General features: G+C 48.9%; 1 protein-coding gene across 1 annotated transcript; it reads right to left on the bottom strand.

Annotated features, from left to right (window-relative positions):
- Window positions 1–1,838: 1,838 nt before the first annotated feature.
- Window positions 1,839–114,106, bottom strand: Afap1 (actin filament associated protein 1). The gene is made up of 17 exons (XM_038332364.1): window positions 113,983–114,106; window positions 71,945–72,076; window positions 71,502–71,596; window positions 65,875–65,983; window positions 60,777–60,988; window positions 57,929–58,108; window positions 46,999–47,100; window positions 46,345–46,426; window positions 39,423–39,572; window positions 32,851–33,062; window positions 28,905–29,050; window positions 21,017–21,134; window positions 15,796–15,910; window positions 11,989–12,153; window positions 10,409–10,599; window positions 8,895–9,059; window positions 1,839–6,030 (listed from the first exon to the last, which is right to left on the bottom strand). The coding sequence occupies exons 2-17, from the start codon at window positions 72,072–72,074 to the stop codon at window positions 6,004–6,006; spliced, it is 2,199 nt and encodes a 732-aa protein (XP_038188292.1). The 5' UTR covers window positions 72,075–72,076; window positions 113,983–114,106; the 3' UTR covers window positions 1,839–6,003.
- Between the last annotated feature and the right edge of the window lie 5,715 nt (window positions 114,107–119,821).

Below are 119,821 nucleotides of genomic sequence, written 5' to 3' on the forward strand. Positions count from 1 at the left end.
AGCCTCCCTTATGGGTGTAGATTTAAGCGTGTTTTTTCTGAGCCTCTAATTTCCATTTTCAATTTTTCCTGGCATGGCACTGGGACTGGCCTTGGAGACTTGCTCCTTGGAGACCCAATCAGCAGAATGTCTTGTGTGTAGCAGTCAGCATCACATCTGGTAGATTGCCGAGACAACCATCCCTAGAGGCAGTAGGCCAAGGCTCTGGACTGGTTAGTCTGCACATGGGCATTCAATTGGCATTTCTAGAGGCAGAGTGGACCTGGAGAGAACCATCCTGTAGGCCAGCCAGACTCCTAGAGGAAAGGTTAGCACCCCAGGAAGGAGGTGCCCAGTTCTGCTCTGACTGGTGCTTCTTGGGAATGTTTATGAATGGGTATTTGTGGGGATGCTCTCCGTGCTCCTGAACAGCTTGGGCACCTACCTCCAGCTCAAAAGGAATGCACACCTGTCCCCGCCCACTGGGTTTTTATCCCAGCTGTGCCTCCCACCTGCGTTTTTGACTATCCAGTTCCTTCCCATGAAGAGAGAGCCAGTTTTTTAACAGTCTTATAAAACTGATGTCTGTCACAAACGTCCCGAGTCACAGACATCTGATAATGTCTCCTGTTTCCTGTGGGGGTTCCTGACTTGCATCTCTGATGAGCTCTGTGTCATTGGGTTACAGAACATACCTCAGAGCCAGAGCGCCCTGGGGGTCTCTGTGGCCCAGCAGTCACCCTCTCAGTTTTAAATGACACTGAAGAGTCCCTTCATTCTCCAGCAGCACACAGGACTCCAAACCCTGAGGTCTCGCTTACAAACAGGATCAATGACTCAGTGGCCAGCCCTGGACAAGGGAGGGTGGGCCCTACCTTTTCAGAGCTCGGACAGCTCCAGGAACCCCCACAGACTTAATGCCCCTGGGGAGTACTGTGTCCTCGCAGCCGCCCTGGAGCCTGGGTCCCATCTCTAGATCCAGTGCAGTAAGACCCTCCATCACCTGTGATAAATGGCTGGGATTCACCCAACGCCCAACACCTTAGCCAGGAGTGGCTTGAATGGGCATCTGGGTTTGCCCATGTCCCCGAACACCAGCATATCTCTCACCACAGTCCCCAGGTGCTTGGACCCAATGGCTCTGGATCCAGATGTCAAGCCCAGTAGTAGGTCCTAGACTTAGCTCCTGCCTGCAGCCATCATGCTCCCCACTGAGCATTTCCTCCACAGTGTTGGCTCAAACAACTGGCTACAGCCCCTGAGGCGGGTGGGGCCTCCCTGGGTGGGTTCCCACATCTGTTCTGCTCTCTGTCCACTAGCCGGCCCTCAGCTGACAAGGTACCTGTGGAGGCTGCGAGAAGCCTGCAAGGTGCCCTACTCCTCTCTGAAGGACCTGGAACAATTTCCCCAAATCCTCCACAGCCCACCCCTCACCACCTGTCTCCTTGTCCCACACTAGCAGCAAGCAGCTACAGCCTTTATTTAAATGCCACTGCCCAGCTCACATAATCCCTATATCTCTCAGAACTCTACCAAGGGATTTAAAGTTAGTCACCTCACCTAAGATTCCCTACATCTCCATAGAACCTCCACTGGGAGGGTACACCTGTGTTCTGCAGTTTCCAGGGGACTGGTTTCTGTTCCCAGCACTTGGCACAGAGCCGGGAGGTAAGGAGGTAGTGACAGTGTCTACTGGGTTAAATACTCAGGTCCACAGACTCAAAAATATGCTGAAGCATCCTCTAAAGCAGAGGCATTTCTTGTATACAATGCCCTTCCCCTTCACGGGTGAGATCCAGCCCCTCCCACTTGTCCGGTGGCCCCTGATTTCCCCGGAAATGATGACTCAGGCAACTCTGGACGTCTTGGACTGCACTGTGAGCCACGGTCAGGAGGATGTGAGGCTGGGCCGCACAGCACAGTTTTATTAAACACAAACAAGTCCCGCCAATGGGCGCCAGTCGATGGGTACATAGTTACAACAGTAGAAAAATCAGTCTGTAAAGCAGAAAAGTTGAATGAAGTGACTACAAAATGGGGGAAATGGGCTGAAAACTAGGATTTTTTCATTGCAAGTCTCTCTGCATAAAAATTTTTACTTTCTGAATTAAATACATTGAGCTGAACAATCAAAATATATTTACAGTCATTTCAAATGGGCTACCAACATAGTTAACTAAAAAAAAAAAAACTTTCTCTTTTCTTTGCCTGTGTCTTTCCAAGACTATTTTAAATATGACTTTAGTTTTTTTTTTTAAAAAATACAATAAGGAAATAATTACATTCATAACGTGAAAACATTTTACATCTTGGAGCCACGAGCAGTTCATTTGGAATACCTAGAATGTAAAAACTGGGGTTAAAATGGAAAGCAAACCATTGTTAGAAAATCAATTAAAAACATTATCACATTAGAAACACCTTTGGTCCCTAAAAAGTATGAATTGAAGACTCCACTTTGAAAGGATAATCCAATCTGGTGTGTGGGAAGTCGAGGTTTCCAAGGCCAGTACAGTCCCCAGCTACTGGCAAAGGGTGTCTCTTAAAAAGAAGGGGTGGGCTTCCCACACCAGAGATGTGGCCACACTGGCTTTGGCCTCTTCCCGGGGCTGAGCTGTGTGTAGACAGCACAGGAGTGTTCTTGTTATTTTCAGTCTATTTCACAGTAGAAAACCTGCCCTCTGGTGTGGCTAGAAGTAAGTCAGTGGGGACAGGACCCAGACATTCAGTTAATTTAAAAATATGTCATGGATTTGAAATGTTTCTGGTTTATAATGACTTTAGAAGAAGGAAGAAGAGGAGGAAGAAGATGACAGTCAATCATTTTGATGTGGCCACACCCAGAGAATGGACCTTGGAGGTATCCTGTGTGCTGGTGAGGTTGGGTGTGGATGGAGGACTCACTTGGCTCAGGTATCCCCAGAGGGTGGCACAGGGTGGATATCAACAGCAGGGGAGGCCTGTCCCTTGTCTTTGGGAGGAGAGATCAGGGACACTCCTGCTGCTGCCTGCATGTGAATTCTAACCAGGGGACTGCCAGCCCCACACAGTGGAAGCCAAGCCTTCCTCGGTGGCCTAGGGGCCGGGGACATTGCTTTCCAAAGTGGGTTTTCTGAAAGTGCCAGTTCTCCAGTCCGTCAGTGTGGGCTTAGCGACAAAGAAATAGCAAAGAGCAAACTAAGTGGCTGAACGAGGGGGACAGCTGGGCGAGGCAGCACCCAGTACCAAGGCATGCATAGGAAAGAGACAAGACACTGGCACATGAGGCAGGGGAGCAGCAAGGATTCTGGGAGATTCTGAGTGCAGCGGGTCCATACCCAGCTCACAGGTCATTCTGGCTGACCCATGCTCACCCTTGAAAGAACACTGGTACATGGGACTGCGTGAGAGTGAGGGTTCACACCCGTGCCCCGCCAGGGACCACAGCAAGCCCACAGGCTAGCATGATATTTTTATGCAAAGGGTTAGTGAACAGACATAAAAGTGGAGGGGACTATGAAAGCTGGTGACATCTTACCAAACTGTGATAAAAGTAGACCCCAAGAAACACTATGGTCTCGGACAAAGAGAGATCCCAAAAGGTGGGGCACCTCCCATGGTCCAGAGGACCCAATAGCTCACAGAAGGAGGATGGCTCGGTCCTCTGCCCACCTGGTTCCACACGAAGCAAACTTGTGCCATGGATGGCTGGGGTCATGCCTGTGGCTCTGGGAGAACACTGAGAATCCTGACCGGATGTCTCATGGGTGTCCAATATGTACATATATAAATTAAAACTATATTTATTGAACATATACAAATAAATAACTTATTTTGAAGCAAATTCTTTCAACTAGCTTTCTGACCAAATCTAAGAACATTAAGGGGAACACAGGACAGCAGAACGCTGTGTCAGGAGCCTTGCCTTCCCTGGGACCTACTTTAGATGGCTCTGTGGAACTTACAGGATCCACTAGAGTAGAGTGAATTACAAGCCTAGGCTTCTTAGCACAAGTTATAAACACTAGGACCTGGAGCTACTGTGTTCGTCAGGACAAACACATCTGGCATATTTGCTGGACATGGTGCTCTCCTAACATCCCCGCACCATTACAGACATCCCTCTATGCTGGCCAGAACTGGATGTTAAGTTGGGTGTGTTCTCCTTGTTTTGGTAACAATCAAAGCCTGGCACAGCTTTACTGGCAAAGCAGGCTGCCATTAGAGTGGCCAAAAGAACAGCTCTGAGATCCACGGGCAACATATTATGGCAGGTCAAACCCTCTCTCCTCTCAGAGCACCAATGTCAATGATGTCACAGCTCCCTGTGATGACCCAAGGGCTCCCGTAGTTGCTGCAGAGTTGCTGTGATGACCCAAGGGCTCCCGCAGTTGCTGCAGAGTTGCTGCTCCGTGAATAGGCTACATTCCTCTTCCTGGCCCTTCTCCACAGTTCCCTGGCAGAAATTAGTCCACACAGACGCTGGTGTGGAGAATCCTAACTGCCCCATGGAGGAAGGCACAAGAGTGAAGCACCGTAGGACAGTTGAGGAGGGAGGACCTCCAGCTGAGCAGCTTCAGACGTCTGGTGTGGTGTCCCTGTCCACTGGTGACCACCTCATTGCTCTTTGGTGACTCTAAGACAGCTGCATCAGGGCTGAAGCACAGAGCATGGACCCTAATCATGAAGGCTGCCCAGAGAGCAAGCGCCTGGGAAACTTTCCTCCTGTGCGTGCTAAGGACATCCTGCACTGGAGCGGGAAGGCTCGCCTCTGGCATCACATCACCAGGTTCTCAGTCTTGGGAATAAGCCCATTGCCTGTGTATAACTTGCCCTGAATTAATCTGTGGGGATGGCTAACTCTCCCTCACTGCCTCCAACTCCCCATGGTGGAAAGGTCTGGACAGTATCCTGGAAGCCCAAAAAGCCAGTTTGACTCTCAGACTTCTAGGATAGAGGCTAGCCCCATCCATGAGCTATAGACTGGGCATATTGAGCAAATGAACTATCCAAGAAACTGCACAGAGGTAGGCAGGGGAGGGGAGGAGACCCACACAGTCAGAACCTGGGCACAGGAGGGCACCTGTGAGCCTTCAACTATAAAGGGGAGGGAGGTGCTCTGGAAGGATCTGTCTCTGTTCAAAGATGGTCCAGACTTGACTATGGGTTCTCGAACCTGCTCTGTTTCCAAAGGAAGCTCCAGCCTCGACTGTTAGATCTACAGGCAGACGGTGACCAGTACACCTCCTGGGCTGAGGAGCTCCTGCCCGGCAGTAGGGGAGGCAGGGGTCTAAGGTCGAGGCGAAGGGGCAACTGCTAGCCAAAGACTGAAAAGCTCGGTGCTGCCTCTCAAAATACATCATAAAATGGGAAACAGGGCCTCTGAAAAGTCCCTAAAATCTAAGCTTAGCACGTGATAAAAAGGGACATTTTCTTTAAAAGAAAATGACTAGCAAAAAGAATGACTTTTCCATCCTGGTAACAAAAGTGTCTGCCCCAAAATCAAGCCAAACCAAACCTTAAAAATCACTTCTCAGCACTATTCCTCATGGCTTCACCTCCAGTGACAAGGGGACAGGCGGAGGGGGTGCTGCAGAGACACAAGGAGTTCATGCTACCGTTACCGTAGAGCAGGACTCTCTGGCAAACAGGGTGATGTATGGACTCTGGCCGCACATGGAGAAGGCTTGGGCCTTGGGCCACTCCATCTCCTAGGGGCACATGATCCATGGCTGCAAGCTAGATTTGAGCTGAGAGCCTCAGAACCATGCCTGCCCCGTCTGCCAGAGGGTACTTCAAAACAACTTGTCAACCCCTTTTGTTTCTGCTTTCTAACAAGCAAATTTGGACACCAAAGTCTTAAAGTCAATTTTCCTAAAGGGCACCGTCATACAGTAGAGAGCGTGCACGCACGCTGGCCAAGGGTCAGCGTCAGACTCAGTCCAAACTTCTGAAGTCATGCTCAGGCCACTTTGGGAGGCACACGTTTCATACTTGAGGCTGGTGGCAGTACGCAGTCTCTGTCTGGGTGTGGCTGGCCTCTCTCTATGTCCCATTCTTCAGCTCCCACTCCTGGAGAAGAGAGGTGTGTGAGTGCAGGTGACTTGATCCTGGCCACCACAAGCCACTGTGGCCCTACACAGTGTGGGGGCTCAGTCACAAACTCCCCCTGAACAAAATAATTATCAAGCACATCCACTTATATGTAGCCCGTCAGAGATAAACACAATCCAAGTACCTGGCAGGGGCAAATAGGGAGATGTGGCCTCCAGACACGGGACACTCATCAAGCTGAACAAAGAAGGGAGTGATGACTCTTGGTACATCATGGATCTCCAGGATACCATGTACTTAAGGGCTTCATAGAACCTGAGTCTATTTATGTGCAAGTCCAAGGTAGTCAGGTTCGTAGAGACAAAAAGTACCATGGTGGGTACCAGAGTCACGGAAAGAAGGCAGTGTTGGTCTATCGGGGACAAAGTTTAGGAAGATGAAGTTCTAGAGGTAGATGCCAATGAGACACACACTTGGAAATGGTCAATAGATCAGGATGGCTTTGCTTATTTTACCTCAAGAAAGTGAAAGTTGGAAAGTCTGGATGGATGGGTGGGTGGATGAGTGGGTGAATGGATGGGTGATGTGTGGGTGAATGAATGGACTGGTGGATGGATGGGTGGATGGATGGATGAGTGAATAGATGGGTGGATGGGTGGGTGGATGTATGTATGTATGTATGTATGTATGTATGTATGTATGTATGTATGGAGGGGTGGATAGGTGCATGGGTGGGTAAATGGATGAGTGTATGGGTGGGTGGATGGATGGATAGATGGATGGATGGATGGATGGATGGATGGATGGATGGATGGGTGAGTGGATGGGTGAGTGGATGGGTGGGTGAGTGGATGGGTGGGTGGATGAATGGATGGGTGGGTAAGTGGATGAGTGAATGGATGGATGGGTGGATGAGTGGGTGAGTGGATGGGTGGGTGGGTGAGTGGATGGGTGGGTAAGTGGATGGGTGAATGGATGGATGGGTGGATGAGTGGGTGAGTGGATGGGTGGGTGGGTGAGTGGATGGGTGGGTGGATGAATGGATGGGTGGGTAAGTGGATGGGTGAATGGATGGATGGGTGGATGAGTGGGTGAGTGGATGGGTGGGTGGGTGAGTGGATGGGTGGGTGGATGAATGGATGGGTGGGTAAGTGGATGGGTGGGTGGGTGAGTGGATGGGTGGGTGGGTGGATGGATGGGTGGGTGGATGGGTGGTTGCGTGGATGGGTGGGTATATGAGTGGGTGGATGGGTGGGTGGAGTGGGCACAGTAGCTACCAGGGGTGGCAGCAGCCCCTAAATGCTATCCTCAGACACAGTTCTCTCAGCAACTATTCTCAGTCACCATGGAGGTATCTGGGGAGGTTGAGATGGGGAATCTGGCCAGGCATATCCCTCTAAAGAACCAAGCAACCAGCCAAGCCTGCAGTACCCCATCCCCCACACGCCACCCCCTTGTGCGGATTTCTGTTTTTGCCAACAGCTCCATTAGGGTTCTTATTTCTGCCAATGCTGTGCCATTAGTCATTAATTAGGGTTCTTATTTCTGCCAATGCTGTGCCGTTAGTCATTAATTACACTTGAACTCTTGATTCTAAAGAAAGTCAAGAGACTTTTCAAACTAGTCAGTATGTCCCCAATCCAACCTCATGTCCAGTGGGGCCCCTCAGACACTAGGGGCATCCTGATCAAGTCCACTCATGAGGCAGTGTTAGAGACTAGCCGCAGTGACAAGAGCATCCACACCTCCCATCTGTGTGCTGGCTGCAGCTGGGACTAGAAGCAGTGACCTCCCTCCTATGCTACCGGCACTGGCTGGAGGTGGCTGTGTCTCACTCTGGCAGTCATAAATTTTATCTTCATCATCAGAAGGGGGTAAGGCTGAAAAGCTTGAGCTAAGGAATCATTTATTTTTATTTTTCACAGCATGGCTTGACTTCTCCCCACCTTCTCTGATGGTAAAGAAACTGGGAGGGGAATCCCACAGCTCCACTCTAACATGGCTCAGGCAAAGTGGTCCTCTGCAAAGGAGAAGATGGCTATAGACTAAGAAGGCCTGAGGGATGCTCAGGGAAGCCACTGGAATGCCAGCTCAGTAACCTTCCCCAACTATCCCATGGAGCCTTCTAAAAAGCATGCTCGCTGGGGAAGCACACAAACTGAGAGGTTGGGCAACTGCAGTTCCTACCAAAATTCTAGGACACCCTAAGAACATAGCACAATCCTCGCCTTGCACGCAATCTGTTCTGCTGAAATGCTTCTTGCTCCTGAGCAAGGGGCTTAGGCTGCTGAAGGACACATCGATGCCAGCTGTGAGATCTTGAGACTCGCAGGGTGCAAGCTCAGTCTCCTCCGTCTTCAGAACAGAGGGACACTATCTGGACTCACGTCCCACCCCCAGGCCAACTCAGTTCAACCTACAACTGCTTCTGTCACCATGGGTGAGAAGTGCTGGCTCTGGTCATCTGGAGATTATGCTTTGAGAATCCCTAGGATTTAATCATGGCAAAGGTTGTTGGTGGCTCCTCTCCCTGACTGCAGGAGAGGAGGGACCCTGGCTGATGGCCAGGGTGCTGGGGACAGCCTGGAAGGAGAAATACCTTTCTGGCTTTTATCTTTCTTCTTTGGAGAATCACAGCATGCAAGTGGTTGAAAGGACATTGTGGCCACTCAGCCCAGTCTGTCTGTTTGGGCTAAGGATGGAGCCCAAAAGGATGGAGCCTGTCCACTTCTGAGGTGCCCTGAAGCTCTGGGGGTTCTGGCTTGGTGGTTGTCTTTGAACCCCAGTCCCTAAGAATGCGTGTAGGAACTGGAAGAGGCTGAGTGCCAAGTGCAGTGGGGTTCACTTTGAGCTCAGGTATCCGGCTCTGCAGGGAGGCTCACCTTGGCCTTCTGCAGCACGTGGCCACGGCAAGGGGAGTTGCCTGAGGAAGGTTGGCTCTTCTTCAGGACGGCTGCACTGTTCACAGGCAGGGGCCCCTCAGCATCACTCGTATCGCAGCTGGAAATGGGAGAGTTTTCCAGAGTCCGATGCCGAAACACAGGAGACTGTTAATAAGAGGAGAGCCCTGTGTGAGGAGTGGTTCTCAGCCACTGGTATTTCTCAGGGAGAAATGGTTTGGTAAAGAAGAAATTGATTTGGAAATGGGCAAAACTAGGAAGGACCACCACAGCCAGTGCCTGAGCACCTTTTGACAATGCATTTATAAGAGAAAAAAAAAGCTGAGGCCAAGGGATGGAAGGCAGGATACTGGGCCCACATTACCTGCCCTCACCACCTCTCGCCTATCCATCCGCATGGTGCTTCTTCCTAAGTTTGCAAATGTTTCCTGGAGTTGCCTGGACTGAAAGGGTCAGGCCTTGTAGAAGCTTACAGTCCCAGACAGTATTATCTTGGGATCCAGGGACGATGAGTGACCCACAAGTGGTATTGAGGGTCTGTGACCATTCTTACTTTTGCATATGCTGGAGAGAAATTTCTGGAAAGCTTAAAACGAAACAGCTTATCTCTTCATTTAACTTGGACCTGGCTTTGGCTTGCTGGCTCTTCTACATAGGGTTGCAAACTGTCCTTTGGGAAAGCATGGCCCTGTGGAGACCATGTTATCATCACACAACACAGAACACCAAAAACACACTTGGGACATGCAGGATGTCAGCCCGGAACTCCTGTGAAGGCTACTGACTGGGGCACTCCCAGCTTAATGTTTGGATAACATAGATCTTTCCTTGAACATCTTCAGAGGCAGCACTGACTCTGGGTGGAGGTGTTGGTACAAAGAGGATGTCTCTAGGGGTAGCCAGGCAATAGCTGTCTGCAGCAGAAGCACCTGTAACACGCTACTCTTCGGAGGAAGAGGGCTAGTTATAATTACACAGAATGCCGCCACCGATGCCAGGGGTGATGACAACCACAGTGCATAGTGACACAGGAAGTAGCAGAGCATGGCCACCCAGTTCTGAGCCTCTGAAGCCAGGCTTACTCTTGGTCAGGGGACAGTGGGGACAAGAGAAAGTCTCAGTGGCTGAGTCAGCTGAGGATAAGGAGCCATAACTAAAGAAAAGGGCTCCGACTTGATAGGTGACGCTCTCATTTATGCCCCAGATTTAGGGGCATAGATTGTGTTTCTGTCACTCTGGCTTCTAGAGACCTGGTAGCATTGTCAGGGAGTGCTCATGGGAATGAGTTCCTGCCTAGCAAGCTGGCATCATGTCAGAACTAACCATGCAGAAGACAACCATGTCCTCGGCCTTTAAATACTCTGGTGAACATAGAAGTCAGTGTCTCCACACACTGGGCACGGTGGGAACGTTAGCCTGGCACCACCCATGGTAGTGAGGAAACTGCCTGAGAGACCATGGGGCACTTCCCTGTGCTGCGCCTTCAGAACACTTACCTGTGGACTTGATGTCCCCGACCTGGGCTCAATAGCCAGTCCTAGGGTGACGCCCCCTGCCAAGGCCTTCTTCAGGCTCTCCTTGACCTCGGTCAGCTCCAGCTCCAGGCTGACCCGCTCCGCCTCTCTCTGTTTGCACTCCTCCTCCAGCCTCTTCAGCTTGTCCTCCAGGGCCACCTGGGTCTTCCTGCCTGAAATCCCAGGGACACATGGTCACCTCACAGAGGAGCTGACATAGCTGAGTTCTGCCAGGTCTCGCCCACAGCCTGATCACACTAAGAAGCCTGAAGGACCTTCCAGACACTCACTTAGAGGGCATGGTGTCCAAAGGGGCTGGGCAGCTGAATAAGAGGTCTCAAATTCTGCCAGTTACATGTAGGCTACTGTGTATGCTGCTGTGGTTGGAAAACATAGCCCACGTCTCTGTAGGCCTCCACATACATTTCTCCAGGGCTTGCCAGCTAACTTATTTATTTGAAATTTGATGCAGTGACCAGCATGGGCAGGAAATTCACAGAGATGGACAGAGAAGAAAACCAAGTCAGTAAGGTGGGCAAACCACAGGACACAGGGAGCCTGGCCTCTGAGAGACCGAGCTGGGGCCTTTCTGCACCTCTGTCCTGTGCCTTGACACAGGCAAGTAGAGGAGCTGATCAACAAGCACCATGCTCCCTTATGTCATAGACTTGGCTTGCCATGTCTCCCAGAGAGCTTGATGTTGACACCCTGCCCAACCTGGTCCCACAGACTATCCTAATGGGCCCATCTGCACCTCCTTTCCTGGTCTCTGTTCCCAAAACTATTTCCCCGAACAGCCATAATTTGGACAGAGTTCAGTTCTGGTTAAGTAGGATGGGCAGATGTACCAGCCTCAGCCTGCACTGAAGTCTTCTGGAAGCCAGGGTCCCCTCTGGGCTTCCCCACCTGCTGGCATCTCCCTTCTCTGCTGGCAGAAGCTAAATCTGAAAAGTCAGTTGTGCCTCTGTTGGTGGGGGGGGGGGGCAGGTACAAGGGAAGATGTTAGTTTCCACCCCAGACTGGGAGGTCTGGCAAGGAAGGCACAGCCTGGGCCTGGGTACTACTCGTCTCCAGACGTGACTACCCTGAAAGAGTGACACCCTCTTTCAGGATCACTAATACAGTCTTTTCCCTGATCCCCAAGGTACCCAGGTACGGCCTTGCTCTCCCAGGCCTTTCTAAGAATAGAGAGCTGCTTCTTCCTAGGCAAAGCTCTGTGAAAACTTCCCAGCCCCGGTGGCTGCTTCCTCCATGGAAGAAACACTGAGTCACCTCAGACAAGGAAAAAACCTGCCAATCTTCTTGGCCCTTAGCAGCTGAGGTTGAAATTGTTGGCATCTCACTAGGGCAGGTCACAGTTCCTGCCTATGGTGGCACCATTCAGCCAACCCTGTGCTGCCCTGGGCTTCCTACAAGGCCAGCACCCTCGGGGGGGGGGGGGGGCGGGGCAATGCTACCTTGTGGCTCAAAGGTCTAAAGGTGAGCTGAATGAACTCCAGAGCTCCAGGAGACACAGGTGCATGGACCATCAGAGCTTCCCACCCCACCCCCACCACACACACCTGCATTCACTTCAATTGCGGCCCTCAGGTCCTTCCTTTCTTTCCGGAGCTGTGCTAGCCTGTTCCGCAGGGCCTCTTTCCTCTTCAGCAGCTCCTCCTCTTTGGACTGTAACAGCTTGGCATCTGCTTCCACCCGGTTCTTACCATATTTGTACTGGTCAGCATCTAAATAAGGAGTACCAAGAGTTAGTGCATGCAGAGGGGTCAGGACTGCCCAGTCTGTTGCTCGGTGCTCTACCGCAGAGCTGCTCCCGGCTGGTCCTGAGGAGAAAGGGAGGTTTGGAGCAGGGACTCTGCGTGCCTCAAATAATCCTCTAATACTTTGGTCTGCACATTCACAAATGGAGAATACTGGGGACTCCCTCCAGGGCTCCTCCCTCCAAGTGCTCCTCCCCTCAGCTTTTAAATAATTATCAATAAGGCTCAGAGCAAAGATTCTGGAACCTGGCCAGGCAGTGACCTGGACAGTTTTAACTGTCAACCCAAAACAGTCTGCAATCATCTGGGAATAACATATTAACGAGGTTTTATCTGGATCAGCTTGGCCTATGGCCGTGTTTGTGAGGAAGTGTCTTGATTATTAGCTGAGTTGGGAAGACACACGGCTAATGTGCATGGCACCATATCATGAACTGGGCCCTGGAATGTGTGAGAGTGGAGAAAGCTGGCTGTGTACACGACCTCACGCAGGTAGCCATGCACTTATTCTCTCTGCATTTGAATCTGAGTGTGAGGTGATGGGCGCCTTTAAGCGCCTGCCTTGACTTCTCCACAGTAACACACTGTAACCTGGAACTGCAAGCCCAAAATTGCTTTTGTGTATTCGTTACAGCAAAAGAAATGAAACTAGAATAGCCTATCTGTTATGGGCAAAACCAACCTCTATTGGGGCTGGAGGGATGGCTCAGTGGTTAAAAGCACTGGCTGCTCTTCTAGAGAACCAGAGTTCAAGACCCAGCACCCACATGGCAGCTGTAACTCCAGTTCCAGGGGGACCCAAGACCCTCTTCTGTCCTTCTTGGTCTCCAGGCATACAGGGTGAACAGATAAACATGTAGGCAAAACACACAAAGTAAAATAGATTTTAAAAAAACCTTCTAGAGTTTCTGTAGTTCTCCCTATGTGCATAGCCTCTCTCTGTTCCCACTTATGTTTTACAAGAACGCCTCGCCCTGGCTGGAGGGAAGACATCTCCTTGGCCTGAGATTCTGATAGGGAGGGCTTCTCTGCTAATGAAAAGACAGAGAGGCAGTCCATGGTGCTTGGAGACCTACTATTCAGAGGACAATCTTGGAGTCCCGTGACCTAGAACAAACCTGTGCCATTTCTCCTCCTGTGAAATGGGATAAGAGCAGGTCATTCACAGGCGGCCGTAAGAGTTCAATTAATATTTACAAAGCACTTAACGTAGCTCCCAAGATGAGTCCTTTATAAATAGCTGCTTTAGTTAATGAATGAATGAAAAATGAATAAGAGAATAAGTAAAAGATTTGGGGGGAAAACCAGCAACCTGGCCGCCAGCACATAGCCGTTCACATGGCGCTGAACTCAGGCCCCACTCTCTCTTCAGTCTGTCCTACAGTTCCGGACTACTGTGTGTTGTTGTGGGGAACTTAAAGCAGCCCAATAGGAATTTAGGGAAAACCCTTCTGGAAAAGGTGCTGAGGGGCTGGAGAACCTAGCATGACTGGCCAGAACCCGCTGTGAGACTTCCGGCATCTCTAGTCGCGGTATCACTTGCCAGCTCTGGGGGTGAGGGGGGAGGGGGTGTGGCTGCGCCCCACCTACCCCTCTGTCACTGCCCAACTACAGGTCTGTTTCTGAGCAGAAGCCATGGAGGGACAAGGGCTGTTTTGCAAGTCTTCAAAAGTAGATGCATGTCCCTAACACGGATAACTGTGTGCAAAGATGCTTGGTATGGAACAGACACTCACAGGCAACCCCCATGACAACTAGAGATGACTGGCTCGTCAGGGGCTTGCTCATACAGTACCTGCCCTGAGCTGGCTCTTCCATAATTGGCCACTTTCTTAGGGATTTGGACATTTCCTATGTCTGGTCAGCATCCCTTCCCTCACCAAAAAGACCCCCTCTAGACTGACATTGCCAGACTCACAACGCAAGGATAACCACCTTGTCTCGTGAAACCAAGGCACTTCCAGGAAATTCCATGCCAAACTGTACAAACTCCACTGTCTACACCAATACATCTTCCAACAAACCTACAGACGACAGCTTATAAATTTCCCCACCGTGGAGTCCCCATGCAATCAACTATACAACTGTAATGCAATCGGCTGAACTCGGCAAAAGCACGGGATGCAATTATTTTTCTCTTTTGTTTCCATTAGATGTCACCAAAGTTAATAAAACATTCCCTACAGAAGGTCCCACTAGATACTGGGATAAATCATCCACAAAATAAAGCAAGCGGAGGACCATGAGAATAGCCTGGCTGAAAGAGTCCGCGTGGGATTCAGATCTTGCTTAACAAGGCATTTTAGGCCGACTCATCCCTCTGGCTCCTGCACCCCCCTGAACGAACAACACTAAGAACAAGAGCGTAAATACACCCAAGGCATCAGGGAATGAAATTACAAAGAGAGAGCCAAAGGAAGTCTGCGACAATGAGGAGATACCCCGACAGGCTCCTGACCTGCCTGCTTGAAATGCGGGGTTGAAAGCAGAGGCATAGACAAGCTCCTGTCAAGAATGCAAAGGTTCCCTGGGGCTGAAGCAAGCAACCAAGTGTTGCTCAAGTCCCATGGTTCATCCATGCTTTGACTATGGAAACGGATAGCCTCTCTGTGCCCTTGTTCTGACTCTGAAGCAGATACCAGCATGGGCAGGTCTGAGGCCTTTTCTCTCCCACACCAGGTGGGTGTGGAGGACCCCAGGGAAGGTAGCTAGTTATCTACACTATCCCGGAGGCTGGTCTACCGACTGAGAGGCTGCAGACTGGAATGCTCAGACAGGAATCCCAGATGGCATTGACTGGCCATGAATTGGCATGGACTCTTTCCTGCTTGGCTCAGACTGATGGAGGAGCTCCAGGACCAGCAGAGCCCCTTGCAGTCCCTAGGCCTGCATTTTAAAGCTAGCATGATCTTCTCCCCACATCACCAGCAACAAGTGGGGTGTCCTGAATAAACACATCCCACCAGCAGGCTGGCTGAATGGTTGGGCAGTGAGGGCAGGGCAAACACAAACTCAAGAAGTCAGCACACCCAAATTTAGCTGCAGATGAAGGAGAGCTGCTGAACCCCAGGCAGGCTGCGTCTCCCTCTGTTTGGTCTATACAGTTGGCTCTGAAGTCTGAAGGCCTGGTCTGCTGTGAGACCTCTGGCTGTCCTGTTCTACTTAGGGTGCTTCCCTCGCTGCATAATGGGGTGCACAGCACCTATCCTGACAACACAGCTACCAGAGGTCAGCAGGGATGGAAGGTGCTGGTTGCTGTGACAGGTCACTTTGCTTTCGATGCCCAGCATCTCCCTTTCCTCTGAATCAGCCCAGTGCTCAGCCACCTGCACATCTGACTGATGAAGGGGCTGCCTTCAGTTTATGTGACTTTGTCACTGGTGTTTCTAGAGACACAAACTGAAGTCTCCTGGACCAAAGCCCCAGTGTCTCATGGTTGAATGTCATACCAAAAAGCCAAGCAACAGTCTCAGAAGCTGGGTTAGAGATCCTGGCCAGTGAGAGGGGGAAGCACATTGCCCTACCTCCCAGCACACCCTCAAGCCCAGCCAGCCTCAAGTTGACCAACTGCACCAAAGCAGGAAGCAAGGAACCAGAAGGGGAACTCACTTGATGCCGTCCGTTTCACGCCACCGGCAGAATCCACTTTTTTTTGCTGGCTGCTTGGAACCTTCCCCTTTACGGAAACCCCATTAGATGCCACTGGAGGTTTTTTGCTCTTCAACTGTTGAAACACACAGAGAAAGTTAAAAACAATCAAGCAAAAGCACCCTTTTACCTTAAGTTATTTCTTTTAATCTTTGACTCTTAAGTGCAACCTACTAGCATGGTCAGAGGGCAAAGGAAACAACTCAGTTTCCAGTCAATGGGCTTCTTTGATGTCCCCATGGGAAGCTTCCAGCAATGAAGGCTGGACACCCAGGGCTACCAGGAAGTCTGCCTGCAATGGGAAGGGTGCTATGTTTCTGCTGGGGCCTCAAGTGTTGGATAGAAAGCAGCTCTGAGTGACCATGCACAGGTGGGCAGCAGCAACCTTTGAGAGCCTGGGAACCTGTGTGTCTAGAGCTAAGTTGTTTTTCCATTATTGGGCTATTTGTAGAGAAGGGGTCTCGCTGTACAGGGAGGTTCTTGCCCTTAACTGAGTGATGCAATAATGGGGTACATAACCTCCTTTCAGATCACTGATGAATCATCTGAGGAAGGCTGCAAGAGAGACATATATATATATATATATATATATATATATATATATATATATCATAAATATATACAAGCCTTAGCCAGCTACGGCTTAAAAAATTCAACAGTCGCCTCTCACTCTTCGAGGCACAGCGTCACACGTGGCAGGCGACACTGCATGCTGAGCAGTGAACTCGAGAGAGAGGGAACTTGATACCCAGGCGCTGTCATCCTCCCTGCAACTCTCACTGCCTGCCTCTCCTTCCACTGGAGACACAGTGTGGGGCTGCATACAGATCTAGCTGCAATTCTGGCTTGTCATGTAGGGGACCCCGAGCCTGCCCTTCAAAACTTCCCGAACCTCTGGCTGCTCACTGAAAAGTGTAAAGACACTGGCATCTCCCATAGGACTCCTGATGATACTGCACAGCCATGCACAAGATGGCAACCAGGAGTTCTCTTGAGTGTATGGCCTCACCACCAACAGGTTCCCAAAGGAATGACCAGCCAGTTTGGAACAGAGACTAGGCTGGGTAACAGTGGGAGTGTCACACCACGCATCATGTGATTCCTGACTAGTGAAAGGACACTCCAAATGCACAGGTGGCAGATTTACCGAGCTAACCAAAGACAGCTATGATACCAGCAAACGGACAGATACATGGGTAGGACTCATTGGCCAGAACTGGGTGGGGATCCTCACGACACTGGCAGAGGCCAGTGGAGTTTACACTGGCCACTCAGCAGTTCACACCCCTCCGACTCCTGGAGTCAGACTCTCCAGGGATAACATCTGAATATTTGTGCTACCACAGCAAGATTTCCGTGTCGGTTCAGACAAAGCAGTGTCTGGAGTGTAGTAGTGAGTCACCACTACGTGGACGCCTAGGCCTTGCCTGGTGTCTGCTATTTTCTCAAAACTGAACGGAACGGAACGTGGAGAGCCCGGCCTCTTGCTTTACGTTCTCAGAGTTTTCCTAAACGAGGCAGCCAGGACTCCAGGCAGAGCATACAAAATGTTTAGGTTAAAATTCATGAAGGCAGTTAGTGTCTGCTCTGAAATGTTGATGCATGTCACAGAGTGTGGGTGAACAAGGGTTCAGCCGCAAGCCTCTCTGCCTCCCAGAACCAGAGTCCTCCTGTCACTCAGGTACAGGAGGGCAATGTCATAATCTTCCAGACGACACACCGACACTGGCACACACTGGCTCTTGGCATGGTGCTGGCCACGTTTACAGACAGGAACTAACCACTCCCTGGGGGCAACCGTTGCTCGCTTATACACAGATAGAATATACTAGAGAAACCTGCCGTTCCAGAACCTTCTGGAAAGTTGCATGGCCTCTTTTCATAATCTTTGACGTAATTCTCAAAGTGCACTGGGGAATCCTCCAGGAGCAGGGGTGGGTGAGCCAGGAAAACTGGGAACTGGTCCCAAATGGCTCTCTGTTCCCTCCGTGGCTAACTGGGAAGTAGGCTATGGTTGAAGACTGTAACATTTTGGTGTGTGGGAGGAGGTGAGTATATGGTCACTGCAGGTCCACTGGTGATGTCGGGGAGTTAGGGAACGCAATCTGTACCTGGGAGTGTAGCCCGAGAGACGCCCTCCCCACAGAAGAGGTGTTAGTGACAGGTGGGGAGCAGGGTGGGCTGCAGGAGGTGGGGGATTTGTAGTGGTTAGAGGACAGCCTGTCAGCAGGTGGCCGAGATGCCCTCCGGTCAGCAGGAGAGGAGCGAGCAAAGATAGTCGGTGATGGCAAGTTATCGTAGAGGCCCGCGTTATCATAAAGCACCTCTTCCGCCAGGCCTCTGCTCCCACAGCCAGGAAAGCCGCCATCCGCGTCCCACTGCAACACATACGGCCAGACGAGGACAGAGAAGATCAGCACAGTGAGATGTTAGCAGCCCCCCAAAGCCCTGCAAGGCCAGTCACTCATACACACTCAGGTCAGCCACAATCCCCACAGCCACGGGCCACTTCATAAGGGCCCCTTTGCCTTCGGAGTCATAAGAAAGGTTTCTCTGTCCTTAAATTGTTCCCAGAGTCACTGGATTATGACGGTTTTGTTCTGTTTTTTTCAAAATGAAGAGTACTGAGCTGGCATTGCTAGCTCTAGAGACCTGGAGTTTGGAAGTTCCCTGATACACAGGAAGTGAGATCAGGGAGTTGGGCAGCACCCGGAGCTCTTGGCTGCACAGGAAGCCACGTGAGATCATCATCAAGGGCCCTGGCGCCTGTGTGGTTCGGACACACTGGGTTATCTATCACTTACTCCACTTAGCAAGCAGGGGAAACGGAGCCAAAGGCAGCTCACACAACTGGGGAAAGGCAGAGCTGGGCAGTCAGGCTGCTGGAGGAATGTGACTGGCATCAAGAACACCCTGAGTTCATCATGCTGCCTTGTGGCCGACAAATTCACCATCAAGGTCAACGTGGTCTAAGTTCCACAGTTGAGCACCTGAGAAAGATTGCCATTGCCAAAAAAAGTCTGCTGAAGACAGAAGTCACGTAACCGTAGGATGCAGGGTGCTTCCGACTTGGATGGAACAATGGCATTATGCTAGCAGAGGAGCTGAACAAAGAGTTAACAGTTCAAAGCCATGTCTCAGGACATGGACTCCAGACCACTGGCAGGAACCTATAAAGAAAGCCCAAACTCCTAACTACTGCCAGATCCCCCAGGCTTTAAAGGTCTTTGTAAATTGCCCTGCATTATAAAAGGAAATATTAATTCATATATTCTGCCCATTTCAGCCTGTTTTTTTTTAATGTTCTCCTGCAGCGTTCCTTCTTGCCAGACTATAATTACAGCCCTTAGTTATAAAAATAGGAAAGGCCTAAAATCCCAGGGCGGGGGTGTCTTCTGCAGCCACATCAGTGTCTATTTTTATGATGCTGGGGACAAGCGCACAACCTAACACAACGTAGAAAAGCCAGGGTGGAGCGCTGCAGTGACAGCCCCACAGATATGCAATGGTCTATACTTGACTCTCATCTTCCTAAAATAGCAGGGATCAAGTCAAGTGGAATACTTAGTAAACAGTGACGAAATCCCACAAAAGTTTCTAGAATAAAAGTGAGTGTGTGCAGAGCCCTTCCTTCGCAAAGAATCAAAGGGAGTGCAGAATGAGCTGAACTTTTACAGGGGAAACAGTACTGACACTCTGAGCATTTGGTCATAAAGTGTGGACTTTATGGAACCCGGAAATGAAGCCTCTGAAACGCAGTCATGTGGTAGCAGAGGCCTGTGCACAGGAACAGGCTGAGGAAGCCTGAGCAGGGATGCCATGTGGAAACAAAAGGCACACACACACACACACACACACACACACACACACGGCATATGTCTCAGCTCCTAGGGCCCAGAGCATGTGTGTAGGGAGGATTCCTCAGCACAGAGCTGTTTATTTCCACATCAAACCATGGGTGAGCCTGGGGAGAAGCACCAAGGGTACCTGAGCCAGCATGGTGTCTGAACTGCCAAGGGGACTGGGACATATGAGCATGGTATGATTCATCATGTCCCTGCAATACCTTGCTCACCACCTGTTTGGGTGTGTGTGGTATGTGACTATGTGGAGGCCTTGTCTAGAAGGCAAGGCCTGCAGAAGGCTGCTGAGGGCACAGGCTGGGAAGGGCAGCATACCCTTGAGATTAGATACCCTAGATTCTGGAGTACAGAAACAGGTCCCACACAATGATGCTGGGGCTACGCAGATATAGGGAGACCGCAGAGGCCAGGCCTCACCTTGAAAATCGTGCAATAGCAAGAATGGGGGAGGGGGCTGGGGACCATGATGACACACAGGGTGGGCTGAGAATCCTGCTCACAGTGCTCACCAGACATCACCGTCCACAGGTGATGGTCAGAGGTCACCGGGAGGACTCCCAATGCACAAAGGAGCCTGGATCCTGCCACCAGAATATTGGGGAAAGAACGAAGTCGGGAACAGTAAGGACGCAAATCTAAAACAAGGTTGAGAAACTCTTAAGAAATACCGGCTCCTCTTAGAACAAGTTTCTCACACACGCTCTCCCACACCTGCTCACTGCACAGGCAGGCACAGATCAGGCCAGCAAAGGTACACAGTGCCCAACCACCAGCCAAATAATAGAGGCCCAGCAGGGATCTGCTCGTGATCTGGAAACACTGGACAAAACAGGAAAAATTAAAAACAAAGGCTAGATGGACACACTTGAGGCCTGCTGGACAGTGAAGCTGCCACAGAGCATCCCCGCATTCGTGTGTGAGGGCTCCAGACCAGCACGCCAGCAGCCACTCCAGAACTCTGTCTGGTGGCAGGGTGGCGGCTGCAGCTGTGCTGGGCATAACTAGAGTGACGTAGACCGTTGTGTCTGACTGACGCCAGCTGCGAAACTGAATATTCTTCCAGCTCCATCTATTTATTTTAACTTAATTCGCCGTCTTCCATCTTGGGTGACGAGCTGTATGTGATGACGATAACAGAAGTAGCCGAGCTGTCTACTAGGGATCACGTGAGCTGCTGTTCACGTCAGAGACCAGGGTTTGGGGGAGCAGTGGTATAATTCTCCGTCTCAACTTACTAGAATGGAAAACTAGGCACTCCAGGACAGAACTAGCAATTTGTCTTCTAACAAACTGACCATTGGCTCTCAAAGGACACTCACCGAGCCGTTGACACAGGGGACGTCATCATAGTGCAATGCTGTCCCGCTGGGGTGGGCGTAGCCATTGGAGATGCTCCCCAGGTATGGGCTCGTGGACACTGCCCGCCTGTTCATAAAGCTGAGAGAGAGAGAGAAAACATGGACATGCCAGTTAATCAGCAGGGCCTCTGTGAACCTTGATGTAACCAAAGGCCATGCCAGGCTCAGAGGCAGAACCCTTAGGACCTTAGGCAGATGCATATGTCATCTTCAAGGGACTGGGAACAATCCTTACCCAGAGCAGAAGACGGGCCCCAGCACAGACAATGAACACCATGTATGGGGATACACAGCAGCACCTACAAGTGGAGCGGCCAGGGAAAGCATGCCCAGGGAGGGCACAGCGACTCATTCTGAAAGGCTGGCCCTCTCACGTCAGTGAACCGGTTTCAACCTGTCTATAGAGACTGGCCACTCCCAAGGCAGGGGTCAGCATGGCCTCGGCCACTCCCTGGCCTTCTGTGGAATGTTCGTGGTGGTTCAGAAAGCACTCGCTGAGCTCTGGCAGCCACACAGCATACTTCAGCTGCTCCCTGATCTTCTGGAGGCCCTAAGAGTAGCCATGCCGAGGCCTCAGAATCCCATGCCACTGTGATACCTGTGACATACATGCCTGGGTCTTGGTTTCCTAAAACCTAGGGATTTCCTAATGAGAACGGGAGCCAGCCGCCTTTGCCCATCCCATCCCTGGAAAGCCTGACAGATTTGGGGTGGGGTGCTAGTGGGTAAGGAAATTGCCTTATGATCAGAGTCAGGGTCTTTCAGCTCTGAGAGGACAGGGTGGAAGAGCTCCCGGATTGGAGGCACTAGGAATGCAGTTCATCCAGGGAAGGCACCATACCCAGAGGAGCAAACCCAGGAGGAATCTGTACCCAGGCGAGGGGTTCACAAGGGAGGGCACTATATCCAGGGAAAGTGTCGTACGCAGTCACCATACCTAGAGAAGGAGTGTACCCAAGGAAGGCGCCATATCCAGGGAGGGCACTGTACTCAGGGAAGAGGTGGCAGCTCTTATACCACTCCTATCCAAGAGCTCCATGCTGGTGGATTCCTAACACACCAGTGACTTAGCAAAGCACTTCCTAGGGTCTAAGAAGAGTCTGTGGGGTGTAAGAACCTCGAGTAAACATCTGCTCTTTAACGAGAATGGATTTGTGAGCGGTGTCTGAAGTGAACAGGGTCCTGGGGACAGAGCTGTTGATCTTCAGGGCCTGACACTGGGATGTCACCTGATGTGAGAAGAGCCCGTACCGGGCAGCCAGAGGTGGAGAATAAGAGTCTGCACGTAAAAGAGAAAGGACCTCCCCATGCACGCTTCCCAGAGAGCCAGACAGAGCACATTAGCCTTCCATCTACCAACGCCCAGAGGCATCAAAAGTCACCAAGGAAAGTCAAGTGAAGCACAGTGCAGGGCAGGCTGTATTCACTAGACTCCAGCTCCACCCTGGCTCCCCGCCTCCCCACCCTCTGCCATCCCCGGATTCCTCCTTCCCAGGCTGTGTGGTGTCAGGACTGCTGGGAGGAGGGGAGGCTCCTCAACTCTACCACCCTAGTGTCCAGAGCACAATGAGGAGAGATAGGCCAGCCTCTCGGGAAGCTGGGCTTGTTTCAGGAGAACTGTGAAAAACCAGGAAGAAAGAACCAAGGCAGCATTTCCTCCTAACTGGGAAACTAAAATCACATAAAGTTAACAGAAATGCATCTCTCCCCAAACTTTGTTTCTCGAGGAAAGTAGCTTGGGGCAGCACACCTGTGTTGCACTGCACACCCTAATGGCCACACTCTCACAGTGCACTGCTGCCCCCTGCTGGAAGAAGGTGGCAAGCATGGCTCCTCTGGCAAATGCAATAACTTAAGACTTCTTAGCTTATGAACAGTGATAAAATTATTCTGCACTTAATCTACGTCAAATTAAGTATAGGAAAGCTAAAGTCAAAGGAAGGAGAAAATGCAAAAAGGAAAGATTAGCCGCTTAGGAGTTCCTGAATGTTTCACATATATGTTTAAGGGGTGGATGGAAAAACTCAGTTGAAGGCTGTCTGGGGGAAGGCTGGGAGTGAGGTAAACAGAGCATGGCAGGACCCCTGGCGTGCCTGCACCTGCTAGAGCCGAGTATAGCCACTGCTGAGCACTCAGTGCTGCATGTGAATTCACACCGCTCTTTTCCCTCCCACAGCAGGGCCCCCGTCTTCGCTCTGCAGTGTCAGGCTCTGGCACCAGGCCCAGGGCTCATACTTATGCTCAGATACCAGGAAGTATCAAGGACAGTCAGAAGAGCACAGGGTACCCTAACTGGGCACACTTCCACTTCCTTCAATGGGGGTGCCCACAGGACTTAAGGAGCATACACACACACTTCCTCATTGGCAGAGGCCGTCTCCACTGCCAGAACAGCCTAAGGTTTACAGAGAGAGGCACAGGCCGGTAAGAGAACTCCTGTAGAGCCCAGGGGGCCAATGATCCCCTCTAGCATTCTTTCCACTTTCAGCCAAGTGTGTAAGTAGGAAAGAGCTGAGAGACCTGCAGGGACCTGCAGATGGTGGCTGGAAGGTGGCTCTCCTCAGACTGGCCCGCTTTAGTGAGACAGAAACATTTTTACCTGTACCGGCAAAGGTACCGGCGGTTATAGGGGTTAGGGAATAACCACGATAGTCCTTTATAATAAATCAGTTTTAATATAAGGGGAAATAAGGGAACTTACAGAACCAAGGGTCCAGCGGAGCAGAAGGTACGCAGGGGAGAGCAAACGGGGCTCCTTCCGGCGCCCCGATCCTATTTAAGGGGTATCCTACTCCGCTGGGGCAGCCACGCCCCTGAACGCAGGGATTGGGCCAGCTGCCCCAACATTTACCACCACCACCACCACCACCCCATCCTTCTGGACCCACAATGGCCAACACTTGTGAGCCGTGCAGGGGAAGCCAAGGCACTGCCTTCTGTCACCTGACTCATGGTCTTTGGTCAGCCTCAGGACGTGTCCCCAGTGTCCAGCACCATCCACACTGTTACATGCCAATCTCCCAGGGGAGTCCTGCATGTTTTTTCTTTTCTGTTTCCTATTCCTTTTCAGAAAATTATTGCCTTCCTTCCTTCAGTCAGGCACAATGGCTGATAATTCTCCTAATCGTTTGGCGAAGAATCACCGCATGGCCGCCAAGTTATAAAAAGCAAAAAATTAACTTAATCCCAGACTATCTGTCACCTTGGCAAGCGACCACATTTTGAAGGCTATTCCCTTGTTCAGTCTCCTCTCTGTTAAGTTTTATGGGAATGTTTGGCTAGAAAACTAAAACATGAAAATTAACTTTATTGCTAGCTAACATCCCTAAAAAGATTCTAATGAGCTTTAAAGAAAAGATTCCTAGGCTAAGTTCACGGCATACACCTTTTTAATGAAGAGTGTTTGATACAGCAACCTGCATTCCTTTCTCCAGGCTATGGCCACCCCACATTTGGTTTAGATTAAAACCCTGCTCAGTTATAAAGGAAAAGCTGAGCCGTGTACAGAGGGAAATTCGGGGTTTCTCCTGAATGTCATGGTCTGTTTGCTGATTAGAGTCAACAGCAAGTGAGTTTTTCTTTGGGGATTTTAGTAACGTCCACGTAAGTACAGATAACAACTATTAATATTTCAAGCTGGAGATCTCACAGGATGAGGCTCCCCACCTGAGTTCCTGCCTTGACTTCAGGGATGGACTGCAATGTGAAAGTCTAAGCCGAAATAAACTCTTTCCTCCTCAAGTTGTGTTTGGCCGTCATATTTTACCATAAAACCCCAAGGTATGTCTATACTCTGTTTCAAAAACTGGATTATTTGTTTTCTTAATGTTCAGATTTTTTTAGATCTATGCATATTGTAAATACTAAGCCTTTTGTCAGATGTTTAATTGGTGACGTCCCCTCCCCAATTCTATAGGCTGCCATGTTTGCTAGAATGAGGGTGTCCTTTGCTGTACAATTTTTTTTTCATTTAAAATTTCCACAGGAGTCACATAACTTGCAAGGGGCCAGAGGGGAGGTGGGGCTATCCCAAGGAAGGGAAAATAGGATACAGAGTTATAAAGGGGAACTAGAATAGGAGAATTAAATGGGGAGGGCCAGGAGAGGGTAGGGGATAAGAGGGAAAATGGGAGGGACAACTAACACTGAAGGCCTTTTAAAGGCCATTTGGAGACCTACTTTAGTAGAAGCATCCTAAAATATATAAAGGGGATTTAAGTGGAGGTACCATATAATTGGGGAGACAACACACCAACTAGACATCTCATGCTACCAAGGAAAAGCCCCAGTTGCAGAAATGGGTTGCATCTTATTGAGTCATTGGCCCAAGGGATCTCATAGCCACCCCAACGTTACAGGCTGTTGCCAGTGCTTTTGGTTATCTTCACAACCTGATGGTAGGATCTTATTGCTGCGGATACCATTTACTTACCCCATCAAACCCTCAAAACTTAGAGCTAATGCCCAAAGAGAAGTTTCACCACTACTGTCTAGTAGTATTCATAGTGCTGGAAGGTACTATACACACTGTAGGAGGAGAAAAATAATCAATACTCTAACCCAGCTATAAACCCCATTGACCTACAACAGCAATTTGCATACTGGTGCAATGGTGGCATAAATGTTATGGCAGTAACCACCCTTTTTTAAAAAAAAAATGACATTAAGGCCCACTATAAGATGGAACGCATACCCACTAAAGTGGACTAAGAACCTAAGAGTGAGCAGGTCCTAGGGGAAACCTGCAATAATTATTCTGTTGAAGGCATATAGCAATAAAATAACTCCTAATGAACAATTGCTACATCCAAAGATCAGCGCGTTGCTCAGCCCTCATCAGAGAGGCTGCTTCTTACAGTAGATGGCAATTGACACAGAGATGTACAACTGGACAATGTATAGAGAGTGAGAGGCTTGGGGCCACTCAGTCCTAAATGGGACGTTTTTATCAAACGCCCCTCAAGGTTTAGGGATCTTTGAAGAAGAGGAGAGAGAAATATTGTAAGAGCCAGAGATGGTGGATGACTTTAGGGAAGCAGTGTCTTCCAGACAGAACAGAATATATGTATGAGCTCACAGAGACTGTGGCAGCACACACAAGATCTGCACAGGTTTAAATCAGACAAAATATCAGCATGGAAGAAAAGCAGACACAGGGCTCCACCGTGAACCAAAAAGTTATTTGTACCATGTATGGTGGTGCACGCCTTTAATTTCAGCGCTCAGTTAGCAGAGGCAGATGGGTCTCTGTGAGTTTGAGACCAGCCTGGTCTATGTAGTGAGTTCCAGGGCAGCTAGAACCATGTAAAGGGACCCTGTTTCAATACCCCCAATCCCAAAAGGAAGCTATCTGCAGTTGATTCCTGCTAAGAGAGGGAAAATCCATTTTCTTCAATGGAGTGTCACCAGGCATACCAACCACATTCTAAAGCTGGCCCCTTGCCTAGGAGTAGTTCCCAACACAAAAAGGACCCAGGTGTATCTGTGTGTGTATACTGTTTTGGTTATGATTTGGTAGTTTTTGTCTTTGGGGCTTTGTTTTGTTTTCTTGGGTTTTTTGTTTGTTTGTTTACTTTTGCTTTTGTTTTGAAAGAGAGAAAGATAACAAAGTTGAGTGGGTGTGGGTTGAAAGATCTTGGAGGAGTTGTGGAAGAAGAAAAAATACAATCAAAATATACTGCATAAAAATATTTTAAAATACTTTTTTAATGTTAAAAAAGAGGTCAGATACAGGGACTGATTTATGTGTCTGGGTGCATTTGGGCACATCACAACTGGCCCAGGGTGCTTTATTCAGACTTCCTAGTGTTAAGGGATTCGTGACTGGGTCCAGCTCTTCTGTGAAGAGTTTCTGCCCACTACCTACTGAATTTAAAAGAAAATATGAGAAGTGTACTCATTTAAAAACAACAATCATGAGTTTATCATATTTTATCGCAGTGAATACATATTTGTGTATATATGCATTTGTTTGCATTTATGTATACATTTATACATATAGATCTCTGTGTGTGTATGTGTGATGCTTTTCCAACATAAATAAATTATTAAAGAAGGGGACACTGCTTTCAGGTCTATAAATGTCTCTGAGTTCAGCAGCTGGGTCCCACTCTTGCTTCTGTACCCGCTGGCCACACTCTGCTGTTTGGGAGAGATACACAGCCCCACGGGGATGGGATGCTGGGAGGTAGGGACAACCCACAGCTTCTTGTGTGGCTGTGGGCAGTCTTCAATGCTCCTCCAGAATTTAAAGAGTGGCCGTCTCTTGGTGACCTGTTGTTGGATGCTCTGTATACTGACATGGAGGTCACAGGCTGACACTCTCCTAGGGAACGGCTCTCATCCTGTCACATGACCACTGTGTACATCAGAGTGGCCCCACTCTGTGATCATCCTGCCCCTGTGAGCTGGGGAACCGTTGAGCTCCCAGGACTGGTATAAATGTAGAAACCACCCTCTGAGCAAGCTGCCCTTTGATGGCACCAGAATTACTAATTGCTTTCCTACAGCCACAGGGGCAATGGGTCCAGTCTAAGGTTATGTATGTCTAATAAGTCCCAAAGTCTATCAGTTGACCTATTTTTTTGAAACGTGGTCTCATGTATTCCAGGACAATCTTCAACTCACTATGTAACCGGAGATGAACTACAGATCTTCCTGCCTCCACCTACCATATTAGAAGAGTGCACCAGTTTGTGTGGTGCTGGGATTTAACTCAGAGCCGTGGGCATGCTTAGGCTGCATCCCTAGCCCACTGCTGCCTGGGAGTCCTCCTTGTATCCACTGTGCAGTTCTGCATCTCTGGGTCAGGTGGGGCTCACTGTGGCACTCAGAACACCAGAGCAACTGGAGTCCGCCTAGCAAAGGCTACCCCAAATGTATCCAAGATTCTCTACTGTCACTATATGAGGGGGACACATGCCAGGGGCACAGTGCTGTGGAGAAACCTGTTCATCCCCACAGCCTGGACGACAAAGCACATGTCAAAACATCACAAAGGGAGAACGCACCTCAGGTGAATATGGAAAAAGCCTCGACCTTGTGGAACAGCTGAGGATGCTGAATGCCCAATGATAATGAAGGCCATCATGGGCTAAGGACCCCACAGAAACCGCTGCTCCAAACCCCTCATTATTATTGTGATCAGGAAGTGTTCTGGCTCAAACGTATGCTTTCGCACAAAGTAACATTATTTGTCACCACTTAAATTTAGAAAGTGCCGCACTGACAGATTTAAGATATTGGGCTTTTCTGGGTGGCGGTGGCCCGTGCCTTTAATCTCAGCACTTGGGAAGCAAAGGCAGGTGAATCTCTGAGTTTGAGGCCAACCTGGTCTCCAGAGAGAGTTCCAGCATGGCCAGAGCTACACAGAGAAACCCTGCCGGAAAAAAAAACAAAACAAAACAAAACAAAAACAAAAAATAATCTTGGGCCTTATTTCAGCAACACATAGAATCCTTTCTGCTTTCTAGAAGGACCCTGCCACACAGAAGCTGGCAACAACTGCCCAGCTGCCCACAGAACAAAATCAGGACTATGACCTGTTGGTGCAAATAAAAACAGACACAGCTCCTTATTGTCTCTGACTACAAGGGCAGAGCTAAGTTACCATAATGGACTGTCTGCCTCAGGAAGCCAGTGCTACCATCTTCAGAGAAGTTTGACAAACCTGCTCTAGCAGAAATCCCAGAGGACTGAAATGACCAACATCAGAGCCACCAGGGCCAGCACCCCACCAAGGAAAAGTTCTCAGGTGTGCTCTGGTTTGCACGCTCACCCGACACCTATTGTTAAACAGTAGAAGAATGTTGCTAGTTCAGACCTTCCACAAGCTATGCGGGGGTCTTACCAAAAGGTCTGTTTGGCCGTCTGTATAACATTTGCTGACATCTCCACGTCTATGTAGTCATAGTGCAGGGCTCCTGGATCTGTTGAAGATCCCGTCTCTGCCAGTAAGATGCCAATCCATCTGCCCATGTCTTCAGATGATGATGCCTGCCATGGGGAAGAAAGCATGATTCATTTAACCAAAGACAAAGAGGAGTGACAGGAAGGGAAAGAAAACATGGAGAGACACCGTGTAGCTACTGAAGGAGAAAGATGCCTAGAACCTTTACCGGTAAGCCACAACCTTCTGGTGATACACAGATGAATAGAAATGGGTTAATTTAAGAAAAAGGCTAGCTATGAATACACCTAAGTCATTGAGCAAACTGTCATAATTAATATAGTTTCTGTGTGATTATTTGGGTCTGGGCAGCTGGGAAATTAAAGAGCAGTCTCCATTTACAAAATGGTGTGCCAACGTGGGTCAACTGCATCCACATAAAACCTGAGAGAGCTTGGGAAGGAATTCTAGACACAACAGAACAGAGATAAACATGGTTTCTTGGTAGCAGCATTTTCTCAGGTGAACTCTGATTGCCAGAAGAAAGCAGAGGCATGATTCCTATAAGAGAAGGCTTCCTGACTCATCATTAGCAGCAAAAAGTGTGTGGCTCCTTTAAGAGCTGGCTTCCTGGTTTGTGTTGGTGTGGTTATGGAGCACTTAAATGAGGTCTGTGAGCAGTGTGATACAAATTGCTTAATGGTGACATAGATCCACTGCATCCCTGGAGCTGGGGCAATGAGCATGGGCTAAATCTCACCTGGGGGTCATGGGAGCATTTATTAGTTTTTTTAGATTTATGTATTTTATGCATATGAATGTTTTTGCTTACATGTATGCACATGAGCCATGCGTATACATGGTACCCAAGGAGACCAGAAGATGGCATTGAATCCCCCAGAAATGGAGTTTCAGATGGTTGTGAGCTGAAATGTAGGTGCTGGGAATCAAACCTGAGGACACGCCTCCAAGTGTGTTCAAAGACTGAGGGTGCATAGCAAGGAAAGGAATACCATCGGGGGGCTGAGGCCCCCTGAAATTACTACACACACAGGTAAATGGATAATTACTGAGATGTGTGTAAGGAGAACTTCTCTGGCTTACTAATTCAGGTAGAAGGAACTGAGCAATGTCACCACTCAGCCACCGTCATCATCAGAGGGACTGCTGCAGGCCAGTCTCCAGTGCTGACATAAGACAGTCTCAAGGGCTCTGTCCACATGACAAAGGGGGTACGTAGAGACTTTCAGCTTGGAAAGAGCACACAGTATCTCCGGTGGTTTATGTGGGAAATGTCTCCCAGAGTCTCGGGCAGCTGAGCACTCCGGAGACCCCAGTTGGAGGCACTGTTTGGGGAGGTTTAGGTGCTGCAGCCTGGATGGAAGATGAGAAAGTATGATACTGGGGGCAGGCTTTGAAAGACAAAAGCCTCATAAACTTCCGGTTTGCTCTCTCTGCTTCATGCTTCTGGTAAGGGTGTGAATTCATAGTTTTCTGCTCCAATCGCCATGTCTGCTGCTTGCTGCCATCCCTCTCCCCACATGATGGGCCCTTGTTGCTCTGGAACCTTAAACCCAAACAAGCTTTTTCTTCTGTAAGGTGCCTTGGCCATCAGAGCAATAGAAAAGTAGCTAAGACCGTGTTCCGATGAATCACATCACTAGGGAATACATGACACCTCCCTACAGGACACACCATACGGTGATGCCGCTTCCACCTGGTGCCTGCAAGGATGCCAGGATAGCCCGACATCAGAAGGAGAAGGGACATCCCAAAGGAAGGCTCTTCTATAATATTAAAGGGTCTATGCTCTGGGGAGTATCAGTAGTGTGAACCGGATGGAGTCACTGGCAGGCTTGGAGGATAAATAGCCACACGGTTTTCATGTATACATCAGGCACTAGGGCTGTGCTGGCATAACTGGAAAGTTCATATTAAGACCTAGGCATCATGGGAGAGCATGGCACCAGTATTAACTTCCATTCTTGCCATCACTGTGGTTCTAGCAAAGTGGTGTCCCTTGCTTTTGTTTTTATTTTTTTTTACAAATGCACATTGAATTATTTAAGAGTAGAGGGGGAGGAAATCCACAAAAGTGTGTGGAAATTTGTGTGTTGGGACATCAGGAAACACCACAGTGGGGGAAAATGAGGCCCTTCTTTGTACTAGTTCTGTAAGTCCAAAAGCATCTATACATTAAAGTTAAAATGTGAAGAAGCACAGGCAACAGCCTCCAGCCTTCCTTGCTGGACCACGGCACGACCACCAATAAGAACCCAGGTCACCTCAGCCCTACAGCCCTGTGTGTGAGCACTAAGTCACCTCAGGCCCACATCCCTGTGTGTGAGCACTGTGTCCCCTCAGCCCACATCCCTGTGTGTGAGCACTGTGTCCCCTCAGCCCACAGCCCTGTGTGTGAGCACTGTGTCACCTTAGTGCACAGCCCTGTGTGTGAGCACTAAGTCACCTCAGGCCCAGAGCCCTGTGCATGAGCATTAAGTCACCTCAGTTCTGTAGAAACAGTTGATGACTTGGAAGACACCAGTTCAACAAGCTCTTTCTTGTCCTTCAGGAGAATGAGTTCACTCTCCATTACACTGGAGAAACAAACAAGCACCTGCTAGGGCTGCAGATATTCTGGAAGCTATGGAACTTTCTTCTCTTTGTGGACTCAGTACTAAGCACACCCACAGAGGTAACTCACACCCACTTCACTCTGGGCTCCTGTTCTTGGTTGGACACCCAGTCCAGTTCTCATCCTCCTGTGTCAGCCCCTGCCTCCTCTCCCCTGGGGCCTCTGACATGTGCCGCTGAAGCTTCCCTTGAGACTAGCATCTGCTGAGGACAGCTCCCTCCAAGGCCTCAGTTGTTTTCCCCCAAATGTCTCAGATCACACCAAGGTTTGTAAAGGACGCTGACCCTGGCCCATCACAGGCAGGTAGAGGCCAAGAGGAGAAACAGACTTGGCTGCCGTCGGGTCAGCTGAGAGCTAGGGGGAGTAAACACAGCATCCCAGACCTGGACTAGGCCAGGCCTCTGGGACATGGTTTGCTGCACAGCAGCCACCAGGGGGCTCGGTCTTCTTCTTGGTTCCCCGTCAAAACAAAACTAAACGAAACAAAAAACTACCATGAAAGCAATTCTGGAAATAAGCACCACATTTTGAAATTCAAGACCTCGTTGACTGCCTGATTGGACACCTCGACCCTGGTCAGAGTCCCACACCCACACCACAGCCATTTAAGGTTTTGCTCTCCATGTGGCAGACAGACAGCCTACATGTCAGCCCACTGTTCCATGCCTAACATAGTCTCACTTCTGCTGACCTCATGGCATGAACGCACTGACATATACCCTGGGAAACAAACAATCTTGACATCTGGGAATGCATGATGTGTGTGTGTATCTTAGTCATAATAAGGATAAGGGGGCGGAGAATAGGAAAAATAAGTCTGGATTAATGGTGGGTAGAAAATAACAAGGTGCAAGACTGGTGAATTAGTTCTCCAAAAGCAGTCAAGCAGCCGGGCGGTGGTGGCACACTCCTTTAATCCCAGCACTCGGGAGGTAGAGGCAGGCGGATCTCTGAGTTCGAGGCCAGTCTGGTCTACAAAGTGACTTCCAGAACAGCAAGGACTACACAGAGAAACCTTGCCTTGAAAAACCAAAAAGAAGAGGAGAACAATGAGGAGGAGAGAGGAGCCTAGGCAGCCTGTGCAATCCCTGACTCTCTCAAAGAGAAACCCAGAACAAAAGCACAGAACAGAATGGACCAGGGGAGGGAAGGGGCTGGATCAAAAATTAGACCCTGTGGGGAGCCAGGGTCTTCTGTAAAGGACCGAATCATGGTGGTATTGACAAAGCCTGTGCATACCTCTCTGAACAGAAGCCCCAGGGAATCCCTTACCTCTAAAACAGCCACCTCCTGTCCATTGCGAAGCAGCCGGAAGGTCAGCGGGTGCTTAGAATCCAAGCCTGGAATCACTTCGCAGCCACGTAGAGGGATGGAGACAATGTGGGTCTTCAGGTCGGCCCTGTCCTTGTGGAAAATGAGCTTGCTGTCCTTCACTCGGCACCAGCGCTCCCGCCAGCGGCTGTTGGAGAGCACATTTAGGTACCCTGCGCAGAGAGGATGCCATAGCTCAGTCTCCTGAACAAGCCAAGGTACCAGTGAGACCTGCCCATGTCCCTCGTCTGTGGTCTCTTTCAGATCAGGGAAGTGCCATGAAACACATGCTCACGTCCCAGGTTTTAAGTGTTACTAAAGAGAGAAGAACCATTATCACCCAGCCAGCTCTCCACAGGACCTGGAAGCGTTTCACTGGTGCAGAGCCATTTCGTGGTATAAAAACCAGTTTCACCTGCTTGGTGTTTACATGGAAACCTGGAAATCACCTTGAGATAGTGACCGTGGATGTGCGATGGTTAGAAGGCAATGGGACTGACAGCTGCCTGCATGTAACGAAAGAGAAATCACATGCAAAACGATCTAGCTGCAAACACTGTAAGCAGAGCATGGAAGACAGAGAAATAGAAGTATCTGAAGATGAAAATTCTCCAGGAAGTGGGAGGCCTGGGGAGTGGTGAGCTCCCCAGCGCTGGATGTGTTCCAGCAAGTGACGGAACGTGGCTGGTATGAGCTCCCCACCCACGGGCCTGAGGCCTCCTCCTGGTCTCTATGTTCCAATCCCCACATGTGGAGGCGAGGGCTTCATCTCCTGGGGAGACTAACACAGATGAAGCCTGACTGCCTGAGTCTGGGTCTGTGTGATGGTGTTCCTGGCATTACAAGCATGATAGTATCTTCAGAGTATTGTATAGAGATGTGATGTCACACGTGACAGAATTACAGGGAGAATTATCCCCGAAAAGAGAAAAATCCTCAAACACAGGAAAATGAGACTTTGGGGCTATCACAAACACAGTTTTCTAGAAAGACTGAGGCATGAGTTGGAGGGTCCATGGTGACTGTGGCAGCTGGGGCAGTGGCTGTTATGGCCTCCAACTGTTCCGCACTGCAGATACCATCACTCAGAGATCAGGAAGGGATTAAACAGTGGGAAAGGGCAAGCAGCAGGTGAAAGGGAAGAAGGTGAAGAATGCTGGGTGTCACTCAGCCGCTCTCAGCTCTTGCACATCAACACTCACATGTTTGGTGCCCGGGCAAAGCTCTGTACCTCTCTGATGAGGATTCTCTAGATATTGCTCAATGCCTAACCAAATCTGCCAAGAGTGGGTCCTCACCTAGGCGTGGGTCTCCTGCACACACACCCCCTAAAGCGCACCTCGTGGTGAACAAAATTGCCATTCGCCATGTTAGTCAATGAATGTGAGGTCACAGACACATGGACAGAAGCCTGTGGGCTCCAGAGCCCCTGCTCTCTTGTGTTCAGGCAGCTTTTAAACTTGAGGAGAAGGCACCCTCAGGTGTGGGGTGTCCTACTAGAGGCCACAGTCAGATCCAATGCCTCCATGAAAGCAGAGGAGATAGAGAAGGAAGGAAGGAAGGAAGGAAGGAAGGAAGGAAGGAAGGAAGGAAGGCTATTTCTAGTACAGCTGCAGGCCTCCCCGGATCTTCAGCCTGTAGAACACTGCAGTTAAATGATCCTGCTCTTTTTAATGTGTCAATGAAACTGCTCTGGTTTGCTATTATTTTAGAACGAAAGCCCAGCATTAAAATGCAGTCAGATGAACATCTTAGCGGAACCGTGGCTATCGGTGTTCTGACCACTACCTACAGCAATCAATCATGCCGAAAGCCACACGCTGGACTTCTGAGTAGATGTCACCTGTGTCAACAGCGCCTAAGTGTTTTCTGAGCACAAGTCCACAAACAGGATGGCAGGAAGCCCTCGAGTAACTTGATATACTCTGTAGGCAACTCTCACACATGCATGAACTGTTTAACCACTGTTAAAGAGTCGCCCTCCCTGGGAATGATAGCACATGCCTGTGATCCCAGCAAGCAGCAGGGAGGGTTGGGGAGGATCATGAGTTCAAGGCCAGCCTAGGCTGAATAATAAGACAACAACAAGTAACCAGTGTAGGTGTACATGAATATATTTCCAGCACTCACGAGGTAGATGTAGGAGGACATGAGTTCAAAATTAACCTGGATGGCACAAGAAACCCTATCTTAAAAAAACAAACTAACAAACAATCACTAATCTAGAGCATCGTGGGCTTCAGGTAGCTGCCAAATATGAAAAGGACATGCCTTGTGCAGGTCTGCAGAGCCAGCAGCTGAGCTGCCCTTGGCTGGGCCTATGCAAGGAGTAGAAGATATATAAGTATGGGAATCCCAGTGACTACACTATAGAGAGCCTCAGACACCAGTCCGGGCAGATAGCCTCAGACACCAGCCTGGGCAGATAGCCTCAGACACCAGCCCGGGCAGGTAGCCTCAGACACCAGCCTGGGCAGATAGCCTCAGACACTGGACCAGGCAGGTAGCCTCAGACACCAGCCTAGGCAGACAGCCCTGGACACCAGGCCAGGCAAATAGCCTCGGACACTAAAGCAGGCAGGTAGCCTCAGCCAGCACAGGCTGGACAGAAGGTACTAGGGCACTGTGTCAGTAGTGAGAATAGCATAGAGAGAGACTAGTGCACACCTGGGGAACTCAGCAGCAACACCCCGAACTGCCCACGACTCTGATTTAGGGCTCACAGCTGCGAGCTGCGTCCCCACGTGCACACAGCTGTCGCTGGACACCGCCCACTATCAGCACAGACAGCGGCACTGGTTCTGCCGGGCTCTGTCTCCAGACGGAATCTGGCCACAGTCACCAGATGCTGTAGCTTTCTCAGCGTTTCAGCCACAGAAGAATGATTGCATGAGACAGGTCCTCCCTTAATTTAGACCATGACTTCATGGGACATTACCATATTTTAATACATTCTTGGGATTTAAGTTTCAAAGGGAGGGAGAGAGAGAAAGTAAGTTTCCCTGGATAACAGGCCTGACTCACATCAACAGGAAGCTCTCAGACATGTCCGTGTTTCTGTGTTTGTCAACTGGCCTCTGTGGCACCCCAATTACTCAAAAAGGGGGCTCCCAAGTTTTGGTTTTGTTGGGGAGGAAGCGTGGAGATGAGCGAGAGCAGGCAGAGAATGGCTGGGCTCCCCTGGTAGGAATCTGTAGTCAAATGGTGAGTCTCACTCTAGGTACCAACACTAGGGCCTTGCCAGATCTTCAAGGGGATCAGTCAGATCTTGAGGTTGAAGCAGAAATCTGCCACAAGAGGGTACCAGAGTGCAGCCAGGACCTGAAGGCCTGCACTTCAGACTGGCATAGAGGTTGGGGGCTTCAGGGAACTGTACCCCAAGCTTTACATAAACAATTACATGAGGGGTTTGTTGTTTGATTTGATTAATTTTGTTTTTTGTTTTTTGTTTTTGTGTTTTGTTTTTTGGTTATTGGGTTTTTGTTTTTGTTTGTTTTGTTTGTTTGATTTTGGTTTTTGTTTGTCAGAGACATGGTTTGTCCTGGCTGTCCTAGAACACACTCTGTGGACCAGGCTGATCTCAAACTCATTGAGTTCCATCTGAGTGCTGGGATTAAAGGCATATACCACCACTTCCTGGCTTGACTTTTTTTAAGATCTCACTCATATTAGAGTAAGGGGCTAATATATCTTTAAAACCGGGTAATTTCCATTTAATATTTTGAGATTCTTTCTACTCCAAATTCTACAGAAAGCGAGGCAAGGCTAAACAAGGTTCCATTAGAATTACAAAGCTAACTCTACAGGCTGAGTCTTCCACGTGTTTTCACCTGACCCTGGGATGTATTCTGTTGACTTCACGGCACAGCAGGTGGAGAACTGGACAGTAACATAGGTGCTCAGCACAACTCCGCTCACCCTCCACTCTCATGAAAACCAGGACATCGCTGGAGCCCATGTCCCAGACAAGCAGCCTGAGTTTCCAAAGCAATGGCTTCACTTCCATGTGCTGGGCCCCATGCTGGGTGACTGGGGACACAGCAGAGAAGTGTCCAAATCTAGTAATGCAATGGGAGGCTTGAACAAGACTGAGATCCCAAGGAGGTAGCAAGAGAAAGTGTGCCCAGAACGGTGTGACTAGTGGCAGGTGCCTGTGCTGGGTTGACAGAAAGGAGGAGAACTGGAAGGAGCTCACACTTCCAGGTCTCACAGCTTGGCTTATAAAAGAACAAGAACTCCAGAACTACATCGGCCCATGGACAGCCTGATGAAAACCACTTTGGTGTGGAGTCTTGGTGCATCTCTAGGGTACACTACCTGGAGATGAAAAGAGCTGCCCAGACCAACATTAATGCATCCCTCAAAGGCCTCTCAGGAGGACAGAGACAGAACCTGGGGTAGCCCAGCTGCATCTTCAGGTCTGCTCCCCAGTCCATGAAAACCCTGCAAGAGCACCCAGAAGGCCACAGCACCCAACCCACCATATGAACTGCAATCAGTGTACAGACAAGCACTGAGCTCGACCAGTAACTCCGGGGAATCTTTCCTGCCTGCCAGCTGCTCTGCCCTCCTGGCCCAACAGCTTAGCGCTGCCTCCCAGCAGCTGTAGGGGCTCAGCTTGGCAGGGTCAGTCCTCTGGGCCCGAGGCCAGCTCCTTTCCTCTGCCCAGAGCCCTGCAGCTGCACTGAGAGGCTGAAAATGGCCATTGTTCCCTGTTCCCCTAGAGACACTTCCCCTTACCCTGGTCTGGCAAAGAGCTGCTTGGCAATTTTAGAGTTGTGTGGCAGAGGCCAGAGCTGTGTGCGGCAGATGCCTTGGGCCCCTGAGCTCAGGATCACCCACATTCTCGAGAAAGTGACCAGCACAGAGATGAGGCACTGTGTGACAGCAACCATGCCAACAGAGCAGCTTACGGGGAGGCCCGCAAGGCTGTGCTATTCTGATAGGACCTGAGTTTCAGCAAGTCAGAAAAGGTTTCTGGGGGGTTGGGGGTTACCCATTCTGTCTTTATCGAGCCCTGAGACTCGGGGCTAGTCGTGCCCCTCTCTGAGCCTCAGCGTTCTCTCTTACAAGAGGGGGATCCACAGCCTCACTTGCTTGCCTTGTCAATGCACAAACATTCCTCCTAAAGGTGTCTTTACCTCTAGTCAGGCCTTTAATCCCAGAACTCAGGAGACGGAGACAGGCAGATCTCTATGAGTTCAAGGCCAGTCTGGGTTACATGGTGTGACCATGTCTCAAAAAAAAAATATCTATTTCCTCTACTGAGTAGTTGAAAAAAACAGAAGCAAAACTCACTTTACCTCCTGACTTTGGTCATCACAAGAGCTGATAACATAAGCAGGGAGCAAGACTATGTCCCCAGGAGCCCCAGGAAGATGGAGGCCGGCCAGGAGCTGTGTGGCAGTGTCCCTAGACCCTCCCCATTGTGTCACTGTCCTGTCCAGTTGACTTTGCTGAAGCCAAATTCTCTCCGCATGGAAGGGAATATGATGTGAAAGCCATCATCACCAGCTGCCCTGATTCTGTCCTCCTGTCCCCAACAGCCACTTGATGAGAGACAATCTAGGAATCTGGGATACACCAGGCTCCTGGTACCTACAGAGGCTATGATTCTTTCCTGATTCAGTTCCAAGGAGGGTGCTCAATGGGCGCAGACGGGACTGTAAACAGAGTGACTTTGAATGAAGGAATTATACAAATGCAGGTGGGAAGTAGAGTCTACAACAGGAATACGCAAGACAGTTCCCTCCCATTCTTGTTCTCACTTTTTGTTTTTCTGATAGAGGGTCTTGCCATATCATCCTGACTGGTTAGTGCTCACTATACAGCTAGCCTTACTGGCAGAAACTTCTATGCTTCTGCCTCCCTGGTACTAGGATTATAGGAATGTACCCCATGCCAGGATCTCTTTTTTCTAAAAAAAAGGGAAGGACCTAATGGTAGAACACTAGCCTAGAACATCTCTAATACTGTAAAACAAAACAAAATCAAAAGGCAAACACCTCTCTTTGCACTTAGGAAGTTTTCCTCCTTGAAGGAACTCCACAGTTCTCCTCAGTGTGGTGACTGGGGCCGCTACAGTGATGTAGCTTCTGCTCTCATGGAGGCTGTACTCAGTGGCCTGGCCACAGCCTGTCTTAGGTGCTTTGACAGACAGCGCCCTCCACCCCCGTGCTTTCCCCACAGCGGCCACCGCTGGCTGCTACACGTACATTCTTCTCGTTCGCTTCCCTGTTTGGTTCCTCTCTTTAGCCCCTGGCCCAGAGGCCATGGTAGGCAGGACTGGCTTGGATGCTGCTGCACACCGCATGCTTTACTAAATCCCTGACAAAGCAGGAACCAGGGAAGGTGTCATCATACAACAGAGAACGTAGCTTTTAACCTTGAAAGAACCGGGGAGAGCATAGCAAACCCCTGAAGATTCTTCCATTACTAAAAACTGAAAGTGCTTTCCATAATTCAGAGGGCCCAAGGGCACACCCAGGGAAAGTCTGCTGCTGCTTTGCTGTCAGCACATGGCGGGGTCTTACCACAGGTGGGCACGTCCTCCTCTGCTGATGACGTCTGCTCATCTGTGGATGGCTTCTTCTTCCCCAGACCGATGATCTTGGTGATTTTCTTCCCAGTGACCTTGGACACAGTTCCCTTGGCATCAGACTTGGAGGTTTTCTTCCTCTTCACTGTCAACACAAAAGTGTGTCTTAACCATTCATATGATGTGGGAAAATTACAGCATTAACCACCAGGCATTTCTTCCTCGCAAACTGTTACTAATCATGCATGAGCATCTGTGATGAGTCAGCTGGGGGTCCAGATGCTGGGGTCACTTGGGAAGCCTGTAACTCCAGGGAGGATCAGGTATATACATATGTGCACACAGACATGTGTGCATTATCCGACACATGCGATGTTCTGAAGGCAGCAAAAGATGGCAAATAATGGCAAGAACCACATGGAGATGGGAATGACTGGAAGAATGGCTGGGTGGTCAGACAGAGCCTGCCCAGGGCAGACTTTTGGCTGACTGCTCAGACATAGGGAATGAGTTCTGTCTGTCTCAGAGGGAGCAATGGCTAGGCAGGAAGGTAGGTTGACACACACCATCAGTGTGGGAAAGATGGCGGGGCCCAAGAAACCAGGGGTATCATTTCAGTAGTGACCTGGCCGGCAAGGGGCAGGTCTCCAAGGAGGGAAGGGAAAAGTGGGTCCTCATTAGAGGTCTCTCTTGTCTATTTTAGACACTTCTCTGAGCTTCCGTGTCCAGAGCTCTCAGACTAGATGTTTACTTTTCAGACCATCATCTCTCATTTGACCAGGGCAGTGATGGCTAAACCTGTCAATATATAAATCTAGAAACATTTTGCACAAAAAGAATTTTTTACTTTCCCAGCAAAACCAGAAGACCTGGAAATCCCAGCTCCCACAGGCATCCTCTTGTTGCAGAGTCCATGCAGGTAACAATGGCTCCAAAGTTTTGACACAGGGCAGTTCTCATCTCTCCACCCCAGGGAAGCTAACTGCCAACTGGTGTCCCATATCTGCTCCTACTCAGCCATGTGGACACCCCTCTCCCACCCTCAGACACGGATCCAGCTAAATCCCAGGGATGAGGCTCAGAGAAGTGAGAATGGATGTGGAGGGACACACTTAGAGCTGAGGGACCGGATCCTTCTACTCAAGAGCAGCTCTGGGCAAAGGCTTGTCAGCCCATCTCAGTCTCGCATGGGTGCCATGTGCAAGCCCTTTCCCAGGGGTCTCCTCCACTGGGACACAGCCTCCCTGGGGTGCAGTTCTGCATCAAGACCAATACAGCATCACCTCACTCCCTACACACAGCTAGCACAACCCTTCAGCTGTTTGTGGCAACCTCTAAAGCAACACAAACCCTTTTAGAATGCAATGGGTAAGTATTCTCCTTTTTCAGGAACGACTGAACCCCAGCATATCACACAGAATCATTTCAGACACAGAACATCCAGAGGCGTGTGATACGCTATGGAATAATTCCAACCCCTCCTCTAAACAAGTGTGCTCACTCGCAAGCATCCCCTCCCCATCCCTCTGGTGCAGAGGAGGAAACAGTCCTCATTTCTACCTTCACTGCCTACCTCCCCTAAGATCAGTGGGTGAATCCCTGTCTCTTCTCTGGTGTAAAAGCAAGTAGCAGTGTCTAAGGAAAAAGCTGCTATACTGTCTCTAAGGATGAAGCCATGAATGTCCCCATAATTCTGACCCCAAGAGTGATGGAGGAGTGTCTATGTGTTATTTTCATTGGTTAATTAATAAAGAAACTGCTTGGCCCAATAGAACAGAAAATTAGGTAGGCGGAGTAAACAGAACAGAATTCTGGGAAAAGAGTAAGGCAGACGCTTCAGGCAGTCGCCTGAAGCAGTCGCCATGCTTCTCCTCTCTGAGATGGACGCAGGTTAAGATCTCTCCTGGTAAGCCACTCCTCGTGGTGCTACAAGGATTACTAAATATGGGTTAAAGGAAGATGTGAGAATTAACCAATAAGAGGCTGAAACTAATGGGCCAGCAGTGTTTAAAAGAATACAGTTCCCGTGTAATTATTTTGGGTAAAGCTAGCCGCGTGGCGGGACGCAGCCCCGCCGCTCATTTTACACAAGAGTATTTGGAGATGGGAGTCCTGAGAAAGAAGGTTAGATGAGACCACATGGTATGAATGATTGATCCCTAGAGTAGTGCCCTTTCATAGAAATCACAGAACACCATAAAACATGAGCCAGGAAGAGAGGCCCCCATGGACCTACCCTGACTCTGGCCTTGATCTTGAGCCACTGCAAAACCCTAGCCTGCAGTATGTATTCTTACAAACAGACATTTTAAGCCAGATTAAGGTCTCCTGAGATCTTAGGCGAAGTGGGGATTGTCCATGCACCCCCATTTCCATGCTCTTAGGCACACATTTACTTACAGAGTACTGAGAACCTATCCAATGCCTTGGTGGGAAGAGCCAGCACTTCCTACTCTACCAGACAGCAACCCAGGGCAGAGATCTGGGTCATTTCTACTTCGAGCCACCCAAGCCACAGGGAGTGGAAGTGACAGGGTTTGGCTCCATCAGTGGCTTGCAGGAACCTGTAGATGAGCTTCACTGTGTCCTACTCCCAGGCAAGGGGGAAGTGAGGAGACCAGAGACACTCTTCTCAGGGCTCTACCCTGAGGTAACCCTCCTACTCAGGCAACAGGACTTAGAGAGAACAGGATTCAGAGACTTAACATAACTGAGACCAGCTCCTGCCAGCAAAGTGCTTGCTGGACTCCAACCCCTAAGGCAGAGAATAATCACATCCTAGGTCATCCTTGGAAAAAAGGTCCCTTTTAGAGACATGACAGAAAAGCCACCATGGACACTTTGTGTCTATTCAGTAGGGCAAGGGGCAGTGTTTAACATATTACCACATTCAAAAGTCAATAGAATACCCTCAACGCAGTGAGGTTACATGGCAGAACAGTGGAAGGGCTCAAAGAGCATAGATGGCCAAGACCCAGTGACAGACAGAAAGAGAACATTAATCACTCAGTGTGTAAATGCCACAAATCTAGGCAGCCCACTTTCTCCTACAGAGATGGAAATGAAATTATTTTCTGTCTAGTCTAGGGGAAGTAGGGGAGGGAGAGGTGACATCATCAGGCCCCTGGTTCAACAGGTCCACCCACAGACACCCTGTTGAGGACTGTGTCTCGAAGGATACAGCGCTGGGTGCGGGCAGCCCAGTCTAGGACTTTGATCATTTCCCCCACATCTGCTATAGGATAGTCACTGACTCCTCAGTGTTCATCTGGAACTGATGAACATTTCAGATTCTGAGATGAGCATCTCAGAGCAGAGTTATTGCTTTGATTGCTGCCTTCTCTGGTGAGACCACAGTGTGTAGACAGCATGGAGCAGCTCAGGTTTCCTTTCTGTGACCACACAATCCATCACAAAGGGGACAAGCTAAAGAAAGCTCGACTCACATTTTCCCAATGCAAAGTAGAGAACAGTAGGGTCAAGAACAAGGGTAAGGGGGGCTTAGAATGCATCTAGACCATGAAGGTCCTTTGTGATCTCTGACGAGCAACTATAATATGCAAAGCATAGGGTCAAATGAGAGGAAAATGTTTGAGCCAAGTCACCTGCCAATTCCCAAACACAGAACACTGAGGACAAGAGGGGCTGGAGAGACTGTGTGGCAGTTAAGAGTGTGTACTCCTCTCACAGAGGATCTGAGTTTGGATCCTAGCACTGACGTCAGGTGCCTCACCTCTAACTCCAGAGATCCAAAGCCATCTTCCGGCCTCCATGGACACCTGCATGCACATGTGCATATTCTCTCACACAAATAAAAATCATTTTCTTTTTAAAGAGTGAACACTGGAGCACTGGACTGAGCTCTCAAGGTCCAGATGAAGAGCAGGAGGGAGAACATGAGAAAGGAAGTCAGGACTGCTAGGGGTACGTCCACCCATGGAGACGGTGGGACTGATCTAATGGGAACTCACCAAGACCACATGGACTGGGACTGAACGAGCATGTGATCACACTCTCTGAGTGTGGCTGACAATGAGGGCTGACCGAGAAGCCAATGATAATGGCACTGGGTTTTGATTCTACTGCATGTACTGGCTTTTTGGGAGCCTAGTCTGTTTGGATGCACATCTTCCTAGACCTGGATGGAGTGGGGAGGGCCTTGGACTTCCCACAGGGCAGGGCACCCTGACTTCTCTTAGGACTGGAGAGGGAGGGGGAGGGGGAGTGGGAGTGAGGGAGGGGGAGGTAAACGGGAGGAAAGGAGGAGGTGGAAATTTTTAATAAATAAAAAAAAAAGAGTGAACAGGAGATTCCTAGGGACTGATACAAAACCTATACGAACATCCAACAGACACATTACTCCATAGACCCTAGTCACACAGGTTCATGGGGACTGGGGGACATGAAGCAAGAAAACTGACTTATCGGCTGAGCTGCTGCACCTCAGCAGTGAAACAGGATCCTGGTGTGTGGCACCTCTGACGGCCCAGCTTGGGAGGCTGAGGCTGGAAGACTGCTTGAGTCCATGAGGCTGAGATTAGCCTGGACAAAGAGACAAAGAGACTATCTCCCAACCAAAAGAACAAAAATTAGAGCCAAAAAGAAAGAAATGAGCCAAACAGCAAAGCAGGGGCCGCAGAGTATCCTACCTCTGGGCAGAAGTTAAAGATAGCTTCCCACAATGAGGTCTTCATTACATATAACATAACTGGTACTAGCTCTTAGAGGACAAGACTAAAATTACATCCGGACCAGACTGCATTGGAAAACCACAATGAAGAAACAGACAGTGTGACCTTCCGGAGTGAACTGTCACACTGTCTGGGCTTCAGAGTTCTCAGAGCTGCGACACACGATTCATTCCCAGGTAGAAGCCCTCCTCGAGGAGCCACACTGAGGAGAGCCCAGGCACCCCGAGCAAGGTCTCAGGTCCACGGAGGTCTGGATCCCCCATCAGACCCTCAAGTCGCAGCCCTCGCTTCAGCACATACTCAGGAACAAAATGTCCAGCCACACAGATGGGGGACAACCTTTAGGAAACGGATATTTCATAAATGACTCACAGAGCTTGTGCAGAGCCTCCAAAAGCTCAAGAGCAGACAACCCCATAGGAATATGGGTAAAGGGTCCGAGGCGACACCAAACCAGAGAGATGCACGAGAACATTATGCTGCTCACCGCTGGGGAGGCCACAGCTGCATACCACCATCTGCCGTACCAGAAAAAGACTGCAGGCCAGACGGGAACAGCAATCCCAGGAGAATGTGGAGCCTCGCAGCCCCACTTCTGGATACGTTCTTGGGAGACATGTCCACACAAGACTCTACCTTGGAGTCAGAATGTCTTCACAGTCCCACTGTCCCCATATGTTCTACCTGAAAGTCAGAACGTTCCTACTGTGCTGATATTTTGTTCGTGCTTTAACAAATAAAGCTTGCCTGAAGATCAGAATGTGGAGCTAGTCACACTAGTTAGCCACAGAGGCCGGGCAGTGGTGGCACACACTTTTAATCCCAGCACTGTGGAAACAGACATATCTCTGTGAGTTCAAGACCACCCTGGGCTTGAATCAGTCTAAAAGAGAAACAGAGCTCATACCTTTGATCCCAGCACATGGCATCACGTCTTTAATCTCAGTATCAGGGAGGCAGAGACAGGAGCAATATGGCTGAGTGGAAAGAGGACTATAAGGTGGGAGGGCACAGGAACTCAGAGCATTCAGTCTGAGAACTTGTAGAGACAGGACACCCCATTTGATCTGAGGATTCTGTAGAGGTAAGAACTAGTGGTTGACTGCTCTGCTTCTCTGATCTTTTAGCTTTTACCCCAAAATCTGACTCCAGATTTTTATTATTAAGTCCAATTAGAATTTGCACTCCACCCACAGTCCCGTATATTCCACCTGGGAGTCAGAATGTCCCGCAAGTCACTGTATGTTCTTAGCAGCGTTCACCTCCATGGGGAATGCTGTGCGGCAGCCCTCACACTGAGATATGGGAAAGAGACCCCCCAAGATACACCCTGACCCCAAGTGAAAGCAGGAAACGGCAGCAGCTACCGGGGTGGGAGGGGGCAGAGGCGACAGAGAGTGCAAATGAACACCGGGGTGACAGCACACCAAAACAGATCTACTGAGTGCTACAATTGGGCACACTGCTCTCTTGATTGTGGTACTTGCTGTAGCAATCCCAAGAATGGTTAAGTCAAAGCTGGTGTGCTTTACTGAAAGTCATCTATATTGCTAAAAAGTCCATTAAAAACAAGAGACTTTACCCCCTGCACATCCATGTTCACCACAGTTCTGTTCTCAGTAGCTGAGGGTCAGAAGCAACACAAGTACCACCGGTGGACAGCAAGATGCAGTCCACATAATGGAATATTATTCAGCCTTGAAAAGGAAAGGAAGGCTCTCACTACAATGCAATACGGACAAACCTTGAAGACATCATCTGGGTGAAATAAGGCAGTTGTAAAAGGGTAGGTACCACAGGATTCTACTCGCATGAGACCCCCAGTGTGTGGAATCCACAGAGATGGAAAGTTGAATGGTGATTGCTGGGACTGGGGAAGAGATGAGGGACTTGGGTTTAATGCAAACAATGTTTTTACTTGTGAAGACAGAAAGTTCCAGAGATGGACACAGGTGATAGCTACACAGCACTCTGTGTATGTTTAACATCCACAGAAAATGTTGGAAAATTATAAATTCTGTGGTATATGTATTTCCCATGGCTTGACAATAATTTAGATGCAGGTAGGATGAGAGAGAAAGGCTCTGGGCTGTTGCAAATCAAAAGGCCTCCCTTGTGTTCTTGGGAACAGAGGGTGTGATGCCTGTGTGGCTGAAGCACAACAGCTTCCCACACAGTCACCCCTTTGGAGCTCAGATATTCTTGGCACACGTGTTAGAATCTCACCTTGCTCTTTTCCATTGCATGTGGTGACCCCATTTTCCACGACACCTTCTCCATCGGAGCTGGGCCTCTCTGACGACAATTTCTATAAGGACACAAGCATCACGTTATTCCCACCGTGGTCATGCAGACCTGGTGAGGTGTGGTGGAAAGTGAAACATTACCTCAAACGTTAAAGGACACATGGACCAAATTCTCAACACTCTGTAGACAGCACACCGAAACAGACCTACTGAGTGCTACAATTGGGCACACTGCATCTGGACCTCATTTAAGAGCAATGGATGAACCAGATCATTCACTCCTTTAAGTCCACATCTTCATCCTTCGTTGGTAATACAACAAGCCACAGAGTCTGTGAGATGACTCCTTTTGGAGCTCAATCCATAACAGGCACTGAAAATGGACAGGGGCAGAATTGCATACATGCCCACTAACGTGCCGCACTTCTCGTAGAATGCTATTTAAACTAGCAATTATGAATGAAAGGACTGAGATCTAAGGGGGCAGACACAAGGGATTTCCTGGCTAACCAATACACCGCATACATGTATTGAGATGTCCCACCAATTCCTCATAAATACATACAATTCATCTGCACAGAAAATTAAAACCACTAACGAAACCAAAAGCTTCCTGAAAGCTGACATCTCTCACCTTCTCCAGTTCAGCCTTGTTCACAGGGGCACTGGTGCTGGGTGGTGGAGAGCACTCTGGATCCACAGGGCCGCTGCAGCCACTGTAGGCCTCTTTGATCACCTGTGGGAGTGAGACACAGTATGAGCCTGCCCAGAGGCGAGGGGACCCAAGTGATGGGTTGAGTCCTGTGTGGGCAGGCAGAGGCCTACAGTGTGGCAGGGGAACTCGGGGGTTCAACAGCACCTGGTGTTTAAACTCACGTGAACTGGAATTTGTCCATTGATTTACCCATTTGCTCCCTAAATCACCTGTCCAGTCCTGGCACAACACTAACTGGGAAATGGTGGGAAAATATACTCCAGGTTCTCTATGGAAGGCCCCTCCCACAGCACTGAGAAGTCGTCATAAGCAATGAGGGTCATCAAAAGGTGAGGAAAGGTCCTCAGCATTTAAGAATATGTACTGCTCCTGAAGAGGACCTGGGTTTGGGTCCTTGCACCTGCCAGGCAACTCACAACTACTTGTAATTCCAGCTGCAGGGGATTCAACACCTTCTGACCTTCTCCAGTGCCTACACTCACATACATATACACATAATTAAAAATAAAAAACAATTTTAAAAAAGAAGAGGATATCCAACAAACTAAAGAACTACAAGAACAAAGCATGATCCTTTCATGAGAAGGTATTGGCTACCTTAGAGCAAGAGGCTTTGGGGACCATCCCAGGATGACACACAGACTGTAGTGATGTAGGAGTGTCTTCTATGTGTTACTTTCATTGGTTAAATAAAGAAGCTGCCTTGGCCTTTTGACAGGCCAGCCTTTAGGTGGGTGGAGTAGACAGAACAGAATTCTGGGAGGAAGAAGACAGTGAGGCAGACGCCATGGCTCTCCTCTCCGAGACCGATGCCAGTTAGACTCACCCTGGTAAGCCACAGTCAAGTGGCGATACAGATTATTAGAAATGGGTTGAATAAATATGTAAGAGCTAGCCAATACGGGGTTAGAACTAATGTGCCAGGCAGTGTTTAAATGAATACAGTTTCTGTGTTATTATTTGGAGTAAAGCTCGTCGGGCGGCGGGAAGCAGCCCGCTGCTCCTCGTTACTACACTGTAAGCTAAGTATCACAAGGCTTTGGCCATGTGAGCTGACAGGAAAGCTCCTTGGCAGAAGGAACAGAGGTGCAGAGGCCCTGCAGGAGGTGACAGGTGTTTAAGGAGCCCCCAGAGTGCTGGGAAGAGAAGACAGTGGTAGAGAATGGATGGTGGATGCAGGGGTCCAGGGCATGCCCCCTTCGGGCCCGGGGGAGGAGGCTGAACTTGATCAGTGAAAGGGGAGATGGAAGGACCACTATGCGAGGTCAAAGGGCGCCAGAGTCGGGGTGAACTGCTCGGCTGCCTGGCTTTCACCTTGGCACAATAGTGAACTGTTCTGAGCCTGAACAGCCTCCTCTAAGGAGCATTAATATTCTAGATGCTTCCATTCTTCCAAACTCATGTTGAAGATTAAACCCCACAGCAGCAGCCTGGAATGGGGAAGGTTTTAGAAAGCAGCAGGGTCAGGACTGTGGAGCTGTGAAGGCCTTAGACCTCAGAGAAGAGAGTCCAAGCCTTCACAATAGGACACAGCAACTAAGAACCATCTATGAAGCAGAGTACACACCCTCTCTGGTTCCCCAGTTTCCCAGCACCTGGATCATGGGCTTCCCACCCCTACAACTATGACAGATAAATTCCTGTTTATGAATTGCAAGTATCTTGTTATGGACTAAACCCCTGAGATGCTACTTTAAACTGTCAGTTTGACACACGGTAGAGCTGCTGGGAATGGAATCTCACGGAGGGATTGTCTAGATCAGGTGAGCCTGTCTAGGCAGATTGTTCCCATTCCATTCATTGAAATGGGGTGATCCACCCATTGTGGGTGGCACTATTCCCTAAATTTGGGTCCTGGACTTTGTAAGTATAGAAAGGGGCCTGAACACAGTGAGCAGCAGCCATTCCTTTACACTGCTGTGGGTGTGATGTGGGCATCTACTTGTGAGCAATGATGAACCTGGAAGCTAAAATAAGTCCTTCCTGCCCTAGCTGCTTTTATCACAAACGAAGACACTACAGACTAAGTCCCGCAGACAATGCCCAAAACACAGTGTGTGTGAGTTCTTGTAGGAAGGAAGGAGCATTACACAGGAGAAAAAGAAAAACCGGTACAGGGAACATGGGTGAGCACCGTGAAGGAACTGAGATGAGGGAAGTGCAGTGACAGCACAGGTGGCAGCGAGGCCGCGGGGTGACAGTGAGGCTGCGGGTGACAGAGAGGCCACAGGGTGACAGCGAGGCTGCAGGTGACAGCGAGGCTGAGGGGTGACAGCGAGGCTGCGGGTGACAGCGAGGCTGAGGGGTGACAGTGAGGCTGAGGGGTGACAGCGAGGCTGCAGGTGACAGCGAGGCTGCAGGTGACAGTGAGGCTGCAGGTGACAGTGAGGCTGCAGGGTGACAGCGAGGCTGCAGGTGACAGTGAGGCTGAGGGGTGACAGCGAGGCTGCAGGTGACAGCGAGGCTGCAGGTGACAGTGAGGCTGCAGGTGACAGCGAGGCTGCGGGTGACAGCGAGGCTGAGGGGTGACAGGCTGCAGAGTGACAGGCTGCGGGGTGACAGCAAGGCTGCAGAGGTGGCAGTGACTCCAGTAACCTCAGCTTGTAATTGTAGCTTTAACTAAGGAAATTGGCTGGAATTATACAAACAACCCTGAAATTGATGACTTCTTCATTCTCACCAAAGCTTGCACTCCAGAGGCTGCAAAGGCATGGTCTGGCAAAGCCCTATTGTCTTCCTCTCTCTTTGTTTTCTCTGCCCACAGGAGAAGCATGTGGTAACATGTTTCACCTATTCCTACCAGTCCTAGTGGAGGAAAATGCTGTGTTTGCATATGCGTCTGCCCATCTGTGTGCGCATGTGTGCCCCTCACTTCCACCCACTACTCTCTTCCTAACTGTCCCAAAGTAAGCAGCTTCCTCTACCATGGGCTCCTGCCATAAGCCCGAATGCAACGGAGCCAACTAACAATGGACTGGAACACTGAGTCAAAACACAAAACGAAAACCCTTGCACTCCTTCAAAGTGTTTCCCTCAGACATTTTGCCACAGTAGCAGAAAATGGACTGAAACACTCCCCTGTAACGCTAGCTGTCCTGGAACTCACTATGCAGGCCAGGCTGGCCTTGAACTCACAGAGATCTGCCTGCCTCCACCTCCTAAATTGGGTATGTGCCACCATGCCTAACAGCAAAAAACTTTGAAGGTCTTATTAAAAGGGAAAATATGCAATAAGGAAAAACTAGACGAGATTTTTCTATATTTTTTAACTAAACCAAAGAAAAACAAGGACAGAATAGAGACTGTCACTAAAGTGAAAGCCGTGTGGTAAAGCCCACTAGCCCTTTGCCCCAGTGTCAAAATGTAAAAGCACAGGGAAAAAAACCAGCTGGCGTATGCACACTTCAACCTCATTCTTCCCGACAGGCCGAGCCCTCCTAAGGAAGACGATGACACCTGGCTCTCAACGCTGGTTCACGACAACGTCTTCCCAAGCTCCCGTGAGTCCACCTCACATACTCGAAACACTCCGAGTGCCCGTGACTCCTTTCTCTCCCAGCTAGAGCTCAGGTCCCTTGTGGAGCAGAGCCACGTGATGCACAGTGCTGGGATGGGCACGTGACATCCACCTGGGGCAGGCCAAGAGCACAGAAGGTGCCTTGGCACTGTGAGACTCTGTCTTCCCCTAGCTCCTGACCAACCTGTCCAGACCACAGAGAAAGCACCCGAGAGAAGGTGAGCACGGTGGCTCTTGTTCCCACAGGGTCCCCACCAGTGAGAGAAGTCAAGCTGCTTCATTCACTGTCCTCAGCATCTTTGAAAGGCACCTGTGGGGTCCCCTCCAAATGATAAATGACACTCTGCCACTCAGGGTATGTAGAGACTTCGTGGCATCTGTCTATGCAAAAGGCAGTATGAGAAGTTCACCGTGTACTTAAGAGAACGGGATACGAATTGGAAAATCACAGCTCCTCCACACAACAAAATACTCTGTGGTAATTTTGTTTGCTTTTAACTCAAGCCCTCCACCCCAGAAACACAACCTCTGCACATTTTTATGGAAACCTGATCATGCTGCTTCTGGGAATGCTGGCTCTTGTCTTGTGTTTGACCTCTGCACAGAGGCTCCTGTCTGCACTTCTCTACATGCATGTACATTTACGTATCGGATAGGCACACACACACACACACACACACACACACACACACTCAGGCTTCTGGCAAGCACTGTAGATGATGGATGTAACAGGCAGATAGGACACACGGATCTGGTGATGCTTTCTGCAGAAGAGTGAGCAATATCCTGTGCTGGTCAAATACTGCCCTGTGTTTATCGGACTTTGTAAAAGCAAGGACTTTCCGATTGTTATATTAAACCTATTTCTAAATGTCTCAGAACAAGCTTTGGTAACAGTAGTTTTGGGTGATGAGATACTTGTCTTTGGTTATAAAACAACTCCTAGTAGAGAGTGGAAAGGCGTTTCCATAGGGACTCACAGTGACAGTGGGGTCACTCAGTGGGAGAATGTCCTTAGAACATGTGAGGCATGGACTCAATGCCCAGGTAGGAGCCTGGGACCCTAAGGTGTGCTCCTGGGGCCTTTACAATGTCTTGGGACAGTGAAGGTAGTACTGGGCCAGTCTGGGTTACTTGCCAAGACATATCTTAAAAAAACAAACAAAAGAATTAAAAAAAATAAAATAATAAACAAATAAAGTGGAAAATAAGCCTTATTGTAGAAAAATGAGCTGATCAAAAGGTTTATTTATTACATAACCGAAAGAACAGAGACAATGAAGAGGGCACACGGCATTTCAACTTCACACACAGAACAGCACATAAAACCACCATCCTCACCCTGACAACACAGAACAAGCTAGAGAAACCAAAAAAACCCAAAACCAAAAGCACAGTCATAGCACTTTTCAAAGCCATCTGAGCATAGGGATACCAAGAAGGTACAGTGAAGGAAACCCTAAAGATGAAGGGGTCTTGGAGAAAAGAGGCTCTACACAGCTGCCCTCCTGGTTGGCAGTAGATAGGGAAGGAGGACAGCAAGGTAAACCCAACCACACTCAACTGCCCAGGGCCTGCAGGAGCCAGTTCTCACCCTTCCCATCTTCCCTGAGGGGGTAAGGAGGGTCCAAAAGGCCGGCAGGGAGGAAGCACATGCTAACAAAGCAACTTCACTCAGTGCAAGGTGCCTGCTTTGCCAAGGAACTCCAGATGCACAGCGAGCGTTCACCAGGATGGTTCCAGCTTCCAAAGTCACAAGCGGAGGCTGAGTTTGAAGCAGACAGGCTTTAGGTCTGTCAGACTAGACCTAAAGAGATCCACAGGCTGCTCCAGAAAGCTGGCCACTTGTCCACAGCACCTGAGAGACCTGAGTCCCCTTGCCAGTTCTCTAGTCCCCAGCCATGCCCCTGTGAACACCCAGCACTCATTCTTAAAGCAAGAGTGACACAAAGCAAAACAACGTAGCCCCAACTCTACTGTGCCCAAGAGACTCACAGGACTCCCTACGACTCTGGGGAAATGGCAGAGGGCAGTCTCTGTGGTGTCCTTCTACTCACTCCAAAGCCTATACAGACTCCTCTTCAGAAGCAATCCCAGAGATGGCCCCAGTGCCGGAAGGAGCAGACACTAAAACAGCTACGACAGAAATGCTGAAGCAGCCCATGAAGTGGAGGGTGGCACACATACAGATGGGACTTCAGACAGACGCGATATATAGGGAAAGATGGCAAAGTGCTGGAATGGAAGCTAGGATCCACGTTGAAGCGTGCATGAGGGCACAGTGGGCCAGAAGCTTCCAAGACAGTGTGGACGGACCATGAGGAACACACAGCCAAAGGACCACGGGGGTGAGGAGCTGCTGCAGCACAGGGCACCCCAAATCTATGGGAGAACCCAATGAGAGAATGCATATAATGGAGCTGCCAAAGGAGGGGAGACAGGGCAGACATCCGTGGATAAGACAATGACCCAGCTGCTTCAAAGCTCAGGAAGGCTGACCCTCTGCACAATACCGCAGGGAGGGTCACCTGCTGGAAGTCCAAGAACAAAGCAACTTTAGAAGCCCCAGAGGCAGTGACATCAAACATGGGAACAATGGCTGTGGACAGGGTTGGTTTCTCGGGAAGAAGAACAAGATAGTGGCTTTCACACTACCTGGAAATCCATGTTCAGAAGGCCTGCACTGTAGGAAATGAGCTTTCAAACATTTTTGATTTAATTAAAAAATTCCTTTGTGTGCGCCTATGTGTGTTTATACGCACATGAGTGCAGGTGGCCGTGGAGGCCAGATGTATCATATCCCCCTGGAGCTGGAGTTTCAGGAAGCTGTGAGTCACCTGGTAGAGGTACTTCAAACTGAACTTGGGTCTTTTGCAAGAGCAGTATGTGTTTTAACCACGAAGTCATCCTTCCAGCACTTCCCACATTAAAACAAAACACCAACTTCTTTGGCGCAAAGGGAAATGACACAAGATGGAGACTCATATCTAAGAATGAATGAAGAGGCCAGGTGTATATGCCACTCTGTTTCCCTTTGTTCCCTTCTCAGGCAGGAGAACCAGGAGTTCATGGTTCTAGGCACAAAACAGAAGCACAGAAGTTCCCTGAGAAGAGAGAGTTAAGCAGGGGAAGGATGTCTCAATCCTATCAGCACAGGGCAACATTTGGGGCCTTTGAAAGATACAAAAAGAAAAAAAACTAAAGATCTTTAGGCTCCCAACAAATCTGAATTATTCAGAATCTTGTTTTTAAAACCTCCATCACCTGTGGGTCAGCAGAGAGGTAAAGGCACCTAGAGCACAAACCTGACAGCCAGATTCAATCCCAGGATCCCACAGTGGAAGAGAGATTACTGTAGTCCTCTGACCTTCAGCATGCACACCACAATGCGTGCGCACACATACATACACACACACACACAGACACACATAATAATAATAATAATAATAACAATAATAATAATGGTTCTGATAAGGAGCTGATCTAATGTTGGATCTGGAAGAAACTAGACTATCTTAGGATCTGTTAGGCTGGGACAATTAAAATCCTATGACGGAAACCCCTTTGTTACTTGACTTTCATTGTTTTATTGGCATATATTGCTATTTATATGTAAAAGATTTTTACCATAGTCACCTGTTGCCCTCTCTTTCCCTACCTGACATCCCTTCTCTTCCTAACTAGCCCCTCTCCTTCCATATCTTGGTTTTTTCCTGTGTCCTAATGAACATAATCAGGGTTAGCCACAGAAAGATGGGCAGTAACTTACACTGGTACTGGCATGGTATCCGTGGTATCAGTGGTACCACTGGAGGAAGCATCCCTTCTGCCCCAGGTAGCGATCAACTGCTTAGAGAGCCTCAGAAAACCAGCAGGGCATCACACTCTCCCCACTGGCAGACCTCACCTAGAAATCCTCACGGACAAGCAGGGCCTTGTAAGCCCCCCCACTTCCCTCTAGATCTTCCACTTTCCACCCCCTCTTCCAAAATGTTCCCCAAATTTGAGGGGGTGATCCAGACACCCCATTAGAGCTGAGTGCTCCACAGTCATTTTGACTTCCATTTCGAGGACTTCTTTCTTAGGCTCTGGTACTGCAGAAATAGTAGCACAAATGTTGTAGAGTAATCAATTCAAACTTTTCCAAAAACGATTATCTGCCTTGTATTATTTACTTCGCATGTAAGAAATACACAAAAATTAAAATTCCTGCAATTAGCTACCATTCACGAGTAGAGCTGTCATGCTATAATTAGTTAAGTGCCTCGGCTTGGAAGCAGCTCACACGCAGGGAAGGAGGAGTCAAGGTTATCTCGCTCCGTCAGCATCTTGGAAGCACGCTGTTTCACTTGTCTGTTTGCCAGCTGCTCAAGGACTCAGCGTGACTTCATGTGCGGCAGTCAGAAGGGAGCTCAGGGTGCTGAGTGTCTAAGGCTGCAAGGTGAGCAAGGACCGTCCACAGTTCAGGATGGTCCTACCAAGCTTTCCATAGGGAAGAGTGAGTACCAGCCATGGTAGCCAAGAAAGAAACTCAGAGAAAGAAACAGTCAACAGAAGCTTCTCATTCCACAACTACACTTTCTCCCTCAGTGAATAGACAGGCTAAGACCACGGGAAAAGGAAAGAAAGACAAGGGCGAGATGTCGGTCACTCGGTCAAACCAGAGCCCCCAACCTTGGTGCCTGGATGGATCCCTGCAGAACAGGACAGCATGTGGCCTGAGACCCAACCTCTCCATTGTCAAATCAAACCACCAATAGTGGCAGGAGATTCGGAGACCATGAGTGTCTGGGACAATAAGTCTGAGGACCCAGATAAAGAAGCTGGGTGCAGCCTTGTGTGTTTGTCACGGCAGTGCTGGGGGAACAGTGAGATGGCTCCCCGAGGCTCGCTGATCAGCCAGTCTAACCTTCTCTGTGAGTTCTAGGCCACTCAAGTGGGAGGCCCTGTCTCAGAAAACCAAGATGGATGGTACCTGAGGAATGTCATCTGAGCTTGTCCTCTGGCTTTCATATGCACATGTCGCATGCATCGCTCTCTCTCTCTCTCTCTCTCTCTCTCTCTCTCTCTCTCTCTCTCTCTCTCTCTCTCTCTCTCTCTCTCTCTCTCTCTCTCTCTCTCTCTCTCTCTCTCTCTGTGTGTGTATGTGTGTGTGTGTGTGTGAGAGAGAGAGAGAGAGAGAGAGAGAGAGAGAGAGGCAGCATGAGTCAATGAGATGGAGAACCCTCTGTAAATCCGGAAGGCTCTGAAGCTCCAGCAGCATGGTGAAGCTCTCAGTCTGGAGGCCTGCACAAACCCCCAGGAGAGATTCCTGAGCCTGAGGCTTGCAGGAGGGGAACATAGAAAAAAAAACTCTCCCCAACCGCCTGGGTGTCACAAATTTCAGGAAAGCCACAGCCACTGCTGACAAGAGTGAAACAGGCCACCTCTGTGTGATTCTCTGGGCAGCCAACCAAGCATCTTCATGGGTCTGGAATCTGTGTGCTCCTAGGAACCATGGGGAATCGAGGTTCGTGGTTCCCCAGATATGGTTGTGTGTTCATCTTCATTGTCAATTGCCAGGTTTTAGAGTCACCTGAGACACAACTGTGGGCATGTGTTTGGGGATGTTTCCAGAGAGGATTAATGAAGAAAGAAGACTCACTCTAAATGTGGGTGGTACGATCCCACAAGCTGGAGGCCTCTGGACAAATAAAAAGGGAAAAGTGAACCAACACCAGCATCCATCTCTGCTTCACCACCAAGATGGACAACAATGTCAGCTGTGAGCCGAGGCAAGCCCCTCCTTCCTTAAGTCGCATTTGTCAGGATTTGTCACAGCAGTGAGGGAAAGGGGTCTTTAAATTGCATGTCATAGGAACCATGGTCATATATGTCCAAGCACGTGTCACCTCCTTCCATCCCTGTTCTCACCACATGCCATGATGAACTAAAACCTTGGGAAGACAGACATGCCCAGCTTCTTCCTAATGGCACGAGGAGCAGCTGCCGTTACAGAATCACTGCCCAGGGCCACAGAGCGTGGAAACTCAAAGGGATCACGGAATTGTATTTGCTTTAAAGGGGTGGTTTATGGGCATATGAGCGGTTCCCAATATTGCTGCTGTAAGTATTATTTCAAGATATTTTCTTCCCAAATACCATGACCAGCATGGGCATAGAACAGGTACAATAGACAAGAGAACAAGTTCCAAGTTCCTGCAAGGCCAGGGTCAGAGCCACCATGTTCATCTCCTTCAGAAGTAAAAACCAGACCAGCATTCTAAGAGAAATTTAAAACTGTAAAAGAGACCTTTCCAAATTGGAAAAGAAACAGATAGAAATCCCAGGGCTTAAAACTATAGACAATGCCCTAAGCTCCAACACAGCCATGGTAGGAGGTGCAGCATTTAAACTGCCATGGAGCTGTGGGGTGGAGCCTTCATGGGCTGGGTTAGTGCCATCAGTACAGCCCAAAGAGGCTGAAGGTGGCCTCTCTCTTCACCACACGAGGACAGAAAGAAGGTCTCATCAGAGGCCAAAGCCACAGCCACCTTGACTTACACTTTTGAGCCTCCAAAGCCCAGGAATAAACTGTTGCTGTTTCAGGCCGCCCCACCTGGGGCATTTCAGCAGGGCAGTCTGAGCAGAATACGACAGGTTCTGAGACCAAAATTATAACACAGCAGCAGAGGAACCAGACAGATCAGAAACAAGGAAAGTAAACTGGACAGGACCAAGAAATAAGTCAGACCAAAGGAGAATGAGGGACACAAAGAAGCCAGAGAGTACAAAATAAGAAGGTCCCTCATTTAAATGTCATTTCTGGGAATGGCAGATGAATCAAAGCAATACTAAAAACAACAGCAGCAGGACAGATGGACAGCCTCCTGGGATGGACAGCATCCAGCAGCTGGGAGTCAGGAGAGTGAGATTCTACCAATGAGTTCACTATCAAAAAACAAAACAAGGAATAGCTCTGTTGCTAAAGGCTGAGACTCACAACCAAAACTTCAAACACAAAGATGGTTTATTAGGTAAAGACATTGACTACAAAGCCTGAGAACTTAGGTTCACTCCTAGAGACCCACATGGGGGGAACAGAGAACCAGCTTCCACAAGTTGTCCTCTGCTTTCCATATGCATGCCATGCCATGTGTGTATGCATGTGTGTATGTGTGCACACCCACCCCTGTGTGTGTTTGTACAAAATTAAAATGTAACTTAATTTTTAAAAAAAAAAAAAAGGCAAAACTTCCAGGTGAATCTGAGTTTTTGACTAATTATCTATCAAATGAACAAGAGCCCAGGAAGAGGCCTGGAAGTAAAGGGGGTTCGGTGCCATGGCAGTACCTTCAGCCACTGCTCAGCCTGCTCCTTGCTCTGGACGGCGAGAACCAGTGGGTCAGTGCCTTGCTGGGTGATTTTCAGCTCATGCTTCTTCTTCTTGCTGTCTCTCGGGATGTAGGTGATGCTGCAACCTTGCAGCGGCAGCTCCATCTGGGGCTGCTGGTCCTTGGAACTTTTATAGCACTGCATGGAACACAACAGACCAATTAATGCCATGAGGACACACTACCAGAAACAATGATGAAAACCAGCACAACCAAACCTGCAGTGCTGGCCAGGGTTCAGGAGGCAATGGGACAGAAGGATGACGCAGCAGCCAGCTGACAGGTGTGACATAGACAATCCGCTGCCTACCCACTCCTTCTGCATCTGGCACACGCAGGTGTGTGTTCATTCAGCTGAGGTCTATGAAGCATGTAGGCTATTACTGAGAAGATACTGATCTAGCCCGTGCTCTATATATTGAAGCATCTTCATAAAATCACACTTATTTTTATGTGAATATGAGATATACAAAAAGACTATTAGGTCTGTTGCAACTGCAAAGACCAACTGTGGGCAGCTACTGCAAAGACCAACTGTGGGCAGCTACTGCAAAGACCAACTGTGGGCAGCTACTGCAGAGACCAACTGTGGGCAGCTACTGCAGAGACCAACTGTGGGCAGCTACTGCAAAGACCAACTGTGGGCAGCTACTGCAGAGACCAACTGTGGGCAGCTACTGCAGAGACCAACTGTGGGCAGCTACTGCAATGATGAAGATGCTTAGAGCTGGAGCCATGGCTCAGCACTGAAGAACTCACACTGCCCTTGTTGAGAACCTAAGCTTGGTTCCCAACATCAGTTGGCTCACAACCACCTATTACTCCAGAACAGTCTGGAGATGCTGGAAGAGGCAAGCCCAGGTTGCCTCCAGACAGGATTCTTCCAGGGCTGCCACTAAAAGCCTGAGGAAGGGTGAACAGACAAGACTCAGTTCAAGTGAAATGCATGGGGAGCCCACAGGCCCTGGAGCTGGAAGGCCATTCTGGGTATGCCCTGAGAGGCTGACCTTGACTCTCTCAGCACTAGATACAGGCAGGCCCTGGGGAAGAAGGGTGACTTGGCCTCAGAGTACCCTCAATGGAGGCAGCTCTCCCAGAGCTATCCATCAGCTATGGAATGGGTGCTTCAATCTTGGGCAACTGCCTGGGTGGGTGCAAAATTGTCTGGGCATGGAAATAAAGGCCTAGAGATGGAGTCAATAAGGTTGGTAGCAGAGGTTCTTGGGACAGGATGGCCACAGGAGGCCAGGCAGGATGCTCAAGGAAGAAAAACAATGCTTTCTCTCACCTGAATAGTAGAGTCATGGTTTATTTCTGAAGGAAAATAACACACACACACACACACACACACACACACACACACACACACACCACCACCACCACCACCAACAACAACAACAACAACTTCAAGTCAAGTGTGGGAGTGCTTGCCTATAATCTATCTCATCATTCAGGACATGGAGGCGGGAGGACTGAGAGCTCAAGGCTAGCCCGGGCTACATAGTGAGTTTGGGGTTGACCTGAACTACATAGCAAGACTGTCAAAACAAAACCAAAATCAAATAAAAAGCCAAGTTTCATCTTGTATTTTATCTTGTGTGGTGTCCTCCCTCATTTTCTATTTATTTCCTCAACAATTAAGCTGTAGAAGTTATTACCATCATGGGGCAGAGAGAGGATTTCAGAGGAGGTCAAATTGCAGAAAAAAGCAGGGGAGGAGGAAGACAACAAATGGGTGTGGGACAGGGACCAGGAACCTGGGCCCCAAAACGCTGACCCTGCATCAGCCCTGAGGCCGCCTACATCGGGAATGCAACTTCTCTTTCACATGAGAGCTGAATTCATTTAAAAATGTTTTATATAGCATGTCACCGCCTTGCAGCTCTTGCATCAGATTATAAATAAGGGCTGTGTTAATATTTTCATGCTTTAGAATCCCCGATGGCATCATTTTTGGCATATCCTATGTTTGGAAGAAATTCAGGCCACACATGTGGAAAAAATATGCACTTTGTTTTAAAAAGCTGAGCAAAAACATGAAGCACATACACTGTCCTCAGAGCCTACGCATGTAAGACACCCATAATTCACCATGGTCTCTCTTACAGTGTTATCTGTTCCACTAAATGTGCGGAAACAGAAACTCAGATTTTCTGCTTTAATGACTCACTTTTGAGCAATTGCTTCCTGAGATTAATTTGAAGACAAAAGGCAAAAGCCGTACAGTAAAGCCCCTGACCTAGTGACCAGTCATGGTTTCTAAAGGAAGGGGGGGATGGTGCAGGAACGCAGTCTCCAAGGCTGCTCCTTCTTGGGGATCCCTAGGGGACAGCACGTGTGGCCAGAGTTTTCTGCCTTCCCCACCCTGCTTCTGGACTTACTCCACCTTCCTGTTTGCCTCAAAAACAAAACAAAAGAAAAAACTTCTTTTGCAGGCTTTCCAAAAGAATGTCCTTTCCCTCTGCCTTCCCCTAGGCGCCTCCACAGGCTCCAGGCCTCTGCTGTGACCTGGCGGGGAGGAATTCACTGACTCACTACAAATGAGAAAGTCTATCTTGCAGCTTCTGGCAAGTCTCAACACTGCTCGTTTCCACTGACACAAGCCACAGGCCCAACAGGATGGGAAGGGCTTGGGTGTGGGGCAACCATGAGCCCTCCCTGCAGAGGTGCCAGCTTGGCTAGGCTGGGCCCTGCCCCTGGCTCTCAAAAGGGTTCCGGTGCTTGCCTCCCCTGTGGCTGCCTGCACCAGCTGCCATCCTGTACTTCAGGATGTACTGTCAACGGCACAGCCCCGCTGGGCTCCTCACCAGCAGCTTGGTGTCCTTGATGACGCAGAGCAGCTTGGTCCACTGGCCAAAGCGTTTCTTGCGCAGCAGGAAGGCGCAGATCTTGGCGTCTTTGACCAGGTCCATAGAGGCTTCCTCTGAAGGCCACTGGTGCCTGGTTTTCTTCCCTTTTCCATCTTCCTCCTCTTCATCATACGACTCATAGGAACTGCTCATAGCATCAGAGTCATAATCTATGCAGGAGAAAAGGGCAGAGATGAGGGGCTGACCTCACAACTCACCTCACGTGAACATTTCCATTCCCTATAAACTCCAGTGAGACGAGCTTTCTCCCTGAGAATGAAAACTCCAAGATCCGGACAGTGGAAACTCAAAAAAATTCTCCAAATGCAATTACTAAACATGGAGATTTATTTTTAAAATCTCTAGACTCTTTCACATAGACAGGATGATGTCACTCTAATGGCAACATTAGCTACACTCTGCCTCGGGTGGCCACTCAGGAACCTTGTCCATATAGGGTCTCAATTCTTTATCTGGTCTTTATTAATATGCCCCAAATCTGCCTGCTGACACTGCTACCCACAGACCCAGAACACTCAGGATCCACAAGAGTCCACCACTTCCCACTTGGTCACCTTGGAGCTGGGGTGGGATTTGTCCCATCTTTCTGACAGAATGCCCTTCACACAAGGACACATCAGCTCAGGTTACAGTTTCTCCACATACCTCCTGCTCTCTCTTCCCTTGGGCTCTCTGCATAGACCACAAGCTGCCCCCATCTCCTCCCTGTCTGCTGATATAATGTGTGCCCATGTACTAGTATTAAGCTCAAAGCTTCCCCTGGCAAACACTCCTTGATATCAAAGCCCACGTCATGGGCTCAAGGGTGATTCTCTGGTACTCGTGTGCTGAGGTCTGCAGGCTAACATGACTGCATATGGAGATGGGCTTTGGGGTTATGCTTAAGATGAAATCTATTACCAATGTGGCTACGACCACACATGTGGAGTCCTAATCGCATGGGAGTGGTGAGAGAGAAGGGCAAAGGAAAGAGGGAAGGGAGAAGAGAGAAAGACAGAAAGAGAGACACTATCAAGACAGGACTGAGGACACAGCCAGAAGGCAACACCTCTGAGATAGGACACCTGTAAGATAAACTAAGAATTTCAGCATCCCAGCCTCCAGGGACTGAGGGTGATCTGTGGCAGCAGCCTGAACAGGCCAACATAATACCCGACATAACACCAGCATAACCACATGAGGCCCTTGTGACACCGCACACAGCCTAGCAGACTCCTCATGGTGCACACAGTTCAGCCGTCCAGGTCAGGCTGTGAGCCTGGGGAAGTGAGACCACCTTGTTGAATGTGACAGATAGGTGCACAGTCAGAGGTTCAACCACACATGCAGACCCTTCAGAGGGACAGTGGCACACTCAGGCCTGAGGTAGGTTACAGTAGAAGTGTACATACACATACACATACACATACACATCACCCGGGGAGTGGTAGGAGGCCTGAGAGTGTAGGGGTGATGATGTAGGAGGTCCTTCTTCTCTTTGTGTGTTGCTTTCATTGGTTGAATAAAGAGACTGCCTTGGCCTTTTGATAGGGCAGTCCTTAGGTGAGCGGAGTAGACAGAACAGAATGCTGGGAAGAAGGGAAGTATGGCAGACGCCATGCTTCTCCTGCCCAAGACAGATGCTGGTTAGACTCATGCTTGTAAGCCACAGTCAAGTGGCGATACACATTAATAGAAATGGGTTAATCAAGATGTGAGAGTCAGCCAGTAAGAGGCTAGAGCTAATGGGACAGGCAGTGTTTAAATGAATACAGTTTCCGTGTAATTATTTCGGGGTTAAGCTAGCTGGGCGGTGGGACACAGCCCACTCCTCCTAACTACAGAGTGGCGCCCCTCATGCTACAGGATGAGACTATAAAGAGGATGTGAGACCACATGGTCTGAGAAGTGCCAAGGATGCAGAAATGAGGGTTTTAGTTTGTACTCACCAGGCACAGAGTGATAGACAGGCCAGGCTCCCCCTGCTACCCTCAGACCAGCACCCTTTCTCTCTCATCTCTCCCCTCCTACACACAAGCTCCCAATGTCTGCATCTGCCCAACACCCCCTCTTTACATGGCAGCCATGTAAAGGAACATATCAATCTTCATTTTCATTAAAATTGAGGAATTAAGCCTTGAACCCCCCCCCCCCCAGTTTTACATACAGTTCAATGGCCCCAAAGCCTATGACTGTGTGGACACTGTATGGCAGGGCAGAGACAGAACACGGTCTCTGTCCCCAGTATGATGGAGGAGAGAATGCTGTCTAGAGAGGCCCATGCTGTTAGAGACAGGGAACTAAGAGTCAGATGTACCAGACATGGAAGAACAAGATTGTCACCCAGTCCCTGGAGAAGCTCCTGGTAGTCATCCAGAAGTCTGAGAAAAGCGTCAGAAGCAAATGCACCCTGGGAAACAGCAGAGTTTCCAGAGCGTGTGGCTACGTGGTGTTGGCAGAGGTGTGGAAGCCCTTGAGCAGCACAGGGCAGGTGGCGGTGGGCAGGACTGTTAGTCCGTGCTGCAACCCACCCTAGGAGCCTCACAAAGACAGTTTGCTTTAGGACAGAGTGTTGGGTGAACATAGACACTTAAAAAGTTTTAAGCAATTATTTTGCTTAATTATTGTGGAGACCCATATGCCATGGAACACATGTAGAGGTCTGAATTGGGGAGTTCATTCTCTCTTTCCACTATGTGGGTCCTGGGGATCAAACTCAGGTCATCAGATTTGAGGGCAAGTGCCCTCCATTGACCTTTTTTTTTTTTTTTTTACTCTTTTCAATAAGTAAGTATTTAACAACGAAAGGAGTTTTAGAGATGAGTGTAGGAACATAGGGTGTCACAGCTTGAAGCAGAGTCAAGGGGAGGTGGAGGAACAAGAGGTCACACAATCTTGCATGGGCCCATCAAGACCAGCAGCAGACACGGCCAGGCTTCTAGTCAAGAAGAATCATCCTCACATGTATTGGAGAGCATGGGGTTCCCAGGGTTCACCTCAATTCCTAGAGCACCAGAGCTCAGCAAACATGTGAAGAACAGACAATGAGTTTTAGGGGGTAGGTAAGTCAGCGCTGAGTGAAAACCCGCTGAGCTCACTCACAATGAGTACTGGGGGTAGGTAAGTCAGCTCTGAGTGAAAACCCGCTGAGCTCATTAGCTCAACCTGGGGCAGCACGGGAGGAGGCGAGCAGGGCTTCCTCTTCCTGATGACCAGCCCACCAGACTGGCCCAGTAGACTTCCCCAGGACTGTTCCCCTGCTATGGCATGTGTGGGTTCGCTTCCTCAAGAACCTCTGTGAGGCCTTCATAACACTCCTTCCCTAATGGAATCGCAGCAGACACAGGCTCAGCCACCGGCCTCCCAGTCCTTACTTTACAGGAAAAGTGCAGCCCCTTTGCCTCCCTGCTGAGGCCACACCACAAGTCAATGGTAACACTGAGGTGAGACACTTGCGCAAAGGGACACAGGATGACTCTGGTCACTGCGGCTTCCCTGGGATTGCAAGCTCTGCTGTTGTGCTTTCTTCTGGTACTGGCAATACAAGTGCTTTGTCACAGCAACCTAGGAAGGGCTTCCCTGTAGCACAGGCTACACACAGCTTCTCAGGGCAAAACTCCACAGGCCTCCAGGCAAAAGAACACTTTGTAGCATCCAAGGTGTAGAAGGCAGGGAGGTGGGGAAGGCAAGGCTGGGAAATGCCCTCATAGAAAAAAGAAGTCCAAGACAGGAAAAACTTCACTTTCATGTTTGCCAATAAACCTAGTATCATCACAGTGGAAGCTCAGAATCACTTGAATACATTCTGCCAATTTTTTAATTTTCTATTTATTTATTGATTAATTGGTTGGTTGGTTGCTATTGTTTTGTTTTGTTTTGTTTTTTGAGACAGGTTTCTCTGTAACCTCCCTGGCTGTCCTGGAACTCACTGTAGAACAGGCTGGCCTTGAACTCACAGAGATCCACCTGCCTCTGCCTCCTGCATGCTGGGATTAAAGGTGTAGGTCACCACACTCTGCACCAAGCACTTTTTTAAATAAAGAAGAAACTACAGCCTGTAAACTTCCAGGTGGAGTCTAAAGTGACCACCCTGCAGACCAGAGCAACCCTCCGCTTTCCAGGAGCACCCAGTGGTCATGGTGTACACAGTGCAGGGACAGGGGGCTGGGGCTGGATGGGAACCTGGAAAGGCACTTGTCCTCAGGCGGCACCCAGGCTGCTCTTGCACTGGCTGCTTTCCCTTCCTGAGCCCCCAACACCGTCACCTTCCAACATCTCGGTAGATGCTGCTTTACTGAAACTTATCACCAAGGAAGAAAGGAAAAGTGCCAAGTTTCTATGCAGCAGAGGCTTCAGGTAAGGTCACATGATTTCACAAAAAGACAGAAGAGGGGAGAGAACACAGCATGGCCTATTAATGCTCTGGAGACCGCATGACTCCAATCAGCAACCACTCTCTTTCCTACATAATCCCTCTGTTCCCCCAGCACACACTGAGATGCTCCACCCAGCATCCTGCTGAGAGGGCACTAGTACCTGACCCTCAGAGGAGAGGACAGTGTTAGTAATGACACCTGAATTCCAGGGGTGTTAGAGAAGGTACCAGCGTGCGTCTGAGTTTAAAAGGAAGATTACTAAGGTCGGCATCAGGAGCCTGAGGACCATGACCTCAACAAAACTTGTCCAGTAAAACCTGCTCTACTTATCACAAGAGAAGAGCCTGCACCCAACAGGCAGCCTGGGAGAAATCTCGGCCTGCAGGGCTGTGCTTTGTGAGGACCAAAAGAGGCCAGGGTGGGGCACAAAGGAATGTGCCACAGAACCACTTCTCTCCCAACCTCAGGGAACCTCGTCTGCCCACACCTGGCTCTGTGGCACAAGGCACCTCTGAGCCTGACTAACCACAAGCTATATTCATTGCCTTCCTTAGGTTCCAGATCTATCGCGCCCACATTTCTGTGGTGATGTTTAACCCTGTCTCCTCCACACCCAGTGCCTTGGATCACCACCACTCCTGTGAATGAAGGGACCACCCTGGCGGGCAGCTGCCACTCACTTGAGGTGATGTACTCTGGAGCTTTTCCAGGACTCAACGGCACGGCTTCCTCATAGTAACCTTCTGGCAGAGAGGACGTTGGTAATGGCGGAGGCCCGCTGTCAGGAGGCTGAGGGCGAAAGGAAAACCATGCTGGATTAGGATGGCTGCTGAAGGCAATCCAGTATCTCCTTTATAGAAAAGTTCAAGGTCACCAGGACCTGCACCACTTTTCCTCTTCACGTCCATCCCCCAGCCTCACCCTGGCTGGTCACAGATCACTCAGCTTCCACCAGTACCTGAAGGGAGTCCCACCTTCACGCGGGCACATTTCACCTGACTACTACTGGCACAGAGTAAGCCATCAGAAGCCTGCCCCCAAATCCATCTGGGCTGACTCACACTTGCCCTCTCCAGCTGAGACCTCTTCACCCTCATAATGCCTGCCAGACACTCCATGGCTGAGTGCCCCCCACAGACAGCACCAAACACAGAGGAAGTGTGTGCCCATTCCCAGTGCTCCTCTCAGGTTGGTCAATGGGGCGAAAGCAGTGCGGGTCCTGAATCACTTCTGGCCTGCCACTCTCTGGAGGCAGCGTCTGTTCTTTATTTAAACCATGCCATCAGAATTCCCTACAAGCTCTGGCTCTTCCACTGTCCGCTCCACAACTTTAGAGCATCGAAGAGCTAGGAGTTCCTTAACCTTAGCCCAAACCAGATCCTACCAGCCTGCAAGAGGCTCCCCAGATCCTCTCTTCTAGAACTTTCCCAGCCACGAATCCATGCCAGCCCCTTCTCTGCATATCCATGGGACCCTGCTGATCCTCGCTCTTGTTGGTCCTTCTACCAAGAGAAAAAGACAAACGGAAAGAGGTCTGGAGGACCAGGACCATGGCAATGCACTCCAGCTTGGCTGTTCACAGGTCCCAGTGGTCAGCCTGGACAGGAACCCTGCAGGAATGCTACTGAGTAGCCTCACGCTATGCGGACGCAGAGAGCAAGGCCCAGAATCTAAAGCATGCCGCTCAGAACCAGACTTGCTCCTGCCCTAGTTGGGTTTTCAGACACCCTGGCATCTGTTAAAGACCTTTTCTAACATCTCCCCTCCTCTGTGCAGAGCTGATTCACACTATCTATGCTCTGTGAACCATCAGGAAGTGGCAAGCTCCCTCCAGCTCGGACACCGCTCCACTGACATCATGGGCTTTGTTTTTATTCTTAGGCAAACCTTCCAGAATGTGACTCCATCACTTTCCACTAACTCTTAGTCCAAAAAATCCTTTGTGAGTGACTAATGGCTACTGCACGCCCACCCTACCTCCTCCTCCTGCAGCTGGAGAGAGGATTGATTCCCAGTTCGGCTAGCAGAATACTATTACCCAGCCACTTAGACCTGTTCCCTGCAGAAACATCTCCAATCCCTCCTACCCCTACCTTGCTCCCTGGGTGGTCACCATCCTGCCATCTACCTACAAGCTAAAGGACCACCTTTATAGGCAGCTATCACTCACTGGAGGGGATTACTTCAGAGCTGTCCCAGGGACCATGCTGGCTCAACCAAAGTCTTCCTGTCCTCCCTAGGGGATTGACCTAAGAAGAGTCCTGAGATGCTGTGCTTGGCATTGGGTGAAGCTAGACATTCAGCCTGGAATCCTGCAGCTGCTTCGTGCATGAGAAGGCAGGGACTCCACCGTCCTCTGAGCGTGGTGAAACCAACTGTTCACACCCCGGATTGTCTCAAAGAGCTGAGACAAAGTGATGTTGGCGTCAGATCTCCCTCCAAGGAGTGTGAGTAGGAAGGAGGTGAGAAAGGCGGGTGTGTACTGGGTGGGATTTGTGAACAGATGCAGACAAGCCATCGAGGTCACAGCCGTCAGAGACACACTTTAGACCTCATGGTCCCACCTCTAGAAACACAACAGGAAGATCCTATGGGCCAGTGAGAAAAAAATGTGCTCAAGAAGTTCAACAGAAGCTTCAATTCCAGGTTCCAGTCCATCACTGGGAGAGTTGAAGTCACCTGGCTGCTGCTTCTTAATGAGCATTACAACCATACACAGATTCTTCATCAAATTATCACTCGATTGGCCCCTGCTTCTTTCTGAAACAGCCAGAGTTTCCACTGCCCACCTAAATCTCACCACCTGTCAAACGCCCACAAGAAAGGCCCAGTCAGCTCTGAGCATCCAATGGCTTTCCAGCTGAAAATTCCAGTCTTCCAGATTATTCCCTCAAAACAACATGGTTATTTTATCACAACAACAGGTACCGATAGCAACAGGCAGAAGGTGGTATCCAATGTTACACGCCACAACAGGCAGAAGGTAGTATCCAGTGTTACACGCCACAACAGGCAGAAGGTGGTATCCAATGTTACACGCCACAACAGACAGAAGGTGGTATCCAATGTTACACGCCACAACAGGCAGAAGGCAGTATCCAACGTTACACGCCACAAAAAGGCAAAAACCAGGACACTAGAGCAGTTTGCAAACACGGGAAATGATTCTAACTGATATAACTCACAGGCTATGCTGGGATTTATGTTCTTTTTCCCCCCTCAATGTGGCTGCCTCTGGGCATTACCCACCCAAGCCCCAGCATCTACCCACTTACACATACTACATGATTCTGGGAGCATCTGGCTCACTCTTGGGTTTGTGCCTTCATCTGGGAGCCCCTCTGCCCCATACAGTCTCCTTCCCATTGCATCCTTACCTCACAAGAGGCAAACTCTCCACAAAGTCAGTCTGTCAAGATTAGTGAGCCTGGCCAAAAGCTATCCCAAAGGCAAACTGAACTGAGTTTACTGACAGACAAACTCAATTTTCACTAAATACTCTGAGAAAGGCATGTTGGATTGTGTCTGTGAGCCCAGCATTGGGAAGCAGAGGCAGGAGGATTACAAATTCCAGTCCAGCCTGTTATAGACAGTGAATCCCAAGTCATCCTGGGCTACAGACAGGGACCTATCTCCCATTATCTTTCAAAAACCCTCATAAAAATGTCCTAGAGTATCTTAGCCAAACACTGAACTGCCATGGGTTGACACAGACATCATCCAGTTCTTTCTGCAAAATGACCAGACTGATGACCACACAATGCTAAACGCTCACGGCCAGCAGTCTCTTCTCTAAAATATGCACTAAACGGTCACTGGGTGAACTGGACTGGAGGGGAAGTCCACAGAAACGCCATGGCTCAAAGTGCTGACCCATCAGTGAGAATGCTTCTTCTGAAACTGGCACCCAAAGGACTCCATCCCTCCAGGAGGCCTACCCAACATGCAGTCCAGGTCAGAGCTGGACACTGCACAAAAGGAGCCATGCAGCCCCTATAGCCTTCACCATTCTCCTGCCTGCACTCCTCCCCTGCAATCCTAAAATGCTCCCCAAGACACAACGTGTGATGACGGAATGGAAGGCACAGCACATGGGCCTGCCACAGAGTGCCAAGGGCTCAAGACAAGTCTAAAGTAGAACATTTAAGCCAGAAAACAGTGGGCCATGATTTCCATCCAGCTTATATTTTGGAGAAGCAAATTACCAGTATAAAATATTAATGTTGTTGAATGAAATACTTTTGGAATATGAGTTCATGTAGCTAAAAATAGTAAATGACACAATAATAATAATAATAATAATAATAATAATAATAATAATAATAATTATTGCCGGGCGGTGGTGGCGCACGCCTTTAATCCCAGCACTTGGGAGGCAGAGGCAGACAGATCTCTGTGAGTTCGAGGCCAGCCTGGTCTACAAGAGCTAGTTCCAGGACAGGCTCCAAAGCCACAGAGAAACTCTGTCTCGAAAAACAAAACAAAAAACAAAAAAAAAATAATAATAATAGAAAGTTTCTACAACAGGAAAGGAAAAGAAAGCAATAATTAAAAATAAGTTTATGGCCCAGCAAGACAGCTCCGCAGGTGAAGACCCTGCCCTCAAGCCTGATGACCTGAGTTAGATCCCACATACTGGAAGGAGGAAACTGACTCCTGCAAGTTGCCCTCTGACCTCCATACCCTCCCCATGGCACACGGACGTGCTAGAGCCTATTGGGGAACAGGTCCAAATCTGGCAGGCTCCTCCCACCTGTGGCCCTTGCCCCATAACAATTTCTGCTTTTCCTGCTTATCAAGTGACCTGAATAAGTCACATATCCTCAAAAACCTTCTCCAAAAACTTGGTAGCCACAGTCCTCACATGCCATAGAGCAGTGGCTCTCAACCTTCCTCATGCTGCGATCCTTTAAGATACTTCCTCATGTTGGGGTGACCCCCAACCAAAAAATTATTTTGCTGCTTCATAACTGTAATTTTGATACTGTTATGAATCATAATGCAAATTGTCTGTGTTTTCCAATGGTCTTAGGCGACCCCTGTGAAAGGATCATCCCTTTGGGGGGGGGGGGGGGTTGAACAACCCACAGGTTGAGAACCACTGTTCTAAAGTGCTTTGAGAGTTTTAAGAAGCCTCACCAAGAGGGATTACATGAAATAAGAGCTATCCCCTCGCCTTTGGTTACCACATTCTTCCGCCTTGGCTGTCTATAGCCAATCAAAAGCATTGTGTGCAAAGTTCTGTAAATAACCACTAAGTTTTAAATCCCTTTTACTAGAGTACATGGTTATAATTACTATTTATTAGTAGTATTCGTTATTGCCGCTAACATCTCACTCTGCCCAATCGTAAGTTAAGCTTTTCAGATGTCTGTATAAACAGAAGAAAGTAAAGCCAGAGAAAGGTACAGCGCTGTGAAAGGGGCACCATGGGCAAGGGGTCATAGCATGAGGAACAAACACGGCCGTGGAGACAGACAAGACATGATCCTGCATCTTCTGGTTCAGACCCTGCCAGAAAAAAAAAATACATGACCTAGCCGGGCAGTGGTGGTGCACACCTTTAATTCCAGCACTCAGGTGGCAAAGTCAGGTGTATCTCTGTGAGTATGAGGCCAGCCTGGTCTACAGGGTTCCAGGATAGTCAGAAAACACAAAGAAACCCTGTCTCAACCTCTACACACCCCACAAAACTTATGGTAATCCCACACCTGACACAGCAAATGTAGAAAGAAGCAACCAAGTGATCACTTGCCATCATTTGCTTGAAAGTCAAATTCCCCTGACTAAGCAAGCTGCAGAATATAGAGATACAGAAAGAGCTGAAGGGAGATGGCAATGGCATATGAGGACATCCCCAGTTTGAAAAAAAATATAGCATAAAAGAGAGTCTAAACCCATTTGAAATATATAAATTCAACTGAGTGTACATTTCTGCAATGTGCACATTTTTTTCCCTTGGGGGAAAAGCAAGATTTCACCATGGAACACAGCAATGAATGTCAGAGGTCACACAGAAAGAGGGTGGAGTCCTCGGGCTCTCCAGACATGGTTCTAGCTGCTGCGCCTTCTGATTCCCCTTCATCTGTCTTAACAGATCTCTAAGAACCTGTGTTTCCAGGGTTCTACAAAGAAACACGAGCTCCTTCTCTAATCAGCAGCTACAGGACCCTGGGAACGCACTCCCAAGAGCACCTCAGGCACAGAAAAGCCTTTCACCTCCTGGCTTCCATTACGGGCCTGACAGGTACTTGAGCAGCCCAGGCCTCGGGGTGCAGTGTGGACGGTGGGTAAGATGTCAACTCACCAGCCATGGCTGAGGGATCTCAGGCAGAGGCATCTGGGGAGGTGCTGGCAGGCTGTTGGCCTCTGCCTTCTGAGCATGGTCCTTCACTTCAAAGCCTGCAGGAATTAATCAAAACCATAGATGCGGGTGAGGAGGAGGACACCAGCAGTAGCCTTCCTGAGCCCTCTAGAGAATGGTGCAAACATTTATTCTCTCTGATCCTTTACAGTAATCCTGCAAGAGGGCATCATGGTTCTCCACTTAACCGTGAAGGGTCTTCCTGAGACCAGACCAGACAGAGAGGAAGGGGAGGGAGAGGAGGTGCAGGAAGAATTCATGAAGTGGATAGTGTCAGAGGATACACAGGAAGAGAACAAATGAATACACTTTAGAACACGGAGGAATTAACAAGGGTTCGGAAGCCTAGGACTGAACCAAGGACACTGATGGCCTACGAGACTCACCCTTGGATGATGACTGTATCCGCAGCAGGATGTTGGTGAGCACGGCCTTTTTCTCTCTGACAGTTGACGTGAGGTACTCATGGTCCAGGAGCTCCAGAAAGAGACGAAGTTCAACTATTAATTCTTCCATTGCTGGAGAGAAAGGGGAGAGGAGGAAGGGGCTCGTTAGGCTGAGGGCTTGCAGGTGTCATCCAGAGTGTGTGCTTCTCTCCAGTGTCTCTCGTTCAGTCTGATCACCAGATGAAGCATTCTAGCATGAGAAGTGAGCTTGCTAAGCCAGGCCCACTGCACACTCGTGACCCTCCCTCCCACACACTCCACTCATGGCTCCTTCACCATCACTTCGAGGCAGCAAAGCTCTACTGGAGAAGAGCCAGAGCCAAAGTCAACAGATGGAGTAGCCCCAGAGTAGACATTATTCCATGTCAGTGCCTGATGCTGAATTTCAGTATACAGAAAGAGACCAGAGTTCAAAACGTCAGTTTTCAAGTAGCCATCAGCACACAGGTTACAACATGCAGCCCTAACTTGCTCCACTGAGCTGCTTCCATCACCAGGACGACAGGGATGCTATACACACTACAGCAAGGATACTAGGTGTCAGGGCAGCAAAAGTTCAAGTTCGGGTGGTGAACGCCCCCCCCCCACCCCACGCCGAGTCCTTCCAGCTAAAATGCTGGCAGACATTGACATTTTGCACAAGACTGGAATGCAGAGTTGTATCAGCAACTTCTAACTGATTATGTGAGCTCTAGGGCATTCCAAAACCCTTTGCAGGTTGGCAGGCCCACAGGGGTTTCACAACTGTAAGACCCTATCTTCCTGCTGCTACAATGACGGGGCAAATAAACACAAGGGTGAAATTGCATGCATACACACGTCAAGCGCTGGCATGCAGCTTCGAGCACTGGCACAAAGCTTCAAGTGCTAGCACCTAGGCTCAAGTACTGGAACCTAGCCTCAAGCACTGGCACTAAGCTTCCAATGCTGGCACCTAGCCTCAAGCACCGGGCATCTAGCCTCCTTAGCAGCATGGTGTTCTTCACAGCTGGTGAAGGGCACTCTTAAAACATCCTTGACACTACTCAGGTAGTAAAAAAAACATTGCTTATATCAAGTCTCAACCCTTGAGGCTGGCCTGTTCCCCTGCTGTAGCTCGGGAAGCCCTTCCGCAGATGGTAGCATGCTGGTCTGGAGAAGAAACTACAGAGCCTGGAGCCACCTGTGTCGCCTGACTTGAATAGCGGGCCAGCTACAACTATTCATTAACACTTTCTTTTCTTCTCAGCCACTAGCTGGAGCCTCCTGGGTGCTAGGCAGGCACTGAGCCACCCCCAGGCTTACCCAGCCAGCACTTCGCAGATGCCTCTCACAAACAAGCTAACTGGACTCATCACTTCTAAGGAAGCAGTTGATAGTTTGTTTTTTCAATGACCTTTTTGAGGTTCCATTAGGAATTTTGGAGTCTATGTCAGCCACCGTGAATGTGACAACCCCCCAAGACTGTTTTCCTAGCAAGATTGGAGAGACTGTGAGAAACAGAGCATTTGTGTCCCCTGTCTACAGTGAAAGACCTGCACAGCTCGGGTATTGTACAACAAGTGTGGGCAACAGACAACCTGAAAGGCAGTGACCTGACATTGTCTCCTGTGGTCCAGGGCCTGATAGCATCAGAAACTCCAGTCACCAAGCTTACAGTGCAAGGAGAGCCGTCACCATTTTCTGTCAAGGTCACCGACACTCTCCACCCCCTCCCTGGCTATCTAGTCGATCGAGGGTACTTCCATCATTAAGATGTCTTCCCCTCAGTCTGCACATAGATGAGAATCCAGCTGTCTTCCACTGAGCCCATTGTCAAACACATCAGCAAACGGAGTGAGCAATGTCTCTCTCTACTTGCCTTGTTCTGGTAAATGAAGATATTTTTCCTAAACCTATTTACTATGTATTAATATGTGATGTTGACTAGTGTTTAATGAATTAATATCTTTAAACTGCTAGCTATGGCCCAGTGAGACCCAGCTTATTCTTTGCTTACCTCTAGAATCCTAAAGCACAGTCCACACAGAACGCACTGCAGGAACGGCATAGGACAGCCACTGACAGCTCTTAGGGTAAAGGCAAATTGTGCCTACTCAAGTCACCGTGAGGACCGTTGGCATCTGGTTCAGCTCTCAGTAAGTACTGGATATGTCTGGGTTGTCTATAAGACACCAGGGCAGAGAGGGAACAGTACTTTACAGGGACAACAGTCAGGTCTCCCAGCAAAGGGAGACTGGGCTGGAAGAGTCGGGGGGCACAGCTGAGGCAAGGTCCCACTCTGACCTGGAGAAGTTGTCTGTGCACAGCAGTGAAAGGTGTGGATGATCAAGGTAACTTCTGGGCAAACACCAAGAAGGCCCCTCTCAGAACACACATGCTAATCACTTGCACACCTGACCACATGGCCTGCCTGGCTCATTAGGAAAGGCAACGGTTCTGGGGGGTCAGGGTGATGAGAGTGCCCATGCTTGTTGGGGCCACCTGCTGCAGTCCTGAGACAGCACGGCCTCACCATCCAGAGGTGAGAGGAGAGTCCTGGCCAAAGCCACTCAGGTCCAAATAGGAACCCAACCAAGGGTTACAGCAGGCAGACTGGGAGGAGCCTTTCCAATCCTCCTTTCGCACCTTGACACTGAATTCTGCTCTCTGAATAAGAGACATTAACTCTTCTGAGATAGCATTCAAAGAACCCTGTCGCCACAACACGGAAGGTATGCCACCACAGTCACGCCCCTCAAGACCAACACTCCCACTAAGCTTTGCTCAGCACTGTAAAAATCGTTCTCCAAGACAGGGCCTGTTGGTAAGATGTCTGCTCACCGGTCCTAGCTCGCTTTCTGTTGTGAGAAACACCATGACCAAAAGCATGGGGAGGAAAGGGTTTATTTTATCTTATGCCTTTCAGTCCATCAGGGAAACCAAAGCAAGAAATGAAATGAAGAGAAACCATGGAGAACACTGCTTACAGGTACTCTCTCTTTTCTCCCCCCCCCTCTCTCTGGCTTACTTGGCTACTTTTCTTATACAGCCCAGGTTCACTTGCCAAGGGGATGGAAACCCCCACCTTGCATACATAACCCTACATAGGAATGGCACCTCCCATGGTGCTTCATTAGCAATTAAGAAAATGCATCATAGACACAGTCAAGGACCAATCTGATCTGAGCAATTAATTCTTCAGTTGACAGTGTTTCGAGGACTGAAAGCCTTGCTCGAGGCTGCAGTCCACACTTCCTGCTGGACCCTGGCCCGAGGACTGCACGCATACTTAACTAGTGGTCTCCTAATACCTGAGCATTTTTCAAGCTCTTTCCTCAAAGGTCCCTCATGATCTTATCTATCATCTCCAAAGCAGGTGGCAGAGGTAAGATTAAAAGCAGCCGGTGACTGGCCTGTGGCACAGGCTGGGGAGGCTCTGCACAGTGAGACATTTTGTCAGACACCCCAGTCCTGAAACCCAGTGCCCTATGCTGGATGGAATGGCAGTCACTGAACACAGACTGGGAACAGGGACATAAGAACTGCCAAAACCTCCCCACAAAAATTCCCCCCAAAATACCCTCATTCCAGTCTACTTGACACTGTACCAAGGGGCTCATTGTCTGTCTCTTCCCCCAGGCAGGGGAGAGTGAGCCAGGAGCCTCAGCGTGCCTCTCTTCGCAGGAATGTCTAGCATAATGGCTGACTGGTGCCTGCTCTGTGTGAATTTCCAGTCTCCTTGACAGGCAGGGTCTTAAAGGGAAAATTGCCGAGGGAAAAATAGGCTGTCCCCGAATAGCAACTGTGGCTTCTGTGAAATCTTCAAAACTGAAGAGAAGCATGGCAGGAGGCCAACTGGGACACAGCCCTTCCCTTGGGCAGTTCACACCTGGCGGGGCCTCCGCCGCTGAAGAGCATTCTCAGCCTGTGCTGAAGGGACCCAGCTCTCCAGTGGCAGGGAAGGGAGCAGCCACCCGAGTGTGGCCATGCATATTTTCCCTTATAGGGTTACAGTTCAGACTCCTCCAACAGCTTCTTCCAAACATTTCCCCAGGCCTCGGCATAATCTAAGGAGGCTGCTTACAGGTTGGCCTGGAGCTCCAAGAAGTAGCGGCCGAGCTTTAAGTTTCCCTTGGCTGGAAGACAGCATGTGATGATCTTTAATAATAGAGATGGCAGTCATCTGAATGCCTGAGTGACTGTGGACGAGAGTCGCTAAACCTCTTTCCTTTCCGTTCGCTAATCTGTAATGTCAGAATCTCAAGAGTCACCTGCCCAGCCATATTGGCTGAGAAGATCCCAGAGGCTGCTGGGAAGATCCTCAGTCCCGATACTGCTGGGAATGGAACCTGAAGCTCTCCTTAGCTCTTGTGTGGACAGAACCATGACAATTTGCTCAGCTTCGGGTGGATGCTGTGAGAATCTTGGCACTATCATTCATGTTGGAAGAAAGTCTATTTGTAGGAGCATGGTTATGGTTCTGGGCATCGTCCTTGGTGGGCGAGCAAGTTAGATCCAGGTCAGAAGAAGTTCCCAATGACTGGTGTGAAAATCCCCAGGACCCAGCCTTTCCAGGAAGTATTATGATTCTTAAGAGAAGTCCTAAGAGAAAATACCCTTCCACTGGTTTGTAGAAAACTAAGACAGCCATGATCTGGATGTGATTTCTGCTCGCTATAGTGCAAGTCAGCTCACAGCAGCACAGGGGAGGACTGTCTGATTCATATGAAGAGGCACACGGAGCTCACAGGTCACTCAGGGGAGTGCAGACATGACATGGGAAGCATGGTATCCCCACCCCACTTACATCTGTCCAGTTTAATCCACTCAGTTTAATTAACTAGTTGTCAAACACTATGCTCATAAGGTTGTATTCAAAATTTAAAGACCAACTAAATGCAGTCCTGGGCATCCATGCTCCCACAGTCCGGAGCCATGCACAACACAGGGAACCATAGCACCAGGTACAGGGGTGGCAAAGGGTTTAGAAAAAGTGGTCTGATTTCTCTCCATTTTGAAAAGATAATTCCAGAATGAGGACTGAGGCTGAGCAGTGCTGGTGGAAGGTTAGAATGCGAATTGGCACAGCCGGATGAGGGCAGAGATAACTACAGCAACCTAGGGACAGAACGGGGTGCTATGCTGCTTTTCACTTCCGTTTTCATGTGTGTGCATGCTTGCATGTATGTGGGCACACATGTCTGGGCACAGGTACATGTGTGGGTTTATGGAAGTTGATGTTCATTCTCATCCTTGATCTCTCTTGCAACTTATTATTCGTGGAGGCAGGGTCTGTTAATCAGATCAGGATCTTACTTAGCAGCTTGTCTCACTAGCAATTTACTCTGAGCACCCGTTCTCTGTCTTCCCAGGCTAGAACGAAAGGTGACTGCCACACACATCCAGACTTTATGTCGGTTTGGGAGATCCAAACTCAGGTCCTCATGTCTGTGGGGCAAGTGCTTTAACCACTGAGTCATCTCCACAGCATGGGAAGGACATATTTATGCTCTGTTCTTCGTAAGAAAATGTGACCATTACAGAACTAGAAACTCATTGCAGAGACGTCTGGGTACCAAGGGCATGGTGGACAGTATACAATCCCATACATTCAAGTGAAGAAACAAGCAAACATCACACACACACACACACACAGAGAGAGAGAGAGAGAGAGAGAGAGAGAGAGAGAGAGAGAGAGACAGACAGACAGACAGACAGACAGACAGAGAGACAGACAGAATTGTGACTACCATGAAAAAGCAAGTGGGCCAGAATGTCTTGTGTCATCGCATGGTCACTCAGTGGGTCCTGAGCCCCATCTTTTCAGTATCAGCAAAAAAGGAACATAACAGACCAGGCAATGGACCGAGACAAGATGGGGAGGGCTTCAGTTACAACTTCATGGGCAGATTCCCTAAAAGATGAGCCAGGAAACAGGCATTGTGAACCACAGCACGCAGAGAATCCATATCTCCTCTAGTGAACCCTGTCAGTCATAGCAAAGCCCCCACAACCTCTCACATCTGTGCATCACTTCAGCAAAGACTAAAGAGGGAAACGTAAAACACCTTGGAGAAAACATTTAGAATTTTACGGTAGCCTCAGATTTCCAAGAACACCAAAAGTATCAAAATATGTTTAAAAAACAAAATTTTGGGAAAAAAAGTGTTTTTTTTTTCAAATGAGAGCCCACATAGAAGAGACATGCCTGACAAAGTGTTTCCGCCACTGCACTGAACAGCAAGAACGTATAAAGGCCAACAGCCCAGCAATGAACAGGCCAAAGAGTGAGACATTTTTCCATTAAAGCTGCAAAGGGCCACTGAGTGTATAGGAAGGCGCTGCAGTAAACCAAACCACCATGGTATTCCTACAGTTACCAGCCAACTAAAGTTTAAATGATAGAAACACATTCCCCCAGTGGGAAGGGACAGGGACTCTTACTCCACTCCTAACCCTCATAGGACAGTGTGACAGCATACTAAGGTTAAAGACGCCCCCACTCGTGCCCAGGAACCCATGCCCAGGGACTTACACAAGACACATTACTGCACACATCCACACAAGAATGTTGGCAACTTTATCCAAAACAGCCAAAAACCAAGTCCAACATAAAGGACCATTAACAAGGCCCAAGGCCTCATTAAACTGTATTCAGTCCAGAATTACCCTCAGCAATAAAAAGAAATAAAGTACATGCATAAAACCCAGGTAAATAAACCAGGCGGTGGTAGTACACTTCTTTAATCCCAGCACTTGGGAGGCAGAGACAGGTGGATCTCTGTGAGTTTGAGGCCAGCCTGGTCTATGAAATGAGTTCAAGGACAGCCAAGGTTACAGAGAAACCCTTACTCAAAAAAACCACAAAATACATACATCTGCATACATACATACATATGTACATACATAAAACCCAGTTAAATCTCTCAAAAGAGCTACATGAAGGGAACACCCACCCATAAAATGAAATCCCAGTAAACACAATCCCAGACTCAGCCATTGCACCTGGTCACAGAGCCAATCAGGGCTTCCCCAGACCTGGGTGTAGGAGGTTGGCCAGGTGACTCCAGGGCTGATGATGAGTTCTGAGCTTACAGACTGAAGCTCTGTGAGCAGCAGAGATCTGGAGAAACCCAACAGGCCAAGGTAACCAGGTTAAACAGGAAACACTGTCCTATCTGGTAATATGAGATCTGAATAAATATAATTTTAAGAAAATGCTACTGGCTGGCAGCAATAAATGGATTAGGAGCAGGGATGGGGAGCTTAGTTGGCGTCCCACAGGAGGAAAGCAGGCTCTGCTGCAGGTACCAGGGAAACAAGGGCCCCTACTCACTGCCACTCAGGGCATGGCTCTTGGTTCTTCCAAGCAGAGCAAGTGAGAAAACACACACTCAAACACAAAGGAAAGCATGGAGCCAAAAAAGAGGAGTAAGTGGACTTTCTCATCTTGTGGGTGAGGAAAATGAGATTTAAGAGAGGCAAACAGCTCACACAGATCGAAAGAACAGAAACCATCAGGTCATACCAGTTCTGTCTTCACCCAAAGCCTCCAAGATCCTGATGAAATGCAGCTGGCCTCGTAAGGGAAGAGGTCAGGAATGCACAAAGCATTGGCCCATGGGGCACAACATTTGGAGAGAGTCATGACTGCCTAGCCTGGGCATGGTGCATGGTACAAAGGTCAGGTGCTAGGGAATTACATCCTTTGTGGTTCTCTCTAATCCCATTGACAAGCTTCCTTCACAGTAACAAGGCTTCTAAGTCACAGGAACAACCAGGAGTTGTGTCCTATGCACGCTGCTATGGTTGTAACTAAGCAGACACAATCGTCTAGGGATGAAAGCCACATTCAAGGGCACAAGGATCAACACAATACATAAAGATTACTCAGACTCAATATTCCTGCAAGGACAGGGCACACAGGCACAACAGACCTGGCACCACCTCTAAACAGAGGAACACTCACACTGAAAGCCACTCAGGATAAAGAAACAAACAATCATGCACCCTGCAAGCCTGTGCCACAGCCCCTGAACTAAGCCCATACTACAGCTGGCACCACCTGACCACAGAGACAGCAGGCCCTATGCAGGAGGGACACTGGCTAGCAGCTTCCACAAACCTTCTGCCATCTCCAAGGGAGACGTTCAGATCCATGAAGACCTCCAGACAGCTAGCCAGTTCTAACCTGATCATGTGACTCTTCACTGCTTTATTAAATTAAAAAGCCTACCCTCACTAAGTTCTTAAAACTACAACTTTGGGGACTGGCAAGATGGCTCAGCGAGTATAGGCGTCTGTCACCAAGCTTAATGACCTAAGTTCCATCCCCAGGACCCAAATGTGGAGGTCAGAAACAAACTGCTGCAAGTTGTCCTGTCCTCCTCATACATATGCGGCACACACACCCCTCCCGCTCGCATGCACAGAAAAATAAACGAATAAAAATACAGTTTACAAAAACTACAACATAGGACGCGAGGGATACAGTGGAAGCAGAGTCTTCCAGAACCCTGAGACAGCATACTGCTAAGCAAGCCTCTGTCGCCTCAAACTCCCTCTACTATTTCCTGCCACATTGCCTGCACCCAGCCCAGTCAGCCTTCCAGTTCAGAAGGCGGGAGAGGGTCACACAGTACACTCTAGATGACAGAAGGAGAGAAGGCACAATCACGGCCAGGGAAGGCCTCCACATCGGCTCACAGACACCACAACACAGGAGAACAAATGCATCAAGGGGTCACAAGGTCTGCCAGTAACACCACAAGAGGTGACAGGACACAGGCTTTCTCTAGTATATCTGACGAGGCCACGCCTCTTTGCACCTCTTTACCCTGTTCCACAACAGTCTGCGGGATGTTTAAGGGTGCAAGGATCATTAATGGATAGAGGATGACTCACACTCCCTGTCTCTGCAGGGAGGAGGGCAGATGAGCCTAATGGCCCAGGCAACCCCTTTCTATCAGGAAAATGACACCCGATCATGTTGGGAAAACACCAGCTGCCTCTCGAGCTCTGTGCAGGCTCAATCACACTTCCACAGTAGGAAAGCCAAGGCAAAGGCATGGGCGGCATGACCCCTAAGAAGGGCAGACCTGCTGCAGAAGATAAGGGACCTTCCGAGTGTCACCTCCCCCTCCGTTCCACACCCACCCATCCAGAGGAATATTCCACCAGTCTCAGAACTGCTGGGTTTTCTGCAAACCAGGAAAGGAGCCTACACCACATCAAAGATCCCTGCATCTGTTCTGGGTTCATGGAAATAAACTCCGAAAGGGAAGGCCTGAAACCCAAGGCAAAGCACATTATCCTAACACCGTGGAAGCACTGGGAAGGGGGCGCAGAAGCAAAGAGAAACGCGGCCCCGCGAGGCACTGGGAAGCCTGGCCAGTGATACAGAAGTCCATCCTCATATTCCTCAGGAGCTTTCTCACTGGCCCCTGCAGCTCAGCTGTCCACAGGGACTGCAGCTGAGCTCCTGCATCCTTCCGGCCCTTTCATTGGTCATCAGAAGGTGCTGAGGCCAGGGGCTGTGTCATCCGCTCTCTTCTGAGAGCCAGAAGGAAGAGCCTGGGGCTCCTGACAGCAGGCATGAGACAGCCTTAAAGCTCCAAGGAGGATGGGCCATGGCTCTCCAGAGAGTGGAGGCTGAAAGCTGGCATCTGTCTCTCTCCTGGATCCCCAGGCAGATGGCTTTTCCCCCCCGAGTGTGGGAACAGAAGGCAGGGCGGTGGGCGCCTTGCTCTGGGTAACATATGCCAGGGTGTTAATGGAAGCAAATTAGAGGCAAGGCTTGTCTCACGGCTGGGCTTCAGGGACTGGAACTGCTGCATTCGCAGGATGGGTGAGAGCCAGGTTCCTATGGGATGTGAAACTCCAGGCCCTGGAAGTTCTGCTTACAGCTCTTTGGACGTAGCCTTGAGTGTGTTCTGTACAGCTGGGGCGGCCAGAGGCTTGACTGCAGACATTACTTTGCTAAATGTCCTATGTGGAGAGCTTGGCGCAGTCTTTTGACACAGGCTAGGCCTTCAGAAAATCCTGGCAACTGCCACTTTCATTCCCAGTATAATCTTCTACACAAAAGGAAGTTTATCAAGATTTCCTCTCCACCCCCAAAGAGCAGGTGGAAAGATTAAAGACAGATAACATGCAGCCTGCCCTCTCCATAGTCACAAGCCAGTGCTCACTGGACTGTTGCTCTTGCTGCCCCTCAGAACCCACATTAGTCTCCTGTGTGCTTTACAAGGAAGCTATTCCTCCAAACATGGCTCCTTTCTAACAGGAAGGAATTGTGATGCAAAGACAGCACCACTTCAGAAGACAGGAAACTTCATAAAGTAGCCAGGCTCGACAGTGTTAGGAACATCAGTAACACATATACTATACAAATACAGATGCAACACATGCATGCATGCACGCACACACATACACTATATGTGTGTGCATTCAATACCATCTACACAATGCTGCTTCCCAGGTGTTTGCCTCAGTCTAGACCCCTGCCTTGAATTCCAGCTATTTGCAAGGGCCTTCTGTGGAGGACTCAGGCATAACCACTGTGGAATGCGGTGGCAATGACTAATCACAGGTGTGAGACACCCTGGGCAGCCTGGGAAGGTAATAAAGCATTACAGAAATAGGGCCTCCAAGGGATTAGGAGCTATAGGAAAAGCGGGACTTTCAAGCAAGATACTGCCTGGTTACTCAGAGCAGGAAGTCAGACGGTGACTGAGGTTTACCTTCACAGAGGCTCGGGCAGCCCAGGCCATTTTCCACCCACCGTCCAAACCAAAACCAGACAAGTCTCCCTAGGCACCCCTTCCAAATGCAGTCCTCCTGGCCTGTCACCATTGACCTAAGCTGGCCCACCATTCTCCCCCATCCCTCTCCCCACCCGTATCTCTCTCTCCCTTCCCCCTTCTCTCAGGTCTCTCTTGCAAATGTCCTCTTTTCCTCCCACCTCTTCACTCTGGCTTCACACTCAAATACCTAAGAAAATATACACACAGAGAAAGGGCCATGTTTGGGGACCCTGGGTGAAGGGCAAACAGAAAAACCTTTGTACTCCTTTTGAGACCTTTCCAAATGCCTGAATTATTTCAAAATAAACAAAGAGGGGGAAACCTTCCTATTTATTCCCCTCTTCATGAACCTTCCTATTCTCTCCTGGCCAGGGACGCTTCCCATCAAGCCCATCCATTTGTTCTCCCATGAAACACTAAGAAGTCTTCATCTTCCACTACGGTTCGGGTAAGGTTCAAGGGTGGTCCCAGGGGTTCATGTATTAGGAACTCTGTCCTCTGCATGGCTGAGCAAATGGACCTTTATGAAGTGGAGCCCAGAGGAAGGTTATTTCTGGCTCCTCCATGGTCTTTCCCTGGCTTCTGGTCTCATCCAATTTATCCTACATGTTCCCTGATGCCGTTTGCTGGGAATTCACCAACTTTCAGTCACAATACCGTGAGCAGAGGAAACTCCATAAAAGATCCCGGCTTGACAGTGTCAGCAATATGAGGAGACACCACACACACATTTTAGGGATGTATATCCCCCAGTTTCTCCCTCGCGTAGTCTCAATTTCACAGCAATAAATACACAGAAATGGAGACGTTCAAGGAAACATTTAGAGTACACTGATGCTGGGATAGAGGGTGGAGCATGCTGAGAAGATGTGAACCTTCCCTTGGACCTAAAGTCTCATGAGGGTCACTCCAGAGCTGAGCAAGGTCACACTACAACAGGCTCACATGTACCACCTGATAACTAGTGTCTGAGTGGGGATGACAATTCACCAGTCACTTATCCAACACAGAAAATGCACTACAGTAAACTAGAATGTTCCTGTTGGAAAAGGACGGGAACAAAAATTATCTTTTTTCAAGAAAGACAGACATTGAAAGGGTCTTTATTTCCACAGCACAAGACCTCATTTTTATCAATGGACTGCAAACTAATGAACCTCTGCCTCTTTTGAAACCCCAGATAAGTGTGTGGTGGCTTCTGCTCATCCATCTGGACCCCCACAGGATCTAAGAACAGACAGCAAAAGTTGGGCTAAGGAGTAGGTAACTGGGCCTAGCAAACTGAGTACCAGGAGGGGGTGGTGGGTGAGTGAGAGACTTGAAACAAGATGGAAAATAGGTTTCAACCAGCACAAAATACTAGCCAATTGTGGGCTTCGAGAGGCTGGGATCTCAAGGGAAAACAAAGAGAGTATGTCTAGGGGAGCCAAGCTCAAGAATTCATCATTAACTCTGTGATTAATAACCAACATGGCAGTGGTGGTGCACATCTTTAATCCTAGCACTTGAGAGGCAGAGGCAGGCAGATCTCTGTGAGCTTGAGGCCAGCCTCGTCTTCAGAGAGAGTTCTAGAACAGGCAGAGCTATATAGAGAAACTTTGTCTCGAAACTAGATAGATAGATAGATAGATAGATAGATAGATAGATAGATAGATAGAATGGCAAAGACTATGTGGAGAAACCCTGTCTCAAAAAACCAAATCAATCAATCAATTACTTGTGTGGCAAAAAGCCTCAGATGTGTTTTGCTCTCAATAATTGTAATGATCTTCACACTCACATGCCTCCCTTCAGACCAGGCAACAGTGATGGCCCAGAAATCTATTTGGCTGGGAAAAGTAACACTGAATAAGTCTTACAGGAATAACATTCTCAGTGACTCCAATTATTACTAAGCCATGAAAACCTGCAATCAGAGAGAAGCATGAGATAACAGCCACATACCTAGAATGCACCCATCCTGCTCCCCATGACAACCGTTTGTTGGCAAATGGTCTTTTCCTGTCCAAAATGTCCATTCTTTTTCAGAGCCTGAAACTGAATGTTCAAATGACCAAGGCTAGCAAATAAAGATGGAATGTGCAGATTCCAGAAGCAGCTGGAGAGGGGTGATGAGGACCTGCACAGGGAGGCAGGAGCAGGCTGGAGAGGGTTGATGAGGACTGCACAGGGAGGCTGTCTCCACGGGAAGAAGACAGCTGTCACCAACTGCCACTGGCCCCTTTACTTGACCCTACCCATGCCATCCTAAAAAGCGCCAAGTGTGCAAACCCCCAAACAAATGGCTCCTGAAACAAGACCTTCATCCAACAGGGACCAGAGCCCAATTCCTAAGAACCACTGAAATCCTGGGAAAGTCAGGAGCTGTGGTTTCCATCCCAGCTGCCATAAGCTGGCAACTGTGTAAGGGTTCACTGAAGCAAAGGAGTGGATGGCAGGGGCACATGGCACAGCAGCCAGGAGGAGCATGGGCCACAAGCAGAGAAAGGGCTATGCAACAGGTTGGATCAGAAGCCAAGAACACCACCGGTGCCTCTGGGGAGTTTGTGTCTCTAAGCCCAACTCTGCTTTCATTAGACAAGGGCTTTGCCTGTGTTAAGCCTTGCAGGCTCCTCTGCTGGGAGTCCATCCCGGACCTTAGCAATGCCCTCCCCCGTGATAGCGAAAGTAAGCTCTTCACAGCGAGAATAGTTCCAGAGAGGAATGCAGTGTGAGGCCTGCTGCGAGGAAGAGGCTGGAAGCCCCCTCACAAGGTGGACTGACAAGGAAACACAGAGTGTGCCCAGTAGGGAGAAGGAAAACTAATAAAGCTAAGGGGCCTGCTGCACCCCAACTTCTCTAAGTTAAACTGTATCACAGGCCTACACTTTCCACCAGGACACTCCGACCAGGCCATCACTGGCTCCGTTATTTTCAGCTCCCATTTGTACTACCACACGCCATGCCTCCCTCTGTCATTCCACAGTCTCAGCTGCAGAAAAGCTCCTACAGGAGTCGGAGTCATGCACCATGATGCTACCTGGGTGTGAGGAAGGAGGTAGGAAGGGGATGAGAAGTGCCAGCTGGGGCAGACGCTGGGGTCAGGGAGAGCTGCTTCAACCTAGGCAGGCAGGATGCCAAACATGCCCTCCCCATGGGCCCCTGGGTGGCTAGACTGGACGAGCAAGAATGTTCCTGCAAGTTCTATCATTTTCCTAGATACAGTTGGAACAACGAAGACTGGAACTCTGAAATCTGAAAATGCTCCCAAATCCTAAACTTTCTAACTTCATGCAGCTCCACTGTGGAGTTCTGCATCGGGAATGTTTGACCAGTGAAGTCAATGCAAGTATTTCAAAATCTGAAACCAAACCGCGATAATCTGAGGCCCCAACCACTTCAGTTAAGAGAGGCTCAACCTATAAAGAGGCAAATTCTGAACTCAACATAAACAGAGACAAATCTCAGAATTCTGCAGGCACCATCATTCCTAGCCTCTCACATCCCAGCATCCTGGAGATGCTGCAGCAGGACCCACCCTCTCATTCCCATCAAAATTCACTTAGCTGGGAGTGGAGACATGACCCAGTAGTTGAGAATACCTTCTGCTCTTGCAGAGGACCCAAGTTTGGTTCCCAGCATCCATATCAGGTGGCTCTTAACTGATTGTAACTGCAGCTCCAGGGGATCTGATGCTCCTCTAGCTTCCGCAAGCTTCGTGCACACACACACACACACACACACACACACACACACACACACACAAGTTGGTCACTAAAAAAAAAACCTCAACCTTACTTATATACTTAAAAAAAAACAAGCTTTTAAAAAAAGAATACAGAGGATCTTTGGACAACTCTATTTCTAAAATTTGGGGTAGAATAAGTAAAATTTTCATGATTCCAAGAAAATCAACAATGCATCTTGACTGGCTGTAAAAAGAGCCATCTTTCTGAGCCAGGCATGAAAGAGAACCCAGCTGGTTGGGGACAGATGATAATCAATTCTCAGCGGGCTCTTGGTCCCAACTCCCAGAGCAATGCGTGGAAGGAGAAAGCTATCAATGACCAGGCGCCTGGCCACTTACTCGCCACACCATCTGCTTCTCCCCATGCAAATTTCAAATGAATGTGCCCTGTCTCGAGACAGAGCAAGGGCTGCATCTGTCTTTCTAGTCCCACACAATGGTGACTAACAGATTCAAGTTGCACCTTAAACAGGAGTCTAACAAACCTTGATTCTAAACCAAGAATAAAAATCGATTTTTTTCCCCTTTTCTAAAGTTGTCATTTCCAAAACTCCTTCTGTGTTTTAGCCGTTGATAATATGTAGAGGAAGAGTTGAAGGCCTTGAAAATGACTGTCTTCTCGAGACCCAAGACATGTGGACATTTCTAGCATGCAGGGTTCCTTTCCCCACCTATGGTGCAGAGCACAGTGCCCCCTCATTGCTACACAGAGGAAGGCCAGGAGCTCACCACACAGGGAAGTGTGGGAAAGCCAAGCGGCTGAGAAGCTTCAGGGGCCAGGGACGTGGCTCGTGGTACAATAGATTGGGTCCAATCCCAGCACAGCAGGGCAGAAGTGCACCCACGTGACCTGCAGCAAATTTGTGCCTGGGCTCCCACTTCTCTCTGAGTAGAGAGACCTCCACCCACTACTGCAGGCTGTGACTCCCACGTCCCAGGTGAGCCACATCTTCCTCTCTACAGCTGTTATCTCTAGATTTCTACTCTAGAGTCACTCCTTGAAGCTAAGCACCTGAGGAGAGTCAGTCACCCAGAGTGACCTGAGGGGCCTCAACTTATTACAGTCCCTGATCACATGACAGCACCTGCCAAGAACGGACAGAAAAGTCAAGCCTCGCCCAGTCCATTCAGGAAGTCATTCAATAAATGGTTAAGTGTTCTCTGTGCCAGGTGGTGACTATATAGTGAGAAAATTTTTCCTTTTTTCTTTTTTGTTTTGTTCTGTTTTTTTGTTTGTTTTTCAAGACAAGGTTTCTCAGCGTTGCTGTGGAACACACTCTGTAGACCAAGAATCTCGAACTCCGAGATTCTCCTGCCTCTGCCTCCTGAGTACTGGGATTAAAAGTGTGCACCACCACTTCCCAGCCTGAGAAATCTCTTTTTCAAATAGAGATAGATCAACCAAAACACAGGAGCCGGCGAAGGTTACAGAGAAATACAAAGCAGGAAAGAAAGTCCCTGCCCTGTGGTTGTAATGGACGTTAACATGGAATGAAAATGGAGGCTACCAAGGGAGGATGGAGCAGGAGGCATAGCTCAGCAGTTAACTGCAAGAACTGCTCTTGCAGAAGACCTGAAGCCAGTTCCTAATACCCACATCTAGCCCATCAGAACTGCCTGTAACTCCAGCTCCAGAGGAGATCTGAAGCCTCCGACCTTCACAAGCACCTGCACTCTCATGCACACACATACACACACACACACACACACACACTAAAATGATTTAAATGATATTTCTTTTTAAAGGAGGACACTGAAAGCTCACTCCTGAAGTCTGTAAGGAAACACCTATCTCCCCTCCATCTTGCACTCCCCACAACCAGTCCAAAAGGTTGGGGAGACATCACATTTTCTGTTTAAAGACAGCTCGAGTTTCGGATGTCTGATAGACATACTTCTGCCCTTTTAGGATGAGGCTCTGAAACCATCTGGCCAATGACAGAATGTCGTTTTTTTTTTTTTTAAAGAGGAAACTTTAAATGCAGGCAAGTGTGCATGTTTATTTAAGTGCTTTGTGCTCGCACACGAGCAGACTGCACTAACAGATTTCTCCGTATTTGGCTGACTTTGCCGGTTGCCATAAACAGGCTTCTGCATCTTTTCTTAATTGTTTATAAATAGCGCCAACACCCGAGAATGTAAATCAAGGCAAGCTGTGCCTACACTTGGCTCAGCTGTGATGGCAGTACATGACAACTGCCAAACCCGGGAGAGGCAATCCACGGCCTTCGGCGGATGCCACAAAGCTGCCTTGCATTCCTACGACAGCCAAGGAGACAGGAGCAACTTGCTCCCCACAAAGACAGATGATTCCTTTTTTCGGCAGACAGACACTTGCTGGCTCCATATTGGTCTGCCCTGTCATATCCAGTGAGATTCCATGTAGTCTGCATCTTGGAATCCCCCACAGGAACATAAAAGCGCTGCAGAGTCCACCTTACAGACACAGGGAATGGAGAATTGAACACACTGCCCACGACGTCAGGCCAGAAATCTAATCTGCAGCGAAGGCAAAGCCCCAAACACCTTCCTGATTGATCACACTGTCAAGATGAGATCCAAGTCCCTTCCAGGAGCAAGTCTAGGGACACCCTCCTTGTTTGCTTTTTGTTTCTGTGCTGAGCACCATGATCAAGGCTACCTGGGTGGGAAAGAGTCTATTTCAGCTCACAGATCACAGTCCGTCATCAGGGAAACCAGAGCAGGAGCTCAAGGCAAACACTGAAGCAGAAGCCATGGAGGAACACTGCCCGGTGGCTTGCTCCCCTGGGCTCACTAAGCCTGCTCTCTTATACATCCCAGGCCCACCAGGCTGGGCACCTCTCACAGTGGGCTGGACCCACCCACATCAATTAGCAATTCAGAAAGTGTTTTGTAGACAAGTCACAAGACCCTCTCCCCTGATCCCAGATGTGTCATGGTGACCCCCAAGATTAGCTATTGCAGATGCACTATGTGAAGTCACAAAGACCAGCCAGAGTTCTGTTCCTCTGAGGACGCTGAGATAATCACCCCGGCTATCACTCGCCATGCCGGGCTCAGCACTGCATCCTGCTCTGTTCTCACCACGATTCTATGGCAGTGTTGTGTTTCATCCCCATTTCCTGGTGAGAAAACAGAGGCCCATACAGAAAGGAAGTCATCCGTGAACACCTGTCAGGATCTTTTAGGAAATACTCAAAAGCAAATATTCCTTTACAAATGTTACAAATGTTAACCAGACATAAAAGTAACAAACACCAGGGACTGGAGGGATGGCTCAGTGCTCTTCCAGAGAACCAAGGATCAATTCCAACATCCACATGATGCTTCACAACTTCCTGTTGTGAACTCCAGTTCCCAGGATCTGACATCATCTATTGGCCTGCAAGGGCACAAGGCATGCAAATGGTGTACCAACATACTCATGGGCAAAGCTCCCATACACAAAAATAAAACACAAATAAAAATAATCTTTAAGAAGCAACACTATAGTAACAACAAAAATTAAAAAGTATACAAATAGTGGAACTGCCCCTTCCCTATAACCTCTACCCACCACCTCCTGCTGAGTTTTCCCCAGGAGCCTTTCTGGGCATCTGGAAAGAACTACACAACACCTAAGCAAAGAGGATCCCTACATAACCTGCTCTCTGCTCACTGCCTCCTACCTCCTTCAGTCTGGGAACAATGAAGAAAGATGAAGCTCCATGCCAGTGGCCCTTCCTCCCATCACTCACGGGGCTTCAAATGTTCGGCCCTGTTCCCTACAGCATCTAGAAGCAAAAGTTATCTGTGGTTGGTGAGCCTGCGCCATCCAGATTCTTCCACAGGGAAGGATATGCTGCCCTGGAGAGCCATGCTGGGCAAAGCCATCGACTTCCTGTCCTGACTAGAGACGGGTTGCCCGTGGGTTAACACACTGGTGGGAACACAGTGTCCTAGACATAGCTGCAGGCTCAGGCTCTGCAGGCCCATAGCCCAGACCAGGGTTATCTCTGCCCCAGCTGCTTCCTCCTGCCTTCACTTCCGGCATCAATCCCTTCATCACCTGCCTCTGAAGACTCCACTTATGCCAGCCTTTCTCCTTCTTGAAACATCCTTGACACCCTTCATTCCTCTCTTGGTCTCCCCACTACCATTTTCTGAGCTCTGATTTTAACTATGCAAGATTAGAGGGCTCTTCGTACATCATACACAAGCGCACACACACACACACACAAGATATCTCAAAGAGGGGAGCATAACATCCCAGCAGGCAGCCAATGTGTTAGCGGGTGTGCTGGAGTGCCTTTGTCAAGGCCACCCTAAGGCCACTCAGGGCAGTGGTCCACAGAGACCCCTGGTGAGTCAGGCTAAGATTCTTTACAATGAAGAGACTCAATGCAAAATTAGCAGAGGGTAGGTACAGAGTATGCTCAGGAAACCAGGAGCAAACGTCTGGACTCTTCTCACAGGGGAATCACACACAAGTCTCTCCAGGAGTAAGCTGTGACAGCACACACAAGATATTCCAGCAGGACCCAGCAGTGACTCGGAGTTCAGGGTTATCATGGGGGCAGCTCACACTGGTGTCCCCTACACAACTTTTACCAAAACTCCAGACTCCCCAAAAGAAAGCAAGTGTGGGTGAAAACTACACTGTCTACACAGCCAGCAGAGGCCCAGGGAATCCCCTCCCTCCAGTCAGATCAGGCACTATCCCCAATCCAGGTTTCGAGACACAGCCAGCAGCCCTCACACACACAGGGAGAGAGACCTTGCCCGGATGGGGTTCACTGCTTTGAGGCCTCTCCATTGCTCTCCTCAGGACGCTGGCACTCATGCCTGTTTGTACCTACAAACCCTGTCTTCTTTAACTCATCTGTTCCCAGCCTTCCCGGAGTAGGTCTTCCTTAGTGAATAGGAAATGGTGAGTCAATTCTCAGATTTTTTTACACAGGAAAAATATTGAAATTCTGGTATTCAAAAACAATAAAAAGACATCAGAGAAATGCAGAAAGGAAGAAAGCAAAACAAGAACGCCAGAGAAGAAACCAAAGCGTCACATGGGCTGGAAGAGGTACAAGGACAGGTGAGCAGTGTAACTGTCACTGAGGCTTCCAATCTTCCAAAAAAAAAACCCACTAGGATTCCATGGGGCAGGGGGACTTTCAATGACACACAGACCTTAGGTGGGACCTAAGGTCCCATCACAATTCCAGCTGCCAGCAGGATCCATCTTCCTTAAATCCTCACTGTATCTAAGACCACATCCCTTTCTACCTGTCCTTCTGAAATCCTGCGTGAGAAAACAGGATTTTAGGCGGCGTTCAAGTTCAGGAGAGAGGTGCATGGAGCTGGAGTCTGGAAGCCCAGGGTTCCAGCCATGAATCCACGCTCACAGTTAATCTTATCCATGACAGGGAGGAAAACACTGCCTGTCTCACCGCCACATGGGTCACATGAAGAAAGGGGAATGCACGACGTCTGTCAGATAACAGAAAGTTGTCAGTATTAGAAACCACTCATGCAACCTTTCAGCAGCGCCCAGTATGTGCTGAGTTATTGGGTCAGGCCTCAGACACACAGGGGACTGGAGACCTAAGGGTCCCGAGCCCGGCTGAGCCTTAAAGCATCAGTGAGGAGTGAGGAAGTAATGGTAGGTGAGGAAGAGGCTGTTCCAGTAGACGAGACAGCTGGGGCCAGAAGCCTGGGTCCGAATCCCACCACTTGAGGGTTCTATGACACCAGCGTTGATAACAATTAACTTAGCATTTGAGAACAGCGAGGCGGAGGGTTTTGTATGTTCCCAACACAAAGAAATGGCATGTCCGTGGTGACAGCCCAGTTGTCATGCAGATCTGATTATTATACACACATGCTGCATGTCACCTTGCTCCACATGCACCTATAATTATCATGTGTCCATTTCAAATAAAGTGGAAGGCCTGGTGTGGTGGAACATGTCTGTGATCCCAGAACGTGAGAGGTAGAGGCAGGAGAATGGAGTTCAAGGGCACCCTCAGCTTCTTAGCATGTTAGAGGCCAAACTAGACCACATGACACCCTGTCTCAAAATGTCAAAATACATGAAGACATAATTGTTTAAAAGGAACTCTGTGGCCTTGGGCAAGGTATCTAACTCTGTTGTGCCTCCTGCTCCTTACCTATAAAGCAAGGCTAATCACAGTAGGGTTTGGTTCTCACGGTCTAGGATGACATTAAGTCAGTTAAAACATCACAGTGGGGGGCTTGATTGCACCTGAAATGTCTTCAAAAGCACAAGTGTAGTGTGAAGCGGCGGGCTGTGTCCCGCCACCCGGCTAGCTTTACCCAAAGTACAAAGCACTGTCACAGACATTATCCTTTTGACCCCTGGAACACCTCCCTAAGACAGCAAACACAACAAAAACAGAGGGCCTCCAGACCCTGGGACTTACCAGCAGGGAGGGAGTTACCTCCTCTCTCCGCACTTGAGCCTCACACTGAAAGAAATGTCAACCCAAACTCAGAGACCTAGAACCCAGAACCACCAGCCCACAGAACCGAACCACTCATTTTCAGCCCTAAGACTCATCTCTCTCCTGGACTGCCAAGGCAGGAACCCAAGGCTGGGAGCCTGGAGCACCATGCTCGACGGCTGGCAGGTCCATCTTTCGCAAGATCGTCCCATAAAATTAGTGTCACACTTTTCGAAAAGACAGTGTGACTTTTATAGAGCCATCCACTCCACTTGGAAGGAAGGTCTAATAAAACCGCAGAAGGAAAGCACACTCGCACAACGACAAATGAAGTTCATCTGTCACAGGCTCAAGTCCGAAAGCCCTCTGGGCACACAGCTGCTCTTCTGAGCTGAAACTGAATTGCAAGGGACAAACAGATCGACTTATTCAAAGAGATTTAAAAATTAAAATGCCCCATGTAAAAATTCTTTAACTTGGATTTTTGGTTTTGGTTTAGTTTGGTTTGGTTTTTCTGGGTTGAATGTCATAGCTGGCTCCTAACACAGCACATACTCATGAGATGTACACATTGGTGGGATCAAGCCAAGCACTTCAGCAATACAAATGACTGCAGCAATACAAAACACTTCACAAGGGAGGGCTGAATAGGGATGGATCACTCAGGTACAATACCAACTCACAGGATCACTGCTTACAGCAATGGCTCTCAACCTGTGGGTCATGGCCTCCCTTTGGGTCAAAGGACCCATTCACAGGGGTCGTTACCAGATATCCTGCATACCAGATATTTACATTATGATAGATAACAGTAGTAAAATTAGATGAAGTAGTAACTAAGTAACTTTATAGTTGGGGAATCACCACAACATGAGAAACTGTATTAAAGGATTGCAGCATTAGGAAGGTTGAGAAACACTGGTTTATAGCAATAACAGACTTGACTCTAAGAATCTGGGGCCCTAGAAATTTCAGTCAAATTTCAGCCCTATTCCAAACTCCACCAGTACCCTAGGCCAGCAGCTTCTGTGAGCCACAGGCAAACCATGTAGAAAGGAGGAGGAGTCATGTCTGCCCTTCTCACAGGACTCCTTGGGGCAGAAGATAAGATCTTGGGTTTTAACCATCTGTAAGAAATCACCATTGCCATTAATAGCAACAGGGTGAGATGAAATCAGAGCAGTCTCCTCCCCAGCAAAGGAAAGTGGCGTGGAACCATGCACGTAGCCAAACGTGGTGGTCCTGGTCCACAAGAGGCCTGGGTGACGCCAACGCCCACCTTCCTCCATTGCCTCACACCTCCAAGCAGTCACTCAGAAAAGAAGGGTTCAACAGAAGAGGCATCTTTTTCTGACGGTTTTGACGCTGTAAGAAGTGAGTGGTTGTGGCGCATTTTCAACACGGGGTGCACTTAGAGTTCATCAGAGCCACAGATAAGCAGGAGGTGCCGCGTCCCTCCCCACTGGCTGGAGGATGATTGTCTCGGGACTCTGAGGATGGAAAGGTACAACTGACTGGGCCCAGGATCAGAGAAGTCTTGAGCCCCACGTTATTCATAAGGCTGTGTCCTCAGCCAATAGGAGGGAGAATCTGGGAATGGAGAATGAAAGAAGAGCCAGGACTGGCGCCATATCAGCACACTGGCCATGTCTGCCCTCTCTCAGCTGACGTCTTTCTACAGAACGGTGTTTTAGAAACTTATTTTTATAAGTCTTTTAAATTTGTTATTATCTAATTTCCCACAGTGTCACCCAATCTTACCACACAGTGAAGCAAATAGATTTTTTTTCCCCAGTAAATGCTTTAGTTAGCCTGTGTACATGCTCCCAGCAAAAGTCAAAAAGCACTCTAATGTCACCAGATGGCATTAAATTTACTGAGTACAACCCAGAGAAATGCAGGGCTGGAATCCTCAAAACATCTTTAAAAAAAAAAAAAAAAAAAAGACCCAGAGTCGGCACTTCCGATGCACCGGGTCTAAGCTGCCACAGCACCTCTTCTTTCCAGACTACCCCGTTGTTCAACTGCCCTCTTCATAACACTCTTAACTGACACTAGGAGCCTTAGTACAGCTGTGTACCCACCATGGAACAGACCACCAGCACCTGCCTCTGGCTCACTGAAGATGATCTTGCCCTAATGTGGGCCGCCAAATTCAGGAAGTAAATACAGAAAACAGTTCTCTGGCTATCTTGTCCTTTATCCAGATAGACACGAGTCTCAGTCAAAACAAAACAGAAACACAGAGAAGGCTGGAAAGATGGCTCAATGCTAAAGAGCACTAGCCGCTCTTGCAGAGGTGTAGTCAGAGACTGATGTTCATTTTCTGGCTGCTCAGACTCGAAATAATCACACAGAAACTGTATTAAAACACTGCTCGGACTATTAGCTCAGGCTTCTTATTAACTATCTCTTGCATCTTAAATTAACCCATTCCTATTATTTTGTATTTTACCACGAGACTTGTGGTTTACCAGTGGGCGTCTTTCTCCTTTGGCAGCTACATGGCATCTTCCTTACTCCACCTTCTTTCCTCCTCAAAGAATTGTATGCTTGGTCATTAGAGAGTAGTGCCACTTGATAGGGATTAGGAGGTGTGGCTTTGTTTAAGCAGATGTGGACTTGCTGGAGGAAGTATGTCCCTGAGGGTGGGTTTTGAAGTTTCAAATGCTCAAGCCAGTCCCAGTGTCTCTTTTTCTTCTTCCCGATGTCCAATCAAATGTAGAACTCTCAGCTGCCTCTCCAGCACCACATCTGCCTGTGTGCCACCATGTTTCCCGCCATGATGATAACAGACAAAACCTCTGAAACTGTAAACCAGCCCCCATTGAATATTTTCCTTTCTAAGAGTTGCCATGCAGTGGTGGCACATGCCTTTCATCCCAGCACTCAGGAGGCAGGTGGATCTCTGTGAGTTCAAAGCCAGACTGGTCTATAGAGTGAGTTCCAGGACTGGTTCCAAAGCTACACAGAGAAACCCTATCTCAACCCCTTATCCCTGTCCCCCTGCAAAAAAAGAGTTGCCGTGGTCATGGTATCTCTTCACAGAAATAGAACATCAACTAAGACAATGGTCATGGAGCTCACAGCATAGAGTTCAGGAGAAGAAAGCAAAACAATGCACCAAACAGCAGGCTGCCCATTTGTGAAGGTTAAAATCAGCTTTTAGTATCAATGACCCAATTATAAAAATCCTTTGGATATATCCATTTGAAATTCAAGTATCCCAGGACACAATATTTTAGTAGTAAATTAATGCTACCAGTTAAAATCTAAAATAAAAATATGTGTGGTTCAAAAGCTAAGAGTGTGCTGTCGTTGACAAGTTTATTTCATCTGACCTGTTTGGTTTTATTGCCAACTTGACACAAGCTAAAGTCACCTAGGAAGAAGGAATCTCATTTGATTGCCTCAATACAATTGGTTTATTGCTGCGTCTGTAAGAGGCTGTCTTGATTTATGATAGATATGGGAGGGCCCAACACAGCATGGGTAGCATCATCCCTAGGCATATGTGTCTGGGATGTGTAAGAAAGACAGCTGATTGTGAGCCAGCGAGGAGCTAGGAGGCAGCATTCCTCCATGCTTTCTGTTCTAGGTCCTTCCCTGACTTCCCACAGTGATGGATTTTAACCTGAAGTGTCAGCCAAACGAATGTCTTTCCTCCTCAGGTTGCTTTTGCTCGTGGTGTGCATCACAGCAACAGAAAGAAAACTAAAACCAATTCTCAATATTTATGTTGGAAAATGACAAGGATGATGAGGGTGGTGGAGCCATGATACCGTCAGTCACTGAGTGCTTCTAGGGCTGGCACTGAGTTGAGTCATTTATATACATTTGCATAGAAAACCTCAGACAGTCCTGTTGGGCAGCAACAGCCCGTTATCTATTTCATAGGGGAAGCCAATTAGGTGTAGATAAACTTAAACATTGGCCTAAAATTACACAGCATTTGCTGAGGCTGAGGACCAGCCCTTGCTAAAGAAGTACTGCTGTTTATGAAACATCCCACACAGTTCTGGAGGGACAAGAGCGCAGTAAACACCTGCTGAATACTTCATACATGCTCAAGGCTATCCTGCGCCATTGAAATGGGATGTACGGTGGGCCTGCAAAATTAACTATAAACTTTCTCCTCCATGGAGAAAGGGGAGAGGGGTCAGAACAGGGTGAAGGTCAATGAGTATGCTCGTGGAAGATTCCAGTAGGATGGAGTGGCAAGCTGTTCCCATGTTGTCTGCATGATGCTGGCATGATTTGAAAGAAGGCACAGCTGGAGAGAGGTCGCATCAGCAGCACTGTCTACTAACAATAGCAGTCCACCTCAGACCAAGGTCCTCATCCTCTGTTGTACAGAGACCTTCAAAGCAACCGCTCCATACACTCCGCACCCAAAGATCATACCTCAGTTGGCATGGTATATAAGCAAGCGTGCTTTTCTCAGAAACCCCCAGAGGCAGTCAGGGTTGCAAGCCCTTGTCCCAGGGGCTCACACACTTGGCCCAGCTCAACAAACTCATTGAAATTCTGAGCACTAGAGAATGGCTCAGACAAGGCAGCCTCTACCCTTGACAACACGGGAGTGTTTGCTCTCTTCTTTTGGATAAAGAAAGCAAGATCTCCTGTTTATGCCAGGCCAAACCAAATAAACTCACAGGTGAAGAGAAATTTGGGTGTAGACTTCTACACAAAATACTTCCTGCTTCTCCCTGCCAGAAGCCTAGGGACTAACTGAGCCCGGGGAATTCTGAGAGGAAATTTATGTCTGAACCACATGCATTCATGTGCAGCTGCCTACACATACCCCAAAGCACACCAACGGTTCAGATCTCCCCTTTTAAAACGGATGGAAATGGAGGCCACAAAACAAGACAGCTCTGCTTGCTCTGCTCCCTTGGTGTCACTGCTGGCTCTGCTCTGAGACAAAACAGAAAGCTGAGGGTACTGTAGCTACAGAATCCACCTCAGAACAGAGAGGTTATTAAAGGAATTCCAGCCACCGACCAGGAAAGTAAGTGAAGAGTCACTTTGTCCATTCTTAGGAGATGGAAAAGGAAGAAGTAGAAACACACACACACACACACACACACACACGTACACGGCAGCTGAGAGAACATTTAAGGTGTTTCACACCTGCACGTGTTTTGCAATTAGTAATTCAAGCCTTCATTTTGCAAACCTTGCAAATTCTCCTGCATTGCTCTTTCTAGAGGTCCTTTGCTATCAGGGACTGTAACGGATGGTGCTTGGGTTGGCTAAGACATGTATTAATATAAGAAGAGAGGGCTCTGGTATCTCCCTGGATGCCACCCCACCCCACCCCCTGCCCCCTGTGTTCCTTTCATTGTCTCAGCCTCTTGGCTGACCCGGCATTCCCCAGAAAGCCAACGTGCTGGCAGCCCTGTCACTGGCTGCTCTGAAGCCACAAAAGCCAGAAAGCACTGAGCCGACGGGATCCATCTGCCTCTCACAGTCTTCTACTTGTCATGCGGGTCACTCTGTGAACAGACTGGCTGAGGAAGGCTTTGGCAGGTTACCAAAAACTGACTCCTCTCTCTCCTGTCCTCCTTCTTAGGAGTGGAGACTGCCTGGAGGGCAGGGAGATGAGAGGGCTGTTTTCTGAAGCGCACGATGTGCATTCCTGCCCCTCCCCATTGGAGACACCCCACCACACGCAGGCAGGAGCTTGGGCCTCCTTCCCACAGCTGCACTGTGGGGCAGGTGTCTTAGCTTAGTGCAGCTTGCCGTGAAGACCTAAGGGGGCTGCCTCAGGCTGGACCTCACCCAGGGGGTCATGGCATGTCACAGGCATGACCACACTGCACCTTTCAGGTCTTCAGGCAGAATTACAGATGTGCCGTCTTCACGGTCCAGAAACGTTGACACAGCTGTATTCCCCAGAGGCTGTGGAGCAGAATCACAGCTTATCTCACCTGCTCTCCCTGGGACCTCGCGGGACACTCTGCTTCATCAGCTCCAGGTTCATTGAGAATAAAATAGGAAATAGCTCAGCAGTTCAGAGCACTTCCTGCTCTTGAAGAAGACCCAAGTTCAGTTCCCAGCACCCACTAGTGATGCCTCACAGTGCTTGGAACTCCAGCTCCATGGGGACCCAACACCCTCTCCTTACCTCTAAAGGCATTGCATTCAGATGCAATGTTCACACACACACACACACACACAAACACACACACACACACACACATGAGTTAAAAATAAAATAACTTTAAAAATAAAAACACCAAATTCACAAAAATTCAGTGAGTTTCCCACAAACACCCCCTCTGGTTAGAAGCAAGACATAAAGATCTTTTGACTCTGGAACCAATCCTTCAGCCAGTGTGCCACACAATCGCTGTGGGGCTGGGAGTCTTCCCTGACCTTAAAACTGCAAACAGAAATCTCTCACATGTCGTCCAGCTTCCTCACAGAAAGCAATTTATGAACTTCCGGCGGTATCTGGAAAGTGCATAGGCCGCTTTCCAAGGTCCCTTTATTTGTGTCTTGGACAGATCGTTCTAATGCAGTGGGGAGAGGAGTGTGAGAAGGATTGCTGAGGGAGAGGGACAGTGATGCCAACTGTCACAGCCACACGCGTCCCTGAGAAAGGTGTGCTTGAGGAAAGGTGACATGAAGTCCTGTCAAACACAGAGATGAAAAGGGGTAGAAAGGACAACGCGTCCCTGGCAAGATGGCCGAGAGGTGAAAAGCATATACTATTCTTACAGGGGACCCGAGTTCAGGTCCCAGCACCCATGCCACGCAACTCATAACCACCTACAACTCCAGCACCAGGCGATCTGACAGCTCTGGCCTCCTCAGACAACACCTATGCTCACGTGCACATACACACTCAGATGTACACACATGTGTGCGCACACACGCATAATTAAAACGAATGACAGAGGCTTGAAAGACTGGAGAACTCAGCTCATCTCCTATCCACCATGCGCATGGACCACGGTTGTTTGGTCTCCTCATTACCCTTGAATGGCATCCTGATGCCTCCGGAATAAAACTACTACATGTAACATACATATACACAAACGGGTTTGGAGTGACCACGTTTTCTGTTCTCAGAGATAAATGTCCTCAAGTGCAACTGCCCATTCATACAACTCTCGGTCTAGCTTCTGAGAGAGACTGTCAATGGTCTTTGGAGGACCGCCCCACTTTCTTTTCCTACCAGCCCCTTTGACCCAGCTTCACACAGCATTTGCGCTTACTATTTTTCTATTTTTTATATTAGTGATTTTTTGGGTTTTTTTTTTTGAGACATGGTTTCTCTGTGGCTTTAGAGCCTGTCCTGGTACTCTTGTAGACTAGGCTGTCCTCGAACTCACAGAGATCCACCTGCCTCTGCCTCCAGAGTGCTGGGATTAAAGGCGTGCACCACCAGCACTGCCCAACTATTTTAGTGATTTTTAACTGTGGACAGATTTGTTAGTGTTGTTGTGGTTTGGGGTTTTTCTGCAGTTTTAAACCCAGACATCCTCACACATCCTAGGCAAGGACTCTCCCACTGAGATAGATCCCCAGCCCTGCACATTCCTGCACATTCCTCTTTGGTGAACCACCTCTCCATTTTGTTTTTTTTTCTTTTTAACATTTTCTAGTTAAATGGTTTCACTGTTGAATTTGGAGAGTTCTTTATGTGGTATATATACTAATCCTCTTTCCAATACATTATTTGCAATTTTTTCTTCCCAGCTATATCTGCTGTTATGTGCACTTATCAGGGTTTAATTTCCCACTTAACGCACAGAAGCCATCACTATGAGCTGCTTCCAGAAGGGTGTGTCTCTGCATTACAAACTGTGCAGCTGAACCTTGACCATTCGTTCAGGTGCTTCACACTTTCTGCAGACAAAGCGGCTCGGTGTCAACACTGCAGAAGGAAAGGTTAGCGGAGGTGGTGACTGGTCCACAACTATCCAGTGCACAACTATCCAGTGTACAACCAGTGCACAACTCTCCAGTGTACAACCATCCAGTGCACAACTCTCCAGTGCACAGCTATCCAGTGCACAGCTATCCAATGCACAGCTATCTAGTGTGAGGTGCATATTTCACTTCAGCCTGCCTCCAAACACTGGCCACCTCACTGCTAGCCGAGCCTCCACCCGCATGGATGAAAGAGGCTGCTGGGGATCAGATTCCACCCTTCTGTGTCTACTGTGTTGCTTGCTGACCATGGAGCTGACCACGGAAGTTCCTTTACCCACAAGGGTACACTGCCTCATTGCAATCAGGATAAATGCCTCTTGCCTCAGGTGGACTACAAGCCTGGCAGGGAGAAGAAGTCAGTGTCATAGAAGCTTCCTCACGTTCTGTTTAGATCATTAGCAAAGAGTATACAAAACAGCCAAACGGTTGTTTGATTTTTAACTTGAGAATTGTTTTTTCATGACAGGGTTTCTCTGTGAAACAATCCTGGCTGTCCTGGAACTCACTCTGTAGACCACGCTGGCCTTGAATTCACAGAGATCTGTCTGCCTCTGACCCCTTGGATTAAAGGCATGCACCACCACCACTCAGCAGGGAAAAAATGTTTTTTAAAGCATGGGAAGAGATGGTTTTGGAGGAGAGAGAGTGGACTGAGGGCTACCTCACAACACCCGTCCTCCTTACTACCAACTTTACTTACCTGGGCCATCTCTTTGACAGTGTGTAAAAAATCAGCAACACCTTGACATAATAAGCAATGTGCCTTAGTCAAGAGAGCTATAGATAATTTCCCCCAAGAATCTACAGCACAAAAGTGACCCAAGGAGCTGGCTCCAGTTACTATAAATACTCAGTCAAAAACTGATGTCATGCATTTCATACAGGGGCTGTGCCACGAAGCCTGCAGGGCAAGCAGAGGCCACTAGTGCAGGCCTAATATTTCAGAAAGACTTCTCAGAGCTGGGGAGCCCCAGGCACTGGTGCCCCTGCACTGACAGGTGTCTCAGCCCCAGTGTCTAGTTATCAGAAGAGCATTTTCAGGTCTGTACCTAATTTTTTAAAAAAAAAAAAATCATTAAATCTGAAATTCCCTTTCAGAAAAAAAAGTGTTTGCACTCTAGAAGAGAAGAGGGGGGAACAGCTCAGCCAGTGTGCTTTCCACTCTAGCAGGACACAGTTCCAGCTCCAGGAACAACATGAAGACTCAGGAAACAGTGCTCTCTTACAATCCCAGAACTTGAGGGTAGAGACCGGAGGATCCCTGGGGCTTGAAGGCCAGACAGCCTGGCCAAATCAGTGATCTCCAGGTTCAAAGAGGGACCTTATCTCTGAAAATAAATTGGACGGCTCCTGAGAAACACACACACACACACACACACACACACACAAATCCACAATTACATACACAATAAATAAATGAAAAAATCTAAGAGGAATTAAACTCAACAGTTTTGTCCATAGAGCAATATATCAATTTCACAGTAGTACTCAGGAGGTGAACAAACTCTGAAATTATAAGACAAACTCAGGTCCTAGTCTAACACGTACTATGAGACCCAGCAAATTATTGTATTATTTAATTTTTCCCAACTGTAAAATATCAAAGAATAAAACATTTGACCAAGGAAGAGGAAACAGGCAGTCACACATTCTGAGAATAAAATAAAACCTGATAAAGGGAGTCTATGTGTGCCAATCAAAAATTGTACGTGTGTGCATCCTTTGACTTCATGCACAGGAATTCAATCCATGGACACAGCCATGAAAATCCACGAGAACTAGGAACAACACAGTACAGCTTGCTATCCCAGAAGCATAGGAATGACCTTTCCAGGATGGTCCAGGATGGTCAAGGGAGACAGTGCAACTCTACAGTAACATTATGAATGAACACACTTGTCCACGGATGCTCAGCTGAATGCAGCCTCCTGGATGCATTCAAAAGGAAGCAGCAAGGGTTCCAGACCAGCCAAGAAAAGGCCCTAAGAATACTGCTGCAATGCTTAGAGTCAAGGCATTTGACACAAGAGTCAATGCTTTATCGTAATTACAAAACCTAATACTGCCTCACAGGCAGAAGCAACGCACCAGTCAAGATCAGGGGAAAGTGCTGTGGAAAGGGGGCACTGTTGAAGGATGCGCTCAGGGGCAGCTCTGACTGGGACATTGCAGAGCCATGCTGAAAGACAGCTCTTGAAGGTGTGAACGGTAGTAAAGGATGAATGGGCAGAAAATTCACATGCCAGGACAGGGACACTGAAAAGCACAAGACACTAAGTGCTTCAGAAAAAGGTTGATGCTACCGGCTTGATTAGGAGTTGATGAGGGTGACTAACTGGGAGTTAACTAACTGGACACTAACTGGGAGTCTGCACCCAGATTATGAGCCTTGGAGCAGGCTTGAGACTCTACCCGGCACCTTAACAGTGGAAGAGACTGACAGATGTTAGACACACACACACACACACACACACACACACACACACCACGTATGACTCAACTGTAGATCATCAATGGGAAAAGAGAAGACGGGAAGCTGTCTGATGCAGGGAGCCTGGTTTCACTCTGCCATCTTTATAGACAAAAGAATGTAAAGCTGTATCTATTTTTAGGGCACTATCAATATTCTAGAACCCTGTCTATATCCGTCTGCCAGCTGCCATACAAACTCTCACACTCAGGGTGGCTGAACAACAGAGTTCTATTTCGCGGCATCTGGAAGCTGAGATATCCAAGATCTGGCTCCTGGTGAGGCCACTCTTTCTGCCCTGAAGACGGCCACCTTTCTCATGTGTCAAGGATGGAGGCGATAATGCTGTCTCGTGTCTCTTCCCATTGGGGAACTGAACTCATCAGAAACCCCTCTCCATCTCATCTAGACCTTGATTAGCAGAGCCCCCACCTGCTAGTGACATCCATCACGCTGGTGTTAGGGATTCGACATTAGCATGGGGATGGGCACAAGGTCCAGTCCCCGCCTTTCAATAATGCCTAAAATAGCAAAACAAAAAGAGCAAAAACAGAAAAATGTGCCTGTAAGTGAACAACACACTGATTCTTTTATTATCTGACAATATACAAGAGCCAATCTACGATAAATGTCTATGATAAACGTCTATGCTAAGAAGGGTTGGAATCAGAGATAAATATGAGTCAGCCCGGCATGGTGGTGCACACCCACTACACCCCCACTCAGGAAGCAGAGACAGGAATATCAGAAATAAGGCCAGCTTGGCCTACATAATGAGTTAGAGATCAACCTGGGCTCTATAAGACCCTGACTCAAAAAAAGGAAGTTGGTCACAAACCCATGTCACTCTCAGTCACATAATTGCCTTCTCACCGCGTCAGAGTGTCTGTGTTCTTTTTGAAAATTATTGCATTTTCCTTTTATGTGTATGAACGTTTTGCCTGTGCGGCAATTTGAATGAGAAATGTCTCCATCAATAGTCTTGGGCATTTGAACACTTGGTCGCCAGTTGGTGGCATTGTTTGGGAGCATGCAGGGGAACAGGCTTGCTGGAGGGTGTATGTCATTGAAGGCAGACTTTGAGATCTAAAGTCTCCGCATGCGACTTCACACTTGCAGTTGAGGTAAGGAAGTGAGCTCTCAGCCTCCTACTCCAGCCACCATGCCCGCCACTTGCTTCCAGGCTTCCCTACTATAATGGCCTCTTAGCCCTCTGGAAACCCAAGCCCAAATAAATGCCTGCTTCTATAACATTGGTTCTCAACCTGTGAGTCATGACCCCTTTGGGGTTGAAGGACCCTTTCACAGGGATCACCAATCAGATCCCTATCAGATATTTACATTACGATTCATAACAGTGGCAAAAGTACAGTCATGAAGTAGCAATGAAAATAACTTTATGGCTGGGAGTCACCACAACACGAGGGACTGCATGAAAGGGTCGCAGGATTAGGAAGGTTGAGAACCACTGTTCTCTAAATTGCCTTGTTCATCTCGCTTTATCACAGCAATAGAAAAGTACCAAAACTGTCGGCATTGTTTGTCTGGGCATGACATTTGTGTCTGGTACTGGCAGGGGCCAGAAGAGGATTTGGGGTCCCCTAGAAGTAGAATTACAGATGGTTGTGAGCCACCATCTGCATGCTGAAAAGTAAGTTCCATCCTCTGCAACAGTAGCAAGTGCTCTTAACCGCTGAGCCATCTCTTCAGTCCCACTGAACACTGTGTTCTCTTTCCAGCATCACTGAATCCCAGGCTGCACACACATCAGGAAGAACCCTTTAGAGCCACAAACTTCACAGAAACCTTTGAACCAACAACGAAGGTCACAGAAGGAGCTGCAATGAGGAGGTGACCATACAAGGCTACATTTAAAATATAGACATTTTACATGCAAATTATAAAATAAAATAGTTTTTAAAGAACCTAACTACATCTTTGAAACCAGGATAGTATGTATGAGATATGTGTGTGTATGTATAACCAAGTCTCAAGGACTATAGGAGTTTCGAAATTTAAAACATAATAATATGGTCAGGTGGTGTTTAATCTCAGTACTTGGGAGGCAGAGGCAGGCGGATCTCTGTGAGTTCAAGGCCAGCCAGCCTGGTCTACAAAGCAAGTTCCAGGACAGCCAGGACTGTTATACAGAGAAACTCTGTCTCAAAAAACACAAAACAAAAAACCATAATTAAAAAAAAAACTTTATACAAGGATCTAGAGAGAAAAAGTTGGGAAATTCTTCCTGAAAAGGAATACACACAATGGCTCCCTGGGCACAGCGACCTCCCTGTTATTCCCAGACATCTACAGCAGGTGAGCTCAAGCTTGGCAAGCCCATTGTTGGGGCTCTTGTAGAGGTTCCCTCGTGGAGGCTGACCGGTTACAACACTGGCCATGGCTGATTAGCTCAGCCTCTAGCCCCTTGCTCCCCAGAGGCTGGGGGCGGGGCTGAGATTCTCCACCCTCATCCTGCCCTGGAGCTCCTGGCAGCCAGCCCCAAGCCTGAGGCCGCATCTCTCCTGTCATCTCACAGTTATGCAATCCTATGGCTCCAGTAATGCCAAGGTCCTTGAATGCTTTGGGCACTGAGACCGACCGAGTATTAGAAGGGAAGATGTTCCTATCCCCTCCATCGCTCTGAACCAAGAATCGAAACAAGAACCAAGTCTGCTTTACTTACTCTGTAGAACTATCACAAGACTATACTTAGGAGGATGGAGGGCAAAGAAGTAGGGATCAGGAGTTGGAGGCAGGGGGTGACCCAAATCCTCCCCTTCCACAATCACACCCTTACAAGGCTCTCCCTCTCTCTCCCTGCTCCCACTTCCTGCTTCTGTCCCTCTCCTCTCTCCCTATCCCCCTGCTTCTCTCATCTCTCTCCCCTCTCTCCCTCCCCTTCTCTGCTAAAACATTCAAAGTGATGGCCCCTAGGGATCAGAGCTGGGGTGGACAAGGGTAGGGTTGACTACTATGGTTTTGTTTTAAGCTTTGAAGAACTTTTGACTCTTAAAACTGTGTGCTTGTGTAACTGTGTTTAAAATGGGTATTTAATGTTTAAACAAAAATCTGAGACTTGACCAACAAGACGATAGTACTAAGTGTGCATTCCTAAACTTTGGGGAGCCCAGCCACTTTGAAGACATGTGGAAAGCTGTAAATCCTCTCCCAAGAGAAACACACCCACACACAAAACATTCGCACAGGAGTTCAGGGCATTCCTAAGTCCACCAAACTCGGAATCCATCTTAAACTTAAAAGTTTGGGGCTCTTTTTACTCTTACTATTTTCTTTTCAAAGAGGTGAGGGTGAGACTCAGGGCATTGTACACCCTAGACAAGCACTCCACTGCTGAGCTACACCCCAACCCAGATTCTGGTTGATTCTGGTTCCTCATAAAATTCCTTTCAGAGCAAAGCTGTCCTTTGCTACACAGGGATGGGGGTGGGCAGGGAATCGGACTTAAATGAGAAACCATCACAAAGGGCCATGCTTGGTCTTACACTCACTCGGTGGCCCTCTCAAGTGGCCCCTTGCCCAGAGACACATTGACCCCCCATTAAGGGAGTCTACGGGGCTTCCCTTGCGACTTCAAACAGTGGATGTGCCAACCCTTAGAGCGTGACTGACAGCTGAGCTGGCTAGGCTGAGTCCATTCCAGAAACAAGGGGTCCTCCATCTTAACCCTCGGGAAGGCAAGGTCCCAAATTCCCCACCTGGGTGTTTCTTCCACCAACAGAATCTCTCTAAGGACCTCTTGGCAAAACTCTAAGCTCAGCTGACCACATCGGTGCTCCAAAACAAACCCAAACTGTACATGGCTGATCTGTCTCTGATACTGTAAACCTCCACAGAAAGTCAGAACAATATGCCTTTGTTTTTGAAACAGGGTTTCTCCCCTTGCAACCTGGCCTCAAACTCTCAATGTAGCCCAGGCAGGCCTGGAACACATGACATCCTGCTCTACCTCCAGGGGAAAAGCCTGACAACCTGAGTTTGGTCCTCAGATCCTAGCATGGAAAGGGGAAACCTACTCCTGAAGGTTGTCCTCTGGCTTTCATATTCCAGCACGTGTGCACATGCACACACACACTACACACACACTCATATGTACAAACACAAGGGAATCTCTGTGTCCCTGACAATTTGTTTAACGTGTTGGTGCCTCAGTTTACACGTTTGTGAATGAACAGTAACAAAGCAACCTCACAGGATGCTGCAGTAAGATGACCAGGTGACTTCAGTGGGCAGAATGACTAACCACTGTAAACACCCATGCACAAACCCTGAAACCTGTGAGTGTCACAATACATAACAAACTGACTCTTCCTGGGTGTTCTAGGTGGTCAATCTCAACACATCAGCCTTCAGATCAACTTTGGGTAGAAGAGCAATGTGCATAAGGGATATCACACACCTTTGACAGGAGGCCACAGTCTGATCTGAGGGTCACATGTGGCAGCAAAGGAAGGAAGGGAGGGAGGGAGGAGGGAGGGAGGGAGGGAGAGGGAGGGAAGGAGGGAGGGAGGGAGGGAGGGAGGGAGGAAGGAAGGAAGGAAGGAAGGAAGGAAGGAAGGAAGGAAGAGCTTTTCAGAGTGAATGATGGTCTGGCTGATGGGGAAATGGGAACCTACACCTACGGCTATAAGAAACGCTTAATGGCCAGTGACACATTGAGCCGGGAAGCAACTCTCTTCTAGAGCTAAGCATGGCTACCCTGACAGTTTGCACTCGGGAACAGTGTGAGATGGAGTGTGTGTGTGTTTGTTGATGCGGTTAACTTTGTGGTCATCAGAGCAGCAATAGGAAACTAAAATGAACTAGAGTAGCCAGCAGTGTGGCATTCAGTGACTTCCTTAAAGCTAGAGGCAGGGCTGGGGGCTAGGATTTCATGTAATAGCAAAGCACTTGCCTAGCAAGCCCAACCTCCTGAGTTCAGTTTCAGTGACACACACACATGCGCGCGCGCACACACACACATGCACACACACATGCACACACGCACGCGCGCGCACACACACACCACAAAAGGCAGGGATGGCCACATTCTACCCAAAACAACAAATCTTGGTCTTCCTTACAGTCACCAATTTCTGGAATTCTGATTTGCCTAAGACACTACAATCTTTAAGTTTCCCAGGTGCACTGCCTTTCCTTTACCCTGCAAGTCCAGCAATACCAGTGCTCCCAGGAAATTGAAGCATCAACCCCCATAGGAAAGAATGGCTGTGCTCAGCTGGAGTACAATTTTGCTCTCCTGCTGGACTGGGCCTGCTTCTTCCTGTCTGAGTCACTGGTCACAGTGCTGAGCCACAGACAGCTCTGTGCCTCCCCACACCACAGAAATTCTGTGTGTCTGTCGATGCCACATAGGATGGTGCATGCTAGCATTCACATTTTTGAACAGAAATTCTTTGAAGCCCACTGCTGAGTTTGTGAGCCTCTCTGTTCTCCTGTTAGAACACTAGGGCAACAAAAGTATTCATTAGAAGCTGGTGAAGAAATGTGGACAGGCTGACAGCTGGGCCTGAGACACTGTACACCTTCCAAGAAGTCTTGGGGAGAAAATGGCCCAACCAAACCTTGTGTTACAAGAGCTGGGCCCAGCCTGACGCTTGCTCCTCACTAGTGGGACACTGAGTTGTAACAAGTGGCTACTTTCCTGGCCTTGGCCTCTGGTTGCCTTGACCTTTGCCTTCTCCAGTCTCCAGGAAGGTCCCTTAAGAGCCAAAACATCAAGAAAGAAATCAGTCATTAAAAGGAGCAGCTTGTAAACAGGGTGGTGGTGGCACTAGGGAGGCAGAGGCAGGTGGATCTCTGAGTTCAAGGCCAGCCTGTTCTACAGAGTGAGTTCCAGGACAGCAAGGGCTACAAAGAGAAGCCCTGTCTCAAGTAAACAAAAACAAAAAGGAATGTGCTTGTGGCTCTGAACTATTACAGAAACCATCAAAAGTTCAGTTTCTCGCAGTCTCTCTCTGTTTCTCTGTCGCTCTCTCTCTGTCTCTCTCTCTGTCTCTCTCTCTGTCTCTCTCTCTCACACACACACACACACACACACTTGTTTTCACATGAACCATATAAAACTGGAATTTGAACTTGATGATTTCCCAAAAATGTCTCTCAAATGGTACCGATCATTCAGGATTTAAAACAGTGAGTGCTGAGGAAAGTTTCCTGACCGCACATCCTGGACACTGCGAGTCTATGGAAAAGCAGAGGAACTCGAGCCTGGATGCAGCATTCTCTTATAACTTTGGCAACATGGTATTTTAAAACTTAAAAAAAAAATCCTCTATCTTGTAGTTGCAGTGGATCTACAAACAATCTCCTTGTTTTTAAGCTATTACTGAAACCTAATGCGCTTGCACAGATCAAGGACCTGAAGCTGAGAGGACCTGACTTTAAACGCCTTGTTAGGGCTGCAGTCTAACTCAGGTCCCCTCCTGGAGAACTACAGGAAGCTATCCTTAATGCCACTGACATCTACATCCTGTCAACACACAGGAAGGTTCTGGGACCAACTGCAATAACAGACACAGGAACCTAGTGATGGAAAAGGTGACCCAGGAAACCCTGGGTGGTAGAGACACCTCACACCAAGACACAGTCTGAGAAAAGTCACTCCTCCACTGTTATGGATTACAGAGGTATCAAACTCCAGAAAAAGGGGGAAGTGGCATCATGGTTTAAACCCTCCTGGCAGTCGCAGAACTATCCCAGACACTGTGTGGACAGATGGTCCCTAACCAACGTGATATGTTTAGCGATGGGTGAACACGGGCAAGAGGACCATACTGAGACAGTCCAAATCTAACTCTGCCGCTGTGCAGTCTCCACAGAGAACCCTGTCACTCCATCTGGACAGAAATCAAGGTGGCTACAAATGAAAAGTACTCATCACAATGAGCCTGAGGGGGCTAGGGTCAAGTTAAATATTTAAAAAGAAAGAAAGAAAACCGCAGAGAAAATCCAGTGGACTTTAAAGACGCCTCATAAAGTAGACTTCCCCTGCACAGCAAATCATGTGAAGTACTAAGGAGACAAAAGAGATTCAAGCTAAAAGGGGGATATATGCTGAGTAAATGTTGCAGTGAGGAGCATCACCCGGGGACAGAATTGCCATCATTACTTTCATTCCCTGTCATTATCGAAGTAGCAGAGAGAGCTGTGTCCTTTCTATAGACAGACACCAGGCCAGAAGAAACACTACACACGGAATTCTCACCTCACCACATAGGCACACAAACTAGCACTGAAGGGTTGGTTTCTCCTCTGGAACTTCTCTTCCTAACCCTAAATGGCTGATGACTCTTTTTACATGCACTAAGATCAAATAAGACTTTCAACATTTAGACAGAGCCCAAGATATCTACTCAGGGTACTCTCAAAGTTCCATTTGCTTCAGAGTCTCCCAGATAAAATCTCAGCTATAAACTGGGACCTGGAAATGCACACAGTTGGCAGGCTTCATGTGACAACAGACCAGCAGATGCTCTTGAAAACAGATCCACACCCAGCGACTTCATTAAGGGAGAAATATGATACAATGGGGATGCAAACAAAACACAGTTATAAAGGGTTTGCAAAGGGCTGGAGTGATGCCTCGGGGAGAAGAGTGGTACGGTGACTGAGCGGCAGCTCATGGTCAACAGTGCTGGCTGCTCTTGCAGGGGATTGGTTCCCAGCACCCACATCAGGAGGCTCACATTGGCTTGCAACTCCAGATCCAGGGGATCTGACGCCCTCCTCTGACCTCTGAAACCATTCCAGCGTGTGCACACACATACACACATACAGAGGGGGGGTGTAAATCTTCAAAAAGGTCAAAACTGAAATTTAATTTTAATTTTTAAAAAAGTATGCAAGACAACACCTGAAAATGCAAGCTCCCATCACAGACACCCAACATTTTAAAAAATTGTTACTTAATGTTTATGGGTGTTTTGCCTCCATGGTCTGTGTACCGCATGCACGCAGTGCCCATGGAGGCCAGAGACAGCGTTGGATACCCTAGAGCTAGACCATGTGGGTGTAAGGACTCAAACCTAGGTCCTTTGCAAAAGCAGCCAGCACCCCTGGCTCTGAGCCTTCCCTTGGCCCTTGTACAGCCTTTGTTTAAAAAAAAAAAAAAAAACTGAGAAGCAAGGAAGTAACTTGTTCTTTAGGCTACATTTTTCAAATATCTCCTGTATTTATACCTTTGCCACAGGCCAACTTCCCTCTACTATATTTGGTTAAAAGAATGAAGGGTTTAAGGGCCAAGAATGTTCTTAAAATTTGTCTAGTTTAAGACCCTCAAAGGTGAGAAGGCTAAAACATAGAGAAGAAATCCCAGGAACAGACAGTTAATCAACTTCAGGGCCAAAATTAGACTCAATAAACTCTGTTCAAGTACTCTACACCATAAAACACCCCAGTCAGACAGAAAAAAAAAATTAAATGGCTTTGGAGAGTCAAGGCTTTGTAGCTTTAAAACAACATGAAAATACCTGGATTTGTGGTGTAAACAAAGACCCTCTCATTTGACCCGACCTCCTGCCTGCTCCGGGCTCAGACTGCATCTGTGTCTATCAGAGCATTTTTCAAGCTATGTCAGGTAACCACTTTTGGCCCGAACTCACAATGTCCCTTTAATTCACAGGGTAGGTCCTGAAGGACACGACTAATTCAGGAGGTCTCTGGGAGAAAGTACTGAGAGGCAAAGGCTGGCAAGAGCTAAGCACCCAGAGATGAGCTGGTGGAAGGGCAGAGACTAAGTGTGGATCTTATAACGAGGCCACGATGGCTAGTAGCTCAGTTTTCTTTGTATCCCTGCTATTAGACATGGGCTATCTTTTAGAACAAATTGCATGTTGCTTATTGAAACTCCTTGCTCCAACTGCCGCCTGCCCTCTCCTCTCCAGAAAACCACGATCCTGATTTCAACACACACACACACACACACACACCACCACCACCACCACCACCACCACCACCACCACCACCACCACCACCACCACCACCACCATCATCATCCCTGAGATATGACAAGTGGATTTTAAAAGGATCCATCGGTAACTAATGAATGGCTTCCACTTTAGTTAGTAACTGAGGAGAGCCCAGCCTGAGGGACAGCATCATCAGGTCCCCTCCCTAGACCTCACCCCAGGGCTGCCTTCATAAATCTGATCTCCAACTGTAACTGCTTTGGCTTGGTTCCCTGGGTGTGGATTTTCTTGATTCAAATGCACTCTGCAGCCCGCCAAGTTCTTGGGAGAGTTTCCTCCACTTGCCAGGCGCTGGCTGGGAGCTACAAAGTCAACTCTGGCTTTCCAGATTTTTTTTTCCCAACGGAAGAAATCAAGAAACAGAGGGCAAAAAGGCTCCACTCCCTCCAATCAGCAGGGCTCCTGGGTAAGAAACTCCAAGGCTGAACTGCGGCTTTCAGTACACTGACAGCCCCACGCTCCCCAGGGACCCGCAGGGTGAGGGGCACAGATCGTGGGCAGGCTACTCCGGGAGCACACGCAGCGTGTTCCTACCCCCCCCCCCTTTCGCCCCCCTCCCACGGCGCTTCAGCTCACTGGGCAAGGACAATACCAATACATTGAAGAACGGGTGGCAGTGGTCCTCTTCAGGCCAACTGAGCCCAGCACACACAGGGCTTGGCTTGTATCAAGGAAACACCAGTGTCCAATGTGCACCCAAAGCGGGGGCTGGGACTGGGTGGGCAAAGCCTGGGTTGACAAGCCATGGGACACCGGAAAGACCCACACATACTAGCGGGGGACCACAATCCCACGCGTGCATGTCCACGCTGTCACCCTCAGTAACACACGAACTCAGTCGTATCAATACAGGACAGAAACAGCCTTTCCACCCGCGAGCTTCCCCACACACTAAGTCCACGCAGTTACCTCCGGAGCCACCCACCACATAGGGGACTAGGAAGGAAAGGCCTCACACAAGGGTTCCTCCCAAGTCCCTCTCAGTGACAGTCAACTAGTTACAGATAAGAGCAAGGGCCAAAAGAGCCCTTGGACCAGAACCTGGAGGCGCAGAGCCCTGGTGCCATCCGGCAGCGAGACAATGCCAGGGCGCACGGACTCGCGAATGCTCGGGTCCATCTGCGCTGGTCCCTTCGGGGTTCCCGTCCCTCCGAAGCACAAGGCGGCAGCCACAATCCCTGCAGCGCTTCTGTCTGACCCGCTTCGGTCGACTGCCGAGCCAGGGACCACAGTCCAGCCTAGCGACTGCCCCTGAAAGTCCGAAGACGTGGTCTGCCCTTTGCGTATCCGATGCCAGGATCCGATGCCCAATCCCTGGAAAACCACTCCTGCCCGCTGACTCTCTCTAGCCTTGTCTGAGGATCTTGCAGAGCCTCGAGGACCCTACCTAGCCTTGGGGACTCTGTCCTGTCCAGGGACTCCACTTAGCCCCGGAGACTCTATCTAGTCCTGTATGGGGACCCTGTTCTGTCCGGGGAGACTGCCCTGTCAGGAGTCCATGGTCAGCCCTGTCTAGCACCCTGAAGAACCTCGGGGACCCTACCCTGCCCAGTCCTATCTGGGGACCCTGCCCGGCCTGGATACCCTGCCTGAGGACCTTGCGGGGGGACATCCTGGGACACCTGGCCCCTTTTGGGTTCAAAGCCGCCGCCGCCTCACCTCAGGATCTAGTGGCTCGTGCAATCAGGGTGGCCGAGGGGAGCGCAGCCCGCGGAGAGCCAGCTGCCTCAACAATGGAGCCCGGGGCGGGGCCCTGCGCTGCTCAGTGATCGCCTCCCAGTCGGGGCCCGGCGCAGAGACAACCGGTGTGAGCTGTGGCCGGAGGACTCTGCGCAAGCGCGCCAGGCCCCGCCCTCTGCCAGAGTCCCGCCCCCTGTAGCCTCAAGAACCGCCCTCTTGCCAATGGAGAGGGAGCTACGCAGAGGGGCGGGGCCTGGAGGAACAAAGAGAGGTTGGGCGGGGCCGCGGGTCGGGGCCAGCGTCCGGGACCTTTCGCAGTCCTGATTTCGCCGCTGGGCTCAGCGCCCACGTGGACTCGACTCAGCTGTGTCCAGTGCTCATCCCAAACCTAGAATTCTGTTTTCTAAAGCTGAGAGCCAGAGACCGGCCTGTTTGACAGAAAAGGAAACAGGCTCAAGGAGCAAGATCTCTTGTCATCCGTATTTCGATTCTCAAAGTCTTGTACGTCTTCTAATCACTCAGCAAACATTTCCAAGCGTGTCGGTATCATTAAGAGCGGAAGGAAAGTGAATTTGGGCCCTCCCTTTAGGAGTTGTGCCTAGCAGGTCCGTTTCTCTGCCGCACTTTAAGAACCCAATGTTAAGCCGGGCGGTGGTGGCGCACGCCTTTAATCCCAGCACTCGGGAGGCAGAGGCAGGCGGATCTCTGAGTTCAAGGCCAGCCTGGTCTACAAGAGCTAGTTCCAGGACAGGCTCTAGAAACTACAGGGAAACAAAAAAAAAAAAAAAAAAAAAAAACCAATGTTAGTCTTGTCCCTTTCCTTCAGAGCTTTGAAGGGTTTTGCAATCTTTTGCCAGGCATGACCCCTCCCCACCTACCATTCCCATTTATATCGCCTTAGAGGATTCTTCTGGAAAGTATTCCTACAGCATCTCCGGTTCCCCTCTATCTCACAACCTGCCTCTCCTCCCCTCCAGGATTTCCCCTCTGCCCCACAGGGCAGGGCTACCAGGGCTGGAGCCAGCATCCTTCTCTTGGTATAAATACACTGACCAGGAACCCCTTCCACACACATAGTCACTGGAGGATCCAATCCAGCCAGCGGTGACCTCCACTAGATTCCAGTTGGACCGCACAAAAATCACAAACTGCTTACTACCAAAACAGCTTCCGTAGACAGATCAGTCTGCCACACTTTGGGGAACTGCCTCTCGGCACATGGGAGTCCAGACAGAGCCTCAGGCCCCCTGTCTACTGGGCCAATCAACAGGTGATCTGCTTGCCCAGGCACTGTGGCCTCTTGATCCAGCCCATTCTGAGAGAAGAGAAATTATCCTCAGGCATGGGTTTGTTTAGTGTTTTGGTAGGTGTTAATTGTCAACTTGTTGTGACAACCTATAAAGGATTATTCCATCTCTGTACCTGTACAGAGAAATTTCCTAGATTTGGTTGAGATGGGAAGACAGGCACTAAATGTGGGTAGCACCACTCGCTGGGCCTGGTCACCGTCTGTATAAAGGAGCTGTCTGAGCTCAGGTATGATGTGACCAGATGCCTCTGGAAAAATAGCTAAGACACTCAGGGACAGCCTCCTGCAATAAGGGCCTGGACTTTGACAGAGCAGCAAAGTACTGCATTGTCATGCTCAAGACTGGGGGCAGCTATGTTTGGGAAAACGGGGGAGGTTGGATAAAGGGAGTCAAGGAAGAGAGGGGTGAGGGGACGGAGGGGGTGGAGAGGGCAGAGTGGCAAAGACTACAGTTGAGGTGGCTGTGATGGCCAGGAACTTTTTTTTTGTTTGTTTGTTTGTTTGTTTTGTTTTTGTTTTTGTTTTATTTATTTATTTTTTTATTTAAAAAATTTCCATCTCCTCCCCTCTTCCTCCCCCTTCCCTTCCCTCCCCTCCCCCGCCCACAGGCTCTGTGGGAGCCTTCTCAGCTTGGTTGATCACCTTCCTGGACCAGGGGGGAGTTGGGAGGACCTTGGCCAGGAACGTTTTTAAGAGCGGGAATTTCTACAGCCAGCCAACCCAGTCTGTGTTACCCTGTCATCCTGGCATCAAGAGGTGTCCTGTCCTCCAGTAGCTTCAGGCCTGGCTTGAAGGGTTGGGGGTAGCTGGTTCAGGCTGGAGTCAGGAAAGGGCTGTCTGCAAAGGAGTCCTCCATAACGTATGGAGTTCAAGCAGTGCAACCCAAGTTTTAGAATTAGTTTATCTAAGGTGGCAGATGGGGTTGGCATCTGCATAGATTTCTGGCCATCTTACTCTACAGCAATAAGACGTAGATGTGTATCACAGCTCATGCAAAATGCCTTTACTTACTTCTTTTTGAGCCCTCTGCACTGACTCTGGTCTGTGCTGTACTGAGGGTGGAGGGCATTAATCTTTGTCCTGGCTCTGGGATCTGGTCACCTCTTTCTCCTTCATGCTCAGACTTCCTCCTTCACAACCGAGCAAGGGACAAGAAGGCCTCTGAGGCCCCTTCCATGCATGTGCCTTGGCTTCGCTGAGGATCACTATGCCTACAGTTAAACTCTCCATCCTTCCTCTGTTAAACTCTCCATCGTTCCAAACACACATTTGGCCAAGGTTGACCTGGCATTAGTGGGTGAGCTATGTATGCTTCTTGACCAACACCCAGCCCCTTGTGCTAACTAGTAGTTTACTTATGGCTGTTCCACCACCACCCAGCCCCAATGACAGCCACCACATGCACCTGTCTGTGTTGCTGACTTTGATCCTGTGTGGAAGGTAGACCAGAGGGCCAGGAACAGAGGGCAGGGCTTAGAGCCCCCAGGTCACAGCTTGAATCCCGTAACTCCCTTATGCTGCAACAGCTCAGCATCCTCCTGCGTCAGCCTCTTGTATGCTGGGTCTGGCCAACACAATTTCTTTTTCTTTCTTCCTTCCTTCCTCCCTCTCTCTCTCTCTCTCTCTCTCTCTCTCTCTCTCTCTCTCTCTCTCGTGTGTGTATGTTTGAAACAGATTCTCATGTGTACCTCAAACTGGCTTTGAACTCTGTATTTATCAGAGATAAGCCTGAATTCCCAATCTTTCTGCCTTAGCCTCCCAAGAGCTGGGATTAGAGGTGATAGAGGTGTGAGCTGAGCCACCGTGCCCAGCTTAGTTTCTTGAAGATAGCTTTGTCAGTTCTGATTCTTTTCAGATTCCAATGCAAATTGCCTTTCTCTAATTACATTTCACATGACACCACCCCAAATCCAACAGGACTCCTGAGAACGCTAGCAAACTCATGACATCATGCTCCAGTGTTCCCGGGAACAATGCAACAAATGGCTGTTTGTCTAATTCAAGCAATATGTGTGTGCTGTGTTCATTTATACAATTCCATATTTTAGAGTTTAAGGATTCCTCCAGGGGCTAGAGGGATGGCTCAGTGGGTAAGAATGCTTACTGTTCTAACAAAGGATCAGAGTTCAGAGTTCAGTTGTGGCATTTTACAAACACCTGTAACTCCAGCTGGGTGCTTCTCAACCTTTCTAATGCTACGACCCTTTAATACAGTTCCTCATATTGTGAGACCCCAACCATAAAGTTATTTCATTATTACTTCATACCTGTAATTTTGCTACTGTTGTGGATCTTAATGTAAATATCCAAAACTCAGGATTTCTGATATGTGATCCCTAAAGGGGTTGGGGTGGAGACCCACAGATTAAGAACCACTGCTCCAGCTCCAAGGGCTCCGATGCCCCCTACTGGACTCCATGAGTACCTGCACAGATGCACACATTAACAAAAGCTTTCCTAGCTAATACAACAGTCTATAGAGACATTTATGAGGTATATCTGACTTGAAATCCCAACACTGAGGAAGCAGAAGCAGGAGGATTCCCAGTACTCACTGGGCAGCTGACCCAGTCTATTCAGTGAGTCCCAGGATACTGAGAAACTTTGTCTCTACAACAACAAAAACAAAGGCAAGGATGCAGAATGATGAGAGAGTGGTTAAGAACACCAGCTATTCACTCTTGCAGAGGACCCAGGTTTGGTTACCAGCACCCACAAAGCTGCTCATAACCATCTGTAACTCCAGTGCCCTGTGATCAATGCCTCTTCTGACCTCCACAGACACCAGGCATGCACATGCTGCACAGACATGCATGCAAATAAAACATTGGCACTAATAAAGGTAAATAAATCTCTTTTTAAAAAATTAAATAATGACATCCAAAGTTGATCTCTGGCCTCCACACATACACAGCCACACCCACACTCACACATGTGTGCATGCATATACACAACATGTCACTTTGAGGGGCATTAGCAGGTCTTCAGCTCAGGAAGGAAAGCAGGTGGCCTCTGTCATTCCTGAAGCCTGGTTTAGCCATGGGTGCCCAGTGACACACCAACCTCCCCACTCCGTTGGTTAGAGGTGCCTTTGTGCTGGGAACAAGCTTCCCAATTGGGACTGGACCAGGCAGCCCGACTCAGTCCTTGAACAGGAACAGAACAGGAGAGCAGATTTCCCTGCCCCAGAATTCTGTCTGCTTCGGGAGGACAAGCCTAGCTTCTGGAAGGATTCACAACTCATGTAATCTGCCTAAATGGAGTGAACATGATCTGTGGGCTTTCTTCACCTCTGAGAGGCATCCAGGGAACCTGAAAGGTCAGAAGGGCTGACCCAAGCTGGGAGCAGGGCTGACCCAGAGCAGCTCTCAGAGGCCAACACATGGGGATGGGAGTACTGCCCCAGAGGCTTGGAGGGAAGGCAGAGTCAGCGGCTTTGGAAGGAGGCAGGGAAGGATGAGGCTGGGGTCAAGACCATGAGGCCATCTACCCAATAGAGGCATGGCTGTAAGGAGCCTCAGAGACGCTTGTTGTCTTCTGGGACTGGCGTCATCTTGGGTTTCATAAAAATCACATGACAACGCAGACTCAGGACTCCACGGCAGGGTTCCCTGGAAGGAATGTCATTCGCCACCCAGAACACAGACACCACCCTCATTAGGTGTGTCCATCTGTCCCTATAAATGCCTCACTCAGTTCACCTACTGATAGGAAGTGAGGGCTCCTTCTCATGCATCTAGGAAGATGTGACCTTGCAGGACACATCAAGCTCTTCCTACCACCTGCTACACAAGCAAATGAGGATTTTCTTCTAGCAGGTGACATAAAGATCCAGAAGCCATACACAGTCTACGGGGGCCCACACGACCAACTCTGCTCAGGAGGGGACACACATCGCTCCCACACATTCAGCTAGGTACCCCTGAGCATGTGCATGGTGCCTTTCTCAGGTCGCTGTAAGGACCCCATTTCCCTTGAGAGGGAATGAGGAGGACGCAAGGCACACGGCTTGGCAGGCTAAGCCAGGCCACATCCTAGTCCTGGCGACACAGACTTTAGGTGAACTAACAGGCAGGCTCACCGAGTTCTACCCAGGTGGAACCTGGGTCCAGCTTTGAGGTGAGGATGGGTGGCCATCTTTGAAGACTGTTCTGTACTAAAACAATTAGGCTACATCCTCCAGCTCAGTGGTTCTGGCTTGGTGCTGAACATGGAGATGTGTCTTAGTTTGATTTCTATTATAAAACCCCATGACCCAAAAGCAACTTGGGGAGGAAAGGGCTTATTGGCTTGTATGTCCTGATCACAGTCCATCACTGAGGGAGTCAGGGCAGGAACGAACAGAAACTTGGAGGCAGGAACTGAAACACAGACCACAGAGGAAGGTGCTTACTGACTTGCTCCCCGGGGCTTGTTGGGTTAATTTTTTATGTACTCCAGGACCCTATCCAGGGGTAGCACAACCCACAGGGAGGGGACTCCTGTGTCAATCAGTAATCAAGAAAATGC

Source organism: Arvicola amphibius, chromosome 1 (assembly GCF_903992535.2).
Source record: "Arvicola amphibius chromosome 1, mArvAmp1.2, whole genome shotgun sequence".
NCBI classification, from domain to species: Eukaryota; Metazoa; Chordata; class Mammalia; order Rodentia; family Cricetidae; genus Arvicola; species Arvicola amphibius.

Excerpts from the sequence above, each read along its gene's own strand:
- Afap1 (XM_038332364.1), bottom strand. The coding sequence starts at position 72,074 with ATGGAAGAATTAATAGTTGAACTTCGTCTCTTTCTGGAGCTCCTGGAC. Across the intron at positions 29,051-32,850 it reads AGGAGGTGGCTGTTTTAGAG|GCATCATCATCTGAAGACAT; the intron begins GTAAGGGATTCC and ends TCCCCATGGCAG. Across the intron at positions 6,031-8,894 it reads ACGTGCTGCAGAAGGCCAAG|GAGTGGGAGCTGAAGAATGG; the intron begins GTGAGCCTCCCT and ends TCTCTTCTCCAG.